At 38.4% G+C, this 134,166-nt stretch overlaps 1 protein-coding gene, 1 long non-coding RNA gene and 1 other non-coding gene across 17 annotated transcripts; 2 read left to right on the top strand and 1 right to left on the bottom strand.

Moving 5' to 3' along the window:
• Positions 1 to 13,236: 13,236 nt before the first annotated feature.
• On the top strand, positions 13,237 to 23,013 carry LOC123567886 (uncharacterized). Of its 2 annotated transcripts, none has more exons than XR_010576981.2 (2): positions 13,237 to 13,326; positions 22,692 to 22,867. It is a non-coding gene; the product is annotated as an uncharacterized lncRNA (long non-coding RNA). The 2 variants fall into 2 exon arrangements; XR_012417542.1 differs by lacking the exon at positions 13,237 to 13,326 and adding an exon at positions 14,557 to 14,649 and having other exon boundaries at positions 22,692 to 23,013.
• Positions 19,795 to 19,898, top strand: LOC123571223 (small nucleolar RNA U13). The gene has a single exon (XR_006695411.2). It is a non-coding gene; the product is annotated as a small nucleolar RNA U13 (small nucleolar RNA).
• Positions 23,014 to 40,584: 17,571 nt separating the features above from the next.
• On the bottom strand, positions 40,585 to 116,143 carry ARHGAP29 (Rho GTPase activating protein 29). 14 transcript variants are annotated; one of them, XM_074001253.1, is made up of 25 exons: positions 115,977 to 116,143; positions 115,223 to 115,309; positions 99,113 to 99,349; positions 97,394 to 97,505; positions 87,798 to 87,932; positions 77,406 to 77,502; positions 76,686 to 76,758; positions 73,475 to 73,523; positions 72,911 to 73,048; positions 71,488 to 71,552; positions 70,672 to 70,782; positions 70,491 to 70,571; positions 70,078 to 70,266; positions 69,225 to 69,362; positions 57,902 to 58,059; positions 57,187 to 57,323; positions 56,808 to 56,912; positions 54,471 to 54,569; positions 53,303 to 53,442; positions 52,842 to 53,030; positions 52,135 to 52,272; positions 47,725 to 47,957; positions 45,839 to 46,166; positions 45,599 to 45,707; positions 40,585 to 42,753 (listed from the first exon to the last, which is right to left on the bottom strand). In XM_074001253.1, the coding sequence occupies exons 5-25, from the start codon at positions 87,868 to 87,870 to the stop codon at positions 41,870 to 41,872; spliced, it is 3,534 nt and encodes a 1,177-aa protein (XP_073857354.1). In that variant the 5' UTR covers positions 87,871 to 87,932; positions 97,394 to 97,505; positions 99,113 to 99,349; positions 115,223 to 115,309; positions 115,977 to 116,143; the 3' UTR covers positions 40,585 to 41,869. The 14 variants fall into 14 exon arrangements, with proteins under 14 accessions (XP_073857354.1, XP_073857361.1, XP_073857346.1 ...); XM_074001260.1 differs by lacking the exon at positions 97,394 to 97,505 and adding an exon at positions 96,885 to 96,965; XM_074001245.1 differs by lacking the exon at positions 115,223 to 115,309 and adding an exon at positions 96,885 to 96,965.
• Between the last annotated feature and the right edge of the window lie 18,023 nt (positions 116,144 to 134,166).

The raw sequence follows: 134,166 nt of genomic DNA, 5'->3' as shown, positions 1-134,166 counted from the left end.
ATTTGAAACAGTGATTTTAGGTGGAATGAGAAGACATTATGAATCTATGTCACAAGTATAAAGGCAGTTTTGGGACTTCATAATGTAAGATGAAAAATATCTGATTTTTAAATTTGAATTTATTCCTACCAACCTCAAAACTAAATCATTGTGCAATTAAAACTTGAAACTCCAATCATCATGAATAATATGTTTCCTCAGCTTATGCAATAATATTTCATGAGATGATAGTGCAATAAATAAATCAGCCTCAGTTTATGAAAGTTACACATAGAAAAAACTCCAAGGCTGAGTGGAAGCTGCCAGCAGGTTGGCTGCCTGGCTCACAAGATTTGCTCTTTTCTAGGAGTGACTCCAGTGCCAAGGGAAGAGTCTGCAGTAGGCTTGTTAATACCAAAGGGATTGGTCATGTGTAGTCACATGATCTTCACTGGGCCAATCAGGGCCTATTCACAGAAATTTGGGGCGTGGATCTGTGAGAAGCATGGGTTAATCATTACAGAAGTACAGAAGTGATGAGAAATTAGAGGCCATGCTGGGTGGCTAGGTTCAGTTTGTGTACGTAGGGGCCTAAGCAAAGACTGGGGACTGGATCTCACTTGTTTTGCTAAACAAGCCTGGGATCCAGGTACAGGACTGCATCCTAGCAAAGGAGATACCTTTTTCCTTTCACAAAGGCATCTTCTGCTCACCAAACTATACAACCACAAGGCTGCATCCACCCAGAGAAGCACCTTTTCTATTTTGCATAAAAGTGCCACATAGGCTAGCAGAGGACCTGAGGCTGTGTTCCCCACCACTAGGAGAAATCTGATCTGCAGTAACAGAGAACGAAGGGAATGCACAGAGAGGCCAAGGTAGAGAGCATGGGTTCCAGTTGTAGCTGAGTCCCTGGTTCCAGCTGTCCTTGGGACACAGCTGCTCCCCTCCTCTTCAGGCAGGTTAGCAGTAAGACACTCCAGTCCTTTCAATAAAACCTCCTTTTGCCTAAATTAGTTCAAATTTGGCTTCCATAGTATCTGAATAAAATTCCTGGGTAGGTCCATGATTGCAATAATAATATAAGTATTATAAATACTAACATAATCCGATGGAGTTGCTGCAAAATTTAAAGGAAAAGAGATTACTGTCGTGAGTATCTTCTAAGAAAGTAAAAGAAATACAAAATACCCAATATTAGCAATTCCTGCATCTATTTTAAAAAGGCTCACAAGTTTTCTTTTTCTTTTTTTTTTTTTGAGACGGAGTCTTGCTCTGTCGCCCAGGCTGGAGTGCAGTGGCACGATCTTGGCTCACTGCAACCTCTGCCTCCTGGGTTTACGCCATTCTCCTGCCTCAGCCTCCCGAGTAGCTGGGACTACAGGTGCCTGCCACCACACCTGGGTTATTTTTTGTATTTTTAGTAGAGATGGGGTGTCATCGTGTTAGCCAGGATGGTCTCGATCTCCTGACCTTGTGATCCGCCTGCCTCGGCCTTCCAAAGTGCTGGGCTTACAGGCGTGAGCCACCGCGCCCGGCCAAAACAAGGCTCACAAGTTTTAAAAACTTGCTAAGCAGTGTCAAGCCAAGTAGGAAGATGTGTGGTAAGTTCAAAATACATCAACCATTGCACATTACTAGCTGGAACGGAAGTGCTTTCATAGGTTATAAAAACATTAAAATGGTATCAACTGATTCTCCAAATCCTTTTATGGCCAATTAATCAAGTGAAATATTTGTTTCCAATTTTGAATCGGCCTTTTGTTTAAATTTATTTATTGTTCACTCAGCATTACCAGAATTCTTTCTAAAGTGCCTCAAAGTGAAACTGTAAAAATATTTTTCCTTTGTTTTCAAAAATAGAAGCAATATTACATAGTTTACCATCAGAGAGAAGTGATGGCTATTTCAAAACCATTTGGCACAGAGAAGAGGAATTTTTCCAGAAAAAAAGTCTCCAAAAGTCGCATATTTTAAAACATCGTTAGAGGAGAAAAAACTTAAAATCATAAGATTTGGGGTAAGGCATATCCCCCTGCCTCCTCAAGACAGAATAAAATTAATATCTATTACTGTAGCTTACTAACTACATCAGTAAATTTAAATTCATACTTTTTTCTGATAATTATACCAAAATGAAAATAATTTCTGAATTATTGAATAACAAAACACTTAAAAAAACTTTACAAACTTGATGCAAATGTAATTCCAGAACTTTACTTTTACCTCTTTTACCTAAAATGCCTACAGCTCAATTTTACTTATTAATCAATCTTGACTGTTCTCTTACTTGACATGGTCTTATTAGTAAGCTGTGTGGCTCTACTGCATATTGCTTTGATTTGGCTGGTCATTGTAGCAAGAATGGCATGCCCAATTTTCTACCTTTCATTGCTAGGAAAATTTACACAATAAAAGAGGTCCCCTCATCACTAATTATTGTGGAGCAGAAATTAATGACCAAACTAATAGAACTAAAGGACTTAGTGATATTGTGGAATCACTGGGCTCATCAGCTGATAAATCAATTTTGTTTTACTAATTGAATTTCCCTATAAAAATCTTGCACTCCAGCTGGTACTAATTTCACTTTGCCTGTAATAATTTTGGACTTCAGGTTGTTGTTACTATTGGATTAACATGTAGATATTGAAGTTTAGCTTATGAAAATAGTACTATTTACAAAAACAATACTCACTTAAACATTTTCATGAGTTTTTCTTGGGAATGAGAAGAGACTTACTGCTTTTACGTCTAAACAATCTTTGTCCATCAGCTCCTCCAAATATTCCAGAGTTCCTCCAAATATTCCAAATATTCCAGGGGACTATGTAGGCAGAAAGGTCTAAGATGGAAATCTAGGGAACTGACTGTTTAAAAGGCAGGTTCACAAGTGTTCATCACAACATCCCTTCTAATAGCAAAACTTGGAAATATCTGTCACAGAAGAATGGATAAATGAATTATGGTATATTCTCTCAGCCAAATCTCTCACTGCAGTGAGCATGAATAAACTACATCTACAAAAGTATAATTCTCCCATACATAATGCTGAGCAAAAGAAGCCTGACAGAGCATTCATAGCCTACATTTACAAAGTTCAAGCACAGGTAAAACTCAGCTCTAATGCTTGAAGTCAAGATAGTAGTTACTCTTCGGGGGGCCTGGTGGCTGGAACAGGCACAAGGGCATTGCTAAACGTGCTGGAAACTCATCATCTTTTGATCTGAGTGCTAGTTACGTGGAGTGTTCTGTTTGTGAAAATGATCAACCTGTGAACTTATGATGTGTGCACTTCTCTGTATGTATACTTCAATCACAGTCTGTTATTTATTTATTTATTTATTTATTTATTTTTAAGCAGGTGAAGGAAGAGAATCCAGTGAGGGAGGCTGAGCAGGATGAGCTTGAGATGATGGAGAAAAGTCTGGAAAGAGGGTGCCCTGGGAGCCACAGAAAGAGGATGTTTCGGGAGGAAGGATCAGTCTACAGTACTAAATGGCTCAGGAAAGGCCTAGAAGGATAAAAACTGAAAGCTGCCCATTGGATTTGACAACTGACCTCTGAGAGAACAGTTTTAATGGGAGGCAGAAACCAGACAGTAGAAGGTTGAAGAACAAGACCCTGGAGATGGGAGCTACTCTTTCCAATGGCCAGACTGTGAAGGGAAGAGTGATGGCCACAGCAGCTGGAGGGAACAAGAACACTGGGTCCAGGAGGTCTTCTCCCTGAAGACAGGAAAGATTGAACCACGTTAATGTGTGGGAGACAGCTGGTTGAAAGAGAGATGCTAAAGTTACTGGGGGATGATTGATGGGGTCTCCAACGAAGTGGAGGAGGTGGGCTTAGCCCTGGGCAGGGGAAGGGGCACCTTACATTCCACAGACACTGCAGGAAAGGAGGCCAGGAAGTAAGTACGATTCAATGAGGGAGTGGAGGCTGAGAGTTGATGGTGCTCATCCTCATGACTTCTAACTTAAATGTGCATAGGAGGTCAATAAGGGGATTAAGTGAGATAATGAGAAATCTTATGTGCAGATTCATTACCTCATCTTACCTTTGCTCTCCTTTGATCATTTTTAAAGCAAAATGCAGTTTAGTCCGTCATCTACAATGGAAGAATAACTTATAGACAGTGTGTAGAGATCTTAGGGGGACAAATTATTCATAGACAACTCCCCCTTCCTTCTCACTCAGACACATACACTCACCATTATATTCATTGAATTCATTGGCAGATGACAGGTAAAGAGTAATGTTATTCAGTTCAGCTTGACGGTTTAACCCAATAATTAGCACCAAGAACAATGCTTTCTGGAAATTGTTTTCCCAGGTACCGTTTCTTCTGGCCCAGCACAGCTGAATCCATTCAGAGGTCTCCTGGCCCCAGGAAAAGCAAGGTCAAGTTTGGGTCCTGCAGTGGAACCAGCTTTCTTCTCAATCTTCAGCTGCTTTGGGGCTTCTTCTGGCACCCCCAGCTCTGTCAAAGGCAGATCAATTTGGGGTGACTGCACATATGGAAACTAAAGATCGGGGAATGTATTCATATAAACTACCTGGCCAGGCACCTTTGGGAAGTCTTCATGGAGTCCAGGGAGGCACAGGGGTGGGGTGGAGTATGCCCCAGCACGATGGGCTCTGCTTTCGCAGGATAAAGCTAAATCCAGTTGTTATCAAAAGTGAGAGGCAGGTTGTTATTCCAGGCACATCTTATACACTCACTTCCAAAGCTGTTTAGAGTTTCACTGATTTGACACCCAGAAAACCCACAGGAGTCCAGAGATTTTACATTTTCTGGGCATTAAGTGCAAAGTACTTGCCAGATAACAGAGTTTTAGGGGAATGCCAAGGAGTGTTGCTTAGCAGACCATGAGTCTGGGCTGTTATCACATGAGCCGCAGTGAATTGCCGGCCGAGTACAGAGTGTGATAACACCTGAGAAGCTTCATTCTCAGGGCCAGATCTGTCACTCTGAATCTCAAGGCATCCCGAGCTCGGCTGTGGTTGTGTATTGAGAGTTGGACATTTCAAAAGGCTATGGTCAGAAGCAAGCAACCCAACCCAGTGACAAACTTAAAAAACAGAGGGAAAGAGACGTTCTAGTGCCAATAATAATTTTTTGGAATTAGGGACCCAGATTAACTCAGCACACGCCTTTGTAGTGATGCATTTACTATGAATAAGTTGAATGATAGTAACTTGAGTGTCTGCATGGAAGTGTGTGCTTCCTTACACTGCCTTCCTTTGAAGGAAGCCTTGGCCCCTGACTACAAGAATTTGTGATCAGGAGGTTGAGAAGTGAAATCTCCACAGACCTGGAACTTGCATGTGCCTGAATAACTTTCAACAACAGGTACAGAGCTTGCCTCCTGGTACAATCTTGCAACCAACAAATGATCAGGAGAAGCACTTTTCCAATTTGTCCACTAAAGGGCAAAACCAAACAATGACCTAAAATGACGTTGGTTTTTCAGTTACCATTTGACCTGGAGCGCGGGGAAAACAAAAGGAAAATGGAAACTACTTAGGCAGCATTTTGTGAGGAGGTGGAAGCAGCGTGGGAAAATATTTCACATGGCTCTTGCCTACTCAGCCTGACAAAAAAAGCTGTGGTTTGTTGTCAGATTCCTTCAACTAAATGTGTCAAAGGGAGAGAAACCTCTCTTGAGTGAGAGACCTCTCTCTTCAAACAGCTGCACATCGCCTCCCGCCTCCCCGGCTCACACCATCCCCAGCCCTCTGTCTCCTCCTCTCTTCACACATGTTGGAGCTGGGAAGGAGAATGGAGAAGAGGTCCATATCCTTAGCTCTGCCTCATGTGTCAGCCTTCATCCCTGCCATGGACTCGTTTCCAGCTCCACCCCAGTGGGATGCCGCAGGGTCATTTTAGCAATCACAAGGATAGCCATGGAAGTAACAGGGCCCGAGTGGACCCCCAGCAATCATCCCAGGAGCCCCCATGAACGGTCTCCAAGTGGCTTCTGTCCCTGAAGGTGAAGCAAAAACGTTGACTCTCTTTATTCTGTTATGAAAGTAGATTATTTTTAAAGTGCTGATCCTCGATACCACTTCATTGATAAAGATGCGAGTGTGAGTATTGTGGTATTGTGGAATACCGTGGTCTTTGGAACCAGACAAAACTGGGTTGCGATCTCATATTTGCCTCTTAGCTATGTGACCTTACAGAGGTTTAAAAGTCTGGATGCTGCTATTAAAATGATGACAGAAAATGTCTGCATTAAACCAGGAGCACCTCAAGTAAATACACGAAGGGCCTTTTCTCTTAATCAGTGATACGTCTTCATCTTTCTCTCGGCTGCCGCTTAAGCTGCTAGATTAGATTCAGGGAAAGTTTAGACATGGCCATGGAAGTCCCATAACATAGAAGACTACGTTGCTTTTCTAGAGGTCACATCAGGTCAACACTGGTTTCTCAATGATGCCTGGAGAGGCTGTCTTAAGTGAAAGCCCTGTCATCAAAGGCAAAACAAACCTTTCTGTAAAATGGTTATCACTGGCTTTCAACCTTCGGCAGCCAAGTTGCAGCTAGGGAATGGCAGACCCTTGGGCCTGAGCTGAGGAGCTAATCCCAGCAAGGCTGTTACAAATCTTTTCCAGAGCATTTAGGCTTTCCCTCTGAGAGATGCTGGATCAAGACTTTTCCGAAATTCTCACTTTTCAGAGTAGATACTCATGCCCCGTATAGAAGGTGCAGCCATGGTTTGTATCCTGTAAGTCATATGGGATAAAAAACTGTATTTCTTAGGGTAGGAATAAAACAACCTTTCAGTGCCAGGCGCGGTGGCTCACGCCTGTAATCCCAGCGCTTTAGGAGGCTGAGGCGGATCACCTGAGGTCATGAGTTTGAGACCAGCCTGGCCAAAGTGGTGAATCCCCATCTCTACTAAAAATACAAAAATTAGCCAGGCATGGTGGCATATGCCTGTAATCCCAGCTACCTGGGAGGCTGCGGCAGCAGAGTTGCTTGAGCCCGGGAGATGGAGATTGCAGTGAGCCAAGATCGTACCACTGCACTACAGCCTGGCCGACAGAGTGAGACTCTGTCTCAAATAAATAAATAAATAAATAAATAAATAAAAATAAAACAACTCTTTGGCTCCCATTGCCTTCTTTATGGGGTTGGTGCATTCAACCAGACTGGAGGGTGGGGGCACAGGGTGAGCTTTGGGGAGAATGTCAACAGGCCTCTTTATTTATGATCATTATTACTGTTGTTGAAACAAAATGAGATCAGTAGAGATCAGTCGGAGATAGCCTTGACAAACACCTCTGAGATAAGCCTTTGTTTCAAACACAGCAGGTTTTTGTCAGTGCTTCCTAGAATCATTTGTCTTCCATTTTTACTGTTTCCCATATCCATGGAACACCAGTACTTTATTATATTTAATTGATTTTCAATTGACTCACTTAAAAAAATAGAGTCTTACCATGTTGCCCAGGCTGGTCTTGAACTCCTGGACTCAGGCAATCCTTCCACCTTGGTCTTCCAAAGTGCTGGGATTATAGATGTAGCCACTGCACCTGGTTTAACTCACTTTTTTTTTTTTTTTTTTTTTTTGAGACGGAATTTCGCTCTTATTGCCCAGGCTGGAGTGCAATGGCACAATCTCGGCTCACTGCAACCTCTGCCTCCTGGGTTCAAACGATGATCCTGCCTCAGCCTCCCAAATAGCTGGGATTACAGGCATGCACCACCATGCCCAGCTAATTTTGCATTTTTAGTAGAGACGGGGTTTCTCCATGTTGGTCAGGCTGGTCTCAAACTCCTGACCTCGGGTGATCTGCCCACCTTGGTCTCCCAAAGTGCTGGGATTACAGGCGTGAGCCACTGTGCCTGGCATTGACTCACTTTTTATACTTAGCTGAACCCTAAACAATAATCTGGGAAATCACAGGTTTATAATACTTCTAGAAAGAGCACAGAGCTATTAAAATACATTTTTCATGTACCTTTTAAAATCTTCTTGTGCAGCACTAATAGGCCATATTTTAGAAGACACTTCTTTAGATGATTGACTATATAATGAAAAGACTATTACAGATAGGGCATTAATGGTTATTTTTCTTTTTCTATACTACTTACCAAAATTTCCCCCAATCCCTTTCTGGTTGAAGAAACTCTTAATCAAGCCCTTCCTTTCTATGGTATCCAAAAATACTTTCATATGTACCATCTCACTTGATTCTCACAATTACCTATAAGGTGGGCCAGAAAACATTATGTCCCCCCAACTCAGGAGAGATTAAGGCTCAGAATTTACTTACCCAAAGACATGTAGCTAGTCAGTAATAGGGTAGGTCAACTTGTCACAGAGACTAGACTTCTGTTCCAATTATAGATAGTACGGCTTCCATTCTCTTTTTTGGTGGTCAATATGGTTTGGCTGTGTTCCCACCCAAATCTCATCTTGAACTGTAGTTCCCACAATCCCCAGGTGATGTGGGAGGGACCCAGTGGGAGGTAATTTAATCATAGGGCAGTCACCCTCATGCTGTTCTCATGATAGTGAGTTTTAATGAGATCTGATGGTTTTATAAGGGGCTTTTCCCCCTTTTGCTTGGTATTTCTCTTGCCTGCCACCATGTAAGATGTGTCTTTTCTTCTCCTTTGCCTTCCACCATGATTGTGAGGCCTCCCCAGCCACATGGAACCGTGAGTCCATCAAACCTTTTTCCTTTATAAATTACCCAATCTTGGGTATGTCTTTATTAGCAGCGTGAGAACAAACTAATACAGTGGTTAAGAACATACGCTTTAGAGTCAGACACACCTGGTATTTATTTATTTATTTTTGAGATAAGATCTTACTCTGTCACCCAGGCTGGCGTGCAGTGTTACAGTCATGGCTCACAGTACCCCTGACCTCCTGGGCTCATGAGATCCTCTCCTCTCAGCCAAGACTACAGGCACATGCCATTGTGCCTAAGTCTTACTATGTTGCCCAGGCTGGTCTCTGAACTTAAGCGATCCTCCTGCATTGGCCTCCCAAAGTGCTTGGATTACAGATGTGAACCACACCACTGGGCACTACACCTATGCTTTAAACCCTATTCTACTGCTTATGAGGTATACCAAATGGGGAAAGCTTTTAAAATTTCCATTTTTATCAGTTTTATTATATGTAAAGTGAAAATAATAATATCTGTTGCATAGAGTTGTTAATAGTGGTTGTTGAGAACTCCTACCTCAGATGGCTGAGATTAAGTGAGATGATATGAAAGGAAGCACTTATCATGGTGCTCAGTCTAAAGGAAGTGTTAAACGATGGCATTATTACTTAGATAAGAAATGCTGACTGTTGATGCATTTACTACTTAATGTCTTGAAATCACTGACTCACTTGAGGACATGATTGTCTTCAAGTGAGACATGATTGAACTTTTAAAACGGAGGTCCATCTTCTTACATATAAAAATATATCTGTGATGCTGGGCACGGTGGCTCAAGCCTGTAATCCCAGCACTTTGGGAGGCCAAGGCAGGCGGATCACGAGGTCAGGAGATCGAGACCATCCTGGCTAACATGGTGAAACCCCATCTCTACTTAAAAATACAAAAATTAGCCAGGTGTGGGGGCAGGCACCTGTCATCCCAGCTAGTCGGGAGGCTGAGGCAGGAGAATCACTTGAACCCGGGAGGCGGAGGTTGCAGTGAACCGAGATTGCACCACTGCACTCCAGCTTGGGCGACAGAGCAAGACTCCATCTCAAAAAAAAAAAAAAAAAAAAATCTGTGATAACTGGTATGTCCACTCAAACACTTATTATCTCTTCTCTAAATGCAAGAAAAGTTTCCTCTCCTCTCACTTGCCTCATTTCTGTGATTAAGTAACTGTTGTCACCCCTCCAAATACCTTCACAGAAGCAAAGATAACTTTACATTTTTATAGGCTTAAAATGTGAAGGCATTAACTCAGGTACACTAGCTGGCTTGTCCTTCACAACTGCCCTGTGATGCAGGTATTATTCTCATTTCACAGATTAGGAAACACCCTCAAAAAGCTGGATGACCTGCCAAAGTCACGTAGCATGCCAATAGAAAAGTTGGGGCGGAAACACAGGCTTTTTCATTCTGTGCCATTACACGAGTCTTTAACAAAGCAGGAAATACATGGTTGAATCTTCCTTTGACTTTTATCTCCCCTTCCTGGTACGTAATGTCATCAGCTTCTGCAAAAAGTTGCCAAGTGCATGTATAAGTAGGGAAGCATCCCATTTTCCACGGATACCAACGCAGGAAGCAGTTGTTAGCCCTTCATTCTAGACTGCCATTGGGCAGTTGTGGTTTTATCCCTTTTATTTAAAACAGGGAAAACAGGCAGCTGTAATTCAGCATTTGTTAAAAAGGAAAACTGAGTCATTTGTTTTCACTAATTTCCATTCTAACCTCCCTCTGTGCTGATAGAAGGCAAATGGCTCCCAGACCTTTTGGTGATTCATCCACATATTGGCAGCTAGTCTGGGGTTCCAATTCAGTTCCAGGAGCACTGATTTCCTATTTTCTCCTTGTTTCAGAAATTATCACAGTAGACTTTAATTACCACTGCAAGCATCCAAAGAAAGGATAAGATCAGGTTGGTTCTGCAGACTGCTTGGTGCTTTCAACCCTGAAGATGGGCCTTTTGGACTGGAGCCTGCAGGTGAAATGCATCACCAGCCAGCCATCTTTGTAAAAGGAACCACCTTCACGGGGACCTGGGGCTCAGACTTTACTCACACTTCTGAGAAAAAGTAACGAAAGGAAAAAATGGAGAGGAAGGAGTGAAGAGGGGAAAGACTAGAAAAGTTAAAGGCAGACAGAAGGGGAAGCCGCTAGCCTCGGGTCCTCCTCACTGGTTCTTTTCCTTGGAGCAGGGAAACTCACAGGTGCTCGGACGCTGGAAGTGGCCATCTGCCTTCCGCCTCCCTCCTCTTGTCCCACAGAGGCCCACAGCCTGGATTGCCTTCAGTTGAGCACTTTCACAACATTGCTTACCAGCTGCTCCCCACTGTAGAGGATGTTGTCAGGTTACTTAATATTAATCTCTCTTGATTAGATTGCAAATTATATGTGAAGCTGTTTTAGTGAAGTCTGTATCCTATTTTCATTCAGATTAAAGGATAAGATTTGTGAAAACATTCCCAACAGCTTTGGTAAAACAGTTTAATTAATTGGATTTGAAAACATTGGCTCCAAGACTGAATCTCAGCCAGCAATAAATGTCTCCAAGGGGCATATAAGGTTCTTTAGGTTTCAAGTACATTTGTTTAAAAAAACCTCTTTTAAATAGTCTAAGACATGCCTAGTGCAAGCAAACTCCCGCCTAGGTTTTTAAGCCCTTGCATCAGTTTCCTTCAGCTACTGGAAGTAAGAAAAAACAAAATGCACCCCAGAGCAATCTTTCTGCTGGTGTCACATCTCCTGCATCAACCTGGAGTGGCCATTAAACATACAGATTCCCAGGCTCCAATGGCTGAACTACTCAATGGGAACCTCTGGGAGTGAGGCCCAGGAATCTGAATGTTTAACAAGGTTTTCAGGTGGCTCTGATGCATGCACCTAGCATTTGAGAAGCACTCCAGAGGCGATCAGAAAGACAGGCCAGTTTTCCACTGGAGTAAGTACCAGGGTTTGCCTTCAGGCTCTCTTGTCCAAGTCCAGTTAATTCTCACAGCTTTAGGATCACTACAAACCAATCACTGCTAGAGGGAAAGTGGAATTGGTTTACACGAAGAAAATATAACACTGGCTTCTATTACATCACCAAGCACAACACACCAAAACCAAACATGCAAATGTGGGGGAGTTTTCACTTATTGGATCACGTAACAACTCTGAAATCTTTTATGTGACGCTCTCATTTGACTGCACAGCTATTTATCCATTTTTAACTCAAGGGAAAAGACTTCATAAATATAAAGGATGTTTTATGACAACAAAGGCATATTCTTTCTGCAATCTTACATTGTTAGTAACCAGAATCTCCTTACAAAATATATACATATATATTCTTAACTTACAAAATAGGTTGGGCCTGTCCGGGTTAAGTCAATAATTTGGTGGGCTCAAATGACATAACTCAAACAAGTGTAGCTGTGGCTTTGCCAGCATTTTATTTACTCAGTCTCTTTGGACTTATCTGATGCAATGACTCTGCCAAGGCTGCTCCAGTGAAGGAAGACATCTCATAAAGCTTCATCTCAAACCAGTTTACCAATTACGTAAACAATTTTTGAGGGTTGTCTATGTGCCAGACAATTATGCTGGCTACTTATGGATAGAATGGAGCATGGTATTAAAAGAATGCCTCTCAACTTTTAGCCCTGTGTCAGAACTACCTGTGAAGCTTTTTGAGAATACTAAAGTATGGGCCTTACCACACACCCACCGAACTGAACTGGAACCTTCAGGAGCAGCATCCAGGCAACTGAATTTATAAAAATCTCTCCAGATGACCTGAATGCAGAACCAAGATTAAAAGCGCTGTGTTAAATCCTACAAAGAGCCTTCCCCTTCTGAGAATTTTCAGTCTATGGGAGATATACTGATGTAAATCCATCTGCAATAGGACACGTAGTAAGAACACATTTTAAAGAAAGCACATTAGTGATAGATAACATCAAATGTGACATAGAAACAAATGTATAGACAGAAGAATAAACACAAACTTGACAGAGGTTAGGGCAAGCAAGTAGACATTTCTGGGCAGATTCTATTGTATCTGATTGGTAGGAGAAGTAACAGATTCTGCTATTCATTTTTTTTGTAATACTAAATTAAAGGCTCAGCAAAAGTTTCCAGTTTAAAAGTCAATGCTTTACTTTTTAAAAATTCTGATGTATTTGAAACCATATACAAATTTACAAAGAAATCATCTAGAATATATATACTTTTTATTAAAAATACACAACTTTTAAAATTTAGGTTAGAGCTACAGATGACTAAATCCTACATAAGACTGCATATGTTGTCCAGGAAAAATAAAAGACTAAAGTAATATGCTATGAGCATACATATGAACATGTATCACATCCACGTTTAAATGAATTCCAGGCAGTCATATATTAAATGAAAAGAAATCAAAGGTCTGCAGTCTGGCTAATGAGAGGTTCTCTGAAGGGCATTCTGTGGAATGCATTTCTCTTCGCAAGTTGCTGGGGTGGACTCAATTCAATTCTAAGCAGATTTCTTTAATCCTTGTTTCTAAGTGGGTCAGCACCATCTGATTTTAAGTATTATTGCAAGAGACATATGCACAATGATTACTGCAACCACCCTTCCCGGGAAAGTTGCTTTTCCTTTGATAATGCTTGGAAGACCTAATTCACACAAGTTGAAGAGTCTCGGGTAGGACCAGCACTGTCACAGAAGAGGGGACAAACTGAGTACAGCTGGTGGCTTTCAGATGATAAACATGCCAAAAATTCCATTGAGTTTTTTTTTTTTTTTTAAATAGGCTGCTTAGGAAGAATGCTTAAGCAGCTTACTATATTCTTTATATTGGTTCAGGAAGATTCTGTTGGATAATCTGAGGACATGGTCTTGAAGAGAATATAACTGAAGACAGTTATCTGTCTCTGGTGAGGAGGAGGGCCAGGGAGACAGTTTCAAGATGGCCGCTGGGTGCTACTAGTCAACTTGGGACCTAGGTGTATACTAGCATTTTCCTGAGTTCTCGAATTGTTTGTAGTTTGTCAGTGATTCTCTTTGGGTTTTTATGTTTACTCCTTTCCAAGGTTTTTGCCTCTACATTCTTTCACGTGTTTAATTGTACTGGCTGATATTTTGAATACAGTGTTAAATAGTGAATTGTAGGAGCAGCGGGCATTCTTGTCACTTTTCTTTCTATCAGGATGCTGCAAGTGTTGTTTGCCCATTAAGGATGCTGCAAACCTTTTAGGCTGTGATGCATTCCACCCTCAGATAAAATTACATTTTAGATTTTATGTTACGGGACCTTCCATGCATTTCTGAAAAACACTGCAGAGGTTACAAATGTAAGTGGCATGAGGCCAGCTGGGCCTGAGAAAGCCGAAGTGCCAATTTCTCAAGTAAATAAACTAAAAAAGAGGATCTTATTTCATTTGCTTTTGGGATTTCTACACTGAAAATTCACCACAGCAAACATACCATCTGCATCCCTGTATCCATAAATATTCATTGCCCAAATGTGCCCGGTTTGAAACATTTTCCAGTGCTCTTAGGTCTTTTTAATTGGGTCTTCAAGTCATAAAGCCAGATTACCTGGAAGAGATCTGCAAGCCCTCAGACACTGTCTCTCACAGAGTCCTAAGCATCCCATCAGGAAGACTTCTGGCAGTCAGCAGACCCTAGAGCTCTCTGTGATTGCCCTTTTCCATCAGTCCCATCTCTCTCTGCCCGTTTGCAGTAAGTCACCTTCCCGATGAGTGATTTCCACAGTAGGACAGTAGCATCTATCCTTGTTTATTGGGCTTCAGAAACTGGAAGTGTCTACAGGCTGAGGTTTGTACAGAGGACGAGATGCCAGAGAAACCTCAAAGGCAGGATTTGTGACTCATCTGGGTATGCAGGTTGGGGATACTGGGGAATAGGAAAGGGTGACTCTGCAAGAAGGAAGGAATGGCAGCCAGGAGTGAGGCTCCCACTGAGCTCTGCCAGCAAGGGGAAGCAGAGACATCAGTCTACCAGGTAATTCCATAATATTCTCTAGCTCGATGGTCTTATGTTAAAAGACATGTGAAGGTTTTTTTTTTTAAAATTGTAAATCAACCATATCTATAAATTATAATGTATAATTGTATATGTTTATGAGTGCAAAGTGATGCTGTAATTTATGAATACAATGTGAAATAATTAAAGAAAACAAATTAACATATCCATCACCTCATTTGAAGGTATTTTAAAGTACATAAATACTAGCACCTATTATTTAATAGTAAGATAGTGATTAAGAGCCCTGACTTTGTAATTGGACAATTGGTTTTTTTTTTGTTTTTTGTTTTTTTTTTTTTTGAGACAGAGTCTCGCTCTGCCGCCCAGGCTGGAGTGCAGTGGCCAGATCTCAGCTCACTGCAAGCTCCGCCTCCTGGGCTTACGCCATTCTCCTGTCTCAGCCTCCCGAGTAGCTGGGACTACAGGCGCCCGCCACCTCGCCCGGCTAGGTTTTTTTTTTCTATTTTTTAGTAGAGACGGGGTTTCACCGTGTTAGCCAGGATGGTCTCGATCTCCTGACCTCGTGATCCGCCCGTCTCGGCCTCCCAAAGTGCTGGGATTACAGGCTTGAACCACCGCGCCCGGCCAGTAATTGGACAATTCTATGTGTGAGTTCTGGCTCTGTCAATTACCGGTTGTGTGACCTTGGACAAGGGTCTTAATTAAGCCTTAGTTTTCTCTTTTGTAAAGCAAGGATAATGCATCAACCTGTTTCTTAAGTTTGTTGTGCAGACAAAATGAGAGAATGTAGGTAGAGTGCACAGCACCACAGAAGCTCAGTAAATCTTAGTCACCATGATTTTCTCTTTAAGGTTCTATAAGCTAATAGGATTCTTTTTATATTTCACATTGTGAGACCTAAAAACAAGACTTCAGGGCAAAGAGAGCGGCTATTCATATCCCTCTAGTTCTTAATGCCATTTAGAACTCTTATGCAACTTCCCATAACATGTATTTCATCTCACAGCCAAGGGAAATATGGTTCAGAGTGTTTAGAACCAAGCATATGGCTCACAGACTCGAATAAAGTCTAAGAGGCCACGATTTCAGAGGAGCCATGAGTCCCTGAAGTAGGTTGCAAACCTTATCTATATGTATAGAATAATAGCTATGATATGGTCATACAAAGCAAATTTAGTACAAATGAATATAAAATGCATATGCATATACTAATGTGGACAGTTAGGCTATTTTGGTCCATCTTATATTCTATTTTAGACGTATTAGTGAAAACCCAGCAGTGGGAATTCCTGTATGTAAAATAGACATTTACTGAAATAGCTAGTGAAATATTTATCTCACAGTATGACTCATTCATCAAATCCAAGGATCAGCAAACTTTTTTCTTTAAAGAGACAGAGAGTAAAGATGTCCCAGCTCCTCAACTCTAATGTTGTAGCAGGAAAGCAATCAATCATAGGCAATGTGTAGATAAATGGGCATGGCTGTGTTCTTAGTCAAAAATCATCCTAGGTAAAAATCATCCTATTGGTGATTCTTTTTGAGTTTTTAGTTTTATTTACAACTTTACAAAAACAGGTGGCAGGCCTGATTTGGCCTATGGGCTATAGTTTGCTGACCCCTATCATACTCCAAATAACATGACTTACTGAACTATTCAGAAACAAGCTAAAGTAAATCTGGTTTCTGTACTATTTAACAATTTGTGCACTGTCCACAAATGAAGTTACTTACATATGTATATGTGTGTTATATTACATATGTGTGTTATATGTAATTGATATGTTATAAATATTTGATAATTTTTAAATGTTTTATATAACTGTGAAAAATCTTAAAACTACTGTATTTATTTTTATGTCCATATTTTCAGTTGTTGACAGTTTTATATGGTGTTCTTTTTATAAAAAAATAAATACAGTTAAGCTGGTCTTAAATTGTGAGGTCCTAAGAAGTCATATTATTTGGAATATGGTTCAATAGTTTTAAAACAATAGTTCATCTCTCTTCCAATGTTTTTGTTTTGTTGTATGCACACTTTAATTTTTTAATCTTCAATTCAGTTCTGAATTTCTTTCACTGTTACATAAAACACTCAAATTGTCAGCACTGAATTTGACTGGAAATTTTTAATTTACGTATGTCAAAGCCCAAGTCCTGAAAGACAAACTATCAACATATTGTGAGATTTTTAACTAAACCACACGATTCAGAAAGAGCCTTAAATATATCTTCTTTGTGCAATCCAGTTGATGATCACTAGTAAAAAGTGGTAAAAATGAAAAGTCTGGTGTAAAAATATATAAATACAGATGGTAGGTTTTGTGTACTACAGAAAATATTGGAAAATGAAGCTGTTGTCATTCGGAAAATAAAAACTGTTAAAAAACAAAACAAAACAAAATCTTTCAGCTCTTTTTACCACCCTATAATTTATATTGGAGAGATTTTTTTTAACCATGATAGTCAGAAACACTGTTTCTCTGCTTAAGCACTTGGTTCCACTGTAGGAAGTGAAGCTGTTTCTTGCTGATTCCATCAAGCAGCTTGACAACTGTACTTTATCGAAGATAGATTCAAATAGATCATTTTATGGCAGCAAAAAATCAATAGAACCTTTAAAATTATAAATTAGCATTTAGCATTTATAAATTCCAAAACACAATATGTAGTGATGTGCATATGGCTAAGAAGGAGCTGTCAACAAAAAGAGTCAAACTCTGCAAAATATTTGAAAATATTTATTCTGAGCCAAATATGAGTGACCACGGCCTACGACACAGTCCTTAGGAGGTCTGTAGAACATGTGCCCAAGGTAGTTGGGGACGCAGCTTGGTTTTATTCATTTTAGGGAAGTATGAGACATCAATCAAATACATTTAAGAAATACATTGGTGGCCGGGCGCGGTGGCTCAAGCCTGTAATCCCAGCACTTTGGGAGGCCGAGATGGGCGGATCACGAGGTCAGGAGATCGAGACCATTCTGGCTAACACGGTGAAACCCCGTCTCTACTAAGAAATACAAAAAATAGCCGGGCGAGGTGGCAGCGCCTGTAGTCCCAGCTACTCGGGAGGCTGAGGCCGGAGAATGGCGTGAACCCGGGAGGCAGAGCTTGCAGTGAGCTGAGATCCGGCCACTGCACTCCAGCCTGGGCTACAGAACGAGACTCCGTCTCAAAAAAAAAAAAAAAAAAAAAAAGAAATACATTGGTTTCGTCTAGAAAGTTGGGACAACTCAAATCAGGGGGCTTCCAGGCTACGGGTGAATTTAAACATTTTCTGATTGACAATTGGTTGAGTTTGTCTAAAGACTGGGGTTAATAGAAGGAAAATGTTCAGGTTAAGATAAAAGATTGTGAAGACCAAGGGTCTTTTGAAGTCTTACAGTGGCTGCCCTTAGAGATAACAGATGAAATGTTTCCTACTCAGATCTTTAAGAAGTGCTAGACTTTCAGTTAATCTCTTTAGGATTGGGAGGGCCTGGAAGTAAAAGATCTAGCTATGTTTATAGAGATTCTTTACAGATGCAAATTTTCCCCCATGAAAGACAGCTTTGCAGGGCCATTTCAAGATATGGCAAATAAACATGTTTTGGAGTAAAATATTTTTATTTTCTTCCTTGTCTCATAATGTTATGCCACAGTCAGGTTGGAAAGTAAGTCACAATATATAGGGTTAAATAAAATCCATCTGATGAGAATTTATGGTTTGTAGGGCATGACTCCCTAGACCCCTTAGATAGGGATCTGGACAAGATTAAAAAAAAAAAAAATCAGAACTTAGTCCTCAGAGCTCATGAGGCTTATAAAATGCCATTGCATGTTTGGGCTACAATGTTCTCAGTACTCTGAAAGCAGTTCAAGAATTTGGAGCTGAGCAAGATCTAGATTTTTACTGAATTTTTATTTTATTTTTTTAGATATCTTGATCCAAGGCTAAAAACCTGGTGTCTTCTGAAAAAAGAATGAACATCAATTAATTTTTTACAAACCAAACTTGAGGGGAATTTAATTAACAGCCAGTGTAACTGAGTTCATAGATGCATAATCTTGTAAATCAATAAAGAGCTCACTAAAATTTGCTGAGTGAGAATAGAAACAAAGTGCTTAGAAGAGTACCTGACCTAATGAATTCTCAATACAGGTAGCTATGTTATTAAGATCAGCATTTCTTGTAGTGTACACCATGTCATGGGATAACAGAAAAATCACAGACTTAGAAGCCAGGCCAGCCTAGGTTCACATCCTGACCAATCCAAATTACTTAATCTTCCTTGGATAGTTTTACCATGGGCAAAATGGAAATATTCTGGATTCTTTGGAATAACACTTGCAAAACTTGTCTTAATTTTCATTTCCCCTATTTCTGCCATTACTCTCATTAGGAGGTCTTGTAAGAAGTTGTCTACATACAGGCAGACTTACAGATCTAGTCTTTGCCTTTCAAGTATAGAACTCAAGGTGGCTAGCTTCCCAATTGGGTTTCAGAGAAAATGGATTAGGAAAATTCCCAGACATTTTTCATTTGGGGGAGGAATGATGTTTTGAGCTCTTTGTCTTTGAATAAGTATATAATGTCATCTGAAAAAACAAAAGAAAGAAAGAAAGGGTTGTCACTTTACGTACCATAACCAAATTTGTGTGACGCTTAATAAGAAAGCCTGACTGGTTGGACGGATGAAATCACTTTCAAATGATATGTTACATAATTTTTTTATTTTTATTTTTTGAGACGGAGTCTCACTTTGTCGGCCAGACTGGGGTGCAGTGGTGCAATCTCGTCTCACTGCAAGCTCCGCCTCCCAGATTCACGCTATTCTGCCTCAGCCTCCCGAGTAGCTGGGACTACAGGCGCCCGCCACCACGTCCGGCTAATTTTTTTTTGCATTTTTAGTAGAGACAGGGTTTCACCATGTTAGCCAGGATGGTCTTGATCTCCTGACCTCGTGATCCACCCACCTCAGCCTCCCAAAGTGCTGGGATTACAGGCGTGAGCCACCGCGCCCAGCCGGGTTATATACTTTTTTAAACAAATTATTCTCAGTCTAAAAGATACATACGCATTAGTGAATACTTCCTTCTGCTTAGCAGAAAAAAAAAACCTGTTGACTTTTTGACAGAGGTACAGATCTCTAAAGTTATATTAAAGGTACTCTTAGAAGACCTCTTGTAGTTCATAAGCATGATGATTGGGGTGTCAGGCTCATGTGTAAAATGTGCCTCCCTCAAACCTTGTTACAACATCAGCACATTGCCCATGTGACATGAGGAAAAAAGAGTACACTTTGTATATATATATGGTTGCGTGTATTTAGATTAGCATAATAACTTCAAACATGGTTAGTCTTTTAAAACTTGCTTCTTTGAAGATATGTTCATGAAAACTTGAGCATTTCCATAAGATAAATTCAAAGAGGTGAAGTAGCTGAGTCAAAGGACTATCAGGATTTCAGTAGGCAGACATTGGAAAATTAACCTCAGAAAAGCGACACTAATTTACACACCAACCAGATGTAACTGTGCCCTGAATCCCAAGGATTTTGCCAACTCACTCAATCTGCTTTTCAGTTATACTCAACCCAGTGAGAGCATATCATATTAGACGACTTAGATGCTCTCCTTAACTGATCAACTAATAAAGCATAATATCCATTCTGTCAAATGAAGGCTGAATAAGTTTAAAAGTGCCATTTTTTCCCATCTGCTCCCAGATTTTCTTTTCTTTTCTTTTTTTTTTTTTTTGAGACAGAGTTTCACTCTTGTTGCCTAGGCTGGAGTTCAATGGCTCAATCTCAGCTCACCACAACCTCCACCTCCCAGGTTCAAATGATTCTCCTGCCTCAGCCTCCTCAGTAGCTGGCATTACAGGCATGTGCCACCATGCCTGGCTAATTTTGTATTTTTAGTAGAGACAGGGTTTCCCCATGTTGGTCAGGCTGGTCTCAAACTCCCGACCTCAGATGATCCACCTGCCTTGGCCTCCCAAAGTATTGGGATTCCAGGCGTGAGCCACCTGCACCCGGCCTGCTCCCAGATTTTCTTTCTTCTCTAGTCTGAACCCATGGTCCACGTTTTGTCACCCAGAACCCTTAGTTCCTCAAACTCTATGATTTTTTGCTGTGTCTACCCTAAAAAATTCCAGTTCCAGGAATGTTCCAGCCCTCCACTCTCCTGCCTTCCTGTTCACTGCTGAAAAACATCCAACAATTCCGTGCCTTGCCACCGTCCTGACTTTGAGCCGCAGCTGGCCCTGAGCACCAGGGCCCACCAGAATCATTTTTGGTCATTGTCTCACCTAACCTTCTTCCATGCCTGGGACTGCTGGCCTCTCTTCCCTGGGTTCCAAGGCTATTTTGATTTGCTTTCCCAAGTCCTCCATATATTTGTAGAGCATTCTAAGTGACCCAGTTCCTTGCAGTTGGACTATAAACACCAACGTATATTCTTAAATTTCTGAGGGAAAAACTTAGAGCGTAATGGAGAAGAGCACAGACTCTGAAGCCTAGTTGCCCAGGTCCTGGCTCAGCCCTGCCTGCCACTTCCGCACTGGGCTAGGCAATCCCACTGCCCCATGTGTCTTCATCTGTGAAAAAAGAATCCTATGTGTACCTGTGTGGTTTAAATGACCTACTGAGAAAAATGCTTAGAATTATCTTGTATGTAATAAACACTAGAAAATGGCATTTATTATTATGATTCCTAATCAGGAGCCCTAGATAATGGGACAGCGAAAGAAATACAGATATAGAAATCAGACTGGGTTCAAACCTGATTGAACAATTGGGCATGATTTGGGCATATTATTTGGGCAACTTAGCTCAGCTTGTTGGACTATGTGTTGAATGGGGCTAATACTATTTTAGATAACAGAGTTATTATACAAAGGAAATAAGAAAAATGGAATGAAACACATTGCACAATGTCCAGCATAGAGCAAGTAGGAAGTGACTGATTTTTAGTTGCCATTATTTTTAGACCTTGTGATTACTGATACTAGATTGTAGATCAAAGATAACATACAAGGCTCTGTTTTGAAATGTAAATTGGAATTTAGCTCTACTAGTATGTAGAACTGCAGTGGCACTGTAGCCTTTTTCACCAGCACCTAAGAATTCCTACAACTAGAAAAATTACCATACAGAAAAAAACAGTGAATAAAATGGCTACAGTTAATAAAGCAAAAACCACACATACACATATGTGCACATGATGAGCTGAAGGCAGGCCACTGTCAAATAAGGCTCCTGAATTTCAGAAGTCTAGTTCAGCCCCTTGTGAGCACTCAGACCAATATACTTAACTGTTGAGCCAGAAGTTCAAAAGAATTTTAACTTTATACAACATATCCTTTACTTGACTTTGCTTCATGGCAGAATGTATAGTCTGTTCTTTTAGGACTATGCCAATATACATCAGATAAATTTATTTTGCTGGTTTTTTTTAGAGACGGAGTCTTGCTCTGTCACCAGGCTGGAGTGCAGTGGCGTGATGTCGGCTCACTGCAAACTCCACCTCCCAGGTTCAAGTGATTCTCCTGCCTCAGTCTCCCAAGTAGCTGGGACTACAGGCACACACCACTATGTCCGGCTAATTTTCTGTATTTTAGTAGAAATGGGGTTTCACCATGTTGGTCAGGCTGGTCTCGAACTCCCGACCTCAGGTGATCCACCCACCTCAGCCTCCCAAAGTGCTGGGATTACAGGCATGAGCCACCGCCTTGCCGGTTATTCTTATACTTGTATTCGTAACATTTGATTAACACATTGTCAACCCATATTTGTACACAACTGTTGGGATATTTTTAAGTCACTATGATGCCTTTGGTATATACACAGCAAAGTGGCCGTTTTCTAATTTACACTATCTTCCTAAGATATCATGAGATGCTCTGACTCAAGTGGTTCAGTGAGAAAGTCATCTTCTGGTTTAAGGACATCCCCTTCTGTTCACAAACTGCTAAGAGTTTTTGTTTGTTTGTTTGTTCATTTTGTTGTTGTTGTTTTTAAATCATGAATGGGCATTAAACTTTATCAAATACTTTTTGTTGTTGCTCCCCAGCTATAGGACCAGCTTCTGGATGTGATGAGCCCTCTTTCAATCAGTACTGCCAACAGAACTTCCTGCCGTGATGGAAATGTTCTATAGCTGCACTGTCAAATATGGAAGCCACCAGCCACATGTGGCTATGGAGCACTTGGAATATCGCTAGTGCAACAGAGGAACTAAACTTTAAATTGTATATAATGTTAACTCGTTTAATGTAAATAGTCACCTGTGGCTTCTGATAGCTGTACTGGACATTCAGATCTAGACAAGCAGCAGAAGACATATTTTAGGTGAAGTTCACAGTAGTTTTGTATTAAAGTCTCCTAAAAGAAAATCATGGATACAGCTTTTCTGATTATTCATTGTATTATTTTGGAAATGGGGAATGACAACATTTTCAGAATAATATAAGTCATACTATTTTAGCTTTAATTTAAAATTGGCTTCTAATCTTGGGCTTTTTATACAGGGAAATTCTGCTATTCATTCTTGGGAAAAAATGGTATTTAACCAAATCTGACTTTTCCAAATAAATCTGATAATAGAACTCTCTGAGAGCACTCACTCACTAACTGCCAGCTTCTGATAGTGTTATGTTCTATGCTCTACAAGGACAGGGAGTGTTTTTTAATTGCCATTTCGTGTCTAGTATCTGGTATAGTGATGGGACATAGTAAGTTGTCATTAAATGTTTGTTGAATTAAGTTATAAATAAATGTATTCAGTGCAACCCATAACTTTATGTAAGACACAAAAATCTTTGAATATAACAACCCAATAGTAATATCACATTTATGTTTCTAATAAGACAGAAGACTGGAAGCCAAGAACAACAGCCCAGTGATCCTGGCAGGGAGTTGAGGTCACAGGATGTAAGCTATTTCACCAAAGGAACACTTGTGTGTCAAAGCATGTTTGAATGCAGCCCAGCTGGGAATGAGGTTTTTTTTTTACTTCCTTTCCCCAAAAAGATTTTTTTTTCCACAATATGCTTAAAGGTGGTTTCTATGGTCTGAATGTGTCTCTCCAAAATTCGTATGTTGAAAGTTAATCACCAAAGTGATAGTATTAAGAGGTGGAGCCTTTAGAAGGTGATTAGGTCATGAGGGCATCATCATCCCCACGAATGAGATTAATGCCCTTATAGAAGAGGCTTCACACAGCAATCGGCCCCTTTTGTCCTTCTGCCTTTGAACATGTGAGGACATAGCATTCACCCGTCTGCCACGTGAGGACACAACAGCAAGGCACCATCTTGGAAGCAGAGAACAAACCCTTCCCAAACGCCCAATCTGCTGGTGCCTTGATCTTGGATTTCTCAGCCTCCAGAACTGTCATACATAAATTTCTGTTGTCTATAAGTTATCCAGGCCGTGGTATTTTGTGATAGCAGCAAGAACAGACTAAGACAGTGGTCATGTAGTTTTTGCTTTGAGTGTGTCCCTAATGACTGATAGATCACAAGGTCATGTGTTCCATTTTGAACTATTCTAATTGTAAAATGAGTTCTTTATATAAAGCAGAAATGTGCCTCTCCATTAATCTTAGCTTTTGATCATATCTTTTTCCCAAAGGAGCAAATAAATAGTGTAATTTTAATTCCTATTTGCTTGCAGTATTTGAAGACAGCCGTCATGTCCCTAGTTTCCTCTTTTCCAGGAGAGGAACCTCCAGTCTTCACTTATTCATCATGTGACTTGGTTTACAGGTTCTGGCCCTTCCCTACCTTGTCCAACTCCAGCCTCACCTTCCCAATTCTACATTCACAATAGGTCACTAAAATTTTGTTAATTATAGTTCCTCAACATTTCTTGAATAAGTTCTCAGTGCTCCATCATCAATGCCAACTGGTATATGTCTACATTCTTCTTAAATTACACATTTAATTATTACAGATTATACTTCAAATGTAATCTGACCAATGACAACTTCAGTGTAATTCCAAGGGAGGCTGGTAACACTGGGGAAGCTCTGAACAGTACTGGACACATTATTTTATGAGGAGCCTTATCTGATAAAAGCTTAGCCCAAATAAGCTTATGAGCTTTAAAAAAAACAAAAAAAAAATCCCTCTTCAGCATCATACATAACTTAAAAGAGAGGAAAGCAGTGAGGGAAGAAAAGACCTATTCAATGAGTAACCAAAACAATGTGTAACTTACACAACCGACTCAACTCCCTCATGCTAGAAAATTTTTGTCTTTATCACATGAAGTCTTACAAGATCCCAAAATAATGTAGGGCTTTCTCCAGATTAGGCATTAATTTCTGGAGCCGGCTAGAACCACTTTGTTGTTACAAAACTAATTACAATATTCAGTTAAATATTTAGTCTCACATCTCCAGAGTGTCCCTTGAATGGTGCTAGTTTTGAAGGAGGCAACAAAGTCTGACAATCAGTCTGCAAACTCCAGTGCTGGGTGGAAAATTTTTTCTAACTTTAAATTCAAGGCATTTATTTAAATGAATAAATTTCCATAATATGCAGCATGCATAGTTTTTTTTTTTAAAGACTTGGATTTTGAGGTGAGTTAAATCCAACAGTGTGTTCCCCAAGGGATCTCTGGGATCCTTTGAGGAAGGATCCTATGAGGAAGGGATGTAGCCAGGTAGAATAGGACTGGAATAGTCTGTGGCATAAAGTGAAAAAGAGGCTGGGCGCGGTGGTTCACACCTGTAATCCCAACACTTTGGGAGGCCAAGGCGGGTGAATCACCTGAGGTCAGGAGTTTCAGACCAGCCTGGCCAACATGGTGAAACCCTGTCTCTACTGAAAATACAAAAATTAGCTGAACATGGTGGTGCATGCCTGTAACCCTACTTGGGAGGCTGAGGCATGAGAATCGCTTGAATCCGGGAGGCGGAGGTTGCATTGAGCTGAGATCACACCACTGCACTCCAGCCTAAGCGACAGAGTGAGACTCTGTCTCAAAATAATAATAATAATAATAATAATAAAGTGAAAAATAAAGAATGTCAAAGTAAAAAGTAATTTACAACAAAGAGATATAGTTCGGGTGCTACCTTCTCTTACTAGCTGTATGGCAAGTCTTTGAACCCACTAAAAGAGAGTTCAAAACACCTACTCTGCCTTTTTGAGGATCATGAGACAGACTACATCAAAGTGCCTCAAAGCACATTTGTAAAGTACTTAACAAGAATAAATAAGACTTGGTTGAATGTATATATCAACTTGGGAGAGAACTGCCATCTTTATAATACTGAACCTTTCAATTCACAAAAATGATATATTCTTCTGTTTGGTTATTTAATTTTTGCCAAAAATATTTTGTGTATTTCAGATGTACATCTGTATACATCTGTCCTTAGATTTCCTAAATATTTGATGTTTTGATGTTATTTTAAATAATATCATTTCATAAATTCCATTTCCTGTTTGGTGTTAATATATAAGTGACTTGTGAATACTGAATTTTAAGCAGTTTTTTTTTTCTAAATTCATCTCCAATTCGAATTCTAACAGGTTATAAATGCTTTTTAATTTTCCCTGTAATAATTACATCATTTGCAAACAATGACTATTTTATATCTTCTTTTCCAATCTTTATGCCTTTCATTTCTTTTTCTCGCCTTATTTTATGGCTAGAATCTCTAGCACAATGTTGAATAGAGGTTGTAACTGTAGATATTCTTGTGTGATTCCCAATCTCAGGGCCAAACCTTTAAATATTTTATCACTAAATAGTCTGCAGAAGAGTGTATCTCTATCAGTTTAGGGAAGTCATAGCTTACAGTTTGCTAAGAGTATTTTTAAAAATCATATTGTTGAATTTTATAAAATCTTTTTTAAAATTTGCATTTATTTATTGAGATAGCTATGTTTTTATCCCTTTAAGAAAATTAATGTGTAAATTATGTTGATTGATTTTTCAAATGTTAAACTACTTTTGCACACACAAAGAAGTAACCTCACTTGGTAGTAATATACATACAATTAATTCTTTTAATATACTGAGAGTTGCTTTTCTGTATATTGTGATGTCTTTGTCAGGTTTTGGCATCAAGGTGAGGATGAACTTACAGAGTTTGTAAGTATTCTCTTCTTTTTATTTTCTAGAAGAACTTGCATAAGATTGGGGTAATGTCTTCTTTAAATGTTTGAAAGGATTCACTGGTGAGGCTTTACATTTTGCTTGTGGAAATGTCTTAAATAACTGATTCGATTTCCACTAGTAAATGGGGACTCTCCAGATTTTTTGTCAGTTTATTTTGTCCTTAATTTTGTTCTTATTCAAATTTTCAAATTGTGTTAAGTTGTTCATTATATCATCATATCTTTCAATGTTTGTAGTCTCTAGTAATACTTTTTTCATTCCTGATGTTATTTTTCCTCTTCTTTTATTGATTAGTTTTACTGGGGGTTTATCAATTTTCTTAATCTTTTCAAAGAATCAGTCCTTAGCTTTATTATTTTTCTTTAATTTTGTTTGGTTTTACTGGTTTCTGGGTTTCACCATGTTGGCCAGGCTGGTCTCTTATTTCTTCTTTTCCAATCTTTATGCCTCAGGTGATCCACCCATCTCGGCCTCCCAAAGTGTTGGGATTACAGGCATGAGCCACCGTGCCCAGCCTCTCTTGTTGCTTCTTAAGATAAAGTTTAATTGATTTTAACCCTTCAACCTTCCAAGACATGTAGTGAAGGCTAAGAATCTCTCTCCAGGCATTGCTTTAGCTGTAGCCAATTTTTAATATGGCACATCTTCGCTACTGGTCAGTTTGAAATATTTTCTAGTGTTTCTTATTTCTTCTTTGATCCACAGATCATTTAGAAGTGTGTTCTGTTTAATCTCCAGGCAGTTGAGGATTTTCTAGTTATCTTTTGTTATTGATTTCTAGTATAATTTCCCTAAGGTCAGAGAGCACATTTTGAATAATTTCCACCCTCTGAAATGTTTTGAGGCCTTCTATATGGCCTGCTTATTGTCAATTTTGGTAAAATTTAAATATGAGCTTAAATGAAATACGAATTTTGTCACGGTTGACAGTGTTCTCTGTGTGTTAGTTAGGTTAAGTTTGTTAACTGTGGTCTTGATTTTTATTTTTTGTTTTTTTGTTTAATTTTTATTTTTTTCTGTTCAGAAGTGTGTTAAAGTAACCCTTATGATTGTGGATTTGTCCATTTTTCCTTTTAGCTGTCTATTTTTGCCTTATATATTTTGAAATGATCTTATTTTGAATTTTGAAATCTTCTTTGTTGATTGACTTATCATTATGGAATATCTCTCTTTATCTCCAGTAATCCTCCTTGACTTAAAATCTGTGTTATCTGACATTAGTATGGCTATACCAGTTTTTATTGCAAGTTGTATTCTTTTCCATCCTTGCACTTCCTGTGCACCTTTATTTAAGGCGTGTCTCTTCAAGACAGGATGTAGATAGATTTTGTTTTTTTCCTAGTGCAACAACAGTAGGTTAATACTCAGAATGTTTGGTCAATTTTCATTTAATGTGATTACTAATTTAAGCAGGTTTATATCTACCATCCTACTATTTACTTTCTATGTAACCCACTGTTTCATTTACCTTTTTTCTTCAATCTTGCCTTTCTTTGAATTACCCCAGTATTCTATTTTCCCCTCTTTTAACTTCTTTTTGATGTTACAAAACACATCTTGGTATTTTTAATACAAATTATTGCTTTTACCACTTTCTTGACAGTGCTAGAACTTCATAACACTTTAACTCCAGCTTTTTGCCTTTTCCATTATGGCTGTCATGTATTTTAGTTTTGCATAAATTTTACACTTCCCAGTATTAGTATTGTTTTGTAACAGTTGATGTTCATTATATTTACCTTTTCTAGAGCTCTTCATCCTTTTCTTTCTTTCTGTTTTTTGCCCAGGCTGAAGTGCACTGGCATGATCTTAGTTCACCGCAACCTCCGCCTCCCAGGTTCAAGCGATTCTCCTGCCTCAGCCTCCCAAGTAGCTGGGATTACAGGCATGCACCACAATGCCTGGTTAATTTTGCTTCATCCTTTTCTTCATTTCTGTATTTCCATCTGGGATTATTTTCCTTCTATCTAATGACCTCCCATCAGCATTTCAATTAGTGTAAGGCTGCTGATAACTAATTCTCCTTTCTGTCTGAAAACATCTATATTTCACCTTAATTTCTGAAGGATATTTTTACTTTAGATAGAATTATTTTTCCCCCAGCACTCTAGAGAGGTCTCCTAGGTAATGGGGTTTAAATGCTTCCTTGCTGACATTCATAACAGTGACATAACAAAAATACTGCAATTGCTTAATGCAGTGATTTTAGATTTTCAGCACCTAGAAACATCTCTTTCATTTCAAATTCAAAGGCATAGACTCAGGCTCAGAACTTGAAAGGACTGTACAGACCATCTATCTCAGTTTCCTACCTAATAATAATCATGGTAGGTGGTTACTTAGATTTTGACTTAACGCTTCCCAGTTTTGAGGGAATTCACCACATCAGAAGACAGTGTATTCAAAAACAGTCCTAATCATAAATGGCTTCCTTCTAGAACACTAAGATGAAAACTGCCAACCGTAACCTCCTTCTGTCCAAAGGAGCAAGGAAGCCAGGAATCCTTGTTTTCACTTAAGCTATTTGTCCTCAGGTTTCCACAGGAAGCATCCCTTTCTCTATCCTTCCCAACTCCACATTCACAGTGAGTTACTAATCCCTGTCAATTGTGTTTCTAAAAATAAACTGGAATTTAGGTCATCATCCCCACAGAGGGTGGCTTAATGGAGGGCCTATTTCTCACCTGGATTGCTGACTCTTTTCCTGATTATGAGTAGAAGCTAAGTGATCTCCTTCAAGCTCTATTCCATATGCTTATGTCTTCAACAGCTCTCCATCACAGCACTGTTTTCTAAACTGTTCTTCTGGGACAGAGGGTGGAGGGGTGGACTTGTTAATTCTGTCATCTGCTGTGTTGTTCTCTCATTAACAAAACTGAACCTACAAAACTCACTGCAACCCAGAACAACTTCAGCAATTTTAGACACAAAGGTTTTAATTAAATGAATAAACTTTTATACATACACACTAAAAATGACATTGGAGTTGGGATGTGATAACCCTAAACTTCAATTTCCTTGCAACTAGAATGAAAAAATACAATCTGAAAGTATATGATTTATGGCAGCTCTGGCCTAAAAATGAAGATGAAGGAATTTAGAAATGATACAGAATTTATAATAAAGACACCTGAGTTGAAGTCTTATCACCCTTTCTTGTTAGGTATATAACCTGTAGTAAGTTATTTAACCTCTTTGAAGTCTATTTGCTTGTCTGAAAAAGGCAGTTAAGAATACCTGCTGTATTAGTCAGCGTTCTCTAGAGGGACAGAACTAATAGGATATTAGGGGAGTTCATTAAATATTAACTTGCACAATCACAAGGTCCCACAATAGGATGTCTGCAAGCTGAGGAGCAAGGAGAGCCAGTCTGAGTCCCAAAACTGAAGAACTTGGAGTCTGATGTTCGAGGGCAGGAAGCATCCAGCACGGGAGAAAGATGTAGGTTGGCAGGCTAGGCCAGTCTCTCCTTTTCACATTTTTCTGCCAGCTTTATATTCGCTGGCAGCTGATTAGATGGTACCCACTCAGACTAAGGGTGGGTCTGCCTTCCCCAGCCCACTGACTCAAATGTTAATCTCCTTTGGCAACACCCTCACAGACACACCCAGGATCAATACTTGGTGTCCTTCAATCCCATCAAGTTGACACTCAGTATTAACCATCACAAGTCTGCTGCTTGTCAACTTGAACCCATACACAACTCCTGAGATCATACATAATCTTTAAATAAAGACAATAACAAGTTCATAATTACACCTAACATAATGCAACTATCCTTCGTTCAACCGGAAATGCACCAGTCCCCAACCCAAATACTATTACATAAAGTTAACAATGCTTAAATGCTGACATGAAGTCAATAAATCTTATGTCACATGATAAAGGAAAAGGTGTTTTTCTTCTTTTATTCTTTTTTTTTGTTTTTTTGAGACAGAATCTCACTCTGTCGCCCAGCTGGAGTGCAGTGGCGCCATCTCGGCTCACTGCAAGCACTGCTTCCCGGGTTCACGCCATTCCCCCGCCTCAGCCTCCCAAGTGGCTGGGACTACAGGAGCCGGCCACCACGCCTGGCTAATTTTTTTGTATTTTTAGGAGAGACAGGGTTTTGCCGTGTTAGCCAGGATGGTCTCCATCTCCTGACCTAGTGATCCGCCCGCCTCAGCCTCCCAAAGTGCTGGGATCACAGGCGTGAGCCACCGCGCCTGGCCAAAATAAAGATCCTTTCTTAGTGCAAGTGTATACATTCACCAACATGTTTTTAGCAAAAGGAGGAGATACTCATGACAATTACAGCCCCCGTTCTTTAGCTGGTCACGTGGTCATAGCCAATGACTATCTTTTTCTACTACCCGTTCTGTATTCCCTTTGCCTTCAGCAAGCACCTCAGCAGGTCGTGGTTTTTTCCTGGTGGAGTGACCCAAACCTTCATTCCTGAGGGGTCTGAGCCATTTGTAGTCCTGCCTGGATTGGGCTGTTGTAGTTTCCTATTGATCTTAATCACAGAGCATGGTAATACTAATAGATGCCCTAATGATCTGTATTTCACGCATACTCTTACCTCTGTTGTGGAGTAGTAGACTGATTTCATCTTGATAGTCTGGGTAATCACCCCAGCCAACACTGTAACTCCTTTCTTAGCCTGTTGACTTAAAGGTAGGAGGAACCCAAAGTGTCCAGGTGGCAATCTTAACTTCCAGTTTAATGGAATTGTTGTTGTGTCTCCTGGTGGCAGCATTCCTTCCTTTGGAACTAAGGCCTCTAGGCCAGCAGAATGTAATGTCGTGGGAAAAGGAAGCAAGAATTTTGCTAGTGGATCACTAAGGGTGATGGTGAGAGGTGCTACTTCCACTTCTGCCCTTTGATTCCTGGACCCGTGAATCCTGGCTATGGGAGAAACAGTACCATATATTGGATGCTGATTCAGAGCATACACGGCCTTCTGGAGACCTTTGCCCGAGCCCTGCAAAGTATTGTCACCTAGTTGGCATTGTAATTGTGACTTCAAACGGCCATTCCATCCCTCTATCAACCCAGCTGCTTCAGGATAATGGGGAACATGGTAAGACCAGTGAATTCCATGGGGCTGAGCCCACTGCCACACTTCTTTAGCTGTGAAGTGAGTGTCTTGGTCAGAGGCAATGCTGTGTGGAATACCATGATGGTGGGTAAGGCATTCCATGAGTTCATAGATAGTTGTCTTGGCAGAGTACTGCATGTAGAATAGGCAAACCCATATCTGGAGTAGGTGTCTATTCCTGTGAGGACAAACCTCTTCCCTTTCCATGATGGAAGAGATCCAATAAATCAACCTGTCACCGGGTAGCTTGCTGATCACCCCAAGGAATGGGGCTGATCATCGAGGGCTCAGTGTTGGTCTCTGCTGCTGGCAAATTGGGCACTCAGTAGTGGCCACAGCCAGGTCAGCCTTGGTGAGTGGAAGTCCATGTTGCTGAGCCCAGGCGTAACCTCCATCCCTGCCACCATGGCCACTTTGTTCATGGGTCCATTGGGCGATGAGAGGGTTGGCCGGGGAAAGACACTGAGTGATATCCACAGAATGGGTCATTCTACCCACTTGATTATTAAAATCCACCTTTGCTGAGGTCACCCGTTGGTGAGCACTCACATGGGATACAAATATCTTCACGGTTTTTGGCCACTCAGAGAGGTCCATCCACACTCCTCTTCTTCAAATTTGTCGCTAATTTTCCAATCATGCTTCTTCCACTGACTCAAATGTTAATCTCTTTTGAGATTAACTTCTTCCAAGTCCCTGATCATCCAGCCAAACCATTGGTTACAGCCTACTAATCAGTATATAATCGCACATTTGGCCATTTTTCCTTCCATGCAAAGTGCACAACCAGGTGTACTGCTGGAAGTTCTGCCCACTGGGAAGATTTCCCTTCACTGCTGTCCTTCAGGGATGTCCTAGAAAGGGGCTGTAGTGCTGCAGCTGTCCACTTTTGGGAGGTGCCTGCATATTGTGCAGAACCATCTGTGAACCAGACCCTAGTCTTCTCTTCCTCTGTCAACTCACCATAGGGAACTCCCCATGAGGCCATCAGTGCAGGCTGGGGTAGAGCAGGCAGGGTGGCAGCAGTAGAGACCATGGGCATTTGAGCCACTTCCTTATATAACTTACTTGTGCCTTCAGGACCTGCTCGAGCCTGATCACAGATATACCACCTCCATTAGATGATGGAATGCTGCTGTGCACGACCCACTTTAGGGGTTGAGGGGTCAGAAAGCTCCCAGTTCATGATAGGCAGTTCAGGTCGCATGGTGACTTGATGACCCATAGTCAAACATTCAGTTTCCACCAAAGCCCAATAACAGGCCAAGAGTTGTCTCTCAAATGGAGTGTAGTTATCTTCAGAAGATGGCAGGGCCTTGCTCCAAAATCCTAGAGGCCTCTGCTGTGATTCACCTATGGGGGCCTGCCAAAGGCTCCAAGACGCATCCCTATCTGCCACTGACACCTCAAGCACCACTGGATCTGCTGGGTCATATGGCCCAAGTGGGAGAGCAGCTTCCACAGCAGCCTGGACCTGTTGCAGAGCCTTCTTCTGTTCTGGATCCCACTAAAAACTGGCAGCATTTCCAGTCACTCGATAAATGGGCCAGAGTAATACACTCAAATGAGGAATGTGTTGCCTCTAAAATCCACATAGGCCCACTAGGCATTGCGCCTTTTTCTTGGTTGTAGGAGGGGCCAAATGCAGCAACTTATCCTTCATCTTAGAAGTAGTATCTCAACAGGCCCCACACCATTGGACCCCTAGAAATTTTACTGACATAGAAGTTCCCTTAATTTTAGTCAGATTTATTTCCCATTCTCTGGCACACAAATGTCCTACCAATAAATCCAGTGTGTTTGCTACTTCTTGCTCACTGGATCCAATCAGCATAATGTCATCAATGTAATGGGCCAGTGTGATATCTTGCGGAAGCAAAAGCAATCAAGCTCTCTCTGAATAAGATTCTGACACAAAGCCAGAGAGTTGATATACCCCTGAGGTAGGACAGTAAAGGTATATTGCTAGCCTTGCCAGCTGAAGGCAAATTGCTTCTGATGGGCCTTATGGACAGGAATGGAGAAAAAGGCATTTGCCATGTCAATGGCTGCATACCAGGTATCAGGAGATGTGTTAATTTCCTCAAGCAATCAAACCACATCTGGTACAGCAACTGCAATTGGAGTCATCACTTGGTTAAGCTTACAATAATCCACTCTCATTCTCCAAGATCCACCTGTCTTCTGCACAGGCCAAATGAGAAAGTTGAACGGGGATTTGGTGGGAATCACCACCCCTACATCTTTCAAGTTCTTGATGGTGGCACTAATCTCTGCAATCCCTCCAGGGATGCAATATTGTTTTTGATTTTTCTAGGTAGAGGCAGCTGTAATGGCTTCCATTTGGCCTTTCCCACTATAATATCCCTCACCCTACCATTGAGGGAGCCAATGTGGGGGTTCTGCCAGTTGCTAAGAATATCTATGCCAATTGTGCATTCTAGCACTAGGTGAATGACCACAGGATGAGTCTGGGGACCCACTGGACCCAGTGTACGTCAGACCTGAGCTAAAACTCCACCTGATCTCCATAAGCCCCTACTTTAACTGGCGGACCATAATGACATTTTGGGTCTCCTGGAATCAATGTCAGCTCAGAGTTGACAGTCCAGTAGTCCTCGAAATGTCTGATCATTTCCTTTTCCCCAGTGCAGTTACCCTGGTAAAAGGCCGGAGATCTCTTTGGGGAAGGATGGGAGAAAGATTCACTGCATCAATTGTCAGTAATGTAGTGGTGTCCTTCCTCAAGGGGACATGGTCTCCCCTTCATTCAAGGGGTTTTGGGTCTGTAAGCTGACTGAAGTCTGGAAATTGATTGAGGGGCTGTGATTCTCTGTTTTTATAATTCAAATTAATCTTTTGTCCATTCAACCTAGAAATTTTCTGCTTGTATAAATTAAGTAGGAACGCAGTAGCCTTCCTATCCATTTCATTTCTAGGAACACCATGATTAATTAGCTAAGGCCAGCGCTCTAGACGACTCAGACTATTCTGATTGCCGCTTTGCCTCTGCTATCCATTACGGTAACTATGCCCACCCTGCCTTTGATGGTTGAGTGTCATCACTTGGCCTCCGCCACCCCAGAATCCAATTATTTCCACTGTATTTAAATTTTGTAGTTGAGTGACTGAAGTCTCCATTATTAGATCCGACATAGAGAAGAGCAATTACAGCAATTACAGGGCTCTTCAAAGATGCAGGTTCTGATCTTGCAAATCTATTCCACAACTCAGTGTCCCTAGTATCATCAGGGTCCTCCCACACAACCCCATTCCAAGTTTCAGGGTCCTATTCTTTTCCAGTAAATGCCCTCACTTTAACAGTAGACACCTGGTGCATGCATCATTTTGTTACAAGTCAGCCACTCACATGATAAGAGCTTGTGTCTGTTTTTCCACAATTTCAGCTCTTGCTCTTCAGGAGGTAAGATTCTCACTCAGGGCAATCTTAGCAGATTTGAGGCTCAGTATCTGTTTCTGTTTCTCTACAGGAGATAAGATTCTCACTCAGGGCAATCTTAGCAGATTTGAGGCTCAGTATCTGTTTCTAAAGCTGGGAGACAGAATCTCTGAGTTCATAATTTTCTTTCATCACTTTGTCCACTGAACAGAGGAGCAACCAACCAGCTTCATTATGTTTCTTGGTTCTCCACATATGGTGAAAGGTATTATGCATAGAGTCACTAAACTCCTTGACTCTCATGAGTAATGAATCAGGAGTGTCAAATGCATTTATTTTGCATAACTCTCTAAACAGTTCACACCAAGGACTATCAGTGTTCTCCATACTATTAGAAGGAGAGTCCTTAGCATTTTGGGGTCTAAATATTAAGCAGCCAACTCCAGAAATCCCAAACCAACGAAAGAACTCCATCCTTAATATTCTGTTCCTCTAGAACCACTCCCAATACCAAAATCTGTATTAGGGTTCTCTAGAGGGACAGAATAGGAGACACACACACACACACACACACACACACACACACACACACACACACGGAGAGCTTAAGTATTAACTTACACAATCACAAGGTCCCACAATAGGATGTCCGCAAGCTGAGGAGGAAGGAGAGCCAGTCCAAGTCCCAAAACTGAAGAACCTGAAGTCCAATGTTCAAGGGCAGGAAGCATCCAGCATGGGACAAAGATGTAGGCTGGGAGGCTGGGCCAGTCTCTTGTTCATTTTTCTGCCTGCTTTATATTGGCTGGCAGCTGATTAGATTGTGCCCACCAGATTAAGGGTGGATCTGCTTTCCCCAGCCCACTGACTCAAATGTTAATCTCTTTTGGCAACACCCTCACAGACACTCCCAGGAACAATACTTTGTAACCTTCAATCTAATCAAGCTGACAGTATTAACCATCACACCTGCCTAAGTAAAGATTAAATGAGATGATCACCACACCGCATATTTGTTGTTGTTGTTGTTGTTGTTTTTAAAAAAAGTGAATGGAGGGCCAGGTGCGGTGACTCACACCTGTAATCCCAACACTTTGGGAGGCCGAGGCAGGTGGACCACTCAAAGTGAGTAGTTCGAGACCAACCTGGCCAACATGGTGAAACCTTGTCTCTACTAAAAATGCAAAAATTAATGGGTGTGGTGGCGTGCACCTGTAATCCCAGGTACTCGGGAGGCTGAGGCAAGAGAATCGCTTGGACCAGGAAGGCAGAGGTTGCAGTGAGCCGAGATCGCGCTACTGCACTCCAGCCTGGATGACACAGCAAGACTATGTGTCAAGAACAAAAAACAAAAAACAAACAAAAAAAGTGAATGAAGGGAAAAGTAGATTAAGTTTTCAATGTAACATTGTTCATAGCAGGAAGAAAACCTGAAAGCAACCTAAATGCCCATCAACAGTGGGAATAATAATACATTGCAGGATAAATACCCAGTAAAATACTTTAGTGTTTTAAAAAAGGAAAAATAAACTATAGTTACAATTGTACAGGTAGCTTTGTTTGTTTTAAAGCCAAGGAAGGATTAACATAAAACTCAAGATAGTGGGTACACCTGCTGTGAGAAGAGACAGGCATGTGATCAGGAAAGGGCATTCTGGTGGTTCCTTAACATCCTGATAAGGGTGTTAGGGGCAAATGGGAATTCATTTTATAATCATTCTTTAAATGATACATGTATATATACACACTGCTGCATTTATGATCCAGTTTTAAAACAAAAAAAATCATTTAAAACTCTCATTGAATCTCAATCATGAGACTTATGTATCTATACTTGGAGATGGAGAATACGTAGACCTTGGTTCCCCGTCCTAGTCTCCTGTGTTGAATCACAACACATTCTAGTGATTTTTTTGGCAATTACTAGATAACTCTTACAACTTTGATTAAAATAATTGATACAGAAAATTTCTGATTTTGCTAGCAGATCTCTAAAAGCAAATTTTTGGTATAAAATGATCTACAGAGAATTTGGCAGATGGCAACTATTGTATGTCAGGTCTGTGTCTACAACTGTAAATAAGATTTTGCCATTCTTATAGTCAGGCTGTGTTATAGTCATCCTGATTTTTAATTTTTTTTTTTTTTTTTTTTTTTTTGAGATGGAGTCTCACTCAGCCTGTCACCCAGGCTGGAGTGCAGTGGCGTGATCTCGGCTCACTGCAACCTCCGCCTCCCAAGTTCAAGCAATTCTTCTGCCTCAGCCTCCTGAGTAGCTGGGATTACAGGCACACACCACTACGCCCGGCTAATTTTTGTACTTTTAGTAGAGACGGGCTTTCACCATGTTGGTCAGGCTGGTCTCGAACTCCTGACTTTGTGATCCATCCACATTGGCCTCCCAAAGTGCTGGGATTACAGGCGTGAACCACTACGCCCGGCCTGATTTTTAAATTTCAGTGCTGTATTCACTTATCAATGAGCAATGCCTCATTGGTAATGGTCACTGTTCATCTCGTTTCCAATCCTGTCAACACTATAAAAGGACAACTTACAACATCCTGTAACGAATGGGCATGAACCGTATCCAGAAACCTGAGACATGTTTTCATGTCATGTACAGTTTATTGTTAATTAAGGCTGAAGATTAACTCAAATAAAGCTTGTAACTCAGAAGTTTAATCTATTAGTTGTTTAATCTGTTTTCTGAACTGCATGCTTATTTTATGTATGCAGAGTAGATTGGCTGAGTGTGAGGACACTTAATACAGTAGTAGGATGCCAACCAAGGCAGAAGCCATGGACTCACCATTTGACAGTCAACATAGTAACTGGTTCAGTCAAGAATTGTCAATAGACTCAACTAGTCTGTGACAATTCGATGAGAAACAGGACATTTACAATCTTTAAGAATCTCCTCACAAAGTACTTCCTAATTCTAATTTTACAATGGAGAAACCTGGTATATACTATCTTAACCAGGTGACTAAAATTAATAGCATCAGGTATAAGACAAATTGACATTGTGTGCATCCTGGCATGACACATTTGAGTATACAGCATCATTTCTGTAGTACTGGACAAAAATGTCTATCCTAAATCTTATGAGTCTTAACTAATGATAAACCAAAACTGAGGAACTTTCTACAAACTGGTCAATACTCCTCAAGTGTCAAGGTCAAAGACAAGTCTGAAAAGCTGTTCCGGACTGAATGAAACAAGAGATAGGACAACTAAAAGCACTATGTGGTCCTGGATTGGGATGCTGGAACACAGGAACATTACTGAGGCAATCAGAATCAGCAGATTCAATGTGGCCTGTGGATTAGATATCATTATGATGTCAATGTCAATATCCTAAGTTTGATGGTGGTACTATGGTTATGTAGGAATGCCCTTGTCTTAAGGAAATACACATTAGATAGAGGTAATAATGCAAAAAAATATTTTGGCTGGGATTACATTGAATCTACAAATGTAAATTAACATCTCTACATGACTGAAGCTTCTAATTTGTGTACATTATGGAGTGCTACATTTATTTAAGATCTCCTTAAATGCTTCCTGACATGGTCTAACATTTTCTCCATGAAGATCTTGTACATCTTTTGTGAGACTTATTCTTAGGTATTTTGTATTTTTAAATGATATTGAAGAGATCTTTCTAAAAACTTTCATTTCTGTTAGTTGTTGATATCCAGGAATACAACTGACTTACATACTGATTGTGAATGTAGCAACTTTGCTAACTCCTAGATGTTAACTGAATAGTCTACATATATAATCATATCAACACATCACCATAATTTCCTACCTTTAGGAAAGAAAAACCTACAGAATTCCATAGACTGTAAGTTATTTAACAATATACAATGGTTGGCATTTAAAGAGGTGTTTCCAGTTGTATAAATACTGTAAGTAACATAACGATAGCTAGGAATAGTGTAGCCATAGTACCATCTTTAAATCACCCAAATAACAGACGTACAATTCTATCTGCTTATGAGTTCACTAGGCAACAAGTCTCAGGGATCATATAGTCTTTGTCTCTGTATCAAAACAAATACACTGCCTAAGGTACACTAAAAGTAATTTAACATACTGTACTCATAAATTCTAATTAAGTTCTCTGTAGGTAAAACTTGGCTAGGGAAGTTATGATCAACCCTTCAGAAATGACTTCTCAGAACCTTGGACAATACACCTCCCACAAGGCTTCCTGGTGTTCTGGCAGCACTAACAGGGCTCCCGCTGTTGCCCCTTCCCTTTGCTCACATATCTTTCCATGTGGCATAAAACAACTTCTGGATAAATGATTTCCACCACATTATTAGCTAGCACAACACACTGCACACTGTGGACACTCTAGAAATAGCAACCTCGTCTCAAGAGATACTTGCCTCAGAGCCCCAGGAAACTAGAAAGCATCTAGAGGCTTAAGGCTCTAAGCTGGACAAAGTGCCAGGGAACCCTAAAGGCAGAAAGGACCCAAAAGTGAAATTCTCATTTTTGAGCTGTGAGGGAAAACAGAGAAGTGAGTTTATTACAGGATATAACCTTTGGGTTGTCTCCATATATTAAAAGAAAACTGAAGAAGTTTAAAAGTACATTTTCTAAGTTTTAGTATAGGATGATGATAATGCTCTGGAGATGAATAGGTGCTCATGGTTGCAAAACAATGAGAATATACTTAATGCCACTGAACTATATGCTGAAAAATGGTTCAAACAATATACTTAAAAATGGTAAATGTTACGTGTATTTTACCACAATAAAAAATTTTTAAAGTTGCATTTTCTGTTGTTAAAAACTACCAGATATCATTTAGTAATCATAGTCATTAAGAGCACTAACCATCAAAATCTGACCGCCCTATGTTTGAGATTTGACTCCACCTGTGGAACACAGAAGCAAGTCATTTAACTAAGCCTTAGTTTCCTTACCTGTAACACAGAAAAAATAACATGATTACCCACCCATTACAGGTTGCTCTGGACTTGAAATGAAATAATCCATGTAGCAACTTGGCAAAGTTCCTGGCACACAGAGAAGGCTCAATACACATTGGCTCTAATTTTCTTTTTAGGTATTCACAGCAATATGATTCTTTTATATTTTGTACAATGAGGACTAAAAACAAGGCTTCAAGGGAAAAAAAAGGGCTGGTTATTGCTCCCTAGACCTTCACATCACATAGAACTATAAAACAAGTTTCCATAAAACTCATTCCACATTGTAGTCAAAGGATGTATGATCCCAGGTGTTGACTTCTAAGCCAATGGTTAATAACCTTAAACTCTCATACTGTAATAGGCAACAATTGAAAAGAAGCCACGAGAACTTGAAATAATTTAACAAGTTGATATATATATATATATTATCAAGTATAACAGTCATACAAAAACATTTAGTAGAAATATAATTCACACATACAAAAACAGTCTACTTATTTTTTGTCCCTTTTATATCCTATTTTAGACAAAATGATAAAACCCAGAAAATAACAGGAATGTACTAGTCCTAAAAACTGGACATTTTATAAATGAAACAGATCCAATCACCTATACCTTCTCTCAAATTCCAAATAATGAGGCTTACTGACCTGTACTCTCAGAATCAACTTAAATAAATTTTAGCTTGATTTGGATGGAATATACACTTTCAATGGCTGACAATCCAGGTAGAACAAGTACATAAAATGATTCATAAGTCAAAACATTTCATACAAAAGGAACGGTTTTAACCCAGACAAATCAAGAGGAAATGCACTGAATTTAAAAACTTCTGACACATGCATTTTTTGGACCATTTATAAAATACCAAAAAGTTCAGAACTGCTGAATAACAAAAGTTTATATAAAATAAAGCCAAGGGGTGAAAAAACTACCAAATGTATTAAAACCATCTAATGCCAAATACAACATAACTGAACTATATAATTTAGAAACATGTTTAAGTGCATTTTCTTTATACAATGTAATTGACTATCACATGTAAAAACTGGCAATTAATTAAAATGCAATTAAATACAGATTTGCAAGCCTTCTGGCCATTATGTAAACATTTAAAAATTAAGTGAATTGCCAAATGAAAAATAAGAGCTTACATATGTATCTTAAAAAAGCACAAATGTAAAAGATGCAGTATAAAGTTATGTGAAAAAACATATTCATACCAACAAAATCTTTTTAGGCACTTGCATTCAGAAACATTCCTTTTATAAATAAGCACTTATAATAGTTTCACTCCAAAAAATAAACCTGATTTTCCCAAATTGCACCTATTAGCTGAGAACTATTATCATATATTAGGGATGCATTCAAATGGACCATTTGGTGGGAAAAGTCAACTGAACTTTAAAAAATATGAATCCACCTATCTTATTCACAACTTCAAAAATACAGAATTTAAAGATAATTCCAGTGAGGCACAAATGTGACCCTATCAAAACATTCTACCATTCAGTATTACCAACAGAGGATAATACGATACAACAACAAAAGGCAAAACCCATGATTTGGCAGTCCTATACAAAAGGGGCCCTGTCAAAACACTCTTTCACAAAATAAGCACAATACCACAAAATAACACAACAACAATAACAACAACAAAAAACCCCTGAAATTTGACAACCCTACACAAATTGTGGAATTTCATCTTCGAGGTCTTCAAACTGTTGCATTCGTTTTAGCTTTGGTCTCTGACATGTTGGATTCACATCAGGCAAGCCAAGCTCCTCAGAGTCTTCTTTAGGTTGACCAGTTGCCTGCCCAGGACAAGCTGATGCTTTGTCTGGGTCCGGCCTTGACTTCACCATGAGACCCTGGGGATCGTGAGCTGTGCCAGGAGGCACTGCTGCTGAGGGTGAAGCTGGCTTCTCCTCATTCCCCCTGATACTGATGGCGGGAGCATGTGGTTTATAAAATGTTGTCCAATGTTGAGGCTGCAGTGTTCTGGGTGCTCTGACAGGAGCGAGAGGGTAGGAATCCGAAGACCGTCTCTCAGACGCCTCTCTCACTGACCTGACTGGCTCTGTGTATGGCTTACTGGGCTGAGTGGCATTGACAGAATGGTCCCCACTAATCTGGAGGCTTGTTGTCACTCCTTTTTCCTGGAGTGCACTGGGCACGATCATTGTAGTCTTGGCAGTTAGACTGTTTTGTTCATACTGTTTGTCCTGAATTTTTTGTAGAGTTTGCTGGTCAAAGCCATTAAATTTGGAACAAACAGTAGTAGCAGTGTCTTTTCTATTAACTCCTTCAAAGGCAGGATTCTTGCAAAACTTGTCTAAATTTACATTTCCCATATTTCTACCATTTCTCTCCTTAGGAGGGCTTGCAAGAAGTAGTCTATCTATAGGCAAACTTACAGGTCTAATTTTGGTCCTTGGAGTATGCCTCTCCACACAGTTTGTTGATGACCTATCAGATTTCAGAGAAAGTGGCTTAGGGGTTTTACCATCTTCTGTCTTTTGGGATGCTGATTCAACCTCCTGGTCTAGAAGCAACTGTGCTTTGTCTGAAAATGAAAGCAATCTATTTAAGTTCACGGCACATGGTTAATAAGAAAGTCTGAATGAGTTAGAGATGAACACTGTATCAAGACAATACAAGTCTTACATATTTTTTCTAAAGTAATATTCTCAGTTATCTATGCAGAGGAGTTAAACATTTGCACAGTATTAAAGGTGTATATTGAATTTAAAAGTTCAAATTTTTTACTCATTTAAATCAATATGAACAGCTACAAAATACCAAAAAACACTTGCTGAGTAACTTCCTTTTAAGTGCTGTGCATGAACAAGTACTTTCTGGGTCAAAAGATTATCACAATGTCAATAGGTAGACATGGGAAAATTAACCTCAGAAAAGTGACACTAATTTACACACCAACCAGATGTAACTGTGCCCTGAATCCCAAGGATTTTGCCAACTCACTCAATCTGCTTTTCAGTTACACTCAACCCAGGGAGAACATATCATATTAGATTACTTAGATGCTCTCCTTATCTGATTAACTAATAAAGCATAACATCCATTCTGTCAAATGAAGGCTGAATGCTTTTAAGTTAAAAAATGCCATTTTCCCCATCTGCTCCCAGATTTTCTTTCTTCTACAGTCTGAACTCACAGTCCATGTTTTCTCACTTAAAAGCCTCAGTTCCTGCATCTATCCTAAAAAATTCCAATTCCAGGAATGTTCCAGCCCTCCATTCTCCTGCTTTTCTGTTCACTGCCGAAACACATCCACCAACTCCGTGCCTCAACGCCATCCTGACTTTGAGCTGCAGCTGGCCCCAAGCACAGCATGCAATCCTGTCCCTGCCACCCAGTCCTTCACCCACATCTTTTAGGCAGTGGTTTGCAGACAGGTACCCACCAGAGTAACTTTTTGGTCGTCATATCATCTGACCTTCTTCTACACCTGGGACTGCTGGCCTCTCTTCCCTGGGTTCCAAGGCTCTTTTTTTTGTTTTGTTTCACTTTTGTTTTTTGAGACAGAGTCTCACTCTGTCACCCAGGCTGGAGTACAGTGGCGTTATCTTGGTTCACTGCAACCTCCGCCTCCTGGGTTCAGGTGATTCTCTTGCCTCACCCTCCTGAATAGCTGAGATTACAGGTGCCTGCCACCATGTCCAGATAATTTTTGTATTTTTAATAGAGACAGGGTTTCACCATGTTGGCCAGGCTGGTCCTGAACTCCTGACTTCAAGATCCGCACACTCCGGCCTCCCAAAGTGTTGGAATTATAGGTGTGAGCCACCACACCCGGGCCAAAGCTCTTTTGATTTGCTTTCCCGGGTCCTCCACACATTTATAGAACATTCTAAAGGACCTGGTTCCTTGCAATTGGACTGTAAGCACCAATGTATATTCTTAAATTTCTGAGGGAAAAACTTAGAGCATAATGGAGAAGAGTACAGACTCTGAAGCACAGTTGCCTGGGTCCTGGCTCAGCCCTGCCTGCCACTTCTGCACTGGGCTAGGCAATCACTGTCTAGCCACTGCCAGTGGCTATGTGTCTTCATCTGTGAAAAAAGACTCCTATGTGTATCTATGTTGCTGTGTGATCTAAATGATCTACTAGGAAAAGTGCTTAAAATTATGTTGTATGTAATAAACACTGGAAAGTGACATTTATTATTATTACTGTTCCTAAGAGCTTCATGGGATAGTGAAAAAGGTTAGGTTTAGCAATCAGAACTGGGTTCAAATGTATTAGGAGCACAATCTTTGGCATTACTTAGTCTCTTTCAGATGGTTGGTTATGGGCTGAATGAGGATAATGCTCTTTATAGCACAGAACTATGATGATGATCAAATAGAATCAAAACAAATAAGCACAGTGCTTAGCACAGAACAGGCAGGTACCTAGTAAATGTTAGTTCCTTTCCTTTTTTTTTTTTTGAGACAGAATTTCACTTGTCACATTCTCAGCTCACTGCAACCTCTGCCTCTAGGGTTCAAGTGATTCTCCTGCTTCAGCCTCCTGAGTAGCTGGGATTACAGGTGCCCGTCAGCATGCCTGGCTATTTTTTGTATTTTTAGTAGGGATGGGGTTTCACCATGTTGGCCAAGCTGGTCTCAAACTCCTGACCTCAGGTGATCCGCCCGCCTTGGCCTCCCAAAGTGCTGGGATTACAGGTGTGAACCACCATGTCCATCACTCCTTTCCTTTTTAGACCCTATGCTCACTGATACTTGATTACACATTAAATTTAACATATATGGCTGCAATGTAAAAACTTGGAATTTAGCTATAACAATGTAGAAATGACAATACAAATGGAAGCTTTTCCACCAGCTTAACAACTAGCAATGACAGCAACTAATATTATAAAGAGAAAATAAGTGAATAAAATGACTGTAGTCAAGGAAATAAAAAATACATACACATCTCTGTGTTTAATGGGTTAAATGTAGGCCACAGGTAAAAAGCATGTCAAAAAAAAAGGAGGACTCTAGATTTTTTTAAGAGTCTAGTTTGACTCCATATGAACAGTTAGTTCAATGCACTGAATTATGGAACCAGAAGATACTAATGAATATCACATTGCTCAACACATTTCTACCTTGATTTTAGCTGATGGCAAAATGCAGAAACGAAAACAAAATTCGGAAGGAACACAAAAAACATTATGACCTCCAAGATGTCCTTATTACAAGAAAGACTTTTATGAAGAATGACATTCATTTAAATGCAAGGTACACTAAAAGGCAACTTTCTCAATGGCTAGTCAAGATTTGTTAACTAATAAAACTTCATTCTCTGGCTTCCCTCATCACCCCTCACCTTGACTTTAATCATGGTTCTACTGGCAGTTTTAAGTCAGCAAACTTTTTTTTTTAACATGGCTACTCACCACTGAGACATGCATCCCATTTTTCTAACGCATTTTGCTTGCGTTCTGACTCCTCAAATGATGTAGCTCGTTCAAAAATTTTGCTTTCACTCTCTGAAGTATGGATATCCTGTTGATGGAAGATAATTTTTAAAATGGAAGAAGTAAAATACAACCTCAAAATAAAGAGTTCAAAGATTTTTAACTTATTAACATAAACATTACAAAGTTCTAATATAATTCCATAAAGGTCAAACTCACTTCCTTTGAAGGAAAAAATAGTGACTTCATGGAACGTTCAGGGTCTCTTTCTTCTGGTGATAACAGAGGCTTTGGAAAACAGCCTTGATCAACCTGAGGTGAAAAAACACCTGTGCTACACATGACATCTTGCGGCTGTAGGGCCCCATCGAAGATCTTCTGTGAGTGAGTAATGAGGAACTCCACCAAGCGTGCTTGGTTTGAATACTCGGCAAGGGAGGAGATGGTGATAGGAGCAGTTGTGGGCCTTGGCCTGATGAGACTTGGTCCAAATATCACCCCCAAGTTTTTGGAGTTCATCTTGTTTTCTTCTGCATGATCTACTACCCTGCAAAGTAGAACACATAAAGTTGCATAAGATTTGCCTATTAGAGTTCCTTGACTGTAGTTTACTATGGAATAGAGAGGGTGGAGGAAAAATGAGCTGCATAAGAATACTAGGGGGAAAAAGTCTAGGAAAAGGTTATATTTATTTGATTAAAATATTGACCACATGCCAAATAGAGTTTCACAGTTTCACAGTATTGAAATAAATTTCAAGTAGAAGGAAGTACTACAGTTTTACCAGCAGAAAGAAAAAATACCCCTAAAAACTGCTCCCATCTCAGTATATGGTATATCCTCCCAAGTCCTTATACTGGGAACCTAAACATCATTGTCAGTTCTCTTACTACCCATCTCCAATCTTCAAGTCTAGATGATTCTCCCTTCTGAAGATCTCAGTTCCAACACCATCCCCACTCCTCTGGCCTCACTTGAAGCTCTTACCACCTTTTATTTCTATGATTATTCAAGGAGATCTGAATTGTAATAAAGGCCTCCTCTTCAACCTAGTTTCCATATTGCTGCCAAAATATCTAAAAGGCAAATCTGAGCCTGTCAAATCCCTAGCTCAAAATTCTTTAGTGCGTACCGAAGCAAGATGGTCAGTGCACCTACCAGGCACGCAAAACTTTATCAGGCCTCTAGCTGGCTCAGTTTCTGCTACTGCTTGCTGTATTGCAGCCTAACCAATTCACTTGTATTTCTCAGATGCACAGTGTGCTCTTGTGTCTCTATGTCTGTGACTTTGTGCCTGCAATGCTCTTCTGTGTAATTTTGCCCACCAAGATACTACTTGGTTCTGTAAGTCTGATTCAAGGGCTATCTCCTCTGATTTATGCCCTGACCACACAATCTTCCTCTGCATGCTGTACATAGCTGTTAGAACAATGATGCTGTACTCTGCTTGTCTGCAGATCTGTCCCTGCAGCTGATGAGACCAACAGATGGCTGAAGCCCTGTGTTTTCATCCTTGTTTAGCCAGCCAGAGCCTGGCACACAGGAGGCATCTGAGGGAACCATGTTGGCTGCAAGTACATATATCTTCAATGTCTCCCCTTCCCTTGCACAGATTGGAGATGAAATGTTCATTTTAAAAGTAACACTGCAACAATATGAACACACTTAACACTTAAGAATGGCTAAGAAGTGCCAGGTGTGATGGCTCACACCTGTAATCCCAGCACTTTGGGAGACTGAGGTGGGCAGATCATGAGGTCAGGAGTTTGAGACTAGCCTGGCCAGTATGTTGAAACCCTGCCTCTACTAAAAATACAAAAATTAGCTGGGCATGGTGGCGTGCACCTGTACTCCCAGCTACTCGGGAGGCTGAGGCAGAAGAATCGCTTGAACCCAGGAGGCGGAGGTTGCAGTGAGCCAAGATCTTGCCACTGCACTCCAGCCTGGGCGACAGAGCAAGACTCTGTCTCCCCCCCCAAAAAAAAAAAAGAATGGCTAAGAAAGTAAATTTTGTTATGTAGATTTGGATTTTATCACAATTAAAATCAAAACAAAACAAAATCAATTGCCCATTAATGAATGTTCTAGTTATACAAAATTCTTACCGCTTTAGATGTACTATAAGGAAATGAAGACTGTTAAAATTTGATGCTGGCAATTGTCTTAGAAGGTCTTTGATTTTTAGAAGAATTCGGTTTATTTCTATACACATATTTGGCCATTTTTTGTCTTCAAGACTATCCTTTTTTGCCTCTTGCTCTTCATTTACATGTTGGATCTCTTTTGCAAGGTCTATAAATTCCTTGTACAATCGAAATAAAATAAATGGTTCTGGGAGCTAAAGAAATAAAATTACATTGGGGTGAGTACTCTTTTTTTCTGTTAATAATCAACTATTACTAACAGTTTCAGAACGATTTAGGATGTCCCTTTACATTAAGAAGATTTAAAGTCAATCCACATTTAGTAATGTAAATGTTTGCTACAGATGTGGTCTATAAAGTAAACCTAGAATCATCATCATAAATTGTATCTGTATTAAAAATGACTTAACTGATAATCAGTAAAACTAAACCTAAAGCTGCATGATGGAATTTTACAAGTCTGATATATATCCTATACCAATTACATTCATGACTCCCCCAAAGTTAGTATGATCTTCAACTGTTTTATTGAAATAAAACCCAGGATAATGCATAAAATAAGTCAAATTAATTAAAAAGGCAAATAAACTGAATTTTCTTGATATGAGAGAAACAGCAAGAAAACATTGTCAACATTTTATTTATCTAATTTTTTAACACACCTTGAATTGTCATAAATAGGTCAAAAGAAAAAGTACCTTCTCAAGCTAACAAAGGGCATGCCATTATGATCTGCCTGGTGTCATACCGAATTTCAATGTTTCCACTTGCTCTGTGATGAAACACAGGGTACCTCTAACTACTACCTGATGTTCTATTTTATCAGTGGTGAGGTAGGTGCCCCTTTCTCTGGTTTCCTCTGCTGGTCCTAGAGAGGGGCAGCCTTGAAATCAATTTCTACCCACACTACTCTGGGATCTGAAGGAAGTCACTTAACACCTCTTGGAGCTGCAGATTTCCTACACAGTAAATGAGTAGCATTAAGGCTACTCTCTAACATTGTTTTAAGAATGGAACATGCTTTCTCACAAGAAAGTCTCCATCACATAGTATTCCTGAGACAGAATGAGAGCTGATAGTATTGGACCCTATTCATTTCCTCTCCTTGCCTGGCTAGAAGAGATAAAGGACGATTCATTACGAGATTTATAGTCATTCAACGCTACTTGGCCTCCATTTTTCAGCTAAGAGTCCTATAAAATGTGATTAAAGATACGCCAGTAGTTTCCTGGGCTAACATGGTAGATTCAACAATTATACCCAATTTCTTTCCCCGCAATCCCACTAAAATACAGTAAGCCCACAGGAGTGCGAGAATAGGAGAGGAGACGAAAGCATGACTTCATAAGCTGAAGAGTTGAAGAGCAAATGAACAAGTACTGACTTAGCAGCTCTGAGAAAGCTGAAATCTCAAACTGTGAACCAACATGACTGACAGAATCCTAAGGAGACTCAGGGACTGTCAGCATTAGGTCTTCTGAAACTGCTGGAGCGTGGGCTATCTGAGATGGCTAAGATCTGTAGATCCCTGTTGCCACTTGACTCTTCTGAGCAGCCTCTTCCCGAGAAGTCTCAAGATTTCTTCTCCAGGCAGTATAAAACAAAGAGTCTCTGGATGGGCAATATCAAACACAAAGGACAGATGGGCAACTATCTGAAAATGGGGATTTAGTGGCTACACATGCCGTTCTAAACATAGAGATCCTGAGACCTTCTTAGCCTGCTTGGCTCTTACAGGACTGGCACCACACTCTAGGCAAGAAAAGACTCTTCTCTGGGGTATCAGACTCCCCCATGAACAGAAACCTATAGCGATAGAGGCATCAAGTGTTTCCCAAACAGTCCACCTACATCACCCTACAATAAAGCTCAAAGTCTTCAAAGACTTCATGTGTTCAGGAGCTTCGAAAGAGATTCAATTTTCAACTCTTTCATTTTAAGCAGACAACCACGGAGACAGAAATCAAAATGAGTAGGAAAAAAAAAGTAAAGGTCTAGGACTGTGCTGTTAACATGGTGGCCACAAGGCACATACGGCTACTGAGCACTGGAAATGTGGCTGTTCTAAACTGAAATGTACTTTAAATGAACAAAACATAGCAGATTTTAAAGACTCAGTAACAAAAAAAGGTAAAATGATTTCATTAATAATTTAAAAATACTGATTAAATGTTCAAATGGTATTTTCAGTTTAAGTAAAATATTAAACTAATTTCACCTGTTTATGTGGCTACTAGAAAATTTAATATTGTAATATGTGGCTCACATTATATTTCTATTGGGCAAGGCTAGAGAATAAGCCAAGAAAAGAATCCTTTAAAAAAAAAAAGGATTAAACTATAAAAAAAAAAAAAACTATAAATATCCTCAGATACTGCAGTCATTAAAAAAGGAAGAAAGTTGCAAAAAGAACAAAAACCACAGTTTTGGAAAATTGAAACATGATACCAGGAATGAAATAGTTCACAGCAAGGAAGAAAGATAAAGCTGAGGAAATCTCTTAGAAAGTGTTGTAAGAAAACAAAAAAAGAAATGAATGATAGAGAAAAGATAAGGGAACTTGAGAACCTGTCCAGGTTGTCAAGTATCCAAATAAGAGTTCCAGATGGAAAGCAAAGAGAAAATAGAGGGGAAGAAATGAGCAGCAAAATGATAAGTTCCAAAAACTAAAGGACTAACCAGGATTGGCAGTGCTCATGGAGTGCCCTGAATAGTGGATAAAATATACCCACATCGAAACACATACTTATACAATTTTAGGATAAAGGGAAAAAAAGAAGATTCTACAAGCTTTCAGAGACAAAATCATAGGCCACATACAAGGAGTTAGAAATGAGAAGGATTTTAGGTGAAGACAACAAAAAAACACCTTTGAATTTCTGAAGAAAAATAATTTTCAGCCTAGAATATTACAACCTTCCACACTATCAACACCATGATATTTCCATTCAAGAGAGTAGAATATAAAGACATTCATGGATAAATAAGGTTTTAAATATTTACTGCTATTCTACCTTGCTCAAGTATGGGCATGACCAAAACAGGAGAATAAAACAAAAACAAAAACAACAAAAAAAGGGAAGACATGACAGGCATTTCCTCAAAAATGAGGAGAAGGTGGAAGAGATATCCCAGGATGGCAGCTAGTTACCATATTTTTAAAAATCCAGTACAAAATTATAGCTAGATAAGGAGGAGTAAGTTCTGGTGTTTTATACCACTGTAAGATGACTGTAGTTAACAATAATATATTACATACTTTCAAATAACTAAAAGGAGGGTGTTGAATGTTCCTCAAATGGAGAAATGATAAATGTTTGAGATGACGGCTGGGCTAATTACCCTGAGCTGATCACTATGCATCACATATACCAAAACATCACTGTGTACTCTATAAATGTGTACAATTATTACATGTCAATTTAAAAAAATTTTTTTTAAAGGATCCAGCTGGGAGCAACAGAACTGCAGAGATTGATATGTTGAGGACTATCATCGCTATTTTCTCTGACATTATCTCTTCATTTTCACCCGAGGACAGAGTATCAGCTAAGCTTGGCTCAGATCTTTTTTTGTACTTGTCTCATGACAATGTGCTGATTAAGTTTTTGCAATCCCTCCATGAGCTGCTGCTTGATGCTACTAAAGCCATTTATTTCGTCCCACCGAGTAGGTCTTTGGACCTACTCCTGCAAACTACAGGTTTAACAGTGAGAAAAAAAAAAGAGAGAGCAGCCTACTCCCTGACCATATTCCCACTAGAATGTGCAGTACCCAGCTTACAGGACAGTCCTTTCAGATGGTCCAAATGTAGTAAATTACGTGTTCCCAGGACACATTCATGATCTTGACCACTACCCTATCACAATGGCTATTTTAAAATATCAACGAAGGCAAGGCCAGCCTACGATCCAGACACTGTTTTATTTACTTCATATAACTGTGTGGATACTGGGATTGCCTTACACAGTTAGATTTATGCTTTCAAGTCAATTTTCCAAAGGTTAACAATACATTGTTTAGGAATAAATAACACGTATTAAAACTATTAAGAAAAGAGAGAGAGTTATGATTATTAAAGACCTCTTTGGTGGAGTTAGGCGGATGTAACTTGGAAGAGGAACGTGGGGGTTTTTTATAAGGTACAGTAATATTCTATTTTCTTAAGGTGGGTGATGGGAGATGAGTTTGTTTTTATTTTTCTTTAAACTGTACATATATTTAATATACTCTTTGACCCTAATAATCAGCAAGACACCCATACCGTCTATGCCAATGAAAAAACATGTGTAGCAAATGTTATCAGCAAAATACAAATCAGATTTTTGCTGTTTTTAATTTAATGGTGGGTTTCAAGGGTAAAAATTTTACCTGCCGAAGGTATAATTTCAAGACGTCACAGATATCATGTGAACTAAATTCTGAAATGTCAACCAAGTGCATTCCATTTTCCAAAGCTTGACACAGTTTTTCAGTCTTTATTTTGTTTCCACACACACGATAAATTCCCTTCAATAGAAAAGAAAAAAATTTTGCAAAATTCTTTAGTGTAAATAGCTAAATCTACATATATTTGATTTTCAATCTTTTCATTCTATTTCAAATTTTATTAGTATTTTAGAAAAAACTATTCAAGGCCAAATGAGGTAACATTTTCTGTAGAAATCTGAAAAAATTTAGTTATTAAAGATTGTGCATTGGCCAGGTGCCTGGGAGGCGGAGGCGGGAATATCACTTGAGCCTAGAGTTCAAGACCACCAGCCTGGGCAACATAAGGAGACCCCATCTCTACAGACATTTTTTTAAAAAATTAGCCAGGCGTGGTGGCACGTGCCTGTGGTCCCAGTTACTCAGTAGGCTGAAGTGGGAGGGTTGCTTGAGTCTGGGAGGTCAAGACTGCAGTGAGCAGTGATTATGCCACTGTACTCCAGCCTGGGCAACAGAGTGAGACCCTGTCTCAGAAACAAAACAAAACAAAACAAAACCCCTGAACATTATTTTCCTTTAAAGTCTCCTCTTCATTAGAATAGGTTACACAGGCATTTATGCTTTTTAAAATTTTAAGAGTTATAATGTACCTGTAGACACAAAGCTCTATTTTCAATCTCTGAGGCACATATTTTGAGTATAAAAGGGATACCATCTGGTTCCTTTTTTGCAACTTGTGTGAATTCTGCTCCAAATAATTGTATTTTTCCTGGAAGTTTCTGATGACCGCAAATAATGACTAAATTTTCCAAACACTTTCGATGACAAACAAGGAGACACTACAAGAAAATGATAGTTTGAAACTGGTTAACCTTAAAACTCACAACTGGGTAAACTGCAGGTAGAGGGTAACACAACAAAAGTGAGTTTAAGCGGTATTACTTGTGGTATTTGAAAGATTTAACAACAAAACAAAACATAAAATTATAGAAGGCATACTGCAGAACAATTAAACATATATTTGCAAAAGATCCTAAAAAGTAAAATTAATAACAAAAGAGTAGAAAACAAAAAGCATAAAAGGGCCAACACAATTCCACAAAGATCTTACCTCTTCACATTCAACACCTTGGAACACTACAATGCCTTCACAATCCCTACATTTCGTGGGGGATCTCAATTTGCGAAACTTGTGTGTGAGAGCTGCCTTTGACATCAATGTTTTCTTAAATGTTCCAAGGGAATTGGGTCCTTGCGAGAGAAATAGTTTATAAAAATTGTAAAATGATAGAAAAATTATACCATGTGATACCATATTTTGAATAATCTTTAAACCCTGTAATCGTTCATATATTATAAAAAGCTTTGAATCTGTAATATCAAAATAGCTGCTTAGCATCCAATTTATAGGTCCAATTTATAGATCTCTTAAAAGGCACTTTTATCAAGCATTTTAGCTATGAGTAAAAGTCGTCACCAAGTCATTGCTATGAATAATAACACGGCATAATGTTTTCAGAATCAGCGTATTTACACTATTATTAACATGTTCTTTCATAGAGCTGGGAAGGGTGTCATAGGAGGCATTAGAAAAAGTCCCCATAAACAAAGAAAAATAGCTGTGTGAGGTTAGTGTGTGAGCATTATCTGCATTACAGATAAAGCTTTCTTAATTTACTATAAAATTATAGTTAATATCAGCTAGTTACATATTAATACTATACTGGAGGTCACATACTCCATTAATTTAGGAAATGATGCCAAACCAGGTATCTGTAGGCATTAAACGTACAAAACGAATTTATATGCCTCTAATTCAAGTTGTTAAGGTAACTGATTTAACTTTATCCTTCAAAATCCACAACTTCCTTATCCTCAAGAAGTACACTTACTTAGTTTTCTTGCTTGGTTTCTTGCATTGTTTCTTTTGAAGGAGCTTTTTAGAATTTTTTATGCACCCCAACCCTTTTAACACTAAGTCATAGTATTAGGTTTATGAAAACACATGATATCTAGCCTGTAATTTTAGCACCATGCCAATACATTTTACATCAGTAGTTTTGCTGCCTATTCTAATATTTGTGTTTGTAACATTTAATTAATACATTATCAACTTGTACTTCTACATAATTGTTGGGATATATTTAAGTCATGGTGAATTTTTTTTGTTTAATACACAAGAAAGTATTGATTCTTTAAAATTATACTATTTTTCTAATATCATGCAGTGCTACTGATTCAGCTGGTTTAGTGGGACTTAATTCAGGTAAATACAATACCAGTTTCTGAAGGGGAAGATGGCTCTCTTTCATCTAGATCATCCGCAGAGGACATAGTTCCACTGGACGGTGTTCGTGGAAGTTTTCGATGAAAGTCTCCTAAAAGAAAATTGTGGATACAATTACCTGACCATTCATTGTAGGATCTTTGAAATAGGAAATGAAAACACTTTTGAATTAACAAAAGTCATACTATTTTATTAGCTTCAATGTAAAAATTTGCTTCCATTCTCATTCTCTGGGTAACAGGGAATTCTGATACTCATTCCTGGAAATGAAAAGATATTTAACCAAATCTGACTTTCCTGAACAAATTTAAAACTGAGGCTCATGTAGTCCAATAACACTTTACTGCCAACTTCCGATGGTAAGTATTAGATATGGTAAACTTCACAAGTATAGCTGATATTTTCCATTCATGTCTAATACCTAATATATGACAGAGTAGCTGGCACAACAGTAAAATTGTCGTTAAATGTTTGCTGAATTAAGTTATAAATGTATACAATTAAACCAAAAGCTTTCTAAAAGATACAAAAATCTTTGAATACAACAACCCAACAGTAACATCACATTTATGTTACTGGCAAGACGGCAGACTGGGAACCAGGAACAATAGCCCAGTGATACTGGCAGGGAGCTGAGACCACAGTATACACGCTATGTCAGCAAATGACACTGCATATGTATCAAAGCATGTTTGGAAGCAGCTCAACTGGTAATGAGGTTTATTTACTCCCTCTCCACAGGCCTACATCTAAGTGGAAGAATTCACCTTAATGCAAGGCCTTAACAGTTTCAAATTCAGAGTTAGAAAAGCCTTTACAAATGATTTTAAAGAACATCCTCTTCACCAAAGGATTCTTCTCCACAATATGCTTAAAGGTAGCTATCTAGTTTTCACTTTGAATGTGCCCCCAATGACTGACAAATCACAAAGTTGTATTGCTCCATTTTATAACTATTCTAAATGTAAAATGCATTTCTTACATTACTGAACAGAAAACTGCCTCCCTATAAATCCCAGGCTTGGTCATATTTTTCCCAAACGGAGAAAACAAGTACTCTAACTTTAATCCCTTTTCACTTCCAGTATTTGAGGACAGCTGACAGGTCTCCAATTTTCCTTTTTCCCAGGCAAGGCATTCCCAGGTTTTCACCCATTTATCAGGTGATGTGGTTTCTAAAATTTTGTCTTTACCACATGAAGTTTTATGGGATCCTAAATAATATGGGGCTTGCTCTAGATTGGGTCATAATTTCTGGAGCTACCTAGAACCAGTTTGTTGTTACAAAGCTAATTACAAATATTCAGTTCAATATTAGGCTCACATTTCCAGAATGTTCCTTGAACAGTGCTACTTTTAAAGAAGGCAGCAAAGTGGCAGGTGATAATCATCCTACAAACACAGTGCTGCGTGAAAATATTTTTCTAACTTTAAATATAAGAGATTTATCTAAATCAGTAAAACTTCTGCAATATGTAAGAGAAGAAAAAGGCCTTGGAATCTGAGATGGCTTAAATCCTATAATCTATCTATTAAGATCCTAGAAGAAAGAAACGTTGCCAGAAAGAATGGGCCTGGAGCAGTCTTTGGTAGAGGTGTAAAGGAAGAATGTTGGATGTAAGAATCTCATGAGTTCAACTGCTACCTTCTTCTACTGCTAGCTGTATAACCTAGGCAAATCGCCCTCTTAGAAGCCACTAATGGAGAATTCAAAATGCTTACTCTGTTTCTCTCTGGGGACCATGAGATAATCTGTATCAAAGTATCTTAAAGCACATTTGTAAAAAATTAACAAGAATAAGTAGTTGCAGGCATAGAAATAGCAAAATGACATTGTTTATTATAGCAATTAAGTACCAAACAATCCAAAAGATGACAGTTATAGTCACAGAATATATAGCAGTGAAAATAAAGATGACTACCTACATTCACATAGATCTTAAAAAAAAATACATGAAGTCACAATAGTGTAATTCAATTTGTATAACATTCAGAAGAGAGCAAAACTTCACCAGATAGAAGTACTAGAAACATTTAAAATAGCTAGGGAATATTTTTAAAACATTTCAGGATAATGGTTTATTCTGGTGGGAGACACGGCAATGTTACCACAGAGGTGTGTACAGGGGCTTCTAATATACTGATAACCATCTATTTCTTAGGCTGGGTGGCGAATATATGAGGGGTTTTTAAAAACTATTTTTTAAATTGTACACTTTCCTCTCTATTATGTATGAAAGTTCACTATAAAAGCAAGGTAGTCAAAAAATACCCAAAAAAGGACTGATCTTTCAATGAGTTTCATTGCTAGACTTAAATATTGATGTACCTGGACTTATAGATTCTGAATCCAGAGATCTAGATTCGCTGCTCCCTCCAGTACTCTCAGAGTCACTAAACATCCCAAATGTCCACGATCTTATAAAGGAAGGACCTTTAATAAAAAGAACAAAGTCAAAACTTGGCTACAGGTGGATTTCATAAGGTAAAATACTGACATTCTATCAAGTGAGACAATTCAAATTTCTTTAACAATAACCAATTATCAACTTCAAGAAAGGAACCATGGTAACAACTGTGAATAAGATCTCACAAATTTACAATCTAAGGCCTGATTTTTAAATTCCAGAGCAAAAATTAATTTAACAATCACATTCGAACAATCTGACCTTTTATAAATTAGCACTCTTTTTAGTGTGGAAAACTACCTGTTATATCTGCACTGTTAGAGCATCTGTCCTCTTCAATTTTATTAGAACTGTCAGGAAGGCGTACAACATCCTCTAAAGAGTTGGCAGGTCCAAATCCAGAAGTTTGGGAACTATTTAAATGCTTATTTACATTTCTGAAACAACAACGACAAAAAACAAAACTCAACACTCCAGAGAATAACTGATAATCAGTCTATTTCATTCTGTGTTTAGAAAAATCTATTAATTTAACAATCACAGATGAATTAAACTAAATATGAAAAACAAATAATACTACATGGTTCAGCTTCTTATAGGAGATGCAAATACTTTTTAATTATTTGTGCTTATTACAGTGGAAACATGGGAAGGAACAGCAGAAGTATAGTTAATAATTCATGGCATGGTTTAACTTTTCTAGCATGACCTCTGTGGAAAACATAGGTTAAATTCTGTGGACATTCAAAACATGTACAGCCATCATATGATGTCCCCAAATGATTTTTAATTCTTAAATAAAAGAAGTCTGTGTCAAAATGCAAAGGCTTACTGTTAGTGAATTATATCTGTTCCTTAAATATATCTACTTCGATAACATAAAATAATATTTAAAGAACTCAGAAAATTTTTAATTTAATTTTGTCAGTTAGAAAAGACACCTCCTTGTACTAGACAGAAACTTTAACAATTGTTTTATATTTTGAAATAATTTTGTCTGTACATTAATTCTCACCCATCAACTTTGTCTTCTTCAGTTGAATTTGTGGCCTTGACAAATTCACTGTACTCTTGGCCTGGGTCATAGAGTTTGGCACTATCACAGAGAGACTGTAAACTGTCTGCAAGGGAAGCAGCCTGCAGATGCTGCATGTTGAAGAGGTTAACTGTTACCTATGGACACAGAGACAAAAGGCAGAGTAACTCATGAGACACAGAATGTTATAAAACATACATTTATTTCAATGACTGCATCAATAAAAATGCCATACAGTGAAGCATACAACACTGAATATCACTCTGAGCATACTATGATGCCTGATTTTGCATAATGTCTAGATTAGGGAGAAAAGTAGTTTGAATCTAATATCTATGAGTAATCATTTCCAGCAAAACTGGCTTTTAGCTGAAAAGTTCAAAAGTGACTTCAAAAACCCCATGCCCCAACTGGTTCACAATTTTAGGAGATGGATGTGTTTCTGAGGATCCTCATCTCTGTATCCTGATGGTCTGATCACAACTGCCTAAACTCTTCAGAGGAAAACATGGGGAAAACACTTCCAATCAAAGAACTATTATTTAGACTGTTTTCACTTTTTCAATCCTATAAAAACAGAAGTGCTGAACTACAGTACTCCGTTCTTATAATTAGATATTACCTTGAATCTATTCAAAATACATTATTCCATTGAGTTTCACAAATGCCTAAATATATTATCACTTCTACTAACAACAATAACAATAGCAGCAGCTGACAAGTATGTACAATATGCCTGACCCATTCTCAGAGTCTTACATGAATAAACTAATTTGATGTTCACAAAAACCTAGGCTTTGGGTATATTACAGCAAACCGATGAGATACTGACTCTCATGGACCTTTACATTCTCCTGAGGGTGGTATGCGAGAGAAGTAACAAATTATGTAAATAAAATACTTTCTGGTACTGAAAAATGCTATGAATACTATATAAGAATGTCAAATTATGCAGTATGACCAGGTATGTGTTTGTGGAAGGGTATTTCCAACATGGTAAATTAAGGAAGGCCTCTCTGAGGAGGTAACATTTGAATTGCAGGCCGATGTAAGAAAAGCTTCATGGAGATCTATCCAAAGAAAAGGAGGAGGTAGTGCAAATGTGAATGGGAAAGAGCTTGTCATGCTCAAGAAACAGATGAAAGGTCAATATGGTTGAAGTATATGGAAAGAGCTCTGGTTGAAGATAAAGCTAAAAAAAGTAGTCATCTAAACAATGGCAAGGTGTCTGAATTTAAGTGCAACAGGAAGCTGGTGGAGCATTTTACACAAAGCTATAACATGATCTGATTTATTCTTTAAAATGACACTCTGGCTTCTTTGTGGGGAAGGTATTTAAGGGAAACAATCTGAATAAATGCTAAATTTCAATTAGCTTAATGTTATTTCAAAGACTGCCACGTTTCTTCTTCATCTCTCTTGACATACCAGATGATAGGATAATTAGTCTTTAAGTCCTTTTCAATGTAGACAGGCATTTCCCTAAGGATACTTGACTCTGCATAAATAGTATTTGAAAAGTATAGATAACAGAATAAGTAGCTTATTTGTGCCCTAACTCCTTCAAGAAACAAAGAAAATTCAAACTGCATAAGGTGCAGTTTAATTCTAGCAACTGGCTATATTAGAGCATTCTCCAGCTAAAGGCAAACTGCTTACTCTCTTGATCCTAAAGGTAACCTGCATACTAGGAGACCTTCATTAACTGCATTGAAAAAGTTAACGTGCAAATGAATCACCTTGGGGATCTTGTCCAAATGTAGATTATGATTCTAAGGATCTGTGTTGAAACCCAAGATTCTGCATTCCTCATAGGCTCTCAAAGTAATGGCAATATGACCAAGGACCGCATCTTGAGAAGGCTTTCTAAACTTTAGTTTTCTCATCAGTAAAATGGGTATAAAAACTTGATAGGATTTTTGTGAGAATTAAATGAATTAATGTAGACCAAGAGCTTAATACACTGGCAGGTACATAGTCAATCTTAGCTATCATTAGCTATTGTTTGAGGTAGAGGGAATTTAAAAAGGTAAAAGATTGGCCTAAATGACTTCTAAGGTAATTTCAAATCCTGGATTTTATAATTCTGTTAAATCCTTTCATGATTCTTTAACTAAATATTAATTAATCAAAATTTGGAAAATAATGAGATACAATTTTAAAAACTCAAAAACATTTTAAGGAAGTTTTCTGGTTCAGATGCAGTAAGCTAACTCCCCCCAGTCTCCCACTGAATTCACCTAAAAATCTGAACAGAATGCACAAATCAAGACTCTGAAAAGTAAATGAAAAAAACTACAATTCGAGGTATGACCAGTCCAGCAATAGGTCTACTCCTGCCCTGTTTTCCAGCCCATGCTCAGCTCCTACCCAATTCTCCAAGTCCCAAAGTACAAACTGAGTGTAGACAAAAGGAGCACCAAGAGAGGTTCTTTCTGGTCCAAGGAACAAAAGCGGGGAGGGGTGACGGGAGATGTAACTAAACAGTAGAAGAAAATTCCCTGGTTTCTTTTGTATATTTGTTTTCTCTTCTGCCTTAGACCCTAAGCAAGTCCAAATCCCTAAGACACAATCCTGTGGGAGCAGCAATGATGACAGTAGCAGCTGAAGAGATGCCAAAACTCTGATGGAAATCCTCCTTTATGACCAGGTGTACTGTGTCTAGAGAGGGGTCTGAAATTTCTGTTACTTTTCTCTCTTTATCCTCCCCACACTTGGCCGGGGAGAACAGCAGAATAGGCAGACCTAAGTTTCCCAGCCAGAAGATTGGGAAGGGAGTCACACAGAAGCTGGAAAATGAACCTAACTGTATCAAATAGTTGCTAAAATTGAAAAAAAATTAATGTTCAATATAGGTTATAAACAGGACCCAGAGTCAATAAAGTAGTAGTGAAAATATCTAGGATATGATTCAAAATTGCTTGTCATACAAAGAACCAGGAAAATCTAAACAACTCTCAAGACGAAAGACAATAAAAAGATACCAAGACTGACATGGCTCAGATTTGGGATGATCAGATGAAAACTCCAGAACAACTATTACAAAGGTTTTAAAAAAGTAGAGCAAACAATCTTGAAACATGGAAAAACAGAAGCCTCAGCAAAGAAATGTAAGATGTAAAGAAACAAAAGGAAAATTTATTGCTGAAAAATAAAGTATCCAGAACAAAAAATTTACTGGACGAACTGTATGGGAGAATGGGGATAACAAAGGAAAAGAGCCTGTGAACTTGAAGACAGATCAACAGAACAGTATAAACAACCAAGAGGAAAAAGCTTTGGGGAAAAATTAAAGGACTTCCAGAACTGCGGAAGATTAACAAAAGCTCTAATGTTTGAGTCACTGGGTGTCAGAGAACGAGGAAAAAGAATACTACCAAAAAAAAAAAAAAAAAAACCAGATCGAAGAAACAATAGTTGAAAACTTCTCAAATTTTGCAAGAGACAAACTTGTAGATTCAAGAAGTTCAATCAATCCAAAAAAGGAAAAAACAGCAAAAACCAGGTCTAGATACGTCTTAAACAGATAAAAACCAAAGACAAAAAATAATAATAATAATAATCCCACAAAAACAGCCAAAGAAAAACACATGCCACAATTGGGGAAATGATAATTAAAATGATTACTGGTATCTCATGAGAAACTATGGATGCCATAAGGCAGTGGAACAATATTTTTAAAGCAGTGAAAGAACTGGTTTCTGTATTTAGAATTCTATAACCAGTGAAAATGTCCTTCAGAGATGAAGATGAAATAAAGACATTCTCATATGAAACACAACCAAGTGAATCCATTACCAGCAGACCTGCTACAAAATAAGTGGTAAAGGAAGTTCTTTAGACAAAATGTTACCAGAGGAAAGATGGAACCACTAGAATGCAAGAAGAATGAATAGAAATAGTAAATAACAGACTACTTTTTCCTTCTTAACCTCTTTATAATATGTATGACTTTTAAAAGCAAAAATTGTGAGAGTCTGGTGAGGTTTTCAATGTATATGGATGTAATTTACATATATCAAATACAACCCAGATTAGGTAAAGGAACTTCTATGGTGGTGATGCTTCTGCATTCTACTTAGAACTAATTCTAAGTAGACTTAAAAAAAGTGTATGTATAAACACAGATAAGTGTGCAACCATTTTTTTTAAATTGGCTATTTATAGAATAATCTATTTTAGGCTGAACTGTCCTAGCACATGTTTTAAATGGATCTAGCATTTTCATATAACTCTGGAAACCACATTAAATATTCAGCTTCTTCAACAGTGTTTCACAGTTCATTACTACTTTTTCAGGTAACTAGTAATCTTAGAACTTCTATTTCTGTTCCATGAAAGAGATAATTTTTGTTTTTTACCAGAATGCTTATTTTGTATCTTAATGACACAATATCCATTTTCATATATGACAGAGTTCATATATGTACTACTACATCTGTACATTCTTAGTCACGTCAGGCTGCTACAACAAAAGTACCATAGACCGAGTGACTTAAACAACAAAGATTTATTTCTCACAGTTGTGGAGATTGAGAGATCAAGACCAAGGCACTATCAGATTCAGCGTCTGGTGTGGGCCTCAATTCCTGGTGCATAGACTGCTCTTTTCTCTCTGTGTCCTCACATGATAGAAGGGAAAGGGTCACGAGGGCTCCACCTAGTCACCTCCCAAAGGCCCCACCCTCCAAATATCATCACATTATCACACTGGGGATTAGGATCTCAACATGCTAATTTTGCAGGGGGTGATAAACAGTCCATAGCAACTCAGTTCAAGTAAGTTGCACTGATTGTGGGATTCTAATGAGAATTTACAATGTTAAATGATCTCAAAAACTATTATGTTTTGATACATGCTGCTTAACTGGTTGACTCCATATGACATAAACAAACACAGTTTTTCATTGGTCAACTGACGAAGTTTTACATTTAGCTCCACTGAGAGTAACTGTAGACAAAAGTAAAAAGTAGTAATGGAAGTCTACGTGCAACCATTGTGGTTATTAAGGCAATGCAAGTTTCTAAATGATAATTAGAGGGAGATTTTTTCAGGTTATATAAATAGATAAAAATTGAATTTCCTAACTGGAAGCTGGCCAGGAATGGTTTGTAACAGCCATATTCTCTTGAAAAAGACACTGTAGTCATTAGAACAAGAGAAGTGAAGGGAGAGAGTTCTACCAAACAAAATCTCAGTTTTGGTTCATTTGTTAAACTTTTTTCTCATTTTATAAGGACAAAGGCGAAAAAAATCATTCTGGTAATTGGACCCATGGGCCAGGCAACCCAATATTCAATTGACAGTGAATCCAAGACCACTGCAAGCAATATTCAATTTATGACACTGGTGCCGGGGAGGTGTTATGAGCATCCACACTATTTTTCCTTTACAATGTTTTCCTCAGAAAACACTTAGAAGTTAGGAATATAACCTGAGCTACTATAACTTCTTAATAACACAGATGTGTGCAACCAATTTTTTTTAACAAGGTATATGAAGATACATAATAAAAAAACCCAGTAGACAAATTAAAATATATGTCTAGAAAAATATCAATTCATCCAAAAGAAGGCAGCAAAAGGAAAATAGATTAAGGAAAATATCATAAGGCATAAATGAAAAAGAAATAAAATGATAAAATTAAATCTGAACATATATTTACCTTAAATATAAATGGTTTAAACACTCCACTTATAAGATAGTGCCAAAATAGATTAAAAAAAAAATCAAGACAGAAGTATATGCTCTCTATATGCTATATGAGAAACTCACTTTAAATATCATAAAATTAAAAGAATGATAAAAGATACGCTACATTCAAAATAATCAAAAGAAAACTGGAATAAAATATCAATATTAAATAAAGTAGAATAAAAAGTAAGGGAATTTATCCTATAAAAAGACACATTTCTAAGGATAAAAGGATCAATATACCAAGATCATATAATAATTGTTACTGTGTAAGGAATGGAGCTTCAAAATACATAAAACAAAAACTGATAGAACTAAAAATACACCATATGTTGGAGACTTCAAAACTCCTTTCTCAGTAATTGATAAAAGTAGCAAAAGGTAAATCATCAAGAATACAGAAGAAATAAATTACATCTTAAAACAACAGGAACCAATTGATACTTACAAAGCACTCCAGTCAACAACAGAACACACATGCTTTTCAAATGTGCACATGGAAAATTCATCACTGATCTTTTCAAAGAAACAGCTTTTAGTTTCGATTTTTCCCTACTTTTCTTTTTTATTTTATTGATTTAAGAGAAATGTAATAATAACAAGTATTTCTCCTACCATAATAGAATTAAACTAAAAATCAGTATCAGGAAGATATCCAGAAAATCCTCAAATACTTGGAAATTAAACAACAGACTTCTACATTATCCACAGATCAAAGACGAAGTCTCAAGGGAAATTAGAAAATATTTTGAACTGAATATAAATGAAAATACAAATTTCAAAATTTGTGAGATATACATAAGCAATGCTTGGAGAGGAAAATTTAAAGAACTAAATGTATCAGAAAAGCACAGGAAGGTCTCAATAAACAACATAAGCTTCTGCTTTCAGAAACTTTTTTTTAAAAGGCAAAATAAACCCAAAGAAAGTAGAAATAAAGAATAAAATGCAGAATCAGTAAAATTGAGAAAAAGAAAAATTGATGAAACTAAATGCTATTTCTTTTTTAAAAGGATAATAAGACTTATAAACCTCTTGCCAGATTGACCAAAGAGAGAGAAAGAGAAAAAAGATGCAAATTACCAGTATCGGGAATGAAAGAGAGGTTATTACTACAGCCCACTGAGACATTAAAAGGTAAGAGAATACTACAAGACACATTATGCACATAAATTCAACAACCTAGATAAAAAGGACCAATTCCATGAAAGCCACAAGCTACCAAAAATCACCTAAGAAGAAATAATTAACTTGAATAGGTCTATATCAAAATACACTGAATACGTAGTAAAAAAAAAAAACTTCCAAAAGAGAAAATCCCAAGCCTAGACACTTTCACCAGAGGAATGTTATCAAACTTTTAAAGAAGAAATAACACAAATTTGACACAATCTTTTCCAGAAAACAAAATAGGAGGGAGCACTTCCCAATTCATTTTATGAAGCCAAAATCACCCTTACACTTTCAAAATCAGACAAAAACAGTTTTTTTAGACATATCAATCTTTCTCTAACAGAGAGAAAAAGAAAAAAATAGTCAACAAAGTAGCAAATTGAATCCAGCAATATATAAAAGAAAACAATTCCTCATGACCAAGAGGGGCTTATTCCAGGGATGCAAAGCTAGGTCCACACTCAAATATTAACATAATCCACCATATTTACAGGCTAAAGACAAAACTACATGTATCAAATAATGCAGAAAAACATTTGATAAAATCTAACCTTTATTCATGATAAAACTCTCAGCAAACTAGAAAAAAGAAATTTCTTAACCAGATTAAAGGCATCTTCAAAGAACCTACAGCTATCACCATATTTTATGGTGAAAGACAGTGCTTTTCCCCTAAGATGGACAATTAGGCCAGGATGTCTTCTCTCACTACCCCTATTTAACAGTGTACTAGAAGCCTTAGTTAGGGCAATAAGAAAAAGAAATAAAAGGAATACAGATTGGAAAGGAAGATATAAAACTGTCCCTATTTGCAGGTAACATAATTTTCTATGTAGAAAATCCCGAAGAATCTACAAAAAGCTCCTAGAACAAGTAAGTGAGTTTAGCAAGGCTGCAAAATACAAGACCAACACACAAAATATCAAGTATATTTCTAAATGTTAACAATTAAAACAGCCAGGCACGGTGGCTCACACCTGTCATCCCAGCACTCTGGCGGGCCAAGGTGGGTGGATTCCTTGAGCCCAGGAATTCGACACCAGGTTGGGCAAACATGGCAAAACCCAGTCTCTACAAAAATACAAAGATTAGCTGGGCATGGTGGCATGCACGTGTAGTCTTAGCTACCTGGGAGGCTGAGGATTACTTGAGCCCAGGAGGGTGAGGCTGCAGTAAGCTATGATCACGCCACTGTACTCCAGCCTGAGTGACAGAGTAAAACCTTGTCTCAAAACACAAAAACAAACAAAAAAGCCCCCAAACCAATTAACAATGGAAATTTTAAATAAAGGAAATCTATACATATGCACTTATGTGTACATACAGACCATTCACAATAGCCCCCCCAAATAAACACATACATACACAGGATTAAATCTAACACAACTTATTAAAGGTATGTTGAAAACTACAAAATGCTGATTTTTTTTTTTTTTTAATCAAAGACCTAAGTAGTTGGAGAGGCATAGTATGTTCATGTGTTGGCAACTTTATATTGCTAAGATGCTACATATACAGTCAATGCTCCCCAGTCTGATCTAAAACTTAATACCAAATCCAACCAAAATGTTGGCAAGAGTTTTTGGAGATAATGGACAAGCTGATTCTAACATTTTTAACGCAGGTCAAAGAACCTAAAATACTCAAACAATTCTATAAAAGAATAAAGCTGGAAGACCCACACTATGCACCTGATTTTAAGACTTGCTGTAAAGCAAAAATAATCAAGACACTGGGGCTTTACAAAAAGGACAGCAAGAACTAAACACCGCATGTTCTCAATTATAGGTGGGAATTGAACAATGAGATCACTTGGACACAGGGCGGGGAACATCACACACCAGGGCCTGTCAGGTGATTGGGCGCTGGAGCAGGGATAGCATTAGGAGAAATACCTAATGTAAATGATGAGTTGATGGGTGCAGCAAACCAACATGGCATATGTATACCTATGTATCAAACCTGCGCATTGTGCACATGTACCCCAGAACTTAAAGTATTAAAAAAAAAAGACAGCAAGTACTTCAGTGCAACAAAACAGAAAATATAGAAGTAGACACCTACAAATATGGCCAACTGATTTTTACCAAGATGCAGAGGCAATTTAATGAAAATGGCATAGTGTTTTCAACAAATGGTATCAAAACAAGTGGACATCTGCATTTACCATGTTTTTTATTTTCTCTATTTTATGCAGTTTTGACATCTTAAAAAGCATGCTGGCCAGTGAGAGACTGACTCTCCCTGGGCTAGCTAATTCCTAGAGATAGCCAAGGGCTCAGGTAGGATCACAGCTTTCATGTGCAAAGCAACAAGTCTCCAGTCTATAAATCCAGCCACCTCCTTTTCTAACTCTCACACACAACGCCAATTATTTTATCTGTCCTAAATCACCCCGGGGTCAGGTACAACACAACTAGAAACCATCCCTATGATCCAAAGTCCACGGAAATCCACACTAGCCAAACTGTTGAGGAACAGTTTACCTTGCCTTTCCTGAGGAAACCCCAACAAAAACTCTACTCAGCTTCTTTTCATCCCTGCTTATGCTTGCCAAACCCAGTATTTCCCTTGTGGCCCTGCGTGGACTGATGTGTCCCCTTCTCTTGGGAAATTTAAGTCCTAAGTTTTTCTTTCAACAGCACTGACCTCTCTGTGTCACTCTGATAAAGTAAAATCCTATGGGTATAATTTTAATATAACATCCATATGCTAAAAATGAACAACCTGTACCTTAAATCTTACACAAAAATTAACCCAAAACAGATCATATATCTTTATGTAAAGCTACAGAAGTTTTAGTAGAAATCATAGGATAAACCTTTATGTTCTTGGGTTAGGTGAAGCACTCTTAGATATAACCAAAAGCATGACCCATAAAAGAAAAAACTGATAAGTTGGATTCCAACAAAATTAAAACCTTTTGCTCCCCAAAATACACTGCTAAAATAATAAAAAGAGAAGCTCCAGAATGAGAGAAAATATATGCAAGCTCAACAAGAAAATAAACAACTCAATTTTTAAAATAGCTAAAATATAGATTGTCAATAAGCCTTTGAAAAGATGCTCAATATTGTTAATCATTTTTAGAAACACAAATTAAAACCACAATTAGATAACACACCTATTGGAACAGCTAACATTTAAAAACAATGACTGATACATGTCAAGGACACAGAACAACTAGAACTCTCAGACACTGCCGGTTAGAATGAAAAATATTATAGCCACTCTGGAAAACGGTTTGGCAGTTTCTTAAAAAGGTAACTATACATTTAGCACACCAACCAGTAATCCCACTCCTGGTATTGACTTGAGAGACAAGAAAACTTATGTTCAACAAGAATGTATAAGAAAATATTTTGTAGCTCTACTCATAATCACCCCAAACTGGAAACACCACAAATGTCCAACTAGTGAATGGATAAACACTGTAGTACAGTCACACAATGGAATTCTGCAATAAAAAGAAACAAACTATTGATACATGCATAACATTGATGAATCTTAAAGGCATTATGCTGAGTAAAATAAACCAGTCAAAAGGTTATATACTATATGACTTCATTTATATGACAATCTGGAAAAGACCAAACTAATAAGGCAGAGAACAGATCGGTACTTGCCAGGGGTTATGAGTGGGCAGAGAGTTGGACTACAAAGTAAGTAGCATGAAGGAATCATTTTTAAGTGACAGTATTGTTCTGAATCCTGATTGTGGTGGTACTTACACAAATTTATAACTGTTAAAACTTGCGGACTATACATGGAAAAAAAGGTTTTATATGTAATTAATTTTACAAAAAGCATTTTAAAGAGTAAATAAAAATACTTCAGGGCAGAATGCTTTGTCTCCAAACAAATAATTTGGTTCAATTTTAATATTTAATTTACTCCAATTCTGAAGAATATAACTCAGAGCACTGACAGAAGTTTCAAGGGTCAAAACAATTATGTCAGCAAAGCCAAGAAAACTGGTGGCTTAGAGGCAATTTTAAACACTCAGACTTCAATTTTAACCAAACAAATCATTAATCCAGAGAACACGGGGAAAGGTAGATCAAAAGAAATTCAAACTGTGCATCACTATGAAAAACTCAACACATTTTATTAATCTCAGAATCTAAATCCCATAAGAATTGTAACTTATAAGGCATACCTTCCCCTTCTGCAGATACAGAGACTTCTCTTTCTTTTCCCTCCCTCCCTCCCTTCCTCCCTCCCTTCTTTCCTTCCTTCTCTCTCTCTCTCTTTCTTGATCACCCATTCTACAGTGGGTAATCATAATCATAGCTCACTGTAACCTCAAACTTTTGGGCTCAAGTGATCCTCCCACCTCAGCCTCCCAAAGTGCTGGGATTACAGGTGTGAGCCACCATGCCTGGCCTGACGGTCTTTTCTTCTTGCCTTCAAAATACTGAAGAAATTACTTACAGCTTTAAGGGTAAGATCACACTGGAAAACAAGTGTCCGGAGTTGTGTTAAAATTTCTCTTTTGGTATTTTCTAGATCATTTCTTCTTTCTTCAACATTTGTCACACAAACTTTGTAAAGTTCACTTGCTTCTTCTACCTTCACAAATATGACAGAAAGAAAACCACTAGAATTTATATTTTAAACAAATATTTACTATGGTAAAGCTAAGTTGAAATAACTGAAAATTCTGAAATATTCTGTTTTCAAAATAATACTTCTAAACTTAATCTGTTCTGGTCCGTGATTCAAAGGCACTTGATTTTAATGGACAGCCATGTACAATTTAAAATTAGTATATTGTTTGTCTATAAAATACTTGCTCCTATTTGAAATAGCATTTTATATTTACATTTACTATATTCCATATAATCTTATAGAATTTTGTTCGTAAAATTACACTTCATCAATAATACAAAGCTTCTGCCTATCCCTGCTATCAGGTGCTTGAATTAGTACACATATACACACACACTTGCTTAAAAGGTGAACTTTCTTGTCAAGTAAAATATCTATTAAACTACTGCCTTCAGTAAGATATTCTTTCAAAACTCCAAAATTCAGCTCTCAGCATAGTGGTTCTCAAAATGTGGATCCTCACCAACAGCATCAGCACCACCTGAGAGTCTGTTAAAAAATGTAACCTGCCTTGCCCCCTCTGTTGACTTACTGAATGAGAAACTCTGGGGGATGGGCTTAGCCATCTTTTAACACGCCTTTCCAGGCAGTCCTGGCAGACACAGAACTTTGACACAAAACTCCTGGCAGATTACTGCTAATTCAACTTGCAAATAAAAAAGAAAAAGATCATTACTTTTTGGAGAGCCTCCTCTTCCAATCTTCGCTTTTTTTCTAGTTGCTTGTTGAGGTTTTTTGCTAATGCACCACTTGAAGACAGATGCTCCTCTTCTGCACGAAACATGGAAGACTTTGCTTTCTCATATTCATCTTGACGTTGCATGCATAATAATTTTGCCTTTTTGAGAGCATTCTCTGCTTCAAGCTACATCGCAAAGAGTATTAAACACAGAATATGAAAGAAATCCTACAGAACTAAATGTCTTTAGCATATTCAGCTAAATGTCTTTATGCTAAATGTCTTTAGCATATTCAGCAAGATAGTTAAGACAGTATTTTAGAAAAATGAGAGCAAGGAAGGTCAGTATATACTGCAGATTATTTTAAATGTTCACAAATAGGTATATGAAACTCCATTTTAATACTAACCATTTTATTTTGCTCCTGTTTCCAAAGTTCTTTTATTTCTTTCCTTTGTTTTTCCATTTCATTTTTCCTCCCAAGTAGAGGCTGTGAAGGGTATTTAAAATGGAAAAAGAAAAAAGCAATTTTCTAAAGGCATGCCATTGTTTAACGAAAAAGTGTATTACACATATAAATTAATCTTTACCTGTACAAATTTGTTAGCCTGGAGAGCTGCAATTGTTTGTTGTAAAAGATGACTGCTCTCTATATCATTAAGAAGAGCATTAGTAAACAGAGACTGCAGTGGCATGAACTCCTAAAATTTAAAATTGAAAAGTAAATTTTACAATAGAAATGGCACTAGAATTCCAAACACATCACTACTCTCCAAAAAGGGAAACTAAGTTTAGACTTTTGCCCCCAGAAAAATAACTAGTCATAAACATGACTATGAGAAAAATATAGAAGAAAATTAATTAATTATAAAACTGGTTAGCAAAAGTAGTAGCTATCAAGACAATCAGTATTTGTATAAAATTGTAAATTTCTGGCCAGGAATAGTGACTCACGCCGTAATCCCAACACTCTGGGAGGCCAAGGGGACGGACTACTTGAGCTCAGGAGTTTGAGATCAGCCTAGGCAACATGGTGAAACCCCATCTCTATAAAAACATGCAAAAATTAGCCAGGTATGGTGGGTGGATAGTTCCACATAATCAGGAGGCTTAGGTGGGAGGATCGCTTGAGCCTAGGGGGACAGAGGTTGCAGTGAGCTGAGATCATGCCACTGCACGCCAGCCTGGGTTACAGAGTGAGACTCTGTATTAAGATGAAAAAAAAAGTATATTTCCTAGATTTTTTCATAATGGACATCCATCTAAACTTAAAATAATTTTGTCAATAAAATGATCAGCATTTAAGTGCTTTCCTATATTAACTGAAATATTCTGATTTTGCAAATTATTGGGAGTTCATGAGTAGTTTCTTATTATAGAACCCTAGAAGTTCACAGAACACTTACCTGAATTCCAATGTTAGTTCTAGTTGCCTCTGCCAACTTGACCATATTTCTAGTGGACTCCAATTCTGAAAAGTTCAAAGAAGGTATCAGAAGGTAAAATCAATTTATTCCCCCCCCCCCATATTCTAAAATTACTTGTAATTCCACAATTAAGAAGTTATCACAAATACTAGTATCAAGATATAACACAGCAATACTTTCTTCTTCTTCTTCTTTTTTTTTTTTTTTAAGAGACATGATTTCACTATGTTGCCCAGGCTGGTCTCGAACTCCCAGGCTCTAGTGATATTCCAGCCTCAGCCTCAGGAATATCCGGGATTACAGGCATAAGCCACCATGTACAGTTCTTAACGCAGCATTTCGTAATTGTGAGTGCTCATCAGAATCAACTGGCAAACTTTTTCAGAATATATTTGCCTTCATTTCACCTCTTTGAAGGATAGGACCTAGGCTTGTGTACTGACCCTCTACAAGACTATTCAGGTGATTCTGATTAGCATTCTCTATTATAAGCAAATAATATAGTAGAAAGAGCATAGGCTTTGGATAGATTCTATATTCTTCCAGTTATGCTATATGACTTTAAGCAAATCTGCTATATGACCTTAGGGAATCTCCTGTCTTGTCTCTCTCAGCTGTAAAATAGGAAAAACAATTCGTGTCTTGCTTACTTCTCAGGGTTTTTGTATGAAGTAAATAAGATAATGACTATGAAAACATTTTGACAACTGTAAAACACTGGGGAAATATTAGCTGTTAAAATGTTTCTTCTCTGCTTCCATTGCCTTCTACTCATACATCTATTGTTTTTTTTTTTTTTTTTTTTTTTTGAGACGGAGTCTCGCTCTGTCGCCGGGGCTGGAGCGCAGTGGCCGGATCTCAGCTCACTGCAAGCTCCGCCTCCCGGGTTTACGCCATTCTCCTGCCTCAGCCTCCTGTGTAGCTGGGACTACAGGCGCCCGCCACCTTGCCCGGCTAGTTTTTGGTATTTTTTTAGTAGAGACGGGGTTTCACCGTGTTCGCCAGGATGGTCTCGATCTCCTGACCTCGTGATCCGCCCGTCTCGGCCTCCCAAAGTGCTGGGATTACAGGCTTGAGCCACCGCGCCCGGCCCATCTATTGTTGCTATTATCTCCTGACCATATTATCTGACTGCATTTCTTTTTACCAACTAGAGTATGACTTATTTGAAGGCGGAGACAGTATTCTATTTGTCTTTGTGTCCCTAGGTCTAGTAGTTGGTCCACAGTAAATATTTAATAATTACATCTAGTGTAAGAAGAGTCTTTTCTGGATAATGGTTTTATTCACTACAATGAAACAGGTACTAATTTGGAATTCTATTACTCATAATCTGTAAAAAATGAGTTAGAAACAATTTAATTATTACACTCTAAATCAGATGCTTTAAAAGGCAACTCACCCAAGTTAAGCTTTTTTTCAACCCATGAAACTATGTTCTTAGTATATTTTGACCAAGTTTTAGCATATGACAAAGCCAACTCTATAGAGTCAGTGTTCTTTAACAGCACATTGTCTAGTTCTAAAGGGGAAAAATTTCCTGAAAACAAAAATATCAAGGTAAGTATATGTTAAATGTGATCACATCATAACTCTAAACAAAGAAGCACTCAGATCCTAAGATGTTAGTCAATAAAAACTGTTTTTTTTAAAAAAATACAAGTGACAAATTTACAATTTAAAAGGCCAGAGTTTAAACTTAAAATGGTTTCAAACTGTAATGTATTTTTGTCTTAAAATATATTTCTATTATTCATCAAGTTAAAAGCTTTACATAATTCTTGATCAGTCTATATCTCATATTATCTATCTACTCTAGCAGGCTATTTCCCTTAAGCTTTATATGTAAAACTTCATATATCATTTTGCATTAAAAATGAATACACTAGGTTACTAGGCAAGAGGAGATTAATCCAGGACATTTATAGAAAGTAACTACAAGAAGTTTGTGAAAAGTTATAAATACCTTTTTCACTGGATGAGTCCACTGATTCCACAGAAACATTTTCAAACGACTTATAACATGGAAAAAGATAAATTTAAAATTAGAGAGGAACACAAATCTTTGCTTCAGAAATTTTTTGCCACAATTTGTTACTCTGACATAATTCCTGCTAAAGAATTTCAAGTATTTAAAACTTAAAGGGCCTGAGAAGTCTGTTCAAGCGCCAGAACACTTCATAAGAATTTCACAGCTTTTTACAACAGCAGTTCCCAAGATCCAAGAATGAACAACCTCACTGTTGTTACTAACAGCGTTAGTTAACATTAATGAATCCATTCAAAACTTTAAATTTTGCAGATAATAAAAATATTAGTCAAGAAGTTAGAGAAGCAATGCAAACAGATTGCTATCTAAACAGAAGACACAGATCTGTCTCTTCCAGTCATCTTTTATCATTTTACTATATGATAAGCATGTCTCCGAAAGTCTATTAGTTTAGTACAAAACTTTCTATGATGATGGAAATGTTTTATATCTGTACTGTCCAATAAAGTAGCTAATAGCTCCAGGTAGCTACCTGAACATTTAATAAGTGGCTAGCACGACTAGGAAGTGAATTTTTAATTTTATTTAACTATTATAATTAAATTTAAAGAACTACATGTGGCTGGTGCTACTTTATTGCACTGTGCTGGAAAACATCATTTACCAAAACTTTGAGATCTTAAACAAATTTAATCGATTTAAGTTGGGTAGTACAGGGTATACAGGGATTCAATGCAAAAATGATCAAGGAGACCTGGGTCTGAAGTCGAGCTCCATTATTACCTGTATGACACTGGGCTACATATTTTAAATTCACCTAACTTTGTTTGGTCTTCTGTAAAAAAGGGATAAGAACACTACTTTCAAAAGACTGTTTTAAGAATTAAGATGATGTAGGCCTAGCGCAGAGCATGGTACATAGTGACCACTATTAAATATATTGCAACAGGCCAGGTGTGGTGGCTCATACCTGTAATCCCAGCACTTTGGGAGACTGAGGTGGATGGATCACCTGAAGTCAGGAGCTCAAGGCCAGCCTGGCCAACATGGAGAAATCCACCTCTACTAAAATACAAAAATCAGCCAGGTGTGGTAGCGCATGTCTGTGGTCCTAGCTACTTGGGAGGCTGTGGCACAAGAATTGCTTGAATCCAGAAGGTGGAGGTTGCAGTGAGCCGAGATCGCACCACTGCACTCCAGCCCAGGTGAAAGAGTTCTCACTCATTCTCAAAATATATATATATATATAATATTATATATATGTAATACATAGTTGCAATATATATATATATTTTTTTTTTCAAATGAGGCAAATATATAGAGAGAGCGAGCCTGCAACTATTATTTATTTATTTATTTATTTTTGAGACAGAGTCTCACTCTGTCACCCAGGCTGGAGTGCAGCGCCCACGATCTTGGCTCACTGCAACCTCTGCCTTCCGGGTTCAAGAGATTCTTGTGCCTCAGCCTCCCAAGTAGCTGGGACTACAAGTGCCATGTCACCCTTCCTGGCTAATATTTGGATTTTTAGTAGAGACTGGGTTTCGCCACGTTGGCCAGGCTGGTCTCAAACTCCTGGCCTCAGGTGATCCAGCCACTTCACCCTCCCAAAGTACTGAGATTACAGGTATGAGCCACCACGCCCAGGCTGCAGCTATTATTTTTAAAGGATATTTTTCAAAACTGTTGGTCAAAGTAATTTTATTATTAGGATTATATATCATCATAGCTTTTTTATTCCAATCTCTAAAACAAATTAAAACCTTCAAAAAAAAGTATAAAAGAAAAAAAAAGAAAAAAGTATTTTTTCCTGTTAAGAATTAGTATCATATGTATGCACAATAAAGGTACAGAAACAGGAAATACGATTCACACCTAAAATTTAAATTGTTCAGTGTCTTGCCACACAGATAAACTGTGTTATCTTCTGAGGTAGTAGCAATAGTTTGAAAAGATAAACTTTAGGAATAATCATGAATAATAGCAAAATATTTAAACATCTTAAAACTTTTCATCATTCGCCTTCATTTGTCAATGGATGGCTTCAGAATCAGTCATAATTTTTGGCAATATTGTAATACATATAACAAATGCCTTAGATAGTCATTTTTATTTTATATAATTTTAGGAAGGACGTGAAGTTTTTATAATAATATAAGTCCTTGGCAAATTTCCATATATTTGGGATTTTTGTTTTTGTTTTTGTTTCTTTGTGTTTTTTTAGAGACAGAGTCTCACTGGCTAAAGAGCAATGACACAATCACAGCTCACTGCAGCCTTGAACTCCTGGGTTCAAGTGAACCCCCCCACAGCTTCCCTTTCAAGTAGCTGGGACTACAGACTTGTGCCACCACATCTGGCTAATTTTTTGTAGGGACAGGGCCTCAATCATGTTAACCAGGCCGGTCCTGAACTCCTGGCCTCAAGTGATCCTCCCACCATGACCTCTTAAAGTGCTGAGACTATAAGTGTGTGCCACCACACCTGGCTAATTTTTTGTAGCAACAGGGTCTCAATCATGTTAACCAGGATGGTCTTGAACTCCTAGCTTCAAATGATCCTCCCACCTTGGCCTCTTAATGTGCTGGGACTATAGGCATGAGTCACTATACCTGGTCCCAAATATCTGTTGAAATTCTTTTTGGATTTGCTCTTCCTTAACAGAAAATGATCAACACAGGTCCCTGATGCAGTTTTTTTTTACGTATTTTGCTTGCATTCAGCAGAAAAGTTTAGCCAATTAAAAATATTACTACCATAAACCTTTAAAGAAATATTATCCATACATTCCTCATATTCTGTTATTTCATAGCAATTTTGCTTTTTTTTTTTGGAGACAGAGTCTCACTCTGTCACCTAGGCTGGACTGCAGTGGTGTGATCTCAGCTCACTGCAACCTCTGCCTCCTGGGTTCAAGCAATTCTCCTGCCTCAGCCTCCCGAGTAACTGGGATTACAGGTGCCCTCTACCACGCCTGGCTATTTTTTGTATTATTAGTAAAGACGGGGCTTCACTATGTTGGCCAGGCTGGTCTCAAACTGCTGACCTCAGGTGATCCGCCCACCTCGGCCTCCCAAAGTGCTGGGATTACAGGTATGAGCCACTACCCCCGGCCTAAGATTAGGCAATAGTTGAAATATGAGGTTAAAAACATTAAAGACTTTGCTTTCACACAAACTTTGCTTACCTTAGTTTCTCGAGAAACAGGCAGTCGCAATAATGAATCATTGCCTACATCTCCCATAAGGAAGTTTGTAAGGCTATCCAGGGAGGTTAAAAAAAGAAAGACAAGTCATTACACTTCTTTGTGACACGGTTTACATTCAACATGTTATCTAAAATAATTTTTTAAAAATAAGAACCTTAGAAATAAATCCCTAGGAATCTGTTCACATAAACCACAGTCACTTGCAAATGGATGTTGCTTCTAAATAGCTATAAAAATACCTTCAAATGCCGGGCGCGGTGGCTCACGCCTGTAATCCCAGCACTTTGGGGAGGCCAAGGCGGGCGGATCACAAGGTCAGGAGATCGAGACCACGGTGAAACCCCGTCTCTACTAAAAATACAAAAAATTAGCCGGGCGCGGTGGTGGGCGCCTGTAGTCCCAGCTCCTCAGGAGGCTGAGGCAGGAGAATGGCGTGAACCCGGGAGGCGGAGCTTGCAGTGAGCCGAGATCGCGCCACTGCACTCCAGCCTGGGCGACAGAGTGAGACTCCGTCTCAAAAAACAAACAAACAAACAAACAAAAAAACCTTCAAATATAGTAATAAGGCCATACAGAAGGTCGTTTTTCCAAAGTTGTGATATTTAATACTTCATTTCCCATGTATCTTACTGGATAATGCAACACACTCTCACTAAGACACCTAGGCCCAGCTGCTTTAAATGACAGTCCTCTACTTACATATTTCCAAAGGTAAATGCCAAAGTTTCAATAGAAGAAAACACTTCCTGGAAGACATCGTTTTTGTTTTCTTCATTAACTTCTGTGAAGTTCACAGCTGTAAGGAAAAGTTGGTTACAATAAGGAAAAACATGCTTTAAACTAGATTTATACAGAATCATTTAATCCTTTAAAACTTCATCATTAGTTCAAGAGCATTAGAAGATTCAGAAATTGAAAAGCCTAACATACAAAATGGACATGATGTTCAAATTCTTCATTATGAAATTCATATAAAAGAATCAGCTTGCATAAAAGCAGCATTCCAAACTAACTACTCCATAGATTACATAATTTGACACATCTAAAAACTGACGCCATGTGAAATCAATCAGTGCTGGAGTCACAGAGTCCATGTTATACCACACCTCTCAATTATTAAGAGTGTTCTGTGCTATTTTCTCTTCCTTACTGCTTTCTGGCATTTTAAAATCAGCCAAACACATTGTAGCTCACTGAAGGCAATATGAGGTACATTTTTTAGAATGAATTACCAATAAAGTCATATATATATATACACACATACATATACTTGATACAACATAAAACCTGTAACAAAGCATATCACATTTAAAAAAAAAAAAAAACCCAGTGATTTGGAAAATTAAAATTCCTATTTACTTACAGCCTTATTTCTTATAACAAGCTCTTGGGCTCTGAGGTCCATGTTGACATACAGCTGCCTTTTGTTTACAATAGCGATATCCTAATATTTTGTATTTTGTTAAAGCAAATTATGAAACACAACCGAAAAAGATTTCTTATTTTAACTTCTGTATGCACTCTTGTTAAAAGCGCAAACACAGTTTACCAAGACAAAGTCTGAAGGTGGAATTGGCAATTTTTTTAAAGTAACCGGTGCTACTTTGACTGGGTATAAAGAGTAACTGGTTCCCTATATAGCTCCTCCCTAGTATTCTTGCCAATAAAAGGAAGGAAGAGAAATCTTTTGAAGTAGTAGTCATCCTCTGCTTTAAAACAGAGTCGTTTTTAATCTTGGCTGCACATTAGAATTCCCTGGGGAGTTTTGTTAATAAAAACAAAGTCTGGGTCCCACTAATGAAAGATTCAGATTTCATAGGTATGTGGTGAAGAATACATTTTGTCGCAAGCTCTCTCATGTAATTCTAATACGCAACGAGAGTTGGAAAGCAAGAATTCCTAGGTAGGAGTGAATTAAACTTCAAGCCTATAAATTCCACGAAATTGCAACTAAAATTTTATAAGCATAATAAGCCTCTGTAAATTGGCAGGCGGGAGGCTAAGATCCATAACCTTCATCAGATTCTTCGAAATATCACTGATACAAACAAAAAGAAAAAGTTACCATTGCAAATATGGTTCTTAAATAATGGGCATTTAAAAAATATTCTGACTTCACTCTGACCAAGATAGAGAAACAGATTATACTTCTACCTGAAACAACTGAAACACACTCAGATAAAACATAAGAAATAGGCTAGGTACAGTGGCTCATGCCTATAATCCCAGGGCTTTGGGAGGCCACGGCAGGAGGATCACTTGCAGCCAAGAGTTCAAGACTGACATTAGTTATAATTGCACCACTGCACTCCAGCCTAGCTGACAGACCAAAACTGTTTCTTATTTTAAAAAAAAAAAGATTTCTATACAAAGGGCATTACCAGGGATAAAAAGAGTCACTTACAATTATGAAAGAGTCGATTCATCAAAAGGACATAACAGCCAGGCGCGGTGGCTCATGCCTGTAATCCCAGCATTTTGGGAGGCAGAAGTGTGCAGACTGTCTGAGCTCAAAAGTTCAAGACCAGCCTGGAAAACATGGCGAAACCCCATCTCTACTAAAAATACAAAAAATTAGCCAGGCAATGGTGGTGCATGCCTGTAATCCCAGCTACTGGGGAGGCTGAGGCATTAGAATCGCTTGAACCCAGGAGGCAGAGGTTGCAGTGAGCTGAAATCACATCACTGTGCTCCAGCCTGGGCAACAGAGCAAGGCTCTGTCTCCAAAACACAAAAAAAGGACATAACTCCATATATTTATGTACCTAATAAACAGAGTTTGAAAATAAAAAACACAACGAAAAACACATAAATTCACAGTTATAACTGGTGATTTCAATAACCCTTCGCAATAACTGACAGAACACGTAGATGGAAAATAAGTAAGCATAGGGATGATTAGAACAACACTATCTACCACCTTGACAAGACATTTATATGACACCCTACCTAACATGTTCTTTTCAAATGCACACTGAAATACCAAGATAGACTATATTACAGGCCATAAAACAAGTCTTGATGAGTTTAAAAGGATTCAAATGAGGCAAAATATTTTTTGTGATAACATGAAATTAAATTAGAAGCCACAGAAGGATCTCCGGAAAATCTCCAAATATTTAGAAACTAAATAACACGCTTTTAAATAACCCAGGTGTCAAAGAAGAAAAAAGGAAATTAAAAAGTATTCTGATCCAGCACTTTGGGAGGCCAAGGCAGGAGGATCACCTGAGGTCAGGAGTTCGAGACCAGCCTGGCCAATATGGCGAAATCCCATCTCTATTAAAAGTACAAAATTAGCTGGGGGTGGTGACGCACTCCTGTAATCAATCCCAGCTACTCAGGAGGCTGAGGCAGGAGACTGCAGTGGGCCGAAATCACACCACTGCACACCAGCCTGGGTGACAGGGCAAGATTCCATCTCAAAAAATTAAAAAAAGGGATTTTGCAGAATAAAAATGAAAAAACAACATATCAAAATTCATGAAAGGGGGGACCAGGAGATACAGGTAGAATGATAACAATTTCACAGGAGTATGATGCATATGTCAGAATTTTCAAATGGTACCACTGTTTATTATACAATCATATCTCAATAAAGCTGTTTATAAAAATACATTGTAAAGTAGACTTTAAATAGTAATTTATAACATAATACCATCAACAATGTAAATCCTACTTGTATTCCCTAACTTTAACCTGCTAAAAAAATAGTTTATAACACTATCCAAAATTGTATAATTATTCTTACTTTCTTATATTTTTTTTATCACACTAAACATGACGGGGAGATTAAAAAATAATAATTGTAACAACCGTTGAGTAGTGAAAAGAATAATTATTGAATCAATTCAACATTTGAACCATCTTATCTTCATCCCTACTTGAGTGAAGTTATAGCCACCTAATGAAAATTCCTATTCCTAATGCCTTTGTCTGACTTCAAAACAACCTATATTTCTAATATCTAACATAATTATCTTTTTTGCTCCTGCTCAGTGTTTCAAAGAAAAGTCTTTGGCTCCTTTCCAATAATAAATATTCCTACTCTTTCCTACATTCCCCAAAACCCTATACCAACCTTACTCCTCCCTTACAGCTTCATTATCTCCTATTCAATTGACGTTTTTTCTTATGCTACTAACATACTCAAATCTTTCCTATGTGAAAAAAATGTTCGTTTTACCATATTTCTCCTTAAAGTTACCATTCAATCCATTTAGCGTTTCTTCACTACTGAACTGCTATAAATAGGCCATGCCATGGCCTATATTGCCTTTCTTCCCAAGTTAACATTACATTCAAGATTTGGCTTTACCCCCACTTTAATGGTTATCAGAGACTGGAAAACTTTTTCTATAAAGGACCAGGTAGTAAATATTTTACATTTTTCAGGCCATACAGTCTGTTGCAACTACTCAATTCTGTTGAAAGGGGCCATAGATGATACATAAATGAATAAGACTAACTGTGTTCCAATAAAGCTTTATTTACAAAAACAGGCAGCTGGCCAGATTTGGCCCACCAGCCTGTTTGCCAGCCCCTGGTAAAGAGGATGGGCTCTGAAGTCAGTCTGCCTAAGTTAAATCCTAACTCTCTCTCTTACAATGTTACATAACTTCACCCCTCTGTAACTCAGTTTCCTAATTTATAAAATGGGGATAATTACATACTTCAAGAACTGTTGTGAAGATTAAATGAACTTAGAACAGAGCCTGTTACATAGAAGATGTTCAAAAATGTTAGCTATTATTATCATATAATAACATAAAACACTGTCAACAATAACCTCCTATCAGTCAAAATTAGAGGTCTTTTTTCTTATAAGTCTTCAAGCTACTAAACCTTTTTGCAAGTTTCAACAACACTACCACTTAATATATATGCAAAACTTGGACAAACTTCTCTCTATGCCTCAGTTTCCATATCTGCAAAATGAGAGGTGATATAAAAGTAATATAAGGCTTTGGAGTTTCAGCCCTGAGTTTAAATCTGGTTTCTACTACTTTATGTGTTAGTCTGGATACATTACCTAACTTCAATTTCCTCATAAGCAAAACAGCATATTATTGAGAGGAATGACTGAGAAAACAAGTGTGAAGCACCCAGAGTACAGTGCTTGGATTCAGTAAACACAAGCTCTCTTCCTCTGTTCAATATCCATCTGTAGACAATCTGTACTTCATAGAGTTTCTCTACTTAGCCTCTATAGTTCTTTCTTTATATACACTATCCCTACAGAATCTCATCCACTTCCATACCTTTGAGGGAACAAATTCCTAAACTACCTGTCTAGTTTTAACCTCCGAGCTCAATTTGCATTTCTAATAGGCTGATATATTTCTTCTCCTACTTTCCACCTGCTATTTTCCATACAATCCTTAGCTTATTAGCTTCACTTTCAAAAATGCCTCTAAAATATTTTTTCCTCCTTTCCATCCCCATTTGCCACTGATTTAATTTAAAAGCCCATGTTTTACCTCTAGTCTGAACTATTTAGCAACCTGACTGGTGTCTCTGTCTCCACTCCATCCCCTCTATTAATAGTTCTTCAAAAGCTCATTAAAATGTTGCTTAAGGTTTAAATAATTGCCTCCCTTGAGTTCCCTATTAAATCACAATAAAAAGCCCTAAGACACATTTAGTATCTCTTCAAGAAATCACATGAATAACTTTCATTCATACAACCTATCAGAGCAGCAACTTTCAAATGTTTTTTTACCACAACCTTGGGAAAAAATACATATTGCATCATGACTGAGTATTCTATATACATATAATAATAATAATCAGTTATATAACACCTATAACATTTCTGACACATAAGTTTTATATAATAAGTGTTGCTTCTGATTTTTCTTTTCTATTCTCTTTCATTTTTAAAAAATGCTGGTCACAATCCACTAACTTGATGTCATGAGTCAGAGCCCACAGTTCAAAAACCATCAATTAAAAGATACAATGGAAGAAAAGCATGAAAAGGGGGGGGGGGAGAATAAAATACACAGGGAAAAAAACAAAAAAGCTACAAGACCTACCTAATGAAAACTTTAAGTTGCTTCTGAGGAACACAAAAGACAACTTGAAGAAATAAAGTACATATTATATTCTTGGATAGAAATACTAAGTATGTATATTTTCCTTAATTTAATCTATAAATTTTAAAAAAGTAGGTATTTTTTGGAACCAAACAGCCAATTCAAAAATCTTCATGGAAAAAATAAAATTCTAAACAAGTTATCCCTACCATATATTAAAATGTCACAAAAACTACAATAAAAACAGAATGGTCTGGGCATACAACTGAACAAATCAATGAAACAGAATAAGGTCCAGAAACAGATATATGTGAGAATGTAGTGTATTTATGATAAAGATGACACCTCAAATTAGTGGCGAAAAGATGAATTACCTGCTAAAACTTACCAGACGCTTAGATACTTTACAATGTTTCTGAAGACTTAACTTCAACAAATGAAACCATGAAACATCAGAAGAAAAAACATTCAAGAATTCTATTATAATCTCAGAGCAGAGAAGTCTTTCCTGATACTTAAAACCCAGAAACCATAAAAAACACTGAAAAATGTTAATGCAAAAATAAAAGAGAAAAATCAAGTAAAAAAAATTTTCAACATTAATCAAAGACCAAAGGCTAATTTTACTTACACAGAGTTTCTATAAATCAATAATAAAAGAAGACCTACCCGCAAAAGAAAAACAGACAAAAGGTCAATTAACATAAAGGATGTAAACATGGTATTGAAACAAATGAAAAGATACTCAATTGCACTCAAAATGAGGGAAATGCAAATCAAACCTAGACTGATACCACTTTTCACTATCACACTGGATAACAGAGCTTTGTAACCAGGTCTGTTGGCAAAGGTACAGGAAATCAGCCTCTTCAGCACTGCTATCAGAAGGGCAGAACCTATACTGAGGGTATCTGGCAATATCAAAAAATATAAACACACATGCTTGCTGATTCAGCAATTATTCATCTAGGAATTTGCATGACTATTGAAGCATTGTTTGTAATAGAAAAAAAACTGGAAATGATCCAAACATCCATCAGTAGTTAACTGGTTAAATAAATTATAGTACATCAATATAAGGGATTACCATACAGCTTTGAAAAAACAAATAGTAACAAAAGAATGAGGAAACCCTTTCCGTGCAGGTAACCAGGACAATGAACAAGGAGCAGAACGCTACCATCTGTGTAAAAAGGAGGTTAAAAAAGAGAACACATCCGTGTATGTGCTTGTATATGTATATCTCTGAAAAAACACACAAGAGACCAATAAAGGCTGTCGCTTATCTAGGTAAAGGAATGAGTGACTAACGGTCAAAGGCAACAAAAACACTTCATCATTCAATACCCTTTTATACCATTTGCATTCCGTGTGAACTGCCTATTAATAAAATCAAGTTTTCAAAACAGAAGTATAAGGCTTCTACAATCTTGAAGGCATAATTAAGACTTATTTTTCTTTTTTGTTTACCAATTTTTAAATATAGGGTAAAATGCAGAACATAAAAAACCTAAATTAAGGGTTACTTTCATTTATATTAGAAATAAGATTGACCAAAATAACTGAAAATAATGAAAACAAATAGTACATAATAAATTACTGAGTTCTGAAGATACCTTTATCTCCTTTAAAAACAGGCTGTATCTCTCTTACCATATTGCAAATATTTTGTCAGACTTAATTTCCTGCTTGGAAATAGGAGGACACACAGGAAACGCAAATCACTACTAGAATGAATGGGAAAAAAACTAAAGATTTTTCTTTTAAAAGTTATTAGAAGGTAAACTCCACATTTAAAATAAAAAATATGGGTAAAGATTCCTTTTTCTCACTTCTACAGAGGAAGCAGACACACTTCATGCATTCAAACCTGTGGTAATACAAATACGATTCCACATCCCTGATTCTAAAGTTATTCTGTATTTTTTTCTATTGTTTGGTAGATTTGAAAAAATGCATTTCATACTTAAGGTCTTAAAGTTAATCATATACCTAAGTCACTGCTGTTTTTTAAACATACACAGAGTTAAAATTAAACGATGGGGCCAGGCGAGGTGGCTCATGCCTATAATCCCAGCACTTTCGATGGCCAGGGCAGGCGGATCACCTGAGGTCAAGAGTTTGAGACTTGCCTGGCCAACATGGTAAAACCTCATCTCTACTAAAAATACAAAAATGAGCCGGGTGTGATGGCACATATCTGTAATCCCAGCTACTCGGGAGGCGGAGGCAGGAGAATTGCTTGAACCCAGGAGGCGGAGGCTGCAGTGAGCTGAGATCATGACACTGCACTCCAGCCTGTGTAACAGAGTGAGACACTGTCTCAAAAAAAAACACTCAATGATGAACCCCGTGTGGGGGCTCATGCCTGTAATCCCAGAATTTTAGAGGCCAAGGTGGAAGGATTGCTTGAGGCCAGGAGTTCAGGATCAGCCTGGGCAACATAGCAAGACCCTGTCCCTGTGAAAAATTTTAGAAATTTAAAAATCAGCTAGGAGAGTGACAGCTCATATCTGTAGTCCCAGCTAACTGAGATGCTGAGGTGAGAGGATTGCTTGCGTTCAGGAGTTTAAGGTTACAGTGAGCTATGAACATGCTACTGCACTACAGCCTGGGCAACAGAGTGAGATGCCATCTCTTAAACAAACAAAAAGACTGAAACCTTAACTAACATAAAGGATCCCCATATTCCAGACAGCTTTCTGTCCCAAAAACTTTTCCTTTCTGAAATAGCTACTACTGTACATTTATAGGTTTTTAAAGCACTTAGACTGGCTGGCACTGGACAGATATTCAAAATGGTTTCTACCTACTCTCTGCCTTTCCAGGTTTTGAAAACTAAATTGCCATTAAATGAAATAATTAATTAAGTTGATTTGACCTCAATTATTCAAGTCGCTGAATATTTTTCAATTGGAGTATCAATGATATTTTTAAATGGCCTCAAAATAAGAGTTGGGGCAGGGAAAGAAGTTTTATTATAAACCATACAAATTTAACACAAAGAAAACACAATTATTTAAAGTGTTCTAGTCTCACGGAGTCCTACTGAAACAGAGGAAGTTTCCCAACAACAAAATAATCTTCCCCTTTTAAATGTCATCCAGCACAGAAGTAAAAGAGTAACAATAATCCCAAGTTTAAAGATAGTAATAGTGGAAAATAATATTCAGAAAATTACTTTTCCTCAAAGACAAAAAGATCTTCAAGGTATCTGAGACAGCACTCTCTTCAAGTTTGTTTCTGGAATGTGGACACCAACTATACACAGGCGCACTCCTTCCCCAGGACATCCTGACCGCACACAATAGCTACTGACAACAATTGAACTAGGTTGCTATTTCCAAGCATGGAAATTTTACTATCTATAGACGCAAATTTCCCTATCTAAGTAAAGTTAAATGGTACTTGTAAACAATCTATTTAGAAACAAATTTGGTTACTAAGCACATTTTTGAAAGTCAGGACAGAAGAAGCTATTCATATTTCCCATTTAAAATCATCTACATTTTTTTCAGTGTTTGAAATACAGAAAAAAGGAAACCACACAAACATGATAAATCTATGTCAAAAAGTTCTGGGTGGGGTGGTTTCCTTAAGTATGTGAACTATATTTTGTAGACAAGGTTTTTTTTTTTTTTCCTGCTTCATCCGTTGACGCATGCCCTTTAGCCTCTCCGAATATGATCCTGTTCACCAATCTCATCGTGTTCTTCTCACCCAGAGTTCTTGTATCGCAGCCCCATTCCCACTCAGCCCAGTCCAGTTAATGTCTACTTGACCTTTGACTCAGGACAGGCAATCCCTTTCCCCAAAAGGAGAGTTTCCTTTCCTCATTCAGCCTAGAGTGAGTTCCTCACTCTGTGCTCCCATGGTGCCTAGGCATACCTCTATCACAGAATTGGTCACAGGATTGCTGTTACCTTGTCTGTCTCTGACTGCTACATCACTGCTACCTAAAGGTCACTTTTTGTAGTTTTATTACTTTGAATCCATTTACCTTATCGGTGGCATTTAACACTGATAATAACTTCTTAAAACCCTGCACTTTTAAAATTCCATGTCACCTCCTTGTAGGTCCAACTCCCTACCTGTTAGGTGTTTCTCCAATTCCTCTATATCTTCTCTCTCTCCCTGGGATCTCACATCAGTCCTCTACTTACTCTGCATACTCATTTGATGTCATCCTTTTCCACTACCTATACATCAACAATTCCCAAGTCCACATCTTCAACACCGAACTTCTCCATAACCACTAACATTCAACCTGTGTCGTTCTGTCAAACTGACATTCATTCCCTCTTATATAACAAATCCCATTTGACCACTACCACACCCAGCTTAAGCCCTCAGCTTCAACCCTCATCTAGCCCATTATTCCTAACAATCTCCTAATTAATTTCCCTGCCTCCTGTCTTATTTCTTCTCAAATACTCACTTCGTTCTCAATCTTTCTTTTATATACTGCAACCCAGAATAATTTTCACAATTTTGAGTGGCAAGTCATTTCATCAGAGGATAATGGTCCAACTCTTCATGCTAAGTTTTAGCATCTATATGCTATAGATACACACACACCCATACATATATATGATAAACTTATTTTATAATTTTAATTTCATTTTCACATTTTAAAATAAGGTCCCAATTAAGCCTTTTTTTTCTGCATTTGATTCCCTCTTTTAAGTAGTCACTAGAGATTACCACTCTCCAACACCAATTGTCCTCACATAACAAAGACTTCTTGTACACTAATCACCTCGAAAGAGCATGCACTCATTCATAAAAAACTCAAATTTTAAACATCAATTGTTCGGTTTCAGTTAGTCTTTTTAAAGTATTTGCTGCTAAATAAAGTTAGTTTTTAAAAAGAAGAAAGCTTTAGGTGTGACTTAGTGGGAATATTTCAGTATCAAAGTATATATTAACTCCTTATTGACATACATCATACAAATGCAATGAGAGGAATTGGCTATATATTCATTATAAACTAAAATATATCACTTGGCTCCTTTTTGCCCACAGCAACCCACTTTGACTATATCTTCCTTACCTTTCACTTTTGCAGTGAGCATTTCTGCAGCATTTTGAAGATCAACAGAATTGAGGTTCTGATGTTTATTCATTATAGACTTTAAAACATGGAGCAGTTCCTCTAGACGTATATGAATAACTTCTTTAAAACAGTCTTTAAAAAGAAAAAAAAATAATTTATTTCCAGAGCAAAGTTCCACAAATCTAAACTACAAAACATCACCTGAAGCACATTTCAAGTAGAAGCCTTGGTTACACAATTTTTGCCTACTATACGTTCATTTCTATCTTCACTGTTGCAATTACATACAATTTTAAAAGCCTTCAGAAAATCCTTAAGTCATTTTAATTCATTAAGGATTTCAAAGGCTCTCACAGTTACGGTCAATTTAAGTACTACATTTTTCAGTTTTCTCAGTTTTAATATGTGCTCCAGACTTCCCTTGAGACAACTTTATAACGTAAGTTTTCCTTGTCTTATACTTTTACTATCATATATTTATTTAACATATCCAGTAACTCAGGCATATAAAGATCATCATCTAAACTACACATTTTTAAAATTATGATATAATTTACCTATGATAAAATGTACAGACCTTTAATGAGTTTTTGTGCTTTTTAGAAAAACTGAATTAGCTGCCAATGATGAAAAATTGAGGGATCATTACACAAATTCTAGATTTTGCCTACTCCTGAAAAATCAAAATCTTTTACACTCAGGGCCACATTCCTCCTCGGCCACAGTAGCTGGAACAGAGCAGTGCTGCTCACTTAGATAGATGAGTTTCTTCTCAGTGCCCATTCATTTTCTCCCAGCCTACTCCACTCATTTACATCATTCTAGGTCAGAGAGATGCAGTTTTATTACCCCTTAAATAAGATGACTATATAATTTATCATTCAAACCAAAATACTTTTGCTAGTGGAAAGGGGGATGCTACTCACAGTCATGCTAGCACAACAATCACATTCTACGATCTTCATCCCAAGTAAATCAGAAAGTATAATCACCCTACCTTTAACCCCTGAAGTAATCCTCAAAAGTGTGACAAGACAACTACTTTAAGTACGGTACTCTTATATAATTTTCCTTTCTGTAAACTTACACAGCATTGGTTTTTAATAAGAGTTAATATCTATTAAGCACTTACTATGTGCTAGGCACTATTAAAAACAAAAGGATATTATTTCATTCAATGTAATACTGAATACTGTGATGGGTCATACTCATTATGACCCATGTATGTATATACACATATTTCTGTATCAAGTCATCTATATTATTTATATAAGTATATATTTTTATACATATTTATATCTTTTATACACATTTCTGTATGACTACATATAGAAATATTTATGTGTATATATTTAAACATATATACACATATGTACATATATACATACAAATGTATGTGCACATATGTATGCATGTATAAATATATTCATGAAAATGTACACATAAAATATGTATGTCTATATAAATATCTATATGTAAAAAAAAATATATATATATATTTCTTTGTTAGTTGAGAGGGCCTAAAAGAAATGACAGTAGCAACAAGCACACCTAGCACCCAGATCTTGGTTTCTAATACTATTCTCCAATGAAAGCAACCAGGTCTCCTTAGAGAAATAGCTGATTCTAGGACCGGGGTAGAAATGTTCAAGATAAGTAACAAGCATCTTGTAATGCCAGAAAGGAAGGAAGAACTTAAAAAAAAAAAAAACTAAAACAAACAACAAAAAACACCCTACAGTGAGGAGGGCAAGTCAAAGGTGCACAGGAACCAATTGAAAGTTTCCAATAGCCAAAGCTGGAACTATGTGAGCAACAAATAAAGTAATATTGGATTATAACCTAAAGTACATAACAAATGTTCATGAGTCCATACTGACATAAATGATTGAATACATTAGTAAACAGGGGAAAAGAAACAAATCTCTAGTGTAAAAGAACTGTAAAAAATGTGTGCAAATACTTTGCTCTCAAGAAGGTGAAACATAACTCTCTTACATATGACCTATGTGGACTAACTTCTTCCAAAGAGTGTAGTATGGAAAAGAGGACAAAAAGAGTAACTTGACAGTGGAGAAACTTGACAAACACTACTGAAGACAGGTGACCAAGGTCAACATCAACAGTGACAAATCATGTTCAAGGTAAATATCCTTGATATAAAGTGATGAAAACAACACTTTACATCTGTAATCTTCCTCCCAATATCCCATAACCCCGGTCTAATGAGGAGAAAAATGTCAGGCAAATTCTAATCAAGGGCCATCCTACAGAACACCTAATCAGTATTCCTTAAAATAAAAATGAGGAAAGTTTGAGAAGCTTACAGCCAAGGAAGACCTAAGGAGAAACAATTAAATGTAATATGATAGGATCCTGGAAGATAATAAAGAGTATTAGAGGAAATCTATGGAAATCTGAATATAGACACTAGTTAATAATAATGCATCATTATTACTGGTTATCAAACACTGGCTCTATAACTCTAAGAGATGTAAGATGTTAATACAGTGTATGGACTATATGGGAACTTTGTATTATTATCTCAATTTTTCTGTAATCTAAAACTGTTCTAAAAAATAAAATCTATTTTTAAAATGAAATACAAGTAGGTAAAATATTTTAGGAATTTTATGTGTTGTTGAAATTTTCCCCATAAACATAATTTTAAAGCTTGATATACAATTTTTGTAATTCTTAGGGAAAATGTGAATATGCAGTTTAAATAACTGTCTTAATTTAATAAGTATCACTATTATCTCTTTTTTATAACTGGTAATGTTAGTTTGGTAGGTTTACTTAGTTGAGGCAATACAGTATAGTGGTTGAAAAGCATAGTCTCTGAAACCAGACTGCCTGACTGAATTCTAACTCCATGGCTGAGAAACCTTGGGTGAGTTACTTAGCCCCTCTGTGCCTCAGTTTCCTCACCTATAAAAAGAAGGTAAGGTAGCTAGTTCACAGGGTTATTGGGTTAAATGAATTAAAACACACAAAGCACTTAGAACAGTGGCTGGAACACAGTAGGCCCTTCATAAATGTTTGCAACTATTTTTAGTTGGTGGAAAAGTAAGTAATCGCGGATTTGGTCACTAAAAAAAATTATATATATGTATACATAGCCAAAACCTCAATTACTTTTGCACCAATGTAATATTTTATGCAGCAGTAGAAATAGGTTAATGATATAGGTTAGCTCTGAAATGAAATCTAGTAGATATGAAATAAAGGAAACTTCTGGGAAAATAATATAATTTGAATAGGTGTAAAAAAATCATAAAACCTTCCTTTTTTTTTTTTTTTTTTTGTCTTTTATTTTTTTTTTTTAGTTGAAGTCTCACTCTGTTGCCTGGGCTAGAGTGCCACGACGCAATCTTGGCTCAATGCAACCTCCGCCTCCCAGGTTCAAGCAATTATTCTGCCTCAGCCTCCCAAGTAGCTGGGATTACTGGTGCCTGCCACCACACCCGCCTGATTTTTTTTGTATTTAGTAGAGACAAGGTTTCACTATGTTGGTCGGGCTGGTCTCGAACTCCTGACCTCAGGTGATCCACCGGCCTTGGCCTCCCAAAGTGCTGGGATTACAGGCATGAGCCACTGCGCCCAGCCTATGGAACCTTCCTGATACGCTATTTTTTCCCCAGTTTTGTACAGCCAAATCTCTTATTTGGCACATATATAACTAACTAAAGCTGGTGTATGCTAGTACTTCTGCTGACTTAACCAAAACCAAGGTGGAGAGATTCTCATCACAGAGAGTTACACTGCCCTCTTTTTGAAACCTAATAAATGTTAGTCTTAGAAAAAGTTATTTCTATCCCGTGTTCTAATGTTTTACAATAAAATTTTCAGGTATTAATACACTTAGGAAACATTAATTCTCAGGCCAAAAGAGCTTGATTTTCAGAGTGCCAACAACAACCATCAATACTCAAAATTAGTGTTGGGCAAAAACTACAAAATACTAATGGCCTAAATGCCTACATAAACCAAAGTAATACTGTGGTCTTCTCAGAATCAAGGAAATTAAACATGTAGAAATCCATATATTTCTAAAATTATTAAATGCTTTTCAACTTTCTCAGTTTTAATTTCTAATAGATACAACCCACATAAAAACTCTTTGGGATCTTCAGTAATTTTTTTTTAACAGCGTAAAAAGGTCCTGGGAATCCCTGCTATAGTTTTTCTTAAAAATCACTGTATCCAATCTGTCCCTGGATTTCAAGAAAAATAAAAGAAAAAAAAATCACTGCAACTGCAAAACACTCTAATAATTGGTGGCAGCACAAATGATCTACAAACTTGCAATTCCTTTTTTTCCTACAGGGTAGCCCTAATAAACAGATCTTGAAGTTGTCCCCAACTAACATACTAAAAAATGGCGTCAGAATTATTTTAGTAAGAAGTTTCAGAAGCTCCTTCAGTTGCACTATAAAGAATTCCAATTCCTGAAATTAAATACCCTTCTGAAGCCCACAAATAAACAGAAATGAACATGATGACTAAATAAAGAAAATGCTAATCACAAAGGTTCATAAACTTTCCTATATATTTGGGCAGAAGGGTAAACTACGAGGTCATGAGCATGTCCTAATAATATTTCAGTTGGAACTTCATAAATCAGCAAGCCCTCAACTAGTTGTGCCATAAATGGTTTAAAGAAAATTCCATTTTTACCAAAACTGAAGAAAGTGGCTGCTTGATGCAGTAAAAAACAATAGATTTAGATAGAGAAACCTGGGTTCCAACCCTTGATCAGCTTCTTCCTTGAAAAGAACACATACAAAACTCTTAGCCTCTCTGATCTCAGATTCATCCTCAGTAAAAACACAATTGATAATACCTGTTTTACCTACAAGGTTGTTGTGAATATCAAATAAATAGAAATAAAGCTACTTTATAGTCTTAATATACATAAATGGCAATTACTACTAGTAATTCTGTAAGCCATTCAAACTACCTTTGAAAACAGGTTTGCCTCACATACAATCGTGTTCAATAACAAATACATTTATAGCTAGATCCCACAGTATTTTGACTAAGGAAGAAAAGACATTACATTTAAGTTTCAATTTCATTTTCTGCGTAAAATCTAAATCGGTGAATTATCTGAAAAAGAAAGTCATTCAGGATATGTTTTATTAAAAATTTCTACACCTCTCAAGTTATAGTACTTAATTGAGTCATATAACTAAATACAAGATAATTTTCAAATGCCATAGTGTTCACATTGTAAATGTAATGAAATTTAATTTATACTACAAAGTTATTATAGATGTGAATATAATAAAATTCAACTAAAGTCTTAATACTAGTTGTCTAGAATAGTAAAACTTCTGTATCCCAATGTTTGCTTATCTACTCACTCTGTAATACAGTAATCTGAATTTTAATTTACTATTTCACCCATCTGAGTCATTTATTTTCTGCTTCATTCCACTTATCAAGTGAAGACAGATTAGCCAGCTCCACTTTTTGTTCTCATGCATTAACAAAATACCAGTGTTTGTATTGCCAATACTTCATGGAAATGCTTAAGTAAATAAATGAAAAAAACATGATGTTTTCTTTCATTAAAAAAAAAACCTGACAATAATTTGAAAATCAATCTTGTTAATTCAGCTTAATCTCTTTAGGGAAAGCCATGAAAATAAGGAGAAAAAATGTTTCAGAACTTATCACTAGGAAACTCCTTTTGCTGTGATGACTTTTGAAGTTACAGGATGAAAGTGAAGCCCGAGAAACAGCAACTTACTTTATTCAGCTACCGGGGATTATGAAAATAGTAACAACTGACATTTGAAAATGCTTATTCTAAGAGTTTTACACACATAAACTCATTTAATCGTCACAAAACCCCCATTATCTCCTTTTAATAGACACGGAAACAAGCATAAAGGAAGAAGATAAATAACTTGCCCAGGGCTACAAACGACTAGCAAATGGCAGAATGAGGATTCCACCTCAGGTATCCTGGGTCTAGAATTTGAGCTCCTAATCACTATGATATATTGGCACATGGTTGAAGAAGCTAAGCTTAATGACAAGTACTCTGTGATCTGCAATTTACCAGGCTTTAACTTCCAGTGAATATGCTAGTTACTACTATAAACATTGTTAAATGATATAAACCATTCTAGGCAAATGCAGAAGAGGAATCTAATGCACTGAGAACTGGCACAGGTGTAAATGAGCTATTTGTATTTCATACTTCGTTTCTCAAAGATTCATTTCATACCTTCTAGTCACTAAACAATGATCTATTAACATTCACATTAACTTCTAAGTGATATCCATTAGAAATCACTTCTAAAAAGATTTATTTCTAGGATAATATAGAGCAGTACACATCTGAGGCTAGCAGCTTAATGTGTCTAATATTTCACAAAATTTCTGGCACACTGTAAAGTTACATAAGAGGCATCAGTGGTAAAAGTAACAATGCAATTTGTCTGAAAAAAAAATTTACACATCCTCCTGTATATTCTCCCTGGGAAAAGAACTGAGTTAACCCACAAGACAGGATTTCAATGAAGACTTTGTAAATTTATGCAGAACCTCTCATAATAGAATATATTATTTAATGGTATTAAACTTCTCATTTAATAAAAAATTCAATAAAAACTTTTTATTCAACCTAACTGTTCAATAAAATTTGTTTTAGAAAGTTAACATACTACTTCTGACTATAGTCCTGTAAAAACAATTCATCAGAAGCTATCACTTATGAGGTCAGTGTTATTATTTTTTTAATAATATAAAGGTGATACACTCTTAAATTAGAAAGCATCTTTTAAAAATAAGAGAACTTGGCCGGGCATGGTGGCTCACGAGAAATCCTAGCACTTTGGGAGGCTGAGGGGGGTAGATCACGAGATCAGGAGATTAAGACCATCCTGGCTAACAAGGTGAAACCCCATCTCTACTAAAAATACAAAAACTTAGCTGGGCGTGGTGGCGGGCGCCTGTAGTCCCAGCTACTCGGGAGGCTGAGGCAGGAGAACGGTGTGAACCCAGGAGGCAGAGCTTGCAGTGAGCAGAGATCATGCCACTGCACTCCAGCCTGGGAGACACAGCGAACTCTGTCTCAAAAAAATAAATAAAATAAATAAATAAATAAGAGAACTTGACTAGTTCATCTGAAATTGGTCTTACATTTTTATCTTCCTTTCCAGCCTATTTAAAAACCAAGCCAAAAAAAAAGAAAAAAGAAACAAAAACAAGGCACGATAGTCACAAACCAAAAAAATCCATTTTAAAATAGTACTATATAATAAAAAAGCTGTAAGAAATTATTAGACTATTTATTTTCCCTCAAATATATTTTAAAATGGCAGTTAATATTTCCAAGCACTGAGTAGCAGAACAATTAGATATTTTATACTATTCTTTCTAGCCCAATTAAAAAGCCTTTACATTTTCCATATTCTCAGATTTTGAGCTTCCTTGAATGCTATTCCACACGAAAATGGGGAGGTATGTCACAATGACAGACTTTAAAATTATTATATAAACTTGAAAAGCACTTATATGAGTCTGTTATTTAGAATTTAGAACACATTATTCCACGGGGAGGAAACCATAAACCTGAATTGGTACTTATACTGCACATATATTAATCTACAGTGTTATAATTAAACACAACATGCATATGCATAACTGAGTGCCTTCAGCATTTTCATATAAGATAGAACATTTACTCCGCAATTATTCCTAATGTATCTTAATGACACTGGACAGAGATCTAAAACTTCAAATTCCACATCTGCTAGTTGTATAAGGCTACAAGGTAACCTCCTCCTGGCGGTTAAGTAGTGGAAAGAGAATTACCAAACTCTGTCACTTAACTTACCCCAGCAAGAATAGAATATTTTCAGTCCTCTAATCTTCCACATTAAGCTATTTATATTTGTAAATTTGAAAATTAGAGATAAACCATATACATATCTTAACCCTGTTGGGAGTACAGAGCTCTTTGGCAGACATTTACATTTTTTCTAATCAGTTCCTCAATGACGATTACAATATGAGCTTCATATTCTCAGGAAATTTTCATTAATTTGTTTTCATATAATTTGAAAACAAATACTGAGCTGTCTTCTTAGGTCTAAACTGCCAACATTCAGAACAATGCATAATAATCTCCAACTCTAATCAAATTTTGAATTGCAGATTCGTAAAACTGATAACATCTGGCACAAGTGCCTCATTCTTAACAAAAAATTAAATGAATTAAGCCATATTCCAAAGCTAGTCAGTAGAACTAAGCCTAGAACCTAGATTCTGATTCTCTTTTCAGAGCTTTTGCTGCCATCCTTTACTACCAATTTAACCAAATCATACAACCTGGCCATTATTTATCAGCAATAAGACATTGATGAAATCACATAAGTTACACATACATCTCATCTGTGAAACAGAGCTAAAGGTACCTGCCTTTGAGGGGACTGGGTGATTACACTTGTCTGTATGACAAAGTACTCTGTAAAATGAAAAGCACCATATACAGTTATATATCATTTCTAACTACTTGGAGAAGGTAAAATGTAGCCATAAACCAATCATGAAGCTGTTTATCTAAGACTAGCCTCAACCTATGATTAAACATCTCTGGTAAAAGTCAAGTGACTGCACATTACTGCTGCAGTTAGTAATAAAGGTATTAACAGATAAAAGTTATTACAGAGAAAATGGTATTCTGATTAAACCAAAAGATGATTTAATTGTATATCTACATTCTTTATTCTTAAGAGCTGCCTTTTTGGCTTAACAATTAACAAATGTGAATTAAAAGGTAATAAACAATGCCAAAAATATGGCATCTTCCTCTTAAGGAGGCAATACACAAAATATTGGGAGGGTTACTGAGAAATTACTGACAAGGCTCTTCCACTTTAAGAGAAAAACAGTGAATGAAACGGCTCTTTGCTGTCTGGCCACAGTTCAACATTGCAGTGATAACCACAGAAAAGAAGTCCAGGGATATTTCTCAACACCCAGAGATGAAAAGCAGGGCTCATGACTATAGGGATACATGTAATAATACCATCTTAAATAGTTAGAGCATTTTAAACATTTTACCTTTCCTGAAGATTACATCTCACGAGATCTTTGTAATACTTTTGTTAAGTAAATAAGGAATAGTCTGATATTCTAAAGAAGCTGAAAATCATCAAAATTAAAAACACACACAATATTATGTAGCATTTTACTTATCTTTTATAATGAGGTACATTTATGTTTATAAAACAAAAAGGTTCCATCAACTCAAATTAACTTGTTTATTTATAGATTTTGATAACAGTATTTCAAAGATCAAAAAACCAAATTCTTGTTATATTCAAAATTCATCCTGACGTGGCATACATATATCCTTTTAATTCTGATTGAAGACTAAGCATTAAAATCAACCCAAAGGTAAATAATGAACATCCTCTGGCCATTGCATATTACTGCGTTGGTTATCAAAAAAACAGTTTATCCATTTTGTAATTAATTTGTTGACCATAAATTGCAAACTTTTTGATAATGTCCTTATGAATTCTTAAAATTAAATTTCAGTGAATATATTTCCATACATATCCTTTTACCTCAAGGGGTAGTCTCTTTCTGTATCTTATTTTTTTCTTTTCTCACTTAGGATCAACTTTCAGTCCCCATCCTTCAGTATTCTCTGAAGTGTCTGCTCACAATTTAAAACTCCTATAAAAATGTTTTTTGGAGATAAGAAGTAGTCCAACTTGTTTTAAATTACTATCATTTTAAATCTGTGACACAAGGATAATTACATAAAATGAAGATTTTTTAAGAGACATAAATCTCTTAAGAAAAATAACTAAAAACAAATAGAAATCCTAACTAGAAATCTTATTTATGTGAATAAAAATGAATTTAAATTGGTGTATTAAATAAAATACGGTTTTATACCTTAAATCAAAGTAAATGACTTGTCAACTAATACATCATTTTAAATTTCACCTTAAAAATTAACCCAGTTAATGAACTGTGTATCAAGAAGTATAAATTTTGTTTGTAAATTTAAAAAATCAAACTAGTTGAGAACAAATTGTTATTACAAAGCTATGCTTCTTTAAATAAATGGGAAATTAATCATTTTGGCAAATTTGCTACCATTATAATACTTAATGTACTCAGGGTATCTTTCCACAATAACTTTAGGTAACTTCACTGCCATTTAATCATCCACAATCAGACTTCAAAATGAAGCTATTAAAATGAATGGGAATATGAACAACTTTTCTAATAATATTTATACAGTCTCAAAAGAATCACTTATGTGATTGCTGTTTTAAGGAAAACTCAAATACTAAAACTTTGAGGCTTCAATTCCAGTCATTTTGGGCATTTCAACCTGAAAATAACAGATTAGAAATAAACTCTTAAATTTAGTACAAGCACAAGATACAATTTTAGTTTTTCAAAATGTCCATCAGAAAATAAGTATTTAACTTACATACATACATAGAACTATTTATTGAAATCTTACAAATTTCTATAAAGCCCCAGGAGGTCTCATATAAGTAACACTGAGAATCTTCATTTTTATATCTAGACATACCACCATGAATATGGAAATGAAACTGCCATTTATCACAAAAGAATAGGAGCTGTTTTTGTAACTATTAATTATCACTGTCATCAAATTTAGACCTAAGAGGTGCTAAACATTGAAAGACAGGTACTAAGAACGAGTCAGAGATAAACAATCTTTTACTTTAGGAGAACAGAGTCTAATGCTCCATTATCCAGTTCTAACTAGACAGATAATTCTGTGATTAGCCCTTAATTCAAGATGTTACAGATCAGCAAAACAGAATTAAGTCTGATTTTTGTAAAAAAAAAAAATCACTTAAGCGCAGTCATTTTAGATACCAAAACTTCATCTAAAATGTGGAAAGCTGAACTAGGTAACAGTGTCAACAACGTAAATTATAAACATTAGTCTGCTTATTTAAGACCAATCAATGCACTATGTTACCATTAACAAAAAGTTTGAAATCCCAATGATCTCAAGTTTTCCTACGTCAAATGGACCCAACCACAGGAATCAAAGATATTTTTCTTTTTTGTATTCTTATTCCCTTACACTAAAGTTTCTATTATGTATTATACTATTATTTAATTATAAAATGGTTTACATTGTAACCATCAAAGATTTGGGGAAAAAAGCCCTAAAATCTCTAAAGCAGAATACCCTATTCCTACCACCGTGTACAAACTTATCTGCAGGCCAGCATTTAAAATTTTACGAACTATCCAGTAAGAATGCTAATAGAAAAGTGACAAACCTGAAAATATGGCTTCTTTCAAATATAGTAACATGTGGGAGAACTTCCTGATATCATTCACCAACTCCTTGATGTAATCCGGATCAAAAATAGAGTTGGAACTTAAGGACTTGAGCCCCATTTCAGAAGCTGTAACATCAGTAGAGAGTTGGCCTGATGCCCAAGCACGTTTTTTCTTTGTCTTTTTCTGTTTGTGAGCAATCATCCTTTCATGTAACAGTCAGAAAAACAGAAATCCTTAAGGGGGCAAGAAACAAAACAAAAACAAGCGGGGAGAGAGAAAAAAACACAAATACTAAATCAGCCAGGGAAATATTACACTAGATTTTCAACAACAGCCCACCTTGGTATCCTATTTTTAAATTTTTAAAAACCAATCATCATTCACTGTATTATTGATAATAGCAGTTTGCATTTATTAAGTGCCAGTAATTCTGACAACTCTGACATGCAAACCACTGTTCTTTACATTTCACAAATGAGGAACCTGAGGTTTAGAGGTTAAAACTTTGTCTAAGCTCTCAACTGATAATGAACTAGGACTTAAACCCGTATCTGCCTTGAAGTCAAAATCCACACTCTTAATAACTCCCTGTTGATTCCTAGGGTACAGAATTTTATTTAATTGTAAAAGTTGTTCTGAAACATCACTTAGTAGAAGGTCATATTCTCCTTCCATGACATCACCTTCAAAAATAAAGATGAGATATGGGGTTTGAAAAAAGAAAGACCTGTTGTTAAAATCCTCCTCTGTCACTGATCATATGATCTATTCATCTCTTTACTTCAGTATGCTCATTTATAAAATGGGAATAACATCCTGACAACACCTATCTCAGGAGATTATTGTAGGGATTATGTGACACAATGATACAGAAGTGTCGAGAACATAAAAGTTCAATTACAGTTGGTTTTTCCTAATAATGCATATACATACATATACACAGACACACACACACGACACATCCTGGGTTACCAAGTCTCATCAAGGATATTTCTTTGTTGAAAACAAGTTACAAGGGTGTCCACTAATCTGACATATCCTGACTGGTTAAATAAATAAATGTGTGATTATCAGAGCAATATTTTTGATAATCTCAGGATGGTAGTAAAAAGGTAATCTTTTGGTATGAGAAAAATTTAGATTTGAATCCTGGCTCTAATATTTTCTAGATAGGTGACCAGGACAATTTTATTTATAGGCTTGTGTGAGGATTAAAAGGGATCACAAAATAAGACTTCATATGTTAAAACGCCTAATATTGGCCGGGCGCGGTGGCTCAAGCCTGTAATCCCAGCACTTTGGGAGGCCGAGACGGGCGGATCACGAGGTCAGGAGATCGAGACCATCCTGGCTAACACGGTGAAACCCCGTCTCTACTAAAAAATACAAAAAACTAGCCGGGCGAGATGGCGGGCGCCTGTAGTCCCAGCTACTCGGGAGGATGAGGCAGGAGAATGGCGTAAACCCCGGAGGCGGAGCTTGCAGTGAGCTGAGATCCGGCCACTGCACTCCAGCCCGGGCGACACAGCAAGACTCCGTCTCAAAAAAAAAAAAAAAAAAACTCCTAATATTGGCACATAGCTGGAACTCAAGAAAATCATAGTTATTGTCTTCTTCACTCTCATTTTACCTTTCCAGAGTTAAAAGTTCTAATCTTGTTTGTATCTCTGGAAATCAAAAAGGAAATAATTGGAGAAATTAAATTAACTCACACTTTATTATTGACACTTTTTTCAAGTATTTTGTCTTGAATATTTGGCTACTTTAAAAATGGTAGATGACTAAGGACTTCTATAAAATTTACAGTAGAAAGTTTTTTGGGTTTTTTTTTGCGGTGGGGGGAAGGGTTGAGTCTGGGTCTCACTCTGTCACCTAGGTTGGAGTGCAGTGGTGTGATTATAGCTCACTGCAGCCTCAAACTCCTGGGCTCAAGCCATCTGCCACCCCCAGCCACCCATGTAGCTGGGACTCCAGGGACACACCACCACATCTAGCTAGCTAAAAAGAAAAAATTTTTCTTTTGTAGAGACACAGTTTCACTATGTTTCCCAGGCTGGTCTCAAACTTCTGGGCTCAAGTGATCCTCCTACATCAGCCTACCTAAATGCTGGGATTACAAGCATGAGCCACTATGCCTGGCCCACTAGAAAGTTTTATGCAATATCCGTTTCTAGTCATATGTAAGATATTTTATTGTATCATTTACTCCTTCCTATATCTCACCCAACTCCATAGTTTATTTTTCTTTCTGATCTACAGGGTTCTCTAATCAGTCCACTTCTCTCTACTGCTACCACACTAGCGAATTACCATCATTTCTTTTCTGAGCTACTATACTACTTTCCCAACGATCTATCTGCAACCATTCTTGTCTCATCACAAATGGACTGAACATTTCAAACACAGATCTCATAACGTCGTTTCTCTGCTGAAAACCCTTCCAAAGGACAAGTGAGAAGCTATCATGCTTTATAAGCCTCAACATGAGATCTAGCTCCTACCTACCTGTGCAATGTTATATGGAGACACACCTGCTGGCTCTCAACACTCCTGCCACACACACCTCCTTCTCATTCTTTCAACAGTATTTGTTTACGATGACACTCACCAGGAAATAATTTCACATAATGAGCCAATATACATGTTAAGGGTATCATATTTGTGTGTGGCACAGCTTCTGGGTAAGGCTCATGTGATGTATGTGAGGTTTTTAAAATTCCATCCCATTTCATTTTTAAAAATGCTGGGTGCAACTCACCAATTTGGTTTCACACACGTAACAGCTCATGATCCTACAGTTTGAAAAACACCAACTGTTCAGCTCAGGGTCCTGTCTATAAGTAATTCTATTTGCCGGGAATATTCCTTCTCCTTTGTTAACTCGTTCTGATCTCAGCTCAAAGCTTACCTCTTCAAAGAAATGTTCCTGGACCATCCCCATCCCCCACAAAACCACTACCACCAAACCAGAGTAGAATCTCCTGTGAGATGTTCTATAGTATCCTCTACTTTTCATCACTGCTTATACCACAGTTCAAATAGATCACCTCTTCCTAGCTAGACTATAATCTCATGGAAATCAAGACCACGTCCGTTTGCTAACCATGTGTTCTCTGCTCATAGCAGAATGCTTGGCATATGAGGAATTAACTACTTAGAACTATCTGCAGATAGGCTTATAAACTTAATAAAGTTTCAATTAATTTTTATAGAAACAAAAATAACTCTGGGTTGTTGCAATGTTTCGAAGTGAAAATACATATATTTTTAAAAACTCTCTAAAATGGTATGTTTGAAAAATAAAAGCATATGAAGCTGAGGGAAGATCACATAAAACTGAAATCAAAGTTGGATTTCTATTATTGCTCCTCCTGATTATTAAACTGGGGACCCCACACTTTATAATTTTTAAAGTTTATTCATTGTCATTTTGATAATCTCAAATTATTTCTGAAAATCTAACTTCTACATTTAAACCAGTTTCAAAACTATCTAACATTAATCCTTAAATGTGTGCATCATTTCTAAAATGAATCTAGGGCAATTTTTGAGCATTATTATTATATCTAAGTCTTCTTTCCCATCAACAAAAACAAAACAAAAATTCAAAGTGCCTTGTTTGGGCAGCTCTTTTACAAATCACTAACCAAAATGCCTATTAGCCTAACAAAACATCACTCTTGCAGTTTACCTAATAAAGTCATTCTGTTTAGTTATGACAGCTTTTAAGCTTAGTAAATTAGAGAATTGGTCACTGTCACTGGTAAAGATGGCTACAAAAATTAAAGACATTAAAACAATTTACCTATTTTAGTAGAAATAATTTACTTAAGTAACTACATATAAAATAGTAGCCTAAACTTTTAAAGTGTTTCAAAACTGCTGGAACATTTTTAAATAAGACTTTAAAAATCTGCAAAAAACAAACAACAACAACATCATCATCAAACACATGGCAAGGGGAAGAACTCTTCACCTCTTATAAAAAAGAATGATACCTTACCTCTAGCCAGCATTATAATGATTAATGTGCTGATTTTGTTATATATTACTACTTTTCATATTCCAGAGTAAAAAAAGAAACATTACAATTGAAAAAATGCTTAAAATAACAAACTTAACCCAAGCTTTCATAAATGAACTATGATAATGAGAAGCTGGGACAATATACACTTTCCAAGATCATACACACTATTTTCTCATGTGCTAAAATGAATATTCTCTTGTTGGCAGTAACATAAAATGTAGTTACTAACAGACTGCAACTGGCGACTTAATTAGGTAATGATGCATGCAAAGTACTTAGCAGAGTGCCTGGTTCATCATAAAGATGAACCATAAAGAAAAGCCATTATTGGCCGGGCGCGGTGGCTCAAGCCTGTAATCCCAGCACTTTGGGAGGCCGAGACGGGCGGATCACGAGGTCAGGAGATCGAGACCATCCTGGCTAACACGGTGAAACCCCGTCTCTACTAAAAAAATACAAAAAAAAAACTAGCCGGGCGAGGTGGCGGGCGCCTGTAGTCCCAGCTACTCGGGAGGCTGAGGCAGGAGAATGGCGTGAACCCGGGAGGCGGAGCTTGCAGTGAGCTGAGATCCGGCCACTGCACTCCAGTCTGGGCGACAGAGCGAGACTCCGTCTCAAAAAAAAAAAAAGAAAAGCCATTATTACTAGCAGTGCTTCATTGTGGGAAATTGTTTTGGAACAAGACGTAGCTTCACTACAATACATTAGTGGATTGTGAGCAAGAAATACAGGACTGGAAACAATTGGAGAAACTTAACTGACTCTGTGGAAACCTACTAAAAAGCTTCCAAGTGAAATTTGAACTGTGCAAATAGACTGTTGTGCAAAATATTTGTGACACACTAATTCTGGTGCATCTCTTTCAACTTCAAACCAACAATATTAAAAACATGTATTATCCACTTCTCAAAGAATTCTGTAGCAAGTAGAAAATCACCGTGCAAAACCACTTTCATCGTATGTTGTAAATCTAAGTAATGTGTGCATTAGAAATGTAGACACAAACTTCCTATCCCCCACGACTTCAGGAGCCTGTGTCAGTCAAATGTCTGCTGCCCCACATACCCCCTGCCAAATGCACATTATGGCAGTAGTTTCATTTTAGGCTCTCTAACTGAAGTGTAAAACTGCCCCAAATATCTATACTTACTATTTCCCATTTTACCATTTCTTCTTGAGGAAAAATTGCCAGATATTTCAGAAATCTGCTATTTCAGTACAATTTCAGATTTGGCAAGAATCTACTTAAAGATGTTAAAAAGATGAGACGAGCTCATTCTGAAATGATGATTAAATCTTTAACTATGGTTTCAAAAAGCACTCTCCACAAAAACAGAATAGGGACATGTGAGAAACAGTTTTATCAATACTATGTAAACAATTTTTAAAGGAAAGCATGCAATACACATGCACTTCATTTCTGTACAGTTTGAACCTAGCACGCTTTAAAAAGAGGAAGCTGCCCAGCACCCCACGCCTCCAGAATGTCTAGCATTCCTGGCAGGCAGGGCTCTCCTTTGACCAGCCAAAACTACCCTTTGCCAAAGAGCAAGTTCCTCATCCAAGAATTTAAATAAAGAGGGAAGAATGGAGCAACCAAAATGGACAGCCGACGTTGGTAACGATGGACAAAAGATAAACGATAGACAAGAGATACAATCACAGAGACAGATGGAGAGAAGGGAAGGAGAGCTCAGCTCCTGTCATTAGCAGGTAACATCCTGCCCTCCGAAAAGATTTCGGGCCAATACCCTCTGAGAAACATACTTTTAAAAAGATCAACACAGAGAGAGACAAGAGGCTCGTCAGTCACGAGGGCTCCACCTTGAAACGCCCGACTCCAGCTAACCCGTCCAAAAAAAATACTTTTTTTAATTAAAACTGTCAAACCCCAAAACGCGTCCACAATTGAACCGGGACAAACCTCTGAGACTGAGGGAAACTCTCAACGAAACCCAAAAGACAGAGACCAGGAGAAAATGCACCACGGAAATCCTAAAATATCTCAGGAATGAGAGCCCAACTGGAGTGAGGGCTGCGGTCAGGGCAGGTGGGAGCGGGGCTGGAATCCAGGCAAGAACACAGACCCATAGTGGTCAGGAGCACGGATTCCGGAGCAAAAGCGCCTGAGTTTAGTCCTGACGCTGCCAACCACTAGTCTGTGTGCATTGGCAGGTTTTTAACCTCGGTTTCCCGTGTGAAAACCGAGTCGAACAATCATGGACTGTTCTGAACATTAAAAGAGTTAAAATGTGCAGTCTTCAGAACAGCAGGCGGACCCGTAGTACGCGCCGTGTGCTAACTTTCATTACGATCGTCACCGTCTGCCCCGGCCACCGCTGGCGTCCTCCCCGGCTGGTCCGCGTCTGCCTCGCCGGACGCGCCCCTAGCCCTGGCCGGACCCTCCCCGAGGACTCCAGTCCTGGCCCGAGGGCACCCGTCCCAGAGCAGCCCGCCACCGCTTCCGCTCGGGGCCCTCCAGCGGGCCTCCCGGACCCTGGACGGCAATTCGCGGGCGCTCGCGCGGGCGACCCCAGCCCGGAGCCACGACCGCCGCGGCCGGAGCGAACGCCACCTCCTCACACTCACCACGGCGCTCCATCCCGCGTCCCGGACGCGGACGCCCGCCCCACACCTACGGCCGCCGCCACCGCCGAGGGCTGGAGCTCGCCGCCCCCATCCCCCACGGCCTGCGGACGCCCGGCCAAGCCGCAGCCGCAGCCACAGACACCACCACCACTACAGCCGTCGCCGCCCCTGCAGCTACCGCCACAGGCCCGCCGACCGCCCGCCCGCCCCTCCCCCTGGAGCCCAGTCCATTGGCCCGCGCTCCCGGGGGCGGGGCCGGCGACCGCGGCAGGTCGGGGCTGCAACTAGCTTGCGCGCGGAACGCGGCCGTCAGCTGCGCCCGGTCGCTCGCGGTCCCAGTGTGACGGGCTGCGTCGGCCGCCCTTTTGGCTTGCAGGGGGCAGGGAGAGCGACTCAGAGAAAAGTCACCTGAGGACTAGATGCGGCTAATGGCCAGATGAGCAGCTACATTTCTTATGAGGCACTTCTGTGGATCGCTGTTTTCCTCCCTCTTCCAGGGGTTAGGGCCTGGGGAAGGGCGCCACACGTCTGAATTAAGAATGAACTACCTCAAAACCAGCCATCTACTATGCCCCTTTGCCCTCTATGGAGGGTAGGCCTATCTTTTTTTTTTTTTTTTTGGAGACAGAGTCTCGCTCTATCTCCCAGACTGTAGTCCAATGGCGTGATTTAGGCTCACTGCAACCTCCGCCTCCCGGGCTCAACTGATTGTCTCACCTCAGCCACCTGAGTAGCTGGGATTACAGGTGCCCAGTACCACGCCCAGCTAATTTTTGTATTTTTAGTAGAGGCGGGGTTTTGCTATGTTGGCCAGGCTGGTCTCAAACTCCTGACCTCAGGTGATCCACCCGCCTCAGACTCCCAAAGTGCTGGGATTACAGGCGTGAGCCACTGTGCCCGGTCCTTTCTTTCTTAGCTGCACTCTCAAACTCACTTCATAATGAGAAAAAAAGAAAAAAGTCTGAGAAAGATGGAATAATTATAGCAAGCAGGGCTAGAAAGCACACGGCCCCCATATCACACCACTCGCTGGAACAAGCGATGGCACTTATCTCAGTGCTGGAACATTCAGAAAGAAAGAAATAGAGAAACAGAGGAAAAAACACAGAGAGGGAGAATGTGGGTAGTGCTGGGGTCTGACAGAAAAATGACCACACAGAGGAGAAACAGAAAAAGACACAGGAGAATATGCTGAGGAGAAGTGGAAAGAAAATGAGGTGCAGACACAGGAAAAGGGAGGAAAACCGAGGAAGGCAGAAACAAGTGAAGGCAAAAAGAGAAAATAAGGAAGAAAAATAAAAGGAAAGACTACCCACTTAACAAACAGAAAAGGAAGTGAGCATGACAGAACCAAAAGTAGGGTAGTGGGGCAAGAGAAAAACTCATTGACAAAGAAAGAGAAGAGGGACCCCTTACGTATACGTATCTCTGAACCCTTACAGGAAAAACAATGCCAAGAAAATACAACAAATTTGGCTCCTCGGGTGCTACTTAAAAAAGATAAATAAGAAAACTCAGCTCCTTGGTTACTTTGGCACCATACTGGATTTTTGGGACTCAACTTACACAGATTTTCCCCTCAAACCCCCAAAATAATAGTCCAAGGTCCTGCCACAAATACTCAGCAAACTTCAAAAACCAAAATTCCTTCTAATCGTGCTGAAAAAGAAAAATGCACCAAAGACTCTCACCATGGAAACCAATGATGCCTGAACTGAAGCAAACTAATAAGAGGAGACAAAGGAGTCCCCAGGCCAAGAGGAGGCTGAACAGTGCAACTACGATTCAATCATAAGTAAGGTTTTTGGAAGGAAATTTTTGAGGAAGTCCCTCAACCTCAAACACCCTCTTAAGTCTACTTTAAAACATATTATTTTGCACTTATACACCATTTCCCTTAATAAGGGATTAATTGGAACTGGATTAATAAAGAGGATTGTGTTGCTGATTAAAATGGAACTGGAAGCATCACTGACAAAATCATGAACAAGTTCCTGATGGAGAGAAAGGGTGTATGGATGGAGGTGGGGGTGTGGCAAAGAGAAAGGCGCTCACAAGGAGGGAGAGAAAATCAGGGAGAGACAAAGGGAGGTGTAAGAAGGAAAGAGAGACAACTATAAAGGAGAAAGAAAGACAAGAGGGAAAGAAGAAATATGCAGAGACAAGGGGAAGCAGAAAAAGAAAATGAGATGGAGAGAGATAAGGAAGATAAAAGAGACAAACAGAGGTGACAGAGACTACCCACTGATAGAGAAAGGAAAGAGGGTCACTTCTCACATGCAAACAGTTCTGGTGGAAATGAAGCCAATTAGGCTCTGAGGTTGTTACCTTAAAAATATAAATATAAGAATCCAAGGCTCCTTGATTACCTGCTTCCACAATTATTTTTCAGACTTAATTTAAAAATTTTTTTCCATTAGGCCTCAAACCTAACAGTACTAATATGACAAGCAGTACTGAAGAAACCTAAAAAACAAACACTCCTTCAAACCCCACCAGAGGATGATGCACCATGGACACTCATCCACTGATGACTCAAAATTGAAGGACATCAATGGGGGATGAAGAAAGAATTCTGAAGGCCAAGGAGAGTGGGGTTGGCCAACTCTCAGGAAGCTCAAGGAAGTAAAGTCTGCCCCTCATATCTGCTCTGGGTTATTCTTAATACCCCCCAAACCAGAACTACCTCTAAACCATCCCAAAACAGCCAACTACTGTGCATAGGACCTGACACAGTCACAATAGCTGGCTGTTCAGGAATCAAGGAATGTTACTTAGATGGTTAAATAAACTATAAGTAAGGTTGCCTAAGGGAAATTTTGAGAAGTCTCTCAATCTCAATCCTCCTCTTAAACCTTTAAAAAAATACATTATCTGCCATCCTTCATCCAGAGGATGATGACATTGGGGAATATTTGCAAAAATGGTAGTTCACCTTTAATTTAAAAGGGTTATTGTATTAATCTCCCATGACTTGAATTTGTTTGAAGTAATTTATCACACGAATACACTTTAAATATGAAAAGCACATTAATGGATGCAATAATACCTTTCTGCAAGTCCAAAATTCTTAGCTTATGATAAAATTGTAGTGTTCAGAAAAAAAAAGTAAAACCATCAGTGTATCTACCATAGCAGTCCAATATCTTAAGTTTTTCAACAAGTTGCAGAAAAACATTTCTGGAAGCAACATATAATTTTTTTTTAATACTTGTGTTTTTACCATTTGTATTATTATTGCCTCTAGTAATTTTTCCTTCTCAAACAGAAATTCACATCCTCTATGATGCTGTTCAAGTCAGCCATTCAGTGCAGCCTTAACTTTTATATTCCCCACATCTTCCTCATGTGTTCTCTTCAAAATGTCTGTGGTACCAGACTGAATGGATTAGTATTTTTTCTATCCACAGTGGTGACATTATCAGCATTGTTAATTTTGCTTCATCTTCCTGAAGACAATTCTGTAGTTTAGGTAGCCTACTTTTCATAGCAGAACATGGGTCTAAAAACATTTGACAGTATCTGGAGACATTTTTGGTTGTCATAACTGGGGAGGGGGATTCTACTGACATCTAGTGGGTAGAGGCCAGGGATGCTGCTAAACTTCCCATATGCATAGGACTGCCCTCACCCCCAACAAATAATTATCCAGCCCAAAAGGTCAATGGTGCCAAAGTGAAACACCCTGTTCTATATCCAACTACCACTTTTTAAAAAGCTATAAGATCTAGGAACATGTTAACTTATGCCATAGTGTATACCCAGAAAAATCTGGACTGTGGGCCATTTTATAGGATAAACATGATTTCTTCAACAAATAAACTGCAGGAAAAATGATGGAAAGAAAAATCTCTAGATTAAAATATCCTTAAAAGATATATCAAATGCGGCCAGGCACGGTGGCTCACGCCTGTAATCCCAGCACTTGGGAGGCCGAGGCGGGCTGATCACCAGAGGTTAGGAGTTCGAGACCAGCCTGGCTAATATGGTGAAACCCCATTTCTACTAAAAATACAAAAAATTAGCCAGGCCTGGTGGTGTGCACCTGTAATCCCAGCTATTCAAGAGGCTAAGGCAGTAGAATGTCTTGAACCCGGGAGGTGGAGGTTGCAGTGAGCCAAGATCATACCACTGTACTTCAGCCTGGGCAACAGGAACAAAACTCCGTCTCAAAATAATAATAATAATAATAAAAAGGTATTTCAAATGGAGGAATAAATACAAACAGACATACTCTTCCACTGTAGTAAACAACTAGAAAAACAGAGAAAATATGTATTGTTTTCAGACACTGAACTACACACAGCACTGGGATCGGGGCCGCCATCTCTGAGAGATGGGATCACAAACAAATGAGATGAGCCCCACAATTACCCCAACTTTCTGCCTCAAGTCACATTCTTGACCATGGCACTCTTAACAAGTTGAAGAGACAGAGATCTTAGTTCCAGGAGACTGGAGTCACCAGAATCTGTAGGACAGAGTACTAGAGACTATGGATGCAGAAAAAGAGCTCCAGAAATTTGCATAGGGAATTTCTTAATTATCTTGCTGAAGACTAAGATGCACATGTATACAGCAAAACACCACAAGGATTGGCAAAGGATTTCCAGAAAGCTATAGATGGACAATTCCCAGGTTTCCCACAGGACTGGAAGAACTCCAAATTTTCATCAGCCAGAGTAGAGAGACCTACTGAACACCCCAGGGGAGATCCCAGGGCAGGCCTCATAGTACATCTAACCTAGCTCTAGTGAAAACTGTACTCTAGCCACACTCCAACAAAGCTTCAGAACAGGCACATTTTATAATTTTGTTACAAAAGTAATAATATGTTGTGGAATTTATAACATATACAGAAGCAAAATGTATGACAATAGCATAAAGGAGGAGGAAATGAAAGTATACAGTAAGGTTCTTACATGATAGGTAAAGTAGTGTAATATTGTTTGAAGGTATACTGTAAGTTAAAAATGTATAATAAAATCTCCAGAGATAAAGTTAATTAAGCCAATAGTGGGCATAAACAGAATTTCAAAAAATCAACAACAACAACAAAAAAAGCAGGACAAGAAGAAAAAGGAAACAAAAAATGGAACAAATAAAACAAACAGCAAAGTAACAGACTTAAATCCAATCATACCAGCCGGGCGCGGTGGCTCACGCCTGTAATCCCAGCACTTTGGGAGGCCGAGGCGGGCGGATCACAAGGTCAGGAGATCGAGACCACGGTGAAACCCCGTCTCTACTAAAAATACAAAAAATTAGCCGGGCGCGGTTGTGGGCGCCTGTAGTCCCAGCTACTCGGGAGGCTGAGGCAGGAGAATGGCGTGAACCCGGGAGGCGGAGCTTGCAGTGAGCCAAGATCGCGCCACTGCACTCCAGCCTGGGCGACAGAGCGAGACTCCGTCTCAAAAAAAAAAAAAAAAAAATCCAATCATACCAATAATTACATTAAATATAAATAATCTAAACAGCCCAGTAAAAACGCAGCGATTCTCAGAGTAAAAAAGTAAGACCCAACTATATTTTGCCTATTAAAACGCAGACTTGAAATATAAAGACACAGATATATGGAAAGTAAAACAACAGAAAAAGACACACCATGCAAACACTAATCATAAGAAAGCCAAAGTAGCTCTATAATATAGGTATCAAAGAATTTTACCAAGGATAAAAAGCAACATTTCATAACGATAAATGAGTCATCTCATCACAATGACAAGAATCCTGAAGGTATCTGTACCTAAAAATAGAGATGCAGAATATGAGAAAAAAACTGAGAGAAATGTATGGAAAAATATACAAATCCCCAACGACAGTTAAGATTTCAACATTCTTCTCTCAGTAATAGAATAACAGAAAATCATTAAGGATCAGTAAGGACATAGAAGACTTGAATAGCACTGTCAATCAACTTGACCTGATAGACATTTACAGAAGATTCCACCAAAAAACAGCAGAATACACATTCATTTCAAATGTATACGGAATATTCACTAAGATAGGCCATATATGGGATGATAAAAAGAAGTCCCAATGAACTTAAGAGGACTGAAATCACACAGTGTATGTCCTCTGATCAAAAAAAAAAATTAAATTTGAAACTAGTAACAGAAAGATAACCAGGAAATCCCCAAATATTTGTAAATTATAAAATATAACTTTAAAATAACCAATGGGTCAAATTTCCACAAGGGAAATTTTAATATATTTTGAACTGAATGAAAATGAAAACCCATTTCAAAATGTGGAGATTACACAGTAAAAGTCATGGTTAGATAAATACACAGTTTTAGATGCTTTATTGTAAAAGAGAAATGTCGAAAGTCAATGATCTAAGCTTCCATTTTAAGAAGCTAGAAAACAAAGAGCAAATTATACCTAAAGTAAGCTGAAGTAAATAATGATAAGAACATAAATCAATGATTTAGAAAACAGAAAATAGAAAAAAATCAATGTAACCAAAAATTGGTTCTTTGAAAAAAATCAATTAAATTCTTAAATATCTAGCTAGACTGATCAAGAAATAGAGAAAACACAAATCACTAATATGAATGGAATAAAGAACATCAGCACAGACCCTACAGACGCAAGGATAAAAGAATACAAGGGAATGTTACAAACAATTTTGCCAATAAACTTAAAAACTGAGATTAAATGGAAAAATCTTTGAAAGACACAAATTACTAACCCTGACACAAGAAATAGAAAATGTGAATAGCCCTACATGTATTAAATAACTGATTTCATTATTGAAAATTTCCCACAAAGAAAACTACACCTACATGGGCTTCACTTAAAAAATTCACTGAACCAGATAAAATAATCCTATACAAACTCTTGGAAAATAGAGGAGACAAGAACACTTCCCAACTCATTCTATGAGGCCAACATTACCCTGATACCAAAATCAGACAAAGATATTACACACACACACACACACACACAACAAATTTCTTAACACAGTATTAACAAGTCAAATCCAACAATATATAAAAAGGATAATACATAATGCCCAAGAAGGGTCTGTCCAAGGAATGCAAGCTTAGTTTAACATTCACTAGAAAAAAACCATGTGATCATCTCAAAAGATGCAGAAAAAGCATCTGACAAAATTCCATGGCCACTCATGATTAAAACAGTCAACAAAGTAGGAATAGAAGATAATTTCTTCAATCTGATAAAATCTGATACAAGGCATCTACAAAAAAACCTACAGGTTTTCTCCTTAAGATCAGGATTAATATTGTTACTGTGGGTCTTAGCCAGTACAGTAAGACAAGAGAAAGAAATAAAATGCATTCATATTTAAAAAGAAAGAAGTAAAATACTCAGAGACAATATGTTTGTGTACCTAAAAAAAACCTCAAGAAGCCTATAAATTAGCTACTACGTCTAATTAATGAATATTATCAAGGTCACAGAATACAAAGTTAACACACTATAATCAATTTTATTTCTATACACTAACAACAAAAAATTGAACAAAAAAAATTCAAAACTTCTGCTCTTTGAGAGACAGTGTTGAAATAAAATGCAAGTCACAAACTGGGAGAAAACATCTGACGAAGGATTTGTAACCAAATATATCAGGAAGTCTTACAATTCCATAAAAATAAAATAACAATCCAATAAAATAATGAGTAATGAAGTGAACATACGCTGCACAAAAGAAGATGCACAACTGGGCAATAAGCACATGAAATACTGCTCAATACCATTAGTATCAGGGAAATGCAAATTTCAACTTCTATGAGATACCACTGACTAGTCGCAAGAAATTTTAATTTCAGCTAGACTGAAATACTAACTGTTGGTGAGGATGTAGGGCAACTGTAACTGTAATACATGCTTCTACACAAGGTATACAATCACTTTGTGAAACAGCCTAGCATTTTCTTACACAGGTAAACATACATTTAACATACAACCCAGTAATTCTCATTTTACATGCATCCAAAAGAAATTAAAACATACATTCACCCCTAAACTTGCACACAAATGCATAGCAATTTTTCATGATAGTCAAAACCAAAACAACCCCATCTCCATCCACAGATAAACTGTGGTACAGCCTTATGATGGAATACTATTTAACATAAATATCCATGACATAGCAAAAAATCATAGATGAATCTCACAAGCATTAAGCTAAATGAAAGAAGCCAGGCACACGCACACACTGTATATCTTTGGCATGATTACATTTACATAAAATTCTAGAGAATATGAACCTAATCTTAAATGACAAAAGAATTTCAGCGGTTGCTTAGGAATGCCTTGGTGGTGTAGGTGTGGGGGAAATTGCAAGAAGCCTTTCATTTCCTCCACTAAATATAAAGCATCCCTCTACTTTCCCATAGGACATTCAACATACTTGGGAAACTCATGATATTATACCTTGGGCCCCATCAGTATTGTCTGCTGCTACCCAAGATGCAAAGGTTCTACAGGACTGTCTACCACAAAATGGGATCAGACTAAATTTTCTTAGTGAATGCTGAATGAGTAAGTGGCACAAGAATGAAAATTCTTTAGGGTAACCTCTGGGCATGAAGTTTGTTCAATGTGGTGCTAACCCCCGGGACCAAGAGCAGTGGCTATAAAATATAAAAGCTCATGTTCCTAGGTCAAGAGCCTTAAAAGGCGAGGAAGTGAAGGTGCTTACAACTGAGGTGGATATTCTATTTTAAGGAGGTGAGGGGAGCAGTAATGACCAACCACTATGCATTCTTGAGCAGCGCTTTTCTACATCTCAGCCAAAGTTCTATTTTTGGGGGGACTGAAACATTTTCTACTCAGGCCTATTCTACTTTCTTCAAGTTCACTCTTAAACTCTTCTCAGAATCATGAGACAAGAACTGTATATACCGTAAAGCTCATGAAGCTTAAGCATCAGGGTTGCTCACTTACACAGTTCCTGTAACAAGGAGGCATTTTGAAATGGCATGTCTGGCAAACTGTGTAAAGAAATCACTACAGAAAGGGACCTAATCTCCAAGACTCCCATAATTTTGTCGTGATTCACTCATTCTGAATATTCACTTTCATATCTAATTTTGAAGTATTTTTCTTGAAAAAGGAATCTACTCTCCCAAACTGAATGAGGAGGAAGTGAAGCTAATTCCCAAAGAATAATAAAGAAAAAGGTAAATGTAGAACAAAAAGCTACTTGGAACTTTCATAAAACACCTCCTAACATTCCCCTCCCCCCTAACCCCTCCACCCCTTGCCCAAAAAAGATCCATCTTTAGAAAATAGAGAATGTCAAAGATCCAAAAAACACAATATGGAACGCCACCCTCGCTCTTTAAAGAGGGGTGGTGGTGGTGAAAAGGTGAAATAAACTCTGGACCTATCAGAGGGGCTGAAAGACAAGGGAGGAACGTCCTTGACTGCTCTGTTTAAACCAAGGGAAGACCTTCCCCCGGAACACCAAGTTTCTATCACAGACCCGGTCCTGGGACACCTAGGGAAACAAACGCACCGGGGTCCGCTCTCCAGGTGGTAGCTGCAATCTCCCAGCTTGTCCCTTCCGATTTTGCAGAGCACACGACTTGCCCTAGAGCCATGGCTGGGAAAAGGTGGAAGGGCAGTAATGAGCGGGGAGCGAGAACGGCAGGAGTAGGGTGGGAGGGAACGACAGAGACGCTCCAGAAGGGGCACACAGTGAGAATGCGCAAAACGGTGTTTTACAACCTTAGATCTCCCTCCCCTAATAGCCAGGGCCTAGGTGAGGTGAAGTGCAATAAGAAAAAGTAAATATGGAACATGAAATGTCTGTTGTTTTACTCGGCCTTTACATATGTCAGACTGAAATTTCAGAAAACGTCACCAAACTTCCAAAAAGGATCCCAAGTGAGAAAGACGGACTTGAAGACCCGGTGAAGGAAACCAATGGGGGAAGGGTAAAGGAGCCCGTGAATTCCGCAGTGAGGCGATGAGGGCGGGTGGCTAGCGGGGCTGAGACACGCTCGGGGGGTCCTGGAAGGGGAGGAAAATCCACCCGGCCAGCTTCTCCCCAGCTGCCCGCCGGCTGCCCAACTCGGAACGCGCGCACCCGGGGTCCGCGGCGTACCAGCAGCGCCCGCCCGCGTCCTCCCGCTCATCCGCGCCTGCCTCGCCGGGCGCGCCCCTAGCCCCGGCCGGACCCTGGACGGCAACTCGCCGGCGCCCGCGCGGACTACAGCCAGGAGCCACGACCGCCGCGGCCGAAGTGAGCGCCACCTCCCCACACTCACCACGGCGCTCCATCCCGCGTCCCGGACGCGGACGCCCGCCCCACACCTACGGCCGCCTCCACCGCCGAGGGCTGGAGCTCACTGCCCCCATCCCCCACGGCCCGCGGACGCCCGGCCAAGCCGCAGCCGCAGCCGCAGCCGCAGACACCACCACCACCACCACCACCACCACCACAGCGGCCGCCGCCCCTGCAGCAACCCCCACAGCCGCGCCGGCCGCCCGCCCCGCCCCCTGGAGCCCAGCCCATTGGCCTGGTCTGCGCTCCCGGGGGCGGGGTCTGCGACCGCGGCAGGTGGGGGCGGCTGTAGCTCGCGCGCTGAAGGCAGCGGTCAGCTGTGCCCGGCCTGAAATTGTGCCAGCATCCCGGGCCGCCTAAAGTTACCCTAAAGAATTTTCATTCTTGTACCACTTACTCATTCGGCCGCCCTTTTGACTTGCAGCGGGGCAGGCGGAGCGACTTAGAGGAAAAGTCACCTTTTGTACCCTCCTGCAGGGAGCAGGTTCTCTGTCCTTGTTAAATTAGACATTTCTCAGGTGGACATTTTGAACTCCTTCCAGTCAGGACTCAGGTCTTCAACTTGTTTTGTCGGCCGTCTTCCTCCACCCTTCTTCTCCCATTCAAAACAAAAGTACATTTTGTGCTTAACTTTAAAACTTCCCCCACTCTTTTCTGTCTTCAACTGATTGTCACTTTCAGCAAACTAAATAAATTACTCAAAACATCAGCTATTATACAGTCCGCGGCACATGGCAGGCGCTCAGTAGATGCTAGTTGATTGCACGTCCCTAACCATGCCACCTGCTTCTTACCATTAGGTGCTCCTTGAGTCATGGGACTGTTCAACACGGTGGGGGAAGGCACAACCAAAATAAAGCATTTATCTAGATGTTGGATCACACATCATATCATGTTTGGAGGAAAACAAAACACTGAATTTATATATAATATATGTTAGTAACACTTACCAACTCTACTAAGAATACCTTTCAAACTGTGCTGACACATAAGCACTCCCTGAATATTAGCTGATTAATGGGTAAAATTATGGAAAGGGAGTTTGGAAAAATCACTTAATGTCATCTTCCCTTTAAATATTTTTCAAAAAGATTACATATCTGTCATATTCTTCACCCTTCTTCGTTAGGAGAAATATATTTGAAAACATTCTCAAAGGAAGATGGTAGTTTTTGTTTTTGCTTTGTTTTTAGAGAGAGACAGGGCCTTTCTCTGTGCTCAGGCTGGAGTGCAGTGGCACAGTCATAGCTCACTGAAGCCTGGAACTCCTGGACTGAAGGAATACTCCCACCTCAGCCTCCTGAGTAGCTGGGACTACAGGCTCGTATCACCACACCCAGCTACTTTTATTTTTATGTTTCATAGAGATGGAGTCTGCTGTGTTGCCCAGGCGTCTCAAACTCCTGGCCTCAAGGGATCCTCCTGCCTCATCCTCCCAAAGTGCTGGGATTAGAGGTGCGAGCCACCACACCTGGGTCATTTTTATAAGTAAATATGATTATTAACTGAGAAAGAGTGAATGTCAAACATCTGCTATGTGGGACAAGTGGCTCTGTTTGGCAAAGAAACTAAAAAATAAAGGGCAATATCTCCACCACATCCTCTAACACTGACTCAGCATGTGCCCTGAATCATCCTTATAAGCCAACTAGGTTTTTTACCTTTAAATGTTTCTTCATTAAAGTGGCTTGTGATCATGGTTTTGAAGGATAAGGACTAACAGACACACAAACAAGAAATCAAAGGCATAACTGGATACTGCATTAATGAAGCATATATGACAGATGATGTGGTATTATTTTATAATTACAGTATATATTAACACATATCCACTCTGCTTATTGAAATATTCTTCATTCCTTCCATGATAGAGAATCCTGCCCCTGCTCTGAAGCCGTTCTGTTCTCTCCAGTGAAAATTAGTCATCCGCCGGGCGCAGTGGCTCATGCCTGTAATCCCAGCACTTTGGGAGGCCAAGGTGGGCGGATCACCTGAGGTCAGGAGTTTGAGACCAGCCTGGCCAACTTGGAGAAACCCCATCTCTAGTAAAAATACAAAAAATTAGCCAGGTGTAGTGGCGCTTGCCTGTAGCCCCAGCTCTTGGGAGGCGGAGGCAAGAGAATCGCTTGAACCCCGGAGGTGTGGGCTGTGGTGAGCTGAGATTACGCCATTGCACTCCAGCCTGGGCAACAAGAGTGAAACTCCGTCTCAAAAAAAAAAAAAAAAAAAAAAAACCGGAAGGAAAGAAAATTAGTCACCCTATTTGACATCATATTGTACATAGGATACTATTCTTGTGGCACTTGTGGTTTTGGTGCCATGGTTTTTGGCAGTGTTTATGCTAATTAGATTGAAAGTTCCACACTACCACATTAGTTAGGTCTGTATCTAATCCAGAATGGGTCCCCACTAAGAATTTTCTGGAGGGATGCTGAGGGAATGATCAGTCGGTCCAGAAGTAAAAATTCTTCCAGTGTGATTTTTTTTTTTAATCACAAACTGTGCTAAATTGGTTGTATCTAGTAGAACCAAATATGATGGTCACAAAAACCTCATGTCTAAAGCAAAGTCTATCCCAGATATCCTGTTCCCTGAGGTGAAGGGGCTGATCACAAACGTGCATGTTGCATGTGGCTGGTGGAGGTAGGAGCCCAGCCCCACAGGGGAGCAGAGTGGACAGGTGATCTTCCCTCTGCCACGCTTGAACAGCAGTCTGTATAAGAGGGACCCACATTGTCCATCATGTCTATTGTATTTTTATTGATTCCACAAATATTTACTGAGTACCTCTAATGTGGCCAGACATTGTTCTGAGCACAGGGGATATATCAGGGAATTTTAAATCCACTCTCAGATTCTTCTCAACCATGATGAATAATGCCTGGAAGAGGGGAAGAAATAATGGAAACCTACAATGGTGGCCCCAAGGCAGGCAGTCCTTGGACTCCCTGGACTGCGGCTGTCCTTGACCTCACTGCTGGGGCACGTAAAATGAACGACTCAGAGCCTGACAGGCCACAGTGAGTACAAAGCCTCCAGATTCCAAGGTGGACAAAACTCACCAAGCAGGTTATTAATCTTGATTCCATGATGGGTGTAATTGAGAAACAAGGCATCAATTCAGACCTCATGCTGGAAATGAATGTGAAAGACATTACCAACATCCAAGAATTCTGTGCTGTCATGAGAACAGGAAACTAAGACTGACAAAAATAAATAAATATTTGAGTATATAGATAAGGATATCATACTCATGTTATGTCCAGATTAAGTTACATTTCAAATTCCAACTTTTAATATATTTTAAACTTTCTTATAAGACTTTGATGATATAAACCTGTGTGCTTGAGCCATCACATACTATAACTCTATCTGATGTCTTAGTAACATGTATAAGGTAACTCCCTTAATAATTTATGGTCAGTGCCAAAAATAATATTAGCCTTAAAAATGCAATTATTGATACTACTGTGAATAAAAAGATTACAGTGGTAGTAATAATAACTAGCCATTTGTAGCGTACTCCATGCTAGTAAACTATAAATGGCTAGTTATTGTGCTAATGATACACTTCTAATTATACTTTACATTTCATAAATTATTCAGTCCTCACAATAACCTATGAAGTGCCATTATTATTATTGTTATTATTATCATTGAGATGAAGTCTGGCTCTGTCGCCCAGGCTGGAGTGCAGTGGCGCGATCTTGGCTTACTGCAAGCTCCGCCTCCCGGGTTCACACCATTCTCCTGCCTCAGCCTCCTGAGTAGCTGGGACTACAGGTGCCCGCCACCACGCCCAGTTAATTTAATGTATTTTTAGTAGAGACGGGGTTTCACCGTGTTATCCAGGATGGTCTCGATCTCCTGAGCTCGTGAGCCGCCCACCTCAGCCCCCCAAAGTGCTCGGATTACAGGCATGAGCCACCGTGCCTGGCCTATCATGCCCATTTTATAAATGAAAAGCTGAGACACAGAAGAAGTTCAATAAAGAATTTCTGCTGGACTTTATAAAAATTGACATTAACATGAAGTTAAGTTTGACTATACCTCTCTTAGAAAAAGATATTAGGAAATGACTCCTCTTCTTCTACTTCTGACTGTCTGTCCTTCTTTCTTTTCCCCAGGTACCCCAAAGTCCCTCTTGCCTCAGGACTTTTGACTTTGCTGTTTCCTCTGCCTGGAATTGGCTTTTCCCATACATCTGTGTGACTTGTTCCTTGCTCCCTTTTCTTTGCTCCATTCTGGTCTCTCCTCAAATAGTCCAGATTATTGACATCTTCCTTGACTCCTCCATAAAAATAGCACCCACCTTTTTGATACTCCCTGTCTTCCTTACTCTGCTTAACTTCTGCACTTATCCCTCTACCGACTTGATATAGATTTATTAGTTTATTTACAGATTTTTTAAATGTCCCCTTACTAGTATGGGTATATTAAGTTCTATGAAAGAAGGGACTCTGACTGCTTTGTTCACTGCTGTGTTTCCAACCCTTGGAAAAGTACTTGGAATTCATCAACAAATGAAAGATTTAAAGAAAATAACAATACATATACCCAAACATTAGAGTTATCTTTTGAAAAGATTAATTTGTTAACTTTTTGAGAGTTTTAATCAGATAAGAGAACCACATTACTTTGTTTGAGAATGATTTTACTTTAGCTGCTTGTAACCAATATACTAACATATGACAAGTTTCATGACTTCAGCAAATATTTATCTGAAAGAGCCGTAAGTAACTCAAGGATCTTACATTATAAAGTCCTACTCATAGCGTGGTTCCCTTTCTTGGATTTCTGGGCTCTGCTAGTTTAGAGGCCTTCGTAACTTAAGGAAGAATGCTTCTTCCAAGGAACACAATTTTATCATAGAAGTAAAAGTGAAGCCTCTGGTCATTTGCCTCTGTTACTTTCAACGGGTAAATAAAGGATAGTTGCAGCGTTGGCTGGGGTGTTTGTCAAAGATCACCCTGTGCTGTAGAGGCAGGAGAAGTAGTCCAGGGAGTCCTAAGGCAAACCTCCTGACATTCAGGGGCAGGTTAGTAGACAATCACAGCCTGACCCTGCCCATGCTACCAAGGGTGTACTTACATCAGTAATAAATGTTGGAATCACGCCAAACAATCAGAACAACCCAATCAGCCAAAGTTTTAGAGTAAGGGAAAGGGAACAAATCCCCATGGCCTTGTAAGTATTCTAATAAGACGTCTCTAATGAAAAAAAAAAAAAAATCTTAAATTATTTCCTTCCTTCTTTAAAGTAGAGGGGTGAACATTTTCTGTGATTGTTTTTTTCTTTCATCGATTCACCAAATGCTGACTAGATAAGAAAACAAATACTGCTCCCCTTAACCTGTGTATTCTATGAACCTCACAAAATACCTATAACAAAATGAGATCTGTTTTTCTGATAAAATCAATCTCTGCCTCCTGGGTTCAAGTGATTCTCCCACCTCAGCCTCCTGAGTAGCTGGGACTATAGGTGCATGCCACCACGCCCAGCTAATTTTTTGTATTTTTAGTAGAGACGGGGTTTCATCATGTTAGCCAGGATGGTATAGATCTCCTGAGCTTGTGATCCGCCCACCTTGGCCTCCCAAAGTGCTGGGATTACAGGTGTGAGCTACCGCGCCCGACCCATTCTCTTTTATTTTATAAGGAAATCCCAGCCCAGCTTTCCCAGGGATTACAGTTAGTCATTGGCCTGACTAGACTGGAACCAAGACCAGGGCCCCTTCTACACTAATGTTTTAAAATCTCAATGTTTCAAAATCTCTGTAAACCTATGAAATTAAACGGGAGCACCTGCCTCAATCATTCTTAGTTTAATGAGTAAATATTTGAGCTATACTAACATGTTGAAATATGAAATTTGTTCTACAAATTTACTTGTATAATTTTGGAGGTCCAATTTATTGTTACTAAAAATTAATGGCCCTAAACGATGGATGGTTTAACACAGAACCAATGAGGAGCTTGGGTTGCTCTCGAAGTAGAAAGTTGTCTGCAGGCATCTGGAACACACACACACACACACACGCACACGCACGTGCACACATTAAGGCTTTTCTCTAAGGGAGAAGGCTGGCTGGCTTTAGGAAGGAGTAGAGCCCATTGGAAACACTACTAATCTTTCTTTATCTACCCACTGAGCAAGTACTGCTGAACTCTCTGAGAAACAATGTTACCACTAGTGACTTAGTGACTTCAATGAGTGTTTATCTTTCCAACTACATATTTATGTAGGGGTGGCTGCCTGTGGCATGCTTGCCAGAGGATTGAGAAGTGATTGCTTGTAAAAGTTGGAAAATATTTGGTTTAGAAACCTGTTTTTAAATTCACTCAAGATAACATTACATTTTATAGCATTATAAGAACTATTATCATCCAACCATTTAGATACTCGAATTTAAATGATTTTATTGTGAAATTATCTCAATAGCTGACAACGTGTGGTTTAAACTAGAAGAAGGAAAACACAAGAGAAAGTAGTACTATGAGTTAATAATTCTATAATATTGGTGTCTAGAAATGTCTATAGATGCTTTTACTTCAAAGAGCTTCAAAAATATTGATTGTCACTGATGTATTGACACCCTTTACCTTATTCTTCTTGATGACATATTCAGTTTAGGATACTCATGAATGCAATTAAATTTTGTCTGGGAGCTACATGGTACTAGAATATATGAGGTCACAGACATAACCATATATCCTACTAGCCAAAAAACTGATGAAATACCTGTTACATAATGTCATTGAAACCATCAGCTTAGTAGACTCAGGGTGGAGAACAGATAGAAAGGCAAACAAGGCATGAAGACAGTAAGTTGCCTTGCTTAGGAGTTAGCGCGAATTGGCTGCAAGGTGAGAAGTGCTTTAGATCTCTTCTGTGAGTTGATGAAGACAATACTGCTTAGCAATCTGACTTCTAGTAACTTCCTTCTGGGTAATGACTAAGAACCAAGAAGAGGGGAAAAAGATCTCCATTCAGGAAAAATGACTAAAAGGTAAAACAAGCCTACTAAAAAAACAGAATCCAAGGAAATGAGTAGACCAGTAGGCAAGTGGTCTTATCCAGACCTTGGAGTTGCTTAGTGAGTCAAAAAATATAAGCATAGGATGTGGATCGAGGGACAGTGGATTCCAGAAGTACCCTGTGAAGATGTTTCACAGAGAGCTGGCATTTTAATTTGCACAGCTTTTCTTGAACACCAACAAGTCAGTGAAACGGAGCTGCCAGATGCCAATAACAATGTTGTATTCATGAATCAGTATCTGAAGTGCTATGAAAACTGAAGGTAGTTTTTGGTAGTGGAGACAGGGCTTTGGGGAAGAGGAAAAGATAAAGGACACAAAGATCACAGCTTACGGAAAATTTCTTGAGAACAAAGTAGACTACTGATTTATCTAACAATGCGTTATAGGTTGAACTGTGTTTGCCACCTCCATTCTACCAAACTCGTATGTTAAAGTCCTAACACCCAGTACCTCAGAATGTGACTATATTGGAAATAGGGGCTTCAAATGGGGTACTTCAATTAAAATGAGGTCATTAGCGCATGCAGCCCCTCGCCAATGACCGGTGTCTTTAAAAGAAGAGGTGATTAGGACGCCAACACACACAGAGGGAAGACCATGTGAAGACACAGGGAGAGATGGCCATCTATCTACAAGTTGAGAGAGTCCTCAGAAGAAACCAACCACGGTGACACCTTGATGTCAGACTTTTAGCCTCTGGAACTGTAAGAATATGAATTTCTGTTGTTTAAGCCACCCAGTCTGCAGTACTGTGTTATGGCAGTCCTAGCAAAGTAACACATAAGGCAACACCATTCAAATTATAGGAATTAAATAATAACAGCACTGATGGGTTCTAGTTGGAACCAAGACCATCCTCTTCCCTTCCCTGTAGAAGTGTTAGTCCAACTGTGGCTGAAAATTGCCATTATCTACCTTGTTAAGTGGGGCATTTCTTCCTAATATTCACAAGTCACAATGAGTCAATATCACTCCTACTCTGGGGTGTGGCCCAGGATAAGGCATCACATCCATTGTAATATTGTCATTAAAATGAGAAGGCAGGATGTTTACAAGCCTAGTGCTCTGTAAGTAAAGAATTTTCAGTGGGAGGAGATTGATTCATTTCTGCTCAGAGTTGAAGGGAGAGGAAGAGTTAGTATGGCAGTTTTAGGGATACTGTTGCTGCCATTGCAATTAGTATTGGTGGCTAGTTAATAATACTAATTCCATCACCCTGCTTAGTTTATAATATGAGCTCAATAAGCATTATTTTTTTTGGTTCTATAGCATTTCACAGTATACAAAGCTCTGCTACACACATTATCTCAGTCTTCAAAACAAGTCTGTGAAATATGAATTATTGTTATCATCCTTATTCAGCTACTAAGAAACCTGTATTTCAAGGAAGGTGAACTATTTACTCAAAATTACACAACAAGTTAATAGAAGAGATTGAACTCAAAGCAGGGTCACCTGTCTCCTCACGCAGGACTCTCTCCAACATAACCACCAACTGTAGGTCGTTAGTTCTATTCCTCCCAATAAGTTTTAAATAATCCATTTTAATCAAGGAATGACATTTTCTGTATTCATCAAATATTCTTGATAATGAAGAGCTTCGATATTTATTACACAGATTGTACCTACCCTACAAATATTACATGATAAACACTTTGCACATACAAATGGGCAGAGAAGGAGAATCCCCCAGAACCCCTTCATAAGTTACTTCCCTTCTACTGAACTTGGGTCAGAATTTCTTAAGAATAATTGCTTAGGAGATACTTTCTCTTACATAAATACAGAGTTCCAATTTAACCAATACCCAGAAACAGATTTAACAATATTAATCTTCATATATTCTATGGTTTACTTTTTATTTTACTTTGTGTATGTTTGTGTGTGGAATAGGGAAGCAACATTGCTTCTATAGGAATATACTTTTCAGGTTTTTTATGCTAGACTTAAAAGCAAACTTTTTGAAACATAATTCATTCATTGGATGGAGACTGAAAATTAAGAATTTTCAAAGAATTGATTTATGATCCTCTCAAACCAATCCTTTTATGATTCAGAAGGCACTTCAAGAATCTTGGCTGGGCCGGGCACAGTGGCTCACACCTGTAATCTCAGCACTTTGGAGGCTTAGGCAGGCAGATCACGAGGTCAGGAGATGGAGATTATCCTTGCCAACATGGTGAAACCCCATCTCTACTAAAAATGCAAAAATTAGCTGGGCGTGGTGGTATGCACCACCAACTACTCAGGAGGCTGAGGCAGGAAAATCACTTGAACCCTGGAGGCGGAAGTTGCAGTGAGCCGAGATCGCACCACTGCACTCCAGCCTGGCAACAGAGCGAGACTCCGTCTCAAAAAAAAAAAAAAAAAAAAAGAATCCTGGCTGGGCGCAGTAGCTTATGCCTGTAATCTCAGCACTTTGGGAAGCTAAGATGGGAGGAGTGCTTGAACCCAGGATTTTGAGACCAGCCTGGGCAACATAGGGCAACCCTGTCCCCACAAAAGTAAAAAAAAATTAGCTGAGCATAGTGGCACATGCCTGTGGTCCCACCTACTTGGGAAGCTGAAGTAGGAGGATTGCTTGGGCTTGGGAGTTCAAGCTTGCAGTGAGCTGTGATTGTTTCACTGCACTCGTTTCACTGCACTCAAACCTGGGTGACAGAGGGAGATTCCGTCTCAAGAAGAAGGAGAAGAAGGAGAAGGAGATGAAAAGCTGGCAATGTATCTATGACACATGCGACATTATCCCAATGATATATGCCCTATAAGAGCAGCAAGGACTAGTTAATAGGCACTGGATGATGACAGAGTGTTGCCAACATTGCATAGGTAGTCTTGCCCTATTGGAAATCTTATCAGAACCCCTGAGAGCACCGGAATGAAGTTCAGTATATGCACTGATTTGATAACTCACGCCATACCTTTTCTTTTTTAGAGAAGGAAGATGATGATATAAGCTCTGATCAGGGATGTTGGATTCTGGTGATGGACAACCAAGTGTTAGGTATGGTATGACAAAGTATTAAAATAGCAGCTGAAAACTCAAAACCTTAGACAAACAGAGAGACAAGACCTCCTGCAGGAAGCATCCATTCCTACTTAGCTCCATACCACTGTGGTCATGGTTAAAGTGACTGTTCCTAATTTGCCCTGGACAATTTCAGTTAACACTAATCGTTCAGGTAAAATTATTAATAGACCCTCCTCTCAGTCTCAAAAGTGTGCCAATTTGCACAATACAGTAAATGTGTACTCTAGTCATAGGAGAACTTATGCTCAATATTGCCTGGTCTCTCCATTTTTTAAGCCAGAAATTTGGATTTTTATAGAACATTTCTGAATTTTTTAATGTGGTCAATAAATTCCAAATTTTTAAAGTTGTCCAGGCCAAAAAAAAAAAAAAAAATGAGAGGTGGAATCTGGCTTGAGAGCTGCTAGTCTGTCACCTGTAAGTTAGAAACTCTAGCTGATACTACAGTGTTTTTTGCCTTCCCTCTTTGGAGACCTTCTCTCTCATGGGCTAGTGAGAGAGGGTCTTAGGGGGAATCCCACAGGGGAAAGCCTTCTGCTTTAGGCAGTTCCACTGGTAATCACGGCAAGGCCCAGGAGACAACAGGCCTGATAGGGGCAGTTTAGGCCAGTTGTTCGAGGCCTTAGTAATGATTATAGCTAGCACTTCCCATGTGGTAAGGTCTTACATAGATTATCTTATTTACTCTTCACAATTGCCTATAAGGAAGATATTACAATCTCCATTGCTCTGATGAGGAAACTGAGACTTAAAGAGACTAATTAGTTTGAATGAGGTCACCCAGCTAGTAAGTGGCAAAACCAAGGATCTGAACTCATGTCAGATTTGACTCAAAAAACCCACATCTTTATCCTCTGTGTCTGCTGCTTCCCACTGTAGACAGATCAAGTTTTTCTTTCCATTGGGGTGTTTTTCATTTGGGTGAGTCATTTTTGAGCTCTTGTCACCATGGAAAATCATAAAGTCTTGACTCTGAGTCTGCAAGAAGATATTTTCTTGTTTTCATTCAGGTATGTAGAACACAGGCCAAGTGGTTCAGCACAAATCTCTAGAACAAGGTGGGGTGGGGGCAGTCAGTGGGGTTTAGGGCCAAACTCCCAAGTAGTCATAAGCAGTGTTCTTTTACTAGGTGTCTGTTCCTTTGGCCTAGATTCTTTGGAACTCTGCCAGTAATGGGCAGCTGGTCAAAGATTTGAGGTTTCACAGTTTCAGTCATCTCTGTGACCTGTATCCATTTTAGAAATACAATTAATGAATATAACTCATCCAACAGAGACTAGGAAAAGCATAGAATTTTTGTTCTAGTATTAATTTGACCAAAGATTGGACATGTTACAGTGGATCAAGTAATGTCCCCCTAAAATGCATGTCTACCCAGAACTTTAGGATGTGATCTCGTTTGGAAATAGGGTCTTTGCAGATGTAATTAGTTCTAATGAGGTCATAGTGGATTAGGGTGGGACTTAATCCAATGACTGTTGTCCGTACAAGAAGAGAAAACAGAGACACAAGGGGAAGTTAGCTGTATAAAGAAAGAGGTAGAAATGGGAGCAATGTACCTGTAAGCCGAGGAACACCAAGGATTGCCGGCAACCACCAGAAGCTAGGCAGAGGCAAGGAAGGATTCATCTCTAGGGACTACAGAGGGAGCATGGGCCTGCCTTGCCTCCAGAACTGTGAGAGAATCCATTTCTGTTGTTTTAAGTGATGCAAGTTTGTGGTAGTTTGTTAAAGCAGCCACAGGAAACTAATACACATGATAAAGAAAAAAAATTAAATACTAAAATGCCCTTTCAAGATGGAATAGAAATCTGTGTTGGACGTCTAAATTTGAAAGCTCTCAAGTCAAAAGTTCAGAAAGCATTTTCTGACTCACTGTTTGTTGACTGAAGAATAAACTTTCCAGAGAGGAAAAGTGTTCTCCCTGCATAATGCAAAAGTCTCTATGGCGTTTCTGTAGAGGACTAGAGGCATTCCATGTGTTGATTCAAAATGGCTTAGTTCTGATCTAGTCCTGAGTAAGACTTTCTTGTGTTTAGTAAGTCCATCTACCAATATCTACCACCACTTGCCATGTCATCACAAGCCTAAAATCTGTTATGCCTGGGGCGAGCCGTGGACATTCAAGTGTGCATTATATGGTAGGCTTTTCCCATTCTCTGCCGTGTTTGCCCTGTCTATCTGAGTGGTTTCTGACTCAGTTTCCCTTTTGAGACTATGATTCTGACAACCAAACCAGCTTTCATTTCTCTAAAAACAGATCCCTTCCTTACTCTTACCCCTGGAGGGGCCCTGCCTCAAATCTGATGGACTCTCTGCATTGGAGAGGGATTTCTTACACTTTCAATTTTGGAATGCCCAGAGCAACTCTGAAGACAGCTGGTCACAAGCTCCTATATCCCAACCTCAGCTGATTCAACCAAATTTGGGTGTCTTGTCCAAAAGCAGCTCATCCGTAAGCCTGTCAGTGTTCTATGGAGTAATCTGGCAAGGAAGCTTTACTTAATGAAGGAAAGAATAATCAATAGCATCAATAGGACCTTCTGTCTTGGAAAGTTTAAATAGAATGCGTTGTTGGGGTATGGGTGCCCAGCTGTTGGTAATAGTTAGAGAGATTGGAAAGACACACAGAGAAAGAAATCATGTGGTAGCACGTGCCATTAGTGAGCTGAGGCCATGAGACAAAAATGAAGGAAGTTGGCTGGTAGTGGCAGGAATAGTAAAACAGAGACAAGAACAGCTGCATCATCATAAAAGTGGCAGAGCATTAGGGCAGCTGATGCTGGTGTCTGAGGGCCACAGGATAACTCAAACTGCATTGTGTTCTAAAGCAGCTTCTATCTTGTAAATGATGTTCTGGTCTCTGTGAGGCATAGCTGTGCAGCTGTTGAGTGCTTCCTGACTTCCTTACATCCTCCTGTGTATCCCTGCAATACCAGCTTCCTAGTTCTGCACCCCCATTAACTAAGGTAAATGCATCTCTGTTCTTGAAACATTGAAAAACAAGGCCATGAAACCACCATCTGCCGCTACCGAATTCCATCCAACTGGACTTCCTGGAAACAATCCAGAGATTCTGAATGTACACTCTCCTCTTAGACATTAACACTTGGAAAGTCCCTTACTATTGCTTGGCCAGACCTTCTTACCTCAGCTCTGTTGCTTCCCCTTTTCCAGTTTGCCTGCTGCAGAAGCTCGGACATGCTTTATAAATCAAGGCACATAGGTTATTATAACACTGATCTCATTTAATGTAATGTTGTCTCCATAATTGAACATAATGAAGTAATAAACACTTATTTGTGTTTACTATAACAAGTTTGGGTCTCATTTGGCTTTACTGTGTTATGCGTGCAGGTCAAGTATAGCTACATCTCAACAAAATTAAGAAGATTTTGTAGTTTAGAAGTAAGGTTAAGATTTGGGATCTTGACATGATCCTATGCCTAGAAAACCCCATAGTCTTGACCTGAAAGCTCCTTAAGCTGATAAACAATTTCAGCAGTCTCAGGATACAAAATCAACATACAAAAATTACTAGCATTCCTATTCGCCAACAACAGTCAAGCTGAGAACCAAATCAGGAATGCAATTCCATTCACAATTGCCACAAAAATAATAAAATACCTAAGAATACAGCTAACAAGGGCGGTGAAAGATCTCTATAAGGAGAACTACACAACATTGCTCAAAGCAATCAGAGATGACACAAACAAATGGAAAAACGTCCCATGCTCATGGATAAGAAGAATCAAAATAATTTAATAGGCGATATTGCCTAAAGCAATTTATAGATTCAATTCTATTCTTACCAAACTACCAATGATGTTCTTCACAGAACTAGAAAAAAACTATTTTAAACTTCATATGGAACCATAAAAAAAGCCTTAATAAGCAAGGCAATCCTAAGCAAAAAGAAGAATGCTGGAGGCATCACACTAGCCAACTTCAAACTATACTACAGGGTTACAGTAACCAAAACAGCATGGAACACGTACAAAAACTGACACATAGACCAATGGAATAAAACAGATTGCTGAGAAAAAAGGCCACACACCTATAACCATCTGATCTTTGACAAAGCAAGCTGACGAAAACAAGCAATGAGGAAAGGACTCTCTAGTGAATAAATGATTCTGGGATAACTGGCTAGCCATATGCAGAAGATTGAAACTGGACCCCTTCTTTATACCATATATAAAAATCAACTAAGGATGGATTAAAGACTTAAATGTAAAACCCAAAACTATGAAAACCCTGGAAGACAATGTAGGCAATACCATTCTAGATATAGGAAAGGGAAAATATTTCATGACGAAGATGACAAAAGCTATTGCAACAAAAGCAAAACCTGACAAATGGAAATTAAACTAAAGAGCTTCTATACAGCAAAACAAACTATCAATAGAGTAAACAGATAACCTACAGAATGGAAGAAAATGTTTGCAAACTATGCATCTGACAAAGGTCTGATATCCAGCATCTATACGGAACTTAAGCAAATTTACAACAAAAAAACCAACAACCCACTTAAAAAGTGAGCAAAGAACATGAACAGACATTTCAGAAGAAGACATATATGCAGCCAATAAGTATATGAAAAAAACTTAACATCACTGATCACTAGAGAAATGTAAATCAAAACCACAATGAGATACCATCTCACACCAGCCAGAATGGCTATTACAAAAAAGTCAAAAAAATGACAGTTGCTGGCAAGGTTGTGGAGAAAAAGAGACACTTACACATTGTTCAGCCATTTTGGAAAACAATTCTATAAGATCTAAAAACAGAACTACCATTCAACCCAGCAATTCCATTACTGGATATACACCCAAAGGAATATAAATCGTTTTACTGTAAAGACACATGCACACATATATTCATATGCAGCACTAATCACAGTAGCAAAGACATGGAATCAACCTAAATGGCCATCAATGGTAATCTGGATAAAGAAAATGTGGTACATATACACCAAGAATACTATGCAGCCATAAAAAAGAACAAGATCATGTCCTTTGTGGGAACATGGATGAAGCTGAAGGCCATTATCCTTAGCAAAGTAACATAGGAACAGAAAATCAAATCCTGCATGTTCTCAGTTATAAGTGGGAACTAAATGATGAGAACACATGGACACATAGAGGAAAACAACAGACACAGGGGCCTATTGGAGGGTGGAGGTTGAGAAGAGGGACAAGATCAGGAAAAATAAATAGGTAGTAGGCTTAATACCTGGGTGATGAAATAATCTGTAAAACAAACCGCTGTGACACAAATTTACCTATATAACAAACCTGCACATGTACTCCTGAACTTAAAAGTTAAAAAAAAAAAAGGTTTGGGGTCTTGTGCATCTGGTTTTTATCTGCAATCAGAAAATGCAGTGCTCTAACAATGTTAGACATCATGCAGACCATGTACTCATGCATAATTATGAAATACCAAATGAGGCAGCAGAGCCCTTCAGTGTAATAAATTACATTCCCTTCCCTATTTCCCCTTGGGTTTTACATAATATGTTTATGTTTTCTGCTTATAATAATACAAGATTCATTTTAGAAAATTGGTTAGAATTCTAAAATAATATATAATATCACTATCTGTGATAGTGACTATTAATACCTTTATATTTTTCCTTTCAGTCAATGTTTCCTCCTGTGTGGATATATGTAAATTTTTCACAAAATTGAAATTATTCCATATATACCACTGGGTACTTTGGTTTGTTCTGTCATTTTTCACTTAGCATTTTATAATATAAACATTTTCCCATGCCATTCAAGAGCATGATTTAACGTGGCCACATAATAGTTCATTTTGTAGAAGTTCCTTACTTTAGCCAGTTAAAAGTTCTCTATCATTGAGTGCTTGTATAGTTCCCAATGTTCTTTGGGTAGAAATAACACAGTGGTGAGCATCCTTATAATAAAGCTGAGCTTGCATCAATCCTATTTCCCTGGTTGAGATCCCTAGAAGTATAAGTTTTGGGTCAAAGGCTGGGTATATTTTTATAACTCTTCGTACGTAATGCCAAATTGATCTCCAGAAAGAACAAACTTATTCACAATCTTGGCAGTAGCATATTGGCAGTAGCTGTAGTGAGATGGCGGTAGAATGGCCATGTGACTACGGCAGCCCTTGATTTCTTCCATGATTTAGCACAATTCTCGTTGAGGCTCAGGAGTTCTTTGGTTCCTCACTGAGTCTTTTTGCATTAGATTCTGTGTTAATTCTCATCTCATCTCCATTATTCATGGTTGGTGCTCAACCATCCAAAGCCTGCACCTTCCGTCCCAAGACTGAGAAGACTCCATTTGGGAAGAACATCAACAGCCCTCCCCTACTAGTCAGTTGGGGTCTGGAAATGGTCTTTGGCTCACAGGCCAAAACTTAAGACAGAGATGCTTCAGTGTGTTCAGGCAGTGGTTCTCCCTAATGCCCCTGGATGCCCATTTATGGCAGCCTTCCACTTGCCTCTTTTGGGCTCTTGAGTTCACTCAGGGGACTTCCATCCTATATTCTGCCATCAAGCTGATATCTGCTTTCTCTGCATCATCTCGGCCTGCCTTATTACCTGGGGCTGGGTCACCTGCTCATCTCTTGCTCTTCTCCACCTCCTACTAGATAGACTTCCCTGGATGATTTAGCTTTGCATGTCACAATCCTCCATCTCACCCCATCTCCGGTCTTTGCCAAGGCCACTGAGGCCATTCCCTTATGCTACTCTCCTGTATTAGTTGTTGCTTTGACTTTGACATCTGTGAAATGGAGCTATATTTTCTATGCATTTGCTTACTCTTGGTCCCTTATTGCCACCCCCTCCTTTAGGTTGCCACTTCTGCCCTAGCTTTGCCCCTGACTCTGGTGACTCCCCTTCACTTTGGTGCAAGGCTTTACTATTCCCAGCATGCCCTGGCCTGTATGTTACAAGCCTGGTGAGAAACTGATACTTCAAGACTTTGCTTCAGAATACAAAAGGAGTGTATTAATTATGCATAGAAGGGCCGTGGCAGTTTGCCAGTTACATCTTAACGAACTCTATGCCACTCCCCAGACATCCCAGCCCTGCCCTACTTCTGTTAGGTCCTTCCTGACTCGCTTCGTTGAAGCTCCATCTCTGGCTTCAGAATCTTAACTTGCCTTCTGACCTCTGGCCCACCATATGGTATCTCAGTGCCCAGTTTGGCTCCCCTTCTGCCTTGGCATTGCTGACCGGGTCTGGCTTCCCTGTGAGCTGAATCTGTAAGCTGCCCTGGCAGGCATGACCTCGCATTCCTGATGGGCTTGCTTCCTCCTTGGCTCTGGCCCTGCTCCAGAAGCCATGTGGATAGGATATTTTAACCCCTCCAATTTCAATTTTCTCTTGAGAACATGGGGCCTAACACGTGAGTATGGGCAGTCCAGTCTCAGACCATCCTTCTTCCAGCAAATCCTTTCCAGGGACATGCCTTGGGAAGGAAAGTGGATAATAGGGGCAGCCACTCAGAACTGAAGAAACTCTAAGAAATAAACCAGCAGTTATTGCCTGGAATGCCCTGATCATCCCTCTATAGTGTGTTCTTACCCAGTTCTACGTTACCAATTTTGAAAAGCTACCAAGGTGCTTTTATCTATCAGTTGCGGGGGGTCTCCCGCCTTGCTACTGCTTCTGCTCCTCAGACTCCAGTGACTTTTTCCTTAGACCTATTGCTGAATGTCTGAATCACCCTGCTTCAAGGGTGGGGGTGCTGGTCACCTTAGTGGGTTCTACAAGGTGAGGGGCTGTGGGGGCTATTTCACCAGAGGGAATGGGGGAGCACAAAATCAGGAGGGTGAGGAAATGTTTCTTGGTTCATGGGAGCCAAAGTCCAAAAATCCATGAGCATCTGGTGCCCCTCCGCTCTAGCAGCTGCTATAGACTTGGCATAGAACAAGCATGTGAATGCAGGGAGACTAGGAAGAAACATTGCTTTTGTTTCTGGCCTATTGTATGAGCCAGCAGGGCAAGGCACATGGTGGTGTTCTTTCTGGTCAAGCTGCATTTGATTAAAGGAAACCAAAACCTACTTAGGGTTCAGGCAACTGCAATAAGAGGAAGAACTGGCCCTTCTCTAGCA

This window comes from Macaca fascicularis, chromosome 1, assembly GCF_037993035.2.
Source record: "Macaca fascicularis isolate 582-1 chromosome 1, T2T-MFA8v1.1".
NCBI lineage: Eukaryota > Metazoa > Chordata > Mammalia > Primates > Cercopithecidae > Macaca > Macaca fascicularis.
This window is presented reverse-complemented; position numbering and strand designations above follow the sequence as displayed.

What these genes read in the sequence shown, in the direction of transcription:
- ARHGAP29 (XM_045366970.3), bottom strand. Translation starts at nt 99,317, where the DNA reads ATGATTGCTCACAAACAGAAAAAGACAAAGAAAAAACGTGCTTGGGCA. An exon ending in CTGTTTCTCGAGAAACTAAG is followed by an intron (nt 73,524 to 76,685) that starts GTAAGCAAAGTT and finishes CCATGTTATAAG; the next exon opens with TCGTTTGAAAATGTTTCTGT. An exon ending in ATGGGATGCATGTCTCAGTG is followed by an intron (nt 42,754 to 45,598) that starts GTGAGTAGCCAT and finishes TTTCATTTTCAG; the next exon opens with ACAAAGCACAGTTGCTTCTA.